The sequence below is a fragment of the Lacerta agilis genome, chromosome 5, assembly GCF_009819535.1.
Source record: "Lacerta agilis isolate rLacAgi1 chromosome 5, rLacAgi1.pri, whole genome shotgun sequence".
In the NCBI taxonomy this organism is placed as follows: domain Eukaryota; kingdom Metazoa; phylum Chordata; class Lepidosauria; order Squamata; family Lacertidae; genus Lacerta; species Lacerta agilis.
In genome coordinates, this window is record NC_046316.1 from 33,647,565 (window position 1) to 33,791,743 (window position 144,179).

Here is a 144,179-nt window from a genome sequence, read left to right on the forward strand (position 1 = left end):
GGCCCTTTTGCTGCTATGGGGGCTACAGCAAATGGCTTTGGAGCCGGAACTGAGGGTCAGGACTCTGAGAGATAAGTTCTTTGATAAGTACACCCATTGCATGAGTGAGTTGCATGAGATGAGCCAGGTCTGATAGGTGTAAGACCTGTGAATTAATTCCAAAGCGCTGCTCTTGTGAAAACTTAGGGCACAAACTCCTCTGAAGCAGGCTGAGGCCTAAAACAGTGATAGGTACCTGAGCAGAACAATTTAAAAGAATTCCCCCCCCCCATTTGTTGCCATCTGCATTCTAGAAACCACCTTTCTGCTATGTGATGCTGGGTTGAAGTAATACGTAATTGCTTTCTGAAGAATACTCTGACATGTCCCTTTTCGGCTAAACCTCCCTTAAATGTTTAGCATGTAATTTTTCAGGATATTGGCACGGAGAGCTGAGCTGCATCAAGCCCACGTACTTGCTTATAGCAGTTTTTGCTAGTCTTAGAAAATGCCAGGCAAGTAATTTGCTATAATTGTTTTAAAGCTTAAAACTGTTGCTATAGAATTTATTCATGACTCTGCATATGATCCATGCGAGCGCCTCACCCTCTGCTATTTTGTACCCCCTTCCTTCTATGGAAAAAGTACACAAGACCTTTGGTTAAATGAAATTTGTGTTTTAAAACCCCATGTGCACATCTTTGGGTTTCTAATGCCACGTGTGAGATGTTGTACCTGGGCCAATCAGGCTATAGCAGGCAGGCTACAGGTCTGGACAAATGTAGGTGAACACTAGATTAGACAGCACTGCTATCTCCTAAAATAAACTTTGCTTTGTTCCTTGATAATGTGCACCTCCACAATCGCTTTCCCCTTCAGATGCACCCACTTTTTTTTGGCTGAAAGTATTGGCGCTAGTCTCATTTATTGACAGGTGGGGAAAGCTTTTTCTGTTTAAGAGGCACAAAAATGAAGCCTGTCACGATTTGAGAATGCTTGATAGTGGACAATCTCTGGTGGGGTAGGAGGCGTTAAGCCTAATCTTTTCCTAACCTTTTTTTGTTTAGGCATCTTAAAGCCTGTCCCCCACAAAAACAAAGCCTTTGGGGGGGGGGGCTGCAGATGCATCTCGATGATGCCGACCTTTCCTCAGTCATGTTGCTGTTTTAAGTGGGGGAACCAGTAATGGGTGTAGCCAGGATTTATATTTGGGGGCGGGGAGGCAAGGCAACCCACCTGTCATCATCCTCAGTCTGGCTCTTGTCTAGCAGATTCAGAATGAAATGTCTTGACAACAGTTGTTCTAAATTTCTTTTGACCCCGAGTGCTCAAGGGGGGGGGGGAACCTGTCCAAATCTTTCTACAATTTCTACTTACTTATTTTTTATTTATTTATTTACTTCCCCCCAGGGAAGCAGCGATGGTCCATGCATGGGAACTGAGCAAAAAAAATATATCAGAAAGCTCCTCCGGGTCTCATTTTATGTCTCTTCTTCCCTCTGCGACTACCGTATATATTATGGGACCGAGCTCCATTTCAGCCTAACCCACCCCTTTGTGCGCCCACCAAAGCGCTCCTGTGGGCTTAGGCAGGCTCATAAAACCCCTGAGAAAGTGAGTGTCGTCGCTGCCCCGGCGCTGGGCTTGCAGCGAGAGATGCCTTTTGCCTTCCTCCTCCTCGCCTACAGAGGTCGCTGTGGGGAAGCCGGAACCGCCTGATCATCTGGTGGCTTTTCCGGCCTCTCTTTGCCCGGAGAGAGCCACTTCCGGCGCGGCGCGTGGCTGAGGCGTGTCGGTTTGCTCCGAGTCCGAGCGTGTTCGCCTTGCTTGCTTTCCGCTGCCATGAAGCCGGTGAGAGAGAGAGAGAGCGAATTGGGGTGGGGGTTGAGATTTGCGGGGCGGGCGGCTGCTTTGGCTGCGGGGGGAGGAAGCCTCGGGATATTCTGACGGGGTTGCCGGTCGGCGCTTGGGCAGCAGTAGGTGGAGCGGAGGGATAAATGGCGAGGCGCCGCGGTAGCGTTTCGTTCAGGTGGGCTTGGCGGAGGGAGTGCGGCCGGGAACAGCCTTGTCGTTAACAGCGACGTTAAACCCCCCCGTCTCCACCTCACGTGTTGTTGGACTACAACTCCCGGCGTCCCTCCCTGCTGGCTAACGCTGGCAGGGAATGATGGGAGTTGTAGTCCAGCACCGTATCCGTGTGCAGAGTGGCTCTTCTGGGGTGCGCGTGTGATTTGGAAACGAGTTTTTCAGCGATAGCTTCTATCCCCCCCCCCCATTTGCAGATCACCTTGCTCGCATAATTTGGGCTTTTTAGTCTAGGGTTCCTTAGCCTTTATTTCTCTTAATCCAAATCAATCGATTGCGTTCTTAAAAGTAGATATTGCGTCTTAATCAAACTCATTCCTAGTAAAAAAATAAAAATTAAAAAAAAAATTCCTTCCAGTAGCACCTTAGAGACCAACTAAGTTTGTTCTTGGTATGAGCTATCGTGTGCATGCACACTTCATTCCTAGTAGCGTGTCTTCCATCTATCCCAGTTCTTTCCCATGTGACGTTAGCTTAATATTTCCATCTCGAGCCTTTCAAAAACCTTCGCCGTCATTTTTGCTGTTGCTGCTGCTTAAATGTTACAAGGCTTAAGTTAAAAAGGTCTTAAGAATATTATGGATAGATGTGTAAGGTCAACTAACTCAGCCTTATCACCTCCAGAGGAAAAACAAAAAACGGGTTCCAAGCTTCCGCAAGCTGTTGAAAACAAGTAAAATAAAACTTGACAACAAGTTAAAAAACAAACAGTTCAAGCAGCAGAGTACTGCCAGAAATACCGAAAAGAACAAAGGAAGCTCAGACAAGCTGTCAAAGATGCTGTATCCAAGAAGCCAATGCCTTTGGAGGATAACAAGAAAAAACATCCAGGTGAGACTGGGGTGTGTGGGGTGTGAACATAATAGTAATAGGCTTCCATGGTACCTGGAGGTTTTCACTATGGTCCCCTTTTAGATTGTGACCTTTCATGTGATGAAGTGCTTTTCATATTGTAAAATGTTATACATATCTCAAATCAGGCAGTTCGCATGTGAGCGATACAGGTTATTGAAATAAACCTAGGTGCAGCCTACAGAAGTTGCAACATCTTTGGGTGTTCCCAACCCACTAGAGCATTTTCTCATAATGTTTTGATTTAATAACTAATTCTAGGTACTGATTATATTTTTGAGCAGTGATTCTCAAAATAAAGCTGCCTTACCATAGAATAAATGTAAGTAACAGGGATTGTGATACAACAGGTCATCCATTGCATCGGGGGGGGGGATGGGCTTGAGTCCACGAAAGCTTGGGCCATAAGAACGCTGGAATTCTATTCTAACTTACATTGGGAGTCAATCCAATGGGACTTAATATTAATACACATGTATAGGATTGTGTTTTAATGTGTAGATCGGGTAGGCAACCTAAGGCCCATGGGCCGGATGCGGCCCAATTGCCTTCTCAATCCGGCCCACAGACAGTCTGGGAATCAACGTGTTTCTACATGAGTAGAATGTGTGCTTTTATTTAAATGCATCTTTGAGTTATTTGTGGGGCATAGGAATTCATTCATTTTTTTCTTCAAAATATAGTCTGGCCCTCCACATGGTCTGAGGGACAGTGGTCCAGCCCACGGCTGAAAAAGGTTGCTGACCCCTGGTGTAGATTTTTATTTAGTGCATAATTCTGTTTCTACCTGGACAGCTGGGTACCTCTGGGTAACCTATAAATAGAGCATGATGGAAACCAGCTCTTCTCTGGTTTGTTGTTGTTTTTGCCTCCAGTATTTGGCATTTCAAGGTATAATATTAATTTGCTCTTATGACTATTAGTTGTGTTTAATTCTACTCAAATTTCTAGCCCATTCAATTCAGAAGGCCTGTGGTAGATAACAACACTTATGAGTAATGTTTTGAATTACTCATTTAAAAGTTGGGGTTATCTCATTAGTAAGTAAAGATAGTCCTCATATAGTTTTTTTTCAAGGTAATCCATTTTTAGTGCAACAATTGAGAGTTGCTCAGTTAATTGTATGAAATCCAGATGTCTTTACTCAAGGAGTGCTTCTGTTTCAGCGACTGTACTTTTCCAGTATTCAAACTGCAAAATAATGTTGCTTTGGGAATGTGGAAATGCTATGTGGAGTAAAGTAGTATTGCAGTGAATAGTGTCCTTGATACAGAATTGAAATGGCAAAGCCCACATAGTCTTCAGATTAAGTGATCACTCAGGAGCTAAGCAATGATGTAATGCCAAATCTCAAAGTAAAGATGTATGCCAAATCAATCTTTGGCATTCTATGAGTGAACATTGAGATTATGCTCCCTCTTGGTCATTCCCTCCCAGGTTCCGGTCCAGGTTTGAGGCAAACCATAGCTTGCAGGTTTGTCTGAACAGCTGAAGTATATTTTACCTGGAAGCCATGATTAGAAACCAACATTTTACCAGGCACACATGAGCTCCACAGAGAGCAATATAGAGGTAGAAAAATACAGTTGGATTCTACATTCAGGATGAGTCCTTTAAAGAGGCCCTGTGGATACAGAGTACAGTACACATGTTTCACAGGGCCTATTTTAAAAGACTCACCCTGTACATACAAGGTAATTGTTTACTCACAAGTGTTCTTTTATAGTCTCCTCCCTCGTTAAACTAATGTGCTGCAGTTGTGCCCCTCATTCAAAAGTAAAAGGTATTTCCATCTGCCTTTGTAGTGTTGTGTATGTCTCTCAGTGCCTCTGAAGTTACTCTGATTTTATTTGCCTTGGCAGAACGGGAAGAAGAGGAGGAGGAAGCTCTTCCTCTTGATATGATGGATGAAGATGATATGAAATTAATGGAGGAACTTGCTCAGAAGGCATCTTTTATAACAAGAGATCTTTCTTCCAAGTAGGTGTTTGCAAAGTAGGGAATAGCGGACGTTGCTGCACTTCTGTTGTCTGTTTGTTCATTGAAGTTTATTCAGCATATGTTGAATCTAGTTTGCCCCTCAGTGTCCAGACTTTAATACAAAAGCCTTAACAGAATAGGCCTTTTTCCTGCATGACTAACTCTTCTCTGCTTGAGTGTTTTTACTATTCCAAGCAATATCCCTTCTCAGTGTATAAGAGTAAGTTGTTTTTTTTTTTTTTAAAAGTCAGAAATATGTGCTCAAGTGTTGCAGAGAATGAGTTCACAGAAGGCAGAAGTTTGATGGTACATTCACTAGAGCATGGGTAGTTTGCAGAAGAAGTCCATTGCTCTTAAAGTTCAGGGGCACCTGGACATTAATAGAATCACAGTTAAGCACCTGCTGTAGTTATAACTTGCTGTGAAAAGAATCTCTGCTTGGCATTAGCTTGGGCTAGCTGTTTGTAGAGAATGTAATGTATGGAGCACTTATAAGGCAGAAGGGTCTGGATAGTGACTACAATCTTTCATTTGTCCCCATTGGTAAGCACAGCATTTGGAAAAGCCTTCCATGTCAGATAGTTTGAGCAATTTATTTATTTATTTATTTATTAGTAAATTAAATCCATACATAGTGTTTAATACATGTACAACTTTGAATATTTACACCATTAGATATTAGTTGTATACTTTTAAATGCACATGCTCTTTTCTTATATTAGTTAAACTAGACAAACATATATTAAAGTAATAAATTCACTAATCTAAATTTCACTAAAGTAAATCATATAGATATAAATGCAGACTTCCTGTCCTTTCCCAAGTACTTTACATTTACAGCGTTGAATGTACTTAGATTTCTTACTTTATTCTTACTATAATTTCTAGTACTTTCTTACAACATTTCGTACCATATATCCTTATATAATAATATATAATTTATACAAGTCATTCAAGTGCTGCCATGGAAATTATATCATTATTATCTTTGACCAGTTTAATCTTTTTAAAAAGTCTAATTAAGTGGAAATTGTAAGTGTGTTTTCAGTGTAACTATACCTTTGTAGTTCTGTTTGTCAAAATAATATTTTTTAATGTAAAAGTTATAAAGTATCCAATGAGAGTCTGACAAGGTCTTTCACTTTATAGTGAACCTGTTCATGCCAAGAACGTAAGAATGAGAGTGTGATTGAGAAATATGAGAAGAAGCCAATGCGCATGCAAGACTGAGCCTGAAAAGAACTTATTCATCTGCTTCCCATCAAAGACAAACGTGGAATTATTCCACAGACCATGGAAAAGCCAGTGAGGCACAATCAGATTGCCAGGCAAGCTGTCAATTTGATTTAAGAACTGGATCATTGCAATGCTGAATTTTTAAAGAGCTTGCTCTTTCTTTTGTAGTTTAAAGAAGAAGAGGAGGAGGAGGAGAGGAGGATGGAATAGAAGAAATGGAAGAGGCACAAGGTATTACGACTTTTTAAAAAAGATTTTGTAACAGATTAAATATTAATGGACATTCAAAGTGGTGTTACTGTTCTTGAAGCTATTAGTGTAAATTAACTTCATTGGTTCAGAGAACATTTTGTGGTTTGTCCTCATTGTTGAGTTACTGGATAGAGCAAGTAAAATAAGTATAATACCGCCAAAGAAATGAATTACTCTTAAAGTGTTTCCAGATGTAGCATTTATGGAGTCAACCTAAATTGAACAGAAACCTGACTAGGTAGCTCACAAGGAGAATGGAAACCCAAACTATTATTTGAAAGTCCTGGCTGAATACAGCTTGAATGCCACCCCCTGAAAACCCAAACAACTCCTAAAAGGTCCGTTTACCTGAATAAAGCTTTGACCAGGGGCTGATGAGGATGCCAACAGAAGTTTCTAGTCTCCATTTCAAATGTCCACCCTTTCCAGCTCTGGTTGTGGAGGCCACACACGTGCACACATACGCTCTAAGCCAGGCTTCCATCAACCTCGGCCCTCCAGATGTTTTTGGGCCTACCACTCCCATGTTCCCTAGGTAGCAGGACCAGTGGTCAGGGATGATGGGAATTGTAGTCTCAAAATCTCTGGGGGGCCAAGGTTGAAGAACCCTGCTCTAAGACATGAACAGCGTTTTTCTTTATCGCCAGCTCTTGAAGAACCCATTACCTGTTCTCACTGCTGAAGAACTGATAGTTCATAGGAAAAAGAATCTACAAGAGAAAAAGATGCACATTGCTGCCTTAGCATCTGCCATCTTGTCTGACCCAGAAAATAATGTAAGTAACATTTCAGTTGAGTTGAAACAGGCCATGCCATAAAAAGTAAGAGAATGAGTTTTACACGGCAAAGATTCAGATGCATCATATTTAGTGAAAAACAAATGTTTGCCTTTAATGGCTTGGCACAGTGAGGTCTCACGGGTTAGTGGCTGTTGTTCATGCTCTCATCTCACAGATTTTGTGTGATTGCCCTTCTGGATTGGAAGGGATAGTTTCCTTTCTTTAGGCTCTTTTTACAGTATTTCTCTTGGATGCTGTTGAAACAGTTTTATACATGGAATTAAATGAATACCATTAACCTTGCTTTAATTTTTTCCTCTCAACGTTTTTGCCATCCTTTGAGAGGTTGTTCCCTAATGCAATGTTCTGTAACTGCTTCACAGGCAGTACTTCAATTAAGAATTTGACTTGTCACAAAAAAACATCTCTGGGGGGAGATTAAACTGCTTTCATACCCTGAAATGAAAAGGTTGGCAGTGTGAAACTGCAAACTGAAAAGGCTTAGAGAGACAGGAAGAGCCCATGGGTTCCAGGTATTTCCATTTGAAATGTAGCCGCTGTGTTTACTGCTTTTGTGATTGCTGATGAAAACAAACTAGTCCTTGCCATTGTGAGACTCTGTCTTTTATTCTTTCCAGGGTACATTGGGAAGTAGCTTCATTTGAAAAATGGGTGATATCACAGAAATTGATGGCATAAAGATAGACTGTTACTAAAATATTTTGCACCCATATGAATATCTAGAATGTGTTGCGATCTTGAATTCTGTGTGTATGTTCACCGAAGATGGCAGTAGTTGTTGCTCCTCACATTACATGACATTGTATGCATAAATTTTGTCTGGTTTACCTGTACTTGGCAGTTATATTTCATGGTTGTATCATCCTTAATTGAGCAGATAAAGAAGCTGAAAGAGTTGCGTGCAATGTTAATGGAACAGGATCCCAATGTGGCCGTGATTGTGCGAAAGCTGGTGATGATTTCTCTGATGGAGCTTTTCAAAGACATTACTCCATCTTACAAAATCAGACCTTTAACCGAGAAAGAGAAAAACACAAAGGTGAGGTTATAGTATGTTTCAGAGTAGCTTAAAGTAAAATTGGGAGGGTAAGACAATTTCTTCCTCCATACATATAACAAGTTAAGAGTTTTTATCTTATGAAATGATTTCTTTCTTAAAATAGCCCACAGTTTTTAAGCTTAGTTGTTGAAATGTTGGCATTTGGGATACCAAAAGGAAGAGTACACTTTTCTCGCAAAACTGTTGGGTAACAAATTTTCCCAAATTCTTCTTGAAAAGACTTCAAAATAGATACTGCAGAGGGTGACATCTTCTGAAACTTAAATGTGTTGCAGTTGTCACACAGTAGATTTATGGCAAGATATTTTACATTGTTTCTTTGTTTATCCACAGGTTAGAAAAGAAACTCAGAAATTAAGAGAATTTGAAGAAGGCATTGTCAGCCAGTACAAGTATTATTTAGAAAATCTGGAGCAATCTGTGAAAGGTACAGCAGGCAGGTGGATGGCTGAGGATGGGGATATGCCTCTTAAATGTTGAGCGCTAAAATTATTTTGTTGTTGAAAATAAGCAGCTATTGGTAGTATCCCTAACACAAAGCATGGAGAAGATCCCCGGTTTAAACCCTAGAATCTCAACTCTTGATCCTGAGTTGCAGGGCTAGGAAAGTATTTTTCCTAGTATTTTTTTTAAAGGATATGGCTTTGTGTGTTTTTTTTTTCATTTTAAGCCTTTGTGTCATTGTGGCAGGAAATATGCAAGTAATATACTCCTCCCCCAACCTGGAAATAATAGTAGTAATTTCAGAAGCTGGGATGGCAAAATACTCATTGCTTTTATGCAATATTTCACTTAGATTGGAAGCAAAGGAAGCTGAAGAAAAGCAATGTGATTTCACTAAAAGCATACAAAGGCCTTGCAGAGATTGCTGTGAAGTGCTTGTGTGAGCTGTTGGTGGCCCTGCCTCACTTCAACTTCCACAATAATATTATTGTACTCATCGTGCCACTCATGAACGATGCTTCAAAACAGGTAGGCATACCCCATAGCCATGATAGCAGCGGTTACTAGTATATTGAAAGATTGTGTGCCATTTCAAAGTATATATGAATCACTTTCTGGAAGGTTAAAAATCTTTGTTCATGGCATTTTACATTTTTTTTTCATCCAGAAAGCAGTGTTGGTTGAATAAACACTGATAATTGAAACTTCCAACTTTCCAGATTTCTGAAATGTGCTGTGGTGCAGTAAAGACCCTCTTCAAGCAGGATAAACTTGGCTATGCCTCACTTGGTGTGGTGAAGGTAATTTCTGGCCTTGGTGAAAGCAGGAATTATGATGTTAGACCTGAGGTAAGTTCCTCCCTCCCTCCCTCCCCAGTGTGGAGCAATAGTTAAAAATGGACTTTAAATATTTACTATCCTTGTTGAAGTAGTATGGCATATTATCGCAAACAAAAACCACAACAATTGTCCCCTGAATGTTACTCTTTCCATTCTTCATGAGTTATTGGCAAGGATGGCATCTGTGCACATTTATATAAAAGAGACAGAAATGGTCTCAGACAGTTTTATGTTTTGCAAGATCTGTGCTTTATGCTTTTGAGAAATAAATGTTACTGGATTATCTTTAGGTGTTAATGACACTACTTCACCTAAGAATTAGGAAGTAGAAGTGAAAAAAGATGCAGAAGACATCACGCCAAAGAAGAGGTTTATGTCTTATCAAGAGAAACGGAAAAATCTGTCAAGGATGCAAAGAAAGGTACTTCTTACCATAGCTGTCAACTTTTCCCTTTTCTTGCGAGGAATCCTATTCGGAATAAGGGAATTTCCCTTAAAACAAGGGAAAAGTTGGCAGCTATGCTTCTTAGTAGTGTACACATATAATTTGAATTTCACTAGAAAATGGAACAGTTTCTGGCTTGGATCCAAATAACTGACCAGTGAGTTCCATTGTCCAAGGACATTTTGAAACAACACTTCCTCATGACTTCCTCCTTTTGAAACTATATTATGATTTGGCGAGGAAGCAACTGCTGTTTGAGAGAAAGCGTAAAACAGTAATTCTCAGCTGTGCTTGCTGAAATTCTTGGGTGCCCCTAAATTAGCTCTTGGGTCATGTCTCAGGACTTTCATTTTGTGGCCGTGTGAACACTGCAAAACACAAATCAGCAGTTGTTTCTTACTGGTTATGTATGGGAAGATTTTTGTTAAAGTGATCCCATCATGCTTTTGCTGAGAGGCTTTTAGTACAGCTGAAAATAGTCCCACCCCTATTTCTCATGTGGCTTTAAACATCATGGTCAGTTCACATATAATCTAAATCATGGTTTAGAGCTCCATGTGCAAACCTCCATGAGATAGAGCAAAGCATTGGGCTTGCGCACACACCTCACATCTTCCCACGTATCTGGGATAATGGTTTCTCTGTTGTGTTTTCCCTCAATCTCTACTTAGCATTGTGTATAAATTGGAGATCATGGTGGTTAGGTGCTAAACAAACCAGCTTCTTTAGCAACTAACAATGGTTTAGAAGTTTTTCGAACATGGCCTGCATTTCCAATCCAAATTTGCAATTCTGGTTTGGAGAGCAAGCATTTGATGAAAAGCCAATTAGGTTGCCTGTACTAGGAAGCAGGGACCCAGGTGGTGCTGTGGGTTAAACCACAGAGCCTAGGGCTTGCTGATCAGAAGGTTGGCGGTTCGAATCCCTGCGATGGGGTGAGCTCCCATTGCTCGGTCCCAGCTCCTGCCCACCTAGCAGTTTGAAAGCACGCCAAAGTGCAAGTAGATAAATAGGTACTGCTCCGGCGGGAAGGTAAACGGCATTTCTGTGCGCTGCTCTGGTTCGCCAGAAGCAGCTTTGTCATGCTGGCCACATGACCCAGAAGCTGTACGCCAGCTCCCTTGGCCAGTAACGTGAGATGAGCGCCGCAACCCCAGAGTTGGACATGACTGGACCTAATGGTCAGGGGTCCCTTTACCTTTTTACCAGGAAGTAACTATCTGACTCATAGTCCATAAGAGGAGGAAGGAGCATGTGGCATGGTCCTGATCAGAGACATTACATCTGAACTGACCCAACGACTGCAAAGTAATTATCTTAATACTGCCAGAATCTTGTGTTTTCTTATAAAAACATTGTACATTTGCAGTGGAAGAAAGCAGAAGAGAAACTAGAAAGAGAACTCTTAGAAGCAGAAGCCTCAGAGAGCACAGAGAAAAAACTGAAACTGGTAAGTTTATTTTCATGAGTGTGGTGTACTGCTAAGTTTTGTATTATGCACAAGTAAAATAAGACCAGATATTGCCAGTTGTAATATTTGTTTCAAATTCTTGCTTTGGTTCTGTGGTTGCTTAGAAATGAGTTTCTAGTCATAAAATGTGGGTGGCCTGTATGCACAGTAAACACAAAGACTGATACTATAAGCACGGATTTATCCCTCATTTTGGTTAATTTTTATTATTAGTGGTTGTTTTTGTTCAGTACAATAGTTGAGGGAGTATAAATAGTGCAATAACAGACTAGTGGTCTGTTTTTTCCTTGCAATTCAATAATTACTGTTTAGGGCATTATGTATCACAATAGTGGTGTCTATCCATAGCTATCCCTGCTATGATTCATAATGATGTAAACCAGTAATTAGGAACTGATCTTGCTAGCAATTAAGTAATCCTAGGAAATTTAAAGTGGTTTTTGATTAATGGCTTTCTAATCCAGGCAAGTGTGAACAGAACTTAAAATACAATGAACTTGGAATGTTCCATATGTGTTCATTTGTGGGTGTGTTTTCTCTACAGCACACAGAAACCTTGAATATTGTATTTTTAACTTACTTCCGAATACTGAAAAAAGCACAGAAGTCTCCCCTTTTGCCTGCTGTGTTGGAAGGCCTTGCAAAGTAAGAATTTCAAAGCAAATTTTGAGTGACCATTCTTTATAAAAGTTCCTAACAAGGCACATTATATCAACATAAAAACTTTCATTGAAAAGTGTGTGAAAATAATGGCTTTTATTTTAGTAGTTTTTACTGGAGTAGGCTCATTGCAATTAATGGAGCTAAATTGATCATGTCCACTAATTTCAGTGGGCCTGGGTAGAACTTTGTTAAATGCAACCCAGTGCTTAAATTTGTTTAAACACTTTGCTTAAAATTACTCAGAAAAATTAAATAAAATCAGGGTAGAAGAAAGTAGGAAGAATAAAAGCAATTGAAACCCAATGCCGTTCTAAAATAACATTGCTAAAAGGTTGGTATGTATTTCATCTGTTTCATGTGTTGCTTGTATAGCATCCTGTTTTGTTTTCAAAATGATACATGGCAGTTGGAAGAATGCTGTTCTTTTTTGTATTACAAGTAGTGTGTGATTAATGATCATACTGCAAAAGAGAAGGCTACTTAAGAATGTTGCTTAAGATAGTTGCACTGTAAAACAAACTATAATTGCAATGGCATGCTTTGTGTTTGACAGATAAATCTTCTGTAAATTTACAAATCTAACTCGTTGATTTTAGGTTCGCCCACCTCATAAATTTGGAATTTTTTGATGACCTTTTGATTGTTCTACATTCTCTTATGGTCTCAGGGGTAAGTTTATCCTTTGTCTGAAGATATATAAGACTTTTGGTCTATATCTTTCTGATGCATTTCCTTTATTTTTAGGTGTTAAGCCACAGAGAAAGTCTGCACTGTATTCTTTCTGCTTTCCACATTTTGTCTGGTCAAGGTACGGTTTAATTTTCATATTGCATTGCTTTTGTGATTAGCGTCAATGAGACCATTGCTAGTTTTGTTTGATGAGCTCAATTGATCAAAGATTTTACAAAAGTTCCATCTAAGGAAATGTGATAGACTTTGAGGAAGGACTAGAGAGACAGCAAGAAGACACTTTGTTTTGAATCTGAACCAGGATCAATGTTGCCTGTTTGTTTTAAGGAATCTGAATTCTTCCAATTGACTCTGCTTGTATATTTGTAACTAAAGCAATATATCGCACAGATTCAATCAGTCTCCAGCATGCACTTAGCTCCAGAGGAAACAAAATCCCAGAGCAGTGTTTTTCAAACTTGAGTCTCCACCTGTTTTTGGACTACAACTCCCATAATCCCTAGCTAACAGGATCAGGGATGATGGGAGTTGTAGTTCAACAGCAGCTGGAGACAAGTTTGAAAAACACTGCTCTGAAGTATTCCCTTTCAATGTCCCGCCATTTGAGGAAATAAGTTGTTTTACAGTTACAGCAACAAACCTACTTAACTGGAATTATTTTGGGTAGGTGATGTCCTTAACATTGACCCTTTGAAGTTCTACACCCACCTTTACAAGATACTACTTAAACTTCATGCAGGTAACTCCTTATTTCAATGTGTTGAATATTGTTGGTATTTTCTTAAGTGAGAATTGAGAATTTCTTACATGGGTTTTGGATATTTGAAGTGGCGCTGCTTGTTTAATACCACAGACTATGGTGGTCTGACAATTAGAATGGTTTCATGATAACAAAGCTCAAGTACTGTCTTCTATATACTTCTATGGTAGATGGAGTGAAATTGTATGTCTTGGTATTTTCTCTACAGAGGTGTTCAGCAGTGTTTCTTTCTTTGCTAAATAGCTGGTGTGATTCTTAACTGGTGAATCTTTCTTGAATAAATTAAAAATAGAATCGGGAAATAGCGAGTGCCTTCAATCTTTCTGGCTTTCTTTTGGATATATGTTCCTGCATTCAAATGGGTTTTGAACTACAAGTGTTCTTTTAAGGTGCTACAAATGAAGATGTTGCAATAGTGCTGCAGTGCCTGGATGCGATGCTCACCAAACGTAGGAAGCAGGTGTCCCAGCAGAGAGCTCTTGCTTTCATAAAGCGCCTCTCCACAGTAGCCCTCCATCTCCTTCCAGACTCCTGCATTGGTATCTTGGCAACCAACAGAACATTAATGCATGTAAGTTCTTAGAAACATAGCTAATGAGACCCTTTAGCTATAGTCCTACTGGGATCTAAAATGGTTGGATGTTTCAGATTCATTCTGTTGAAACTCCTACATCATATTTAAAACATGTCATACCTTCACAAATCTACACACATGTGTGTGCAGACACACACCAGCATAGAGGGTTCCATTTAACTTTGAGCTGTGCCAAACCAAGTTTTCATTCTTGTCAGAAGAGATGGAGTCATTCCAGCATTCTTCTAGGGCTGCCATATGTCTGGATTTCCCCGGACATTACTGGAATTTCAAAGGCGGAATTAATGTCGGGGGGGGGGGGGATTTCTGAAAGGTGGTGTTTTTGATTTTAAAAAAAGCCCAACAACTTTTGGGTTTTAAAAAACAAAACAAAAACCACAACCTCAACAATTTCAGTGGTTTCCTTTAATAAAACCTCAACAATGTTGGGGTCTTCCTGGTTTTTACTTTTGGAAATATGGCAACCCTAATTCTCCAGCTTTCCTGCCTTGTTTCTTCAGTTATTCTTCTATGGGCATCGACATCTTAGCTCTTTCATTGTGTTAGATTTAGTTTTTAGAGGGCCCACACTGTCACTCAGAGAATCAAGGTTACCTTTTCACTGGAGTTGGCCTATAACAGTCTGAGGGGTGTCTGTTATAGATACTTTGTATAAAGGATAGCTCCAGGGGCTGTAAGCTTGATGACTGGCAGTTTCAGTATTCTGATGACAGTAAACACAATTGTATTTCAATTAAACTAACCATTGCTTTAAACCAGGGTCTCTAGCACATATGTAATACTTGTTTGAAACTGATACTCAGTTTGGCAGAAGTCCTGCTTCCAGTTGCATTTGCTTTGACTTGTGGAAGCTTGTCCATTTAATGCTAAAACTGTGGTTTTAGCATTAGGTTAGAATGTGGCAATTGTACTTGACTTTTGTAGGTTTTTCTTCTTCTTGCGGCCTACCCTGAGGTAGGCTACAAGTAAAATGCCCCTTCCAACACAATGAACAAAATGGTCCACATGTGAAATATTCTTAACATGGTTTGAAAATTATTATAGCAGACATGAGTTCTCCAGAGTTGGTTCATTTTGTTTTAAATGAAAGCAGAGACTTTTAACATGATCCATCAGGCCATATACATATTCAGAGATCTTAAGTTTCGTACATCAGTAGTTATCTTTTCGGAGAGATGCAATTTTTTTTCTGAGGCAAACATTGTAACAACTTTGTAATTATTATTCCATTTCATGTGGGACTCTCTTCCTTTTTTCTTTTTCTTTTCTTGGATGGTATTGAAGACTTTCCCAAAGACAGACCTTCTCCTAGACAATGAATCTCAAGGGAGTGGACTTTACCTTCCTGAGCTGGATGAACCAGAGTACTGTAATGCTCAGAACACAGCACTGTGGGAACTGCATACTCTGCGAGTGAGTGTCACGGAAGCTAATGTCTTGTTGCCTTATTCTACACTAGTAACCTAGGAATATCTTTTTTCTGTTCAGAAGACATTTTTTTTTAAAGTCAGAATTTGTAGGAATGAATGTTCTTGAGTACCGGTATTTTAATTCTATTTATAACATTTTTATATTGCGAATATGATTTTGTAACCCCTTTCACTCGTTTAATTAGGCTGTTTAGCTCCATCGTTCTGCTTTGCACTTTTCTTCTTCCTACCTCATCTTATTTACTGAAAAAGTAATGAGCAGTAGTGCATGTAAACCACCCAGCATCTTCCCATCTTCTCCACTTAATTGATCCTCACTGCTAGATGCTTTAACTCTCTTCTTGGAAACGGCTTAAGATTACCCCGTCATAATTGTCTTGCATCTCATGGGATGTTCGAGTTTTTGTTCCTAAAGCAGAGATAATATAATTTTGATGATAACCTTTTGTTCAAATAGCCAAATGAATTACATGAATATAGAAAAATTTCTCATTAATGCTCTCTCCCTAACCCCCAGAGACATTATCACCCAGTCGTTCAGAAATTTGCAGCTCACCTTGTTGCTGGTGCCCCAGCAGAAGGATCAGAATCTCTTGGGCATGAATTTAGTCGGAGGTGAGAGAAATGTGTTTGCTTTGAAAAAAGTGCATAGATTCAAAAGCACAATTTAGGAGCCAGGCTTTCAGTGTGGTGGTACCTCCTCCTTAGAGCTCCCTCCCGTAATGTGTCACACAGGCGCATTGGACATGAAATAAAGGAGCAGATTTTTTAAAAATGTAGCTGTAATATTCAGTGTCAAGCGTTTTATACAATAATCCTAGATTCCAGTATCAGTGATGGGAAAGGAGGGAAATGTCTGCATGCAGAAGAAGACTTCAGTCTTGCTCCATTATTCTGTTCAGTGGTTTTTTGTGTTCATTTCTTCGTTTGCCTCATTTTTTGACATATTTTAAAGGTGCTTAGCAGGGCTGTTCAACTCTCCAGTACAATACTAAAATTTAGGGTCTTTGGTTTTTTTCCAATCTTGCTTTAGAACACAAGTTATTTTTTGCAAATAGTACCGGTATATTAAAATGAAACCTGTATCCTTCATAGGTCGCCTACAGAACTTTTTGAGGCCTACAGTATGAAAGGAATGACTTTTAATCCTCGTGTTGCGTCAGTGGCACCCAGGAAAAAGGTACTGCCTTGCACCATTCTCTTCTTAAATCACACATGATGATTGAAAATGCAACATTTTGATTTTACTTCATAAAGCTGTAACACTTGTTCATTTCAGGGTAAATTTTCACAAGAGGCATCATTTCTGAATGAAGACTTGAATGAATTGTTTAAGGTTTATTTTGGAAGGCCTGTTCCAAAAGGAGCCCTGGATTTCACGAAACACTTAAAGGGATTGCCAGTTTCCGAAGTATAGTACAAACCATTGCAGTCTATTTAAAGGAACTAAACACATGAAAGAAATAGTAACCTGGTCTACAAATAATTTAAATAAAGTGGTTCTTTTTATTATGGATGCTGGATTTCCAGGAATGAAGCAATTAATGAACAACACTGTACTTTGGAATCCTAGGACCACTGATTCCATATTTATTTCTGTAGTTATTATGGTTTGTAAGCTTTGAGTTTATGTATAATATTGTACAATATTTTGATTGGAAATGGATGATTTTTTCTAAAATGACATGAATTTGAATTGATTCTAGAAAATTATTTTAATTGTATCAATATATAAACCTTTTTTAAAAAAAGAAAAAAAGATTTCAGGCCAATTGTTCTGTTCTTATCTCCTACCTATGATATAAACTATAAGCAGGTGTTGAAAAGCAGTGGTGTGTGGATATCCACTCCCATAAAGCACAATCCCACCATTTTATGTTCATTTTTTAATTTAATGTCTCTATTAAATGGGTTATGAGAAAGTGACTGCAATTAACATATAGCACCTCTCCCCCTACATTGAGATGCCCCACACCACAATAGTTTGTACAGTTATAAGGTTACTCTTCCTGTATTGGGCCTAGTATCACAAAAGCAAACAGGGATTCATCATAGCATCTACCAAAAATTTCTGTCTATGGTCTAAGTGCCCAACCAGACATTATAAACAACTGCCCTGATGCTTTTTTTTTTTTAAAGGATATGCAGGCTAAATGTTAAGTCGGGAAGTCGTGGAAGAAGGAAGGCTGCTTATCTCTTTTCTGTCAGCTATTTTACTGCTCTGAATTCCCTCCCTACTCCTGCTGATGGAAAAAACCCAACTTTTTAGCAGGGAAACATTTTCTGTAATATTGCCATTTCTTCCCTTAAATTTGGTGTCCTGAGGCTGCTTCTCACTGAAAAATAAAAATTGCACCCAGCTAGGTGCAATGTGTAGTTTTGCCCTAAATTGTAGACCAAGCTAGTATTTTCCTGCTGCAGTGTGAACACAGTGCATCTATTTCAAGCATCAAAAGGAGTAGTGAGAGATGGATAAGGTACGTTAGCATTTTGTTCTGCACATCCTCTTTCTCTCTTCCTACTAGTGGGTTGGTCTTGCTTTATGAACTGATCTTAATTTTCTTTCTAGCTGTTGGCCTGCATAAGAGCAATGAGCAAGTAAGCATTCTGCCTGCCTTATTTGCTAGTGGTGAAATGTGCAGATAACTGGAAATATTTTGCTATTCAGTACAAGTGTTTTATGGTTGCACTGTATTGTAGCTGAAAGAAATTTGACAACTTTTGGCTCTTCATGTGTTATATTGGTGATCTAGGTCTCAATTTGAGTGTCAGCCTGCAATCCTAGACTACACACTTACCTGAGAGCAAGCTCTGTTGAACTTACTGGGGCTTACATCCAAGTAGACATGGTGCAGTCTTTTGAAGTATAATCTCATCATTTGGGAAATGCAGGTAGGTCACCTGTTTCATCCACACTCCTTTCAGTACAGCAGATCAGGGGTTTAGATTGCTCTGCTTGAATGTAACTATTGAAGTCCATGTTTACTAATTTATTGAGACACCTTGTTTAGATGGCAGTACTCTTGTGATAGTAATTTACTGTTGCTGGAGATAGGAATACTGACAGCAGCTGCTCCGTATTGGTCACACCAAAAAAATTGCCACTGTACCACAGACAAGTGAAAGGTGATGGTGGGGAACAAAAATATGATGTACATACAATTCTGGTTTTCTGGGTTTTTTCCCCTAAACACTTGGGAGCAGATTTTTACATTAGTGGCTGTACTGCTATCCAAGCATTTGTAGATGGGATTTTTGGCTCTAGTTTCCATCATGTTCCTAATAGAAGCACAATGTGTGCAAAAGTAAATAAAAAAAAGTAAAAGCAACACCTTTTGAAATTCTCTAGGTAGCCAAAGACCCTTCTTAGTCATCCATAGGAGTTCTGTGATTAAATTTGATTTATTCCACCACCTCCTCTCTAAAGGACCATACATAACGTGTAGCTTCAAATTTAAATGAATGGGACTTACTGTTAGACACCTCACATTGACTGTTTAGGTCTGTCTGCTGTTTTCAGAGGCATGGTTTTTCTGGCAAGTCGTGGCTTTAGAGCTTGTCTAAATGCTGTGAACTCAAAGTTGGTGTGTAGAAGCCATATGATAGCACTGTGTTCCATTTACTGAGGCTTTTTAAAGTCTTTATTGAAGGATTTTCATAGACAACAAAGGTACATCATACATTTTTGTTCTCAGTTCATAGACCCCTTTCTATAGGTCAGTTACATTCAGTGTAAGACACTATTGTAATACACATTGTGAGGTTGGGGGCGGGGAGAGAATGAATTGGGGAGGGGGGGGAGAGAATGATCTCCCATTCTTTTGCCTAGTGTATTTGTGCCAGCATCACAAGGATAGGTTCTCTGTCTGTCTTGGCAGTGTGAGAGGTTGCAGAGCCCAGAGCATGGCTGGTTGCATTCAGTTGATTGCAGTGAGTTTTGCTTGTGTGTGTGTGAGGTAGTAAGGGGTTGTTGGGTCAAGTTAGCCATATTGATTTGTATGCTATTGGGGGGGTTATGTTGTCTTGCTGGGCTGTATTTGTAATAAAGGGGAGTCATACCAAGGTGAAAGCATCTTTTGTTTGTCCCCGTGCTAGTGTGTTTGTTGGTTAGCTTTTCTAATAGAGCAGTTTCCCAAACAGTTTGGTCCCAGTGGTCCATGTTCACTCCTGACAGATCCCACCAGTGTCTAGTTATGACACTCCTAGCTACTTGAGAGTAAGTGGCTTATGAGTTCTTTGTAATGTGAGTGTGCATTGTTGTCTTGGAAGAAGTTTAATAGGGCCAGTTCTAGAGCTGCTTCTAGTACCCTTTTTGTTATTTTGCAGGTTTCTTGTGGGACTTGATGTCCAAAAGGTTTGGATTTGGGGGCATTCCCATCACATGTGGAGTTATTTGCCTGTACAGTGGTACCTCAGGTTACAGACTCTGCTAACCCAGAAATAGTACCTTGGGTTAAGAACTTAGTTTCAGGATCAGAACAGAAATCATGCAGCAGCAGGAGGTCACATTAGCTAAAGTGGTACCTCAGGTTAAGAACGGACCTCCAGAATGAATTAAATTCTTAACCCGAGGTACCACTGTAGTGATACAATCTCTCCAGCATTTAGTTGAGGTTCCTTGGTGTATCAGCACCAGCTTCCGAGGTGTTAGGTACCATCTATAAAGTGTGGTTGACCATTGGGTAGGGTTCACTAATGTTCCCATTAGTGTGGGATTTTGTCGGGTCTTGGAATAGTATATTGTGGATACCACCACCTTGCTGTATCCCTCTCTTGTCAGCAGAAGTTTTTCAAAGGTGGTCAGAGGCCTAGTGGCTGCTGCTTTGATTACTGGGTTATTTCAGAAGGCGTGTTGTTGGTGATGGGTCAGCCAGGGTATTTGGGTGTCCCCTAGTTTTGTCTTGTATTGGTATTGGTTTGCCAAGTTTCTGTTCTGGAGCTTTGGGCTGCATGGTGGGTCAGGAGAATTAGTGGGGTTGGGGTTGGGACTGTTTACCTGCTTTTTCCTTCCGTGCTTCAAGTGTGGACTGTGAATTTTCTTTAGTTTGTTTTGGAGGAATGGGCACACTGCGGTGGGGGTATTTCTGATAGTGTCTATTGCCATGTGCAGCCATTGTTTGTTTCATCCTCTAGGATGTAAGGGATTATGTGGCGCACTTGGTTGTGGATATAGTAGAGTTCTATGTTAGGAATTCCCCAGCCTCCGGGGGGGGGGGGGTTGTAGGAACTTGGAGCTTACTCCTGGCTTTTTCTGAGAGAAGGTAAAGAGTATTACTGTGGCATTTTTAAAGTGTGGTAATCAAAACATCATCATTTTCTTGGCTAAGAGATGGATGAGAGACAAATGTTACCTGTCCAGGCCTCTTTGCCTGGAGGGAGGATAGAGATGGCTGTGTTAAGAAACTTGCTCACTGTACAAACACAGAAGTCACATTAGTTGTTCTGGCATGTGGGGACTGATCAACACAATTGCAATCTAGAGTCCTGCCTCTGGAGGGCACTATGTACATACAGCTGTGTTGTTGTTTTCCTGTGCCAGTAAAGCATTTACTTTCTGTTTATAACAAATGATTACTCTACCAAGCCCTATGACTAAACATAAACAAACAATAGTCTTTTCTGGATTTTAAGTCCGGACCTTCCTTCCCCCTTAGCAATTTTTTTTTTTTTTTGTAAACTTTTGGAGTTATGTTGGCTGCCTACTGGCTGCTTCTTTGAGGTGAAGGGGCCTTGTGGGGATTAGAGGTGAATGGTTACATTTTGCAAGCCATGAGTATTAAGCTTTGTAGAACATCCAATCTGATTATGACTTTGCATTCCATTCAGGTTCAAATTGTTTTTCAGCATTTTGCTTTGAACTTAACTGAACAGGCTCTTTTCTTGATTTACTCTCACAATATGATCCTGGTGAACAGCAGGTGTGTTGTTGTAGGTCCCACAAAGCCTGTTTTTGAACAGTTTAAAATTTGTACTATCATTATTAAAAGACAGTCAATACCAGTTACTATTTCAGTTCTTGCATGCTTTATATGGGCAGTATTAAATTGCTTTAATTGTATTATTAACAAAAGGAAGGAAAGTTATAACTGGTGCTAACGGCCTTATATAAACAACAAAAGCCCATGATTTTGCAAACATATACAAATCTTTACAAATACTTTTATGTAAACAGAAATTGCAAGGTTTATACTGAAAATGAACACACTAGTATGTTTTAGGTTTAAATTTCTTAAATAAGGTTGCCAGCTATGGTAAGAACGAATATATATTCAATGTTAACAATTTAGATAGAAAAAACTTCAAGCTGTTAATTTCTCTCAAAACATCTTTATAATAGTGAATTGATAGTGAACATACAGATTATGTTTCCTGAATGTACTTATCATTATAATGCTTATCTTCTCTAAACAGAGATACATATAATTTTCTGTAAAGCAAGGCATGATAAATACATTATACAGTGGCACATACCTTAGAATATTAAAATAAATAATCATTTTAAAAAAACAAAAACTAGAATACATTGCATGACGAAATGTTGCTCCTAATCAGTATCGCTATTAAAATAGGTATACTTACAGCTGTACACTGACAAATCATAACTTTTATATTCACCATACTGAAATCTATGAATTACAATGTACATTTATCTGCCTACAACCACCTAAAAGTGTGTTTAGAAGCCGCTTTTAAAAAGTGCATTATTGTTATGTAACACACTACAGAACATCCTCAACTTTCATTTTCCCTTAAGATGCCTAATTAAATTATTTTTTTTCTAAAAAGGCAGATTTCTGCTTGCAATGGACAATATGAGGTGCTTACTTTCCCTCTTGTCCAAAGGTAGTGAATATGAAGACATAAGCAGGAACAGTTTTCAATGCTTCCAGGGTATTCTTCCAAAGCCTCAAAAATATAACTTCCTCCACTGTTCACAGAATTGGCTCTTGCCAGCAGAAGCAGCAACTAGATTGCACCTGCACTGGTAGCAGAGATTCAGCTGGGCCAGCCAGTTCCTTAGCAGTGACTTGCTCCACGGTACGAAGGTTTGTCTCGTATTTAGACACGTTCCAGTTACACCCCCATTTCCCCCCAAAGCAAGACTGCGCAAAGAAGCTGAGGGAGTGAATCCATCATCATTTTCTATCAACTTCACTGCAGCTTTTGTCTCAAGGCCTTTGTCATTTCCTAGAATCAGGAGGAAATGCCGAGAGGTTTAAATTCATTTTAAAACTGTTACTTAAATATATTTTTTAAAAAAGATTGAGCAATTAATCACATAAAATCTAGCAAAAGTTAAGTACTGAGGTTCCATTGCTTAAATTTCTCCCCTTAAAATAAATGGACAGCTCTTATGCTGTTGTCATTAGTTCAGAAAATAGCATTTCCTTGGAATTACTGATTAACAGGAAAGAGAACCTCTCATGGATTTCATATCTGGTTGCCCCATTCTAACGTCACATTAAACGGTAGCTTAACATGATGGTTTAGTGTGCATCTTCCAAACCTAGGCTCATTGTTTCTTCCATGAGCAATAAGGGAAAAGCAAAGCAAGATTAACAATTGTTGCTTGTTTGGAGGAGGCAGCCTGGCTTGCTTTATTCACCAAGCACCAGAAGTGGGGGGAAAGTGCCATGGGAACTTTTAAGCGACCTGCATCAGCAAAGCTTGTTCACAATAAACCATATTTCAGCTCCTGTACAAGATGCTACTGTTACGGGTGTAGGAAACTCGGTGACCTGCACAGTAAAAGTTCCTGTGACAATCACAAGTACACTAGCAGATCTGTCCTTGAACCAGAAGCACTTGCTCAACGGAAAGTATCTTGATCCCATGCAACAAATTAGAAGCAAGCACACGTATACTGCTCTATATTCTGAATGTCTGGAAAAGCTGTTTTGGGGGATTATGCTCAGCTGGGAGCGTGAGAAGTTGCCATCTGGATGCATCCTAAATTTAACTCAATGGCAATAAAAGTCTACCAGTTTTTTCTTTTCTCTTATAGGGTAACTAGCTGGAACAGCAAAAATGAAAGGGAAATCTGTATTATCACTTAATTTGTTAACTAAACCATTCCCCTACTTCATCATTGATTATAAAGGACAAGGCTATTTTAAGGAAGGCTTCTCAGCATTAAAAAGAAAATATTACCAGGAGTTTCTTACTTGGGTAATTGCAAGCTTAGCAATGTTTATGTAGTCTAAATAGGTATATACGTACACTACATTATTTAGATCACTGCCAACATGTCCTACCTGAATACAAATCTCTGGAGGTTATTCCATCGTGTCGCTGTAAGTCAAACTGCATGCAGTCTTGTCATCTTTACTTTGCAGACCCTCTGAAGACGTTTGTAGAGATGTGGTTATAAAGCCCCTGTACTGCTTACTTGATTTAGTTAATTTCTTAAACTCATTAGCAAATGAAATACCTTTTCTTTTATCATCTCGACCTGCCTATGAAAAGAGAAAAAGCCAGGCAACCAAAATGACCAAGTTGCAAAAAAACTATCAGTGTTAGCTTGGCTTGTGAGGTGAACAGTTCTACACAAAAGAACAGTTCCATATTAAACCTCTATTATATAATTTATGGTAGGAAAACATCACCACATACATGGTGACTTTGCCCTCCCTTCCCCCCCCTTCCATAGTGAAACTTTCTCATGGGTAAACTTCCACAGAATGAGATGAATATTCAACCACATCCTGAAGAATGCTTAAAAAAGGAATTGAAAATGCAAACTGAGTTGCCTTCAATTCTAACAAATGTCCTGGTAATCCAGAGCTCTTAAATGCCAATTTAAAGGATTTGTTAGGAATATTCTGCCCATAGAATGAATATAAAACTCCTTTTGCCATTTTTGCTAGAGATGATAGTGTGCTCGTTTTCTAAATCTGCAGAGCTTTATTAAAAAGCAGAGTTTATACAAATTTATTAGAACTATTTACTTACTTGGACTTGTTCTTTAAGCTTAAGGATAAATTTCCCAGCTCCCTTCCACCTGTTTTGAGCCTGAAACACACACTCTTGGTCGGCAAGGATCCTCCGAGACATTTTGGGTGTAGAAGACTTCTTGTTTGCTGCCTCCTTTGTCACTTCCTCCAAGAGAACATAATCACTTGGGTTGGGGTGGTTCAGAATACTGTAGGAATACTTAGCCTTGCATAAAGTCTGTTAAAATGCAAAACCAAATGCTATTTAGCTACCATTCACTTCTAAGGCAGATCTCACCTTGCGCAAACAGAAGGGATAAATCATTCATTTGCTGGATGTACATTTCATCTAACTCATTGGTAGGCAAACTAAGGCCCGGGGGCCGGATCCGTCCCAATCACCTTCTTAATCCGACCCGCAGATGGTCCGGGAATCAGCATGTGTTTTTTTTACATGAGTAGAATGTGTGGTTTTATTTAAAATTCATCTCTGGGTTATTTGTGGGGCATAGGAATTTGTTCAAACCCCCCCCCCCCCGAAAAAAATATAGTCCCCCCCCCACAAGGTCTGAGGGACAATGGACTAGCCCCCTGCTGAAAAAGTTTGCTGACCCCTGGTCTAACCTAAATCATTTCCAGGCCAAAACACATTTAAAACCTAGTCCTGTGGGCAGAAGTTTGTTGGCAATGACAGCCAGTAGGGACAATCTGTCTTTTTGACATGATATTCTGCGGCTCTTTCTACAAGAGACAGGTGTAACTCTCAGCAAGTGAGGGGGAAATGAATTAGGACATCCTACCTGTTGGATGACATCCTGGGCTGTACTGAAGCGAGATGCTTTGATGACTGTACGAGGTTGCTCTGGGGAAACGTCATGAACTTGAACAAAAAAGCTGTCATCCTCGGAGCTAGCAGTTGCATCATCTTTCTCCTCCAGAAAAAGATTTCTGTTGTTTAAGCTCTATAGAAAAACATCAAAAACATAGGTTTCCCTGACTCTGAAAAGGAGACCTGTTGCTTAAGGAAATGTGGAGGTAATTTCTTTGAAAACTAAAATTGTGGTATTCATTCCTTGTTTTCAGACTTAATGTGTTGTGAAAAAGCAAGAAGAATCAAGCTGTGATGGCAAGGGAATGGCAGTTGTGCACCTAGTTGCATGAGTGCTAAAATTACTGGAGGGACTTCTTTCTTTCTTCCCAATTGTGTCAATGAAAAAGCATACTCTTCTTGCCTGTGCTGTCCATGTGAGAACATTCAGAAGGCCTGTTGTTGTTTAAATACACCTGCACAGAGGGAGTGGTTTATGTGGGGTGGGGTGGCCTGATCCTCACTGTAGTCTGCCTATGTTGCAATGGATCTTACTACACAACCAGTATGCCACCAGAAAGCATAATCAGCTGGGAAGTGGCATGTTGTGTTTGGGTTTCGGAATGAAACCATCACAGGAATCCTCCATCAGAAGCCAAAGTGCAGTCCAGGTCAGTTCAACTCCTGTTGTCAACAGGCAAAAAAATTCCTACCATTCAACCACTTTCTATCCATCAGTGTATGAGCAAATCTTTAGTATTGTCTAGGCCAGCAGAATACTCTACATCGTTACTAGTATCTAAATTTAGTAACATACACCTGCAGTAAGCCTAATTTCAGGGATGGAGAGCCTGTGGTTCTCCAGATATTGTCAGAATCCACCTCCCAGCATCACTGGCCATGATGGGTGGGGCTACTGAGAGTTGGAGCCCAACATCATCTGGTGGGGGTCACACAGGTTCCCCTTAGCTGAACTGATACATCTAGGATTCAGTATTGGCGAGTTCAGCAGGTTTGTTAATTCACAATGCTATTTAAATGTGTTTGGACGGCCAAACAGCGTGACTTGTGGCTGATGTTTCACACCCATGCTCTCTACCTACACTCTCCAATTCCTTATCCATCTCCCCTCGTTGTTGTTCAGTCGTGTCCAACTCTTTGTGACCCCATGGACCGGAGCACGCCTATCTTTCACTGCCTCCCGCAGTTTGGCCAAACTCATGCTAGTCGCTTCGAGAACACTGTCCAACCATCTCATCCTCTATCGTCCCCTTCTCCTTGTGCCCTCCATCTTTCCCAACATCAGGGTCTTTTCTAGGGAGTCTTCTCTTCTCATGAGGTGGCCAAAGTACTGGAGCCTCAACTTCAGGATCTGTCCTTCCAGTGAGCACTCAGGGCTGATTTCTTTAAAGATGGATAAGTTTGATCTTCTTACAGTCCATGGGACTCTCAAGAGTCTCCTCCAGCACCATAATTCAAAAGCATCAATTCTTCGGCGATCAGTCTTCTTTATGGTCCATCTCTCACCTCCATACATTACTACTGGGAAAACCATAGCTTTAACTATATGGAACTTTGTCAGCAAGGTGATGTCTCTGCTTTTTAAGATGCTGTCTAGGTTTGTCATTGCTTTCCCCTCATTACAGCACCTTAAAAGGTAATCAATTTCATTATGGCACATGGGCTAGAATGCGCTTCATCATTATTAAAAAGGCACGTAATATTTTCTCAAGCCCTCCACTAAACCAGTGTTTTTCAACCTTTTTTGGGCAAAGGCACACTTGTTTCATGAAAAAAATCACGAGGCACACCACCATTAGAAAATGTTAAAAAAATTAACTCTGTGCCTATATTGACTATGTATAAAGTAATTCTCTTGAATAGGAATCAAATAAACACAATTTTTCCCACGGCACACCAGGCAACATCTCGCGGCACACTAGTGTGCCACGGAACAGTGGTTGAAAAACACTGCACTAAACCAAGGTTAACAAATGTAAAGTCTGTGAGCTGCACTCATTCTTCCAAGTCCACACAGATTGACAACATTGACATTTGAGGATCTCTTCTTTTCATTTTCCTTGTATAATTTGGATAAATCTCAGTTGTTTAATCAAGCTTTGATGGCAATTTGGGCACGATCCAGTCAAAATGCATCATGCCTAAGCACCAATGCTAGCACAAATATGTGCAACTATTCACAGGGCTTTTTTTGTGCTGCTGCTGATCCGTTTCTATACATCGTCTTTCCTAATTAAGCATACATATAGTTTACTGTATAGATCTATCTGTAAATTAAATTTGTAAAATAATTGCCCTTAGGATGAGTTCATGTATTTAAGTGTATCAACAAGCCATCTTTTCAGTGGTGCGTTGTAAAATAATAATAATAATACACCATTAAACACTGCTGGGCTTTTCTGTATTACTTCCTTTTCTAATGCTCGTATGTCAACAAGAATTAAGTTCCAGGAAGCCAAGCAATGAATATGTTCTTTTTGTCACCCTCTTGATACTATCAGCAAGCAATATATGTCAAGGCAAATAGACTCACTTCCTCGCGGGTTTTAAAGATAATTCTTCCGACGTAGCCTTCTTCTGGGAACCAGCTGTTCAAAAGCTGGACAATCTCTTCCTCAGGACTGAGCACTCTTTGGAATGGCGGCTTCCTGTACTCATTTCTTTCTTTAGATATAAAGCATTTCTCCTCCATCAAAAAATAGTCTGTGGGATACTGTCCAATACCTTTTGTAGTCGCCAAAATCTAAAGCAAAAACATGTTAATAATTAGAATGGCAGAAGGTTGCATGTTCAGTAAGCTGATTGTGTTGACAACAAAAAACCCTTTATGATCGATTTATCTTGTGTACAAAATATGCTTTTGCTGTATTGCTAGCCATTCAAAATGTCTTTCCTGGGGCTATGTACTATCTGGGTAGCTGACTATTTCAGCGGAGGCAACTGCTGTTTAATCTTATTTCTGTCCAGCTTGGCTTGCCAGACAGTTTATTCAAATTCCCAAGACAGTAGAGCATTTTCCCACTGCTGGAAAACAGCCTCCGCTGAGATAATCAGCTGGAGGTTTTTCCACTCATGAACTTAGCCCTTTTAACTTTTATTCTGCATTTCAATGATGTTTGAGAAAAAGACATTATGCAGAAAAGCCTGGCCCCTGTGACAAGGGCAACCAGCTTGGCCCATCGTTCAGAAAGCAGCCCCCTTCCTCCTCAATAGACATACTTCTAATACAGAACATGCTGTCCAAGCAAAACTTCATAATAATAACAGCAAAAGCTTTATGACTGTCAGCGCAATTCACTTCCAGCCTGTGCTTGAGGGATCTGGATCATTCTGTACCTGAAATGCTTTAGCTGCACTGTTTCAGCATTACAAATGTTTTTGGCAACAAACAAGCCTCTTTGCCTGCAAAGCTCCAGTAACTAAGGGAGTTAGGATAGGATCTGCGTTTGTCAGTAAGCTTTTGCATCAGTCTCCGTATCAGTAAATTGGGCTTAGTTATTTTGGGGCTTAGGCTGCCCAATTCCAACAGAAATATTAGGGAGCACATGGTTGGTTACTATAGATTTGAGTCCTGAACATCTCAAAAGTGAAGGCTTACTTGATGCAAAAGCTGAGCTGCTGTGGTTCCTTGCCTTATCGTAAAAAGCGTGAAAGGTTCTGGTCCTGGAACTCCATGTATAGTGACTTTGTACACTGCAGCCTCTCTCCTCTCTGCAGTACTGAACCGCTGTTTAAAATAAACACGTATCGTTAACATTTATTTACTATTTCATGATTTAACCAATACAATAAGTAACAAGTTCATCCACCACAAACATGGCCACAGGATATCTGAAACAGTAGGAAGAATAAGGAAGATAGCAAATGGATGCAGAAAACTTTGAACTGAAATAAGTTGTGAAAAATGATCACAGATGGCTATTAACTTCCTTGTGGTCTAATAGCCTGTCTTCAAATAATATCAATTTAAAGACACAGCCAGGAAAAGCTTGAGGGTAAGCCTCTGCGCCAAGCTTCTGAAACAATATGCTGGACACAATGTACTACTGAACGGAGAAAGAGAGTGGGCAAAAGGAAGAACGAGACACACAACAGCTACTTTGATTTTGTCTATATAAATAAAATAAGTAATGACTCAGTAGCAGTAATAAAAATAAATGTGGATGAACAAAGGACAGAACAGCTAAATAAACTTAATTAATTCAAATTAGTAGAGCTGCATAAATTTCTCATATTGGTAACTCATGGAGAACTGGCAAGGTTCCAGGAGACAGGAGATAAACAAATATAATTGTCTGCTTAACAGTAAGGGCTAGAGGAAAACAGACAGACCAGAGTCATTGGAGTTTCAGTTAAGAACTTGTGTCATGATCCAGACAAAGTTATGCTTATCTAAATCCCATTGATTTCACCATTAGAATAAAAGAATATGCTGAACTCTTCAACTGGACTGAACTTACAAGTGCTTTCCTTTGCTAGACTGCATTTCTCACTTCTTTTGCTGAAGAGGAAACTGGGATTAAACAGAACACACCTGCTATAGCTAGATTTCAGCCAGGGGTGTTGCAAAGAACATCCTTTTAAGAAAGCGCAGGATATGTGTGTGAACGAGAGAATATGGTCTTGTAGGCTGGACTAAGCCCCGCCAGTTCAGAGGTACCTTGTAGTGTTCCACAGGTCACAATGTCTGGCCCAGCTCTTTCATGTTTTCATTAACTTATTTGAATTAAAGTGGAGAATAAAGGAATGTTCCAACCTTGCAGATGTGCAAGTAGGGAAAACCAAAAGAGGATTCAATGGCGTAACAGCAACTAGGAGTCAAGTAACTTTGGGGCTGTAGCTCCATAAAGGATAGCAACAGTGGTCCGACTGTAGGGCAGGCACTTACAGACCTGGCAATCTAGGCAACAATTAGTGCAATGCAGTGTGCAGATGATGGGTCAGTTCACAGAGGGAAGAGATGTCCATTGGGTTCATGCCACTGCAAAGCTGCATGTGTGTCTTTGCCCATAACTGAGCCCTTAACTATCAAGCAGACATCATAATGAGTACAGCTGTCCAACCTGACAACAGTGGAATCCACTGTTCTTTAAACATAAGTCTCAAGTTAAGCTTACAAAGGTTTCTTACACTCGACAGAATAAATAAATATGAAGCCTAAAGCTGAATATAAATATACCTGAAAAAGGGGTGGCTGTACAGCTCTGGATCCCCCACCCTTGTTCCAGAACTGATCATTGCATCATAGAATTGTAGAGCTGGAGGGTATTCCCGGGAGGAGGAGTTTCCTCTGTGGCTGACATTGAACCAGGGCTGTGTACAGCCCCTCTCGAAAACAAGGAGGGGCATCCTGACTGACGTAAAGACTGGCCAGTCAGAGCACTGTGAATCCAGCTTCTGCTCCGAGCCAGAATAACAGAAGGGAGTATGGGGGTGAGAAATGCAGCAAGTTCATTTCCATATCTCTTGTGGGTTTTGGACTTGCTTATCTGAATGATATCCTGCATTAAGATCTATTCTTATGCTTATACATGTTGATTTATTCTGACAGCTTTTACTCAATCGGTGCAACATTATTGAGCATTCAAAGACACATGGAAATTCAGCACTGTAGTCTGATTTACATGGATGCTGTCCCTCAGGAGATACTGTCCCCACCCCCCACCAGAGCATTCTCGTTTCTCACAATGCAGTAACCAAAGACATCCTTTGTTTTCCTGGAAGAATCTTATACATTGACCAGGAGAGCATGCTGACAAATCTATTAGAAATAAATTACCAAAGAAGCTGGCACCATGTTTCCAGAAGGATTCTCTTCCATTCTTCGACTGTTAATAAACAAACTCGAGATTTCTAGTGCTTCATTGTGCAGGCTTCGTAGCTGCAGATGCCTGTATCCTTAAACAACATAGTAACACATAATTGGGAGATGGGAGAATAAACCAATAGACTACATATTCATAGGTTACGTACGTTGCAAAGACAAATGTAACAGTAGCCAGTTAACTGTCCCTGAAGTGTAAGGATGCTTGCCATTTCCTCTAAAATATCTATTGGCTACAATCCAGAGAAGCTCTGCGAGTAGACAAGGGTTTGTGAGTGCATACCAGGACATTGCGCTATTTTGTTTTGAAACACAGCTCCCCAAGCCACATTGAGGGCTACTGTAGAAGTTCCTGTGAGAATTATTTTTCAAGTAACCTGCTTGCGGGAATGTACTAACAACCTGCTGTATTAGGTGGGTGAAAAACTGAAATAAATAAACACAGATCTTCTGGTCTATTAAAAGTTTTGAGTGATTTACCTTCATAAGACTAATTTTAAAACATTTGCCCCCTTACATTACAGAAGCACCAAGGTATTTAGACTGGCCATTGCAATCGACGCTGCTTCACATGAATGGCTGCACTGAAAATTGTGAGATGGATACCAGCTTATATACATACTTATTTGGACATGCTAAAACATGCCTAAAGATTGCACAAATATTGTAGACACCTGCTTGTGCTGTAGAGGGTCCACTTGCACAAAGGTCTGGTGAAAGACGACATAGGGCAGCTGTTAGGATATTTTGGAACTAATTGCCTGTTAGCTAAGATTTCAACATGCACTTACTGAGGTTCAGCATGTTCTGTCTATACACATACACCAACAGGTGTAATACCAGAAAAGTCTGGAGTCTGAGAAGTCCATTCACAAACAGACACCGTGCACCTCCTAAAACACTAGTGCTTGAAATACTGAAGATCTCTCTTTTTTAACTATACACTTCTGCTGAAGCGGGGTGGGGGTTCATTTTCTTAACCAGCTGTTGCATCTGTTAGAATCTCAGGGCAGCATACACAAATATAGTTAAAACAGTACATTTAATAAAAGTAATTTACAACAACAATCATCTTAAAGCAGTAAAACACAGCACTAGTGTATCTGAACTAGAAACAATTAGGCCAGGCTTCCTCAACCTCGACCCTCCAGATGTTTTTGGCCTACAACTCCCATGATCCCTAGCTAGCAGGACCAGTGGTCAGGGATGATGGGAACTGTAGTCTCAAAACATCTGGAGGACCGAGGTTGAGGAAGCCTGAATTAGGCTCTCCTAAAGGTCTGAATTAAGATATGTGTCTTGAGACTTACAGAAACACTGGAGAACCATAATAGATCTGGCACCTCTTTCTGAGATGTAGGCAATTGTTAACAAAACAAAACCAACCATAAATCTTTAAACATCATACATTAAGATGCTTAGAAAGCTGAGTTAATTTTTAATCTGTTTTAGTATTTTAACTTTTGTATGTTTTAAAGTACTGGTTATGACCCCCCCCCCCCCATTTTCTTGTTTTATCCTTTTTTAAAATGCTTTGAAGGGCTTTTCTTTTTTTTGCAATCAACCTGTATATAAATTTGATGAAAAAAATATATATTTAAATAAGAGTCAGTTTTAGCAAGCTGCCTATGCATGCAGCCCCTGCTTCACCCCTCCCTCCCTAGAGCAAGGAAATAAAACACAAGAGCAGCTGGTTAAGCATTATGTATGATCCAGCACTTGTTGGGTTGCTTCTATCAAACAAACAGTGAACTATGAGAAGGACACCAAGAACCTGGGCTTCTGACTGTGGTTTGCACATAAGCAAGTCATTCAGTGGTTTGTTTCCCCACTGTAGGAAGGGAGGAGCAAAGCAGAGAGTGCTGCGGTTAACAGTACTCAGATGGTACACACACTTAATTTTCCTAACCACAATGTATGGTCAGTCCTACATGCAAAAATGTTTGTTGCACAACACAGCCCTAAGTACTCAGCAACAGTGTCTGGGCCCTGCATACAAACTTCAATTTACCTCTTTTTAAAGCCTTCAGCGGAATGATTCTTTGAGCCATCACAGCTGAAGAATTATTTTCAACAACAGCAAAACGAAGGAAGACTAGATCTTCAAAGTGAATCCGGAAAAGGAACTGCTCATTCCACATGGGGTTGAGAGTATTGCGATGAATGGGCTTAGTGCGGAAATGGCAGCTATCCAGCGGAATCCCAAGCACATCAACTTCAATGCAAGGGCTTCCTGTGCTGTTGCTAGGACAAACATTCTGTCCAGACACAATCTGAAAAACAAAGGCACAGAATGAAAACAGTGTTGTTCTTTTAATAAACTCTCTTAGACTGAAGAGTGCTTATGCTTTAAAGAACAAATTAATTAAAACTGGTTTCAGAAGTAACAATAAGTAGTAATATACATAACTAAAACTGAAATGGCAGTCTTGTAATTGCTACTTGCTTATTCTTATGCAGAACAGCAGCTGCTTCTGGGCAAGGACCCAAGTGGAAAACTGCCACACTCTTTGAGGCCAGATGTCCCCCACCCAGCATCAAATCAAAAAATGTGCGTCTGAAAACTGACATGCACTTTCTGTGCTGCATCAAGTTGAAAGTTTTGTAACAACTGATGATTGTCTCCTTCCCTCTCCTTGGTACCACATTTAACTGTAGCAATCTTACTAGCAATACCAGTAATAAGGAGGAGGAGGAGGAGGAGGAGAAGAAGAAGATAGTTTGGATTTGATATCCTGCTTTATCACTACCCGAAGGAGTCTCAAAGCGGCAAACATTCTCCTTTCCCTTCCTCCCGCACAACAAACACTGTGAGGTGAGTGGGGCTGAGAGACTTCAAAGAAGTGTGACTAGCCCAAGGTCACCCAGCAGCCGCATGTGGAGGAGCGGAGACACGAACCCGGTTCCCCAGATTACGAGTCTACCGCTCTTAACCACTACACCACACTGGCCACATATTAAACAAAATTATGTCATGTATAGAGTTAACTGGTTGTGTTAGGCTTATTGAAAGATTAATATGAGTTTTCACTTACTGTCAATGAGTAAATAGCTGGCTCCATATTGTCCAAATCTCGCTCTAAAGGACAAAAGTGTTGATACATTGGACAGTTCTTATCCCACAAAACAGGTGGTTTCATAACATACCCACAGCCACCATTTGCTTCAAACATTGCTGCATTTAAGTGAAGAGGGAGATCTATAGGTAAAGCATTCAAAGTGTTAACATTGCTAAGACTTGATTGTAAGATAATGCATTATTAAAAGAACATGGTGATTTTAAAGTGTGCCGTTTCATTCTGGGCATGTACAGTTGGCTTCAGAAAAACAGATTACTATGCAGTTAAGTTCACAAAAACAGATTACTATGCAGTTAGGGGCTCTTTCACACAATTGCATAGAATAGAATAGAATAGAATAGAATAGAATAGAATAGAATAGAATAGAATAATAATTATAAATAATAATAACATCAAGCTAAACCATGGCTTAGTGAAAGCATGCAAGCATTCCCAAAAAGGAGATGGCTGCTGCTGCATTCCTCCACCAATCCTTCTGCTGCTGTGAGCTAAGCAGAAGTTTGGCTTAACACATCATCTGAATTCGGGCTCCTGGTTTGTGTCCTTCAGGCAAACCACAAGCTGCAAACCCACTGGTAGCAGCACATGGTTTGTCCAAAGCAAGTCAAAATACAAGTCCAGTTTTGGATAACACATGAAGCCAAACCATGGCTTAGCTCACAGCAGCAAGAGGACTGAGGAAGGAATGCAGTAGCCACAATCTGTTCTCTGGGTACTCGCAAACAAACGTGTTTGCACTAAGCCACATTTGGCCTGGTGTTATGGGTGAACCAGCTTATCACTCACATGGCTAAGAAGCTGTAGTGATACACAATATAGAAATGACAGTATCTAAAACCAGCAATGGCCACTCCTAAATCTAAAAACATTTGTTTGGGGTTACAGAATGACGCATGCATTTGTGTGGATGCATGTGGTATTGTTTGAAGCCACCATTATTTGAGTACCTCCAACGTATATTCATTTTACATCTACAATGACGCCAAGCAAGGAAATGCAAGATATAACCAAAAAGGGAATGGTTTTCTTGTAATGTTTCAAGCGCACATATATTTTTAAGGAATGCGTGTGCCCCTACCATCCGTTTGGTAGTTGAGTGCCACCAGCTGTACCCCATGTAACCAGAACAGAAGGGGATGAGGATTGGATGAGTCAATGCGGGTAGCAGCCGGGTATGTCCTCAGCAGCTGGCAGGTGGTATGTTGTATCAGCTTCTGAGAATATCGCCTGCACAAGCGTTTGGCAGCATTTTCATTCAAAGAGGAGATATGGTAACACCTAGGTGTCCTTATTATAGAACTGAGAGAAGTTGTTGGGCTAAGAGCAGGTGAAAAGGGCTCTTCCCAGATCTGCCGTGCACTGTCAAAGCCACCTAAAAAAACACACACACAAGTTAACAGATGCACAATCTGGTAACACCACCTTGTCTTCCCCTCATCCCCAAGAAGAATGTACTAATAGGAAACTAATGCATGAATCTCAAGGAACCATGGCCACAATAGTAAGGAAATCTTACACATCACCAGAACTCTAAAGACTTCTCTGCAGGGAATTCTGTTCCTCAGAGGAAAACCCAGTTTAAAAACAAGAGCTATGGCTTCATAATTTGGAAATACTGCAGATGAGTCTTCAAATAAACGACAACAGGATGTCTAGTTTTCTTCTCTGTGACTTTACTTTGAAAAAAAGAGATATCCCCCCCCCCCCATTCCTATATATTGGTAACAGTAATGAGGTAAGCGTTAGTAGAAGATAACTACCATGCTCCTAACAACATGATTTGAAGGAATAGTGTAGCAGCCTTGTGGAAGCTAAGCAGTTCTGGAGGCAAGATTTTCTGAAAACCCCATATAAGCTGCCCTGAGTTCAATGATGGAAGGAAGGTGTAATATAAGCCTAATAATTTAAAATAAATAATCCTGCACATGCATACTCAAAAATTTAAAGCAGTGCAATAATGAACGAATCTCAGTGCAGACACAGAATTCAGACAGATGTGAAGTTGCAAATTTCTTAACCATGATTTTGATGTTTTGATATACCTTTCAATAAATATTATTTTATTTTTTTGGGGGGCGGGGAATAGAAATTTGGAGCGGGCTGCAGGATTGCATACTTCCTATTCCACTCTTACCTCCTACCTAGAGCAAATATACCACTGTTTGCCTTAAACACAGTTCAGTGTAACATGGACTATGCTGAAATGGCCAAACTCACAGAAAAGCTCAGAGACAATGATAATGAGAAATTTAAAAAAGAATGGGAAACATTTATTGCATGTGTACAAAAATACACAAAAATACTGTAAACAAGTAGAAACATTGGCAGGCTTTGATTAAACATTTGCAAGCAGTTAAAAATGAGATAAAGTTAAAGAAAGGAAATTTGAATTGAGATATTAAGGTTTGGTGGTAATCAGTTAAATGTTGATAAAATAATGAGAATAAGAATAAGAGGTTTAATTATAATTATGCAGAAAATGTATACATTCAATGAACCAGAAAAGGAAATGGAGGGAAGTCAGGAGGTTAAAGAGAACCTCCAAAAAGAAAGAGATGATGTTTATATATTGAAAAAAAGTGTGAATGTCTTATGTTTATGTTTATATTTTGTGTTTGTGTTTGTTTCTGTTTTCTTTTTTCAAGAAGAATAATTGTTGAAGTTAAAACTGTAAAATCAATAAAAATTTATTTACAAAGAAGAAGAAAAATGGTTTGCCAATTAGTAAAATTTAAATTACAATGATTACATTTATATTTTTCTTGCAATTAAACACTGTCCCAACAGTTTGTTAATTTACAGTAGGTCTTTTATTTACAATGAAGTCATTGTAATTGTTGCACTGCTAATGGAAAATTATTTCAAACCCTGAGTGCTGCATGTGCAGAGCAATACGTTTGATCTTTAACTAGTAGGTCTGCTATATGTGTTGGATTACACAGTCAGTCCCTGTGATTGGTAAAGGAAGATGCTGACTTTACCTTTTCCAGATGCTTTGGCAAGCATTGCTGGCTCCCCTGGGCTCAGCCTTCCAGGATTGTTGCCAAAAATGGACTTCCTGCTCTTTCTTTCCTTTCCTCTGCTAGAGCCAGATGGATTTAGAGTTGACAGACCTAATTCCATACAAAATAAAATAAATGGACTGAAAAATACAAGCGAGTGGGCATGATTCCCCCCCCCTTTTCAAATTTTCAGTTTATTCTGAAGGCTTTGTAATCTAATGCTAATGTCTTATGCAGGAAAATGCTAGTTTGTACTGCATACGTAGACATGACGACGTATAAAATCGTACACCAATGTTCCAGTATGGATGTCTCTCAAAGGCATGTGAACTTCAACGCACACGCTAAGCTCCCTCGCTTTCAAGAGCTTTCTCATTCCCTTCTGTTTGACAGCTGAAAAACTGTGTTTGTGTATGAACTGCCTTGCTTGTGTCTTGGAGCAACACAGGAATCTGAATTAGGGCAAGAGAACACCGGGGCTTGCATCCTAACTTCCAAGAGTTTGACTTGTGGAAATGGACTTTCTCATTCTCCTCCTCCCTTGCGGACCTTCTACAATAGAACTGCATACAGCAAGGGGAGGCAGCAGTATGAAGGGTGAATTGCTGGAAACTTTGCATGATGGGGAAAGCCTTCCCACTCACTGGGGTATCTTTGGACCCAAGCGTATATGAACAGCAATTGTGTCGGATTTATTTCGGAAACAAGACGACAGGTTACCTTGTGCTTTCATCCCCACTGCACCATATGCAAGTAACCCTGCCCATGTAACTGCAACTGCATGAGGACATGCATGTGTGAAACAGGCTGTATACAAATACAGTCAGCAGCAATACCCATTTATCAATATACTTATGTTGGGATCAACTTATCCAATTAAAAGAAAATGGACAAAAATGTATTACAGTAGGGAAAAAATTGCGGCTTGTAAGCCTCATGCAGCATTTCACTATAACACAGCAGCTAAATAATGTAGTATTTCATTCCTCCACAGTGGCGAAGCTGCATGCTTCGGCACCGGGGGAAGAGCAGGTGGGGGCATGGCACGTCACCTGTGGGGGTGTGGTGTGCGCCCCGGGGGCATGGCATGCTGCCCACGGGGGCATGGCATTCGTCCTGAAGGCGTGGCACGCCCTCTTGGCGTGGCACCCGGCACAGTGGGGGGGGTGCGCGGCACGTGTCTGGGGGGGCCCCGCTGTGATGCTACCCCCTCCCCGATGGTGCCGGGGGCAGTGCGCTCCCCCTGCCCCCCGTTTCTCCGCCAATGTTCCTCCATACAACAAAATCAAGACATGCCTGTTCTACCCATTTCTCTGCTGCATGTGGCAAATCAGTCCTTCCTTCTTGCCATGGGTTTTTTCTATAACCAATCCACTGTAGTATGGTTGGTTCTCTACACATTGTCTATTCTTGCTCCATTCCAATTTACTGTTTGTGCTCCTATTCCAATGTAACCCATTCTTTCGGTTCTCTAGTTGGACTCTAGCCCAACCTGCACAGAAATGATTAGGGGTGTGTGTAAGAGATAAATGGAGACCCAAGTTTGATTTCCCACAGGCCATTCCTTATTCCAGTGTTTTTCAACCTTTTTTGGGCAAAGGCACACTTGTTTCATGAAAAAAATCATGAGGCACACCACCATTAGAAAATGTTAAAAAAATTAACTCTGTGCCTATATTGACTATATATAAAGTAATTCTCTTGAATTTTTCAATTTTTCCCACGGCACACCAGGCAACATCTCGCGGCACACTAGTGTGCCGCGGAACAGTGGTTGAAAAACACTGCCTTATTCCTATTCAAGACATCCCTCTTGGGAGAAAACACTCAGAATCAAAGCTAGTTCTCAGCTGCCATAAAATGGGAAGCTAGAACCCAGGGTTTTTTCTTCTTCTTCTTTATCATAGCTTGTTTCGAAACAGGTAATAATTAAGGTCAATGTAACTTACCAGGAAATTTCACAGCTTGGCAGTAGATGACAAGATCTGACAATTCTGGTGCTATTTGTCTGCTTTCTTTTTTATTTTGAGAAAGATAAAATTCTTCCCCTAATTCCATGTCATAAACCTATACATCAAGTCAAGTGAAAAAGGATTTCATCATATTTAATATATGTGCACAATGCAGTTTAATTATAAGCAACATCACTTATATGGTAGAACACTGTTAATTTGCATTTATAGATGTCCCCAGACTTTTAACATTTCTTCTTCCCCGCATTCAGCCACCACCCCTTCCTCTAGAGTCTGAATCTACTTTCCACCAGCCAGCAGGGAGAGATTAGGAACACTACTGCCTCTAACCTCTTAGCAGCCGGAGACAGGATGAAAATACCTTAGTGGAACAGGGACAATCTGCCTGATCCTACAGTTCCCTTCTCACATGCTATACCTCCCTTTCCAATGGCCTGGTGAATTACACGTACTTTCCCCATTGCAGCAACTAAATATTACTACACAAACATATGCCCGAGATCTAAAAACAAAACAGAAAAGGATAGGATCACTTTATTAAAATAAATTCAAAAATATTTAACAGCAGTATTCCCATCTTGCCTAAATATATATATTCCCCTATACGCATATGACCCCCTATTTAAAACAACAGGGCAGTGTTGTGCAGTGCAGCACACTCACAGAAAACAAGACATCTCAGCATGAAGTCAAACCATCTGGCTTAAATGGTGAGTTTATTCTGGCAGACAAACCACAGTACTATTATAATTCTCCCCTGGAAAAAGGTTCTGTCCAACATTCTCTGCACTTGTGTATATGTGTGTGTGTGTATATGTGTGTGTGTGTGTGTGTGTGTGTGTGTGTGTATGGGTCTCTGTGGTGGAATTCATAGACAACATCCACTAAACTGTATTCCAAATACTATTGCACAGGAAAGTGCAGCTAATTTTGTGGGTTTTATGAAAGACATACATGCAGTGGATAAGCCTTGCAACCTGAAAATGCACAGTATTTAAAAAAATACATGGCATTAGAAATAGCCTTGCAATCACCCACATTACTTTTTAAAAATTAAACAAAGGTCCAAAGTGAAGACACAGAGGAAGGCAAGGTAGCTTTAGCCCATTTATCAGCACACCTCTTTCCAGGAGGCAAACTCTATTTGTTCCCCCTCTTCTTAGTGCATTCTGTAGCTGTTCTTTGCAGGAGATCTGATTTGCAGCTGCACCATCCATCTAAAGCACATGACTTCCCCCAAAGAATCCTGGGAACTGTAGTCTTCTCCTTACAGAGCTACAATTCCTAGCACACTTAACAAACTATGCTTCCCAGGATTTGGGTGGCGGGGGGAACCATGTGCTTTAAATTCAGCTCAGCCTAGTGTTCTATACACATTAGTGTATGTTCAAAATATCACATGTTATCATGCCAATGGAAAGCAGCTGACTTGTAAGGAGAGGTGTTTCACTGGCTGAGGTCATAGAAATGTTGTAAAACACAGTAACAGTGCCTCAGTGGATACACTAAACAGACTGGGGGAAACAACAGCTTGCGATGCAAGAAAAGCCAGTCTCACTATGAGCTTTCCTAGGCAAAAATCTACTTCGTCATACATATGAAGTAAATTGGGAAGGTAATAGGTATGTATATATACGCTGACCAAAGTGAAGGCAAAATGGTATTTGACAAACAGACTGAAAAACTTTTGTTAGGAAGGCAAAGAAACTCTCTTGACAACCAGGGAAAGTGTCCAATACTCAACCTAAAGAAAATCTACATCTGTTGAGCCATCAAAACACTTCTAAAAGAACAGCTGGACATCAAATGAGGTACAATTTATTTCTGAGGTGAGAGAACCACCCTTAAACTATGAAGTATCTTTTATGAAACAAAAGAGAGGAAAAACTTCGGAGGTGCACAAGAAACAATAAAGTTTATTGTGGAACAAAGTACTAAAAAACACTCAATGGTGCAAACTTAACACATGTCTACTCAGAAGTATGTTCCACGGGGCTTAGTAGGTACAGCTTTGCAGCCTAAAACATTATTTTTTCCTTGGGGGCAACAGAATGGCACACTAGACATGAAGGAAGTAGATCAGGGCATTTACAAGTGGATCTGAGATGCTGCAAGAGGCCGGTGTGTTTTTAAATTTCTTTGTAAGTTTCAGTTCTAGACTACAAGCCACTCCCCATATGGAAGCTTGAGGAAACAGATATGAACAAGTACTACCTTTCCTTTGTTGTTGTATATAGCGCTTTCTGCTTTCTTTATTCTCTTTGCAGTTTCTTCGCTATATTCAAATTGAAGCTTATCTATGGTTAACTTATTCTCAGGTCGGTCTTCCAAAATGTTATCTGGAAAGTAAGCATTATCTGACTGAAGAATTGAAAAGGCAAATTTTATTTCAACTTAATGCTTTGAGTAAAAGCAGCCAACATTATTCTGAATAATCAAAATATTAAACAGGCAAATAATTTCTCCCTCAATGCAATGCTCTTCTAAGTGCGAGTCAGTTTTTATCCTACCTTTTTGAGCTCAGCCAGTATTCTCTCAAGATGCAAAGCAGAAGCTGGTTTTCCACTTTAAACCATTTGTGGAATGATATAATAAATTAAGCTGCATCATCATTATTATTATTTAATTGCAAATGTTTTAAAAGTTTTCTGCCTCAAATTTTGTACTCAGCCCTGTGCATGAGACATCACTTTGCAGAGTGGGGTGTGACAGAGGATTGAAGTGCTTACTAAAAAGGTATTCTCATTGTTCTACCCAAAATTATAAATAAATAGAAAACGATATTTGTGTATTTTAAGTCAAGGTACACAAACGTGATTCACCAATCTATATAGCTATAACCAAAGTGTATAAATAAGAAACTAGTGTGGAACATGCAAACATTGCGATCCTCAAAAGTAAGTAATGGAAAATTATAGAAATGCAAAATTGTGTTTTTACTAAAATGTGAAATTCAAAGAATGCATCTAAGTTGGAAAATGCAGTGCTGAAATTCATGCAGTTATTATGCTTGACCAAGTGGCCTTTTACCTTCCTGGCTGTTAGGAGCAGGAGAAGCATTAAGGACATCAGCTACAGGAAAACAGAGTCAGAAAGGGAATAAGAGTAAAGGAATTAAGAAATAAAGCCAGAGAAATGAAAATTACATTCAAACTGTGTAGAGCTATCGTCTTCGACACAAAAACTTGAAGAATTGCTGCAGGGATATAAAACTGAAAATGCTAACTATTAGAACACAGAGTGTAAAGATGAGGTCAGACTTTATATAAACACATCTGAATCTAGGTTAACCCAGAATGGAGGTGATTTCATAGCGTGAGAATTGAGAAAACTCATGGAAACAGGCAAGATACTAAGTATGCTCGAGATCTGGCAGAGAATTTCATAATATTATAGATATATACTCAATGTACGTATCATGAAACTAGCTGAAAAAGGCCCCAACTTGGATGAGCCAATGGACACATACTATGATTCAAGGCGGCAGGAATCCAATAATACAACAAAATGTGCCTTCTGTTACTCTGTTCTGCGCTGTGTGTCTACCTATTCAGATAGATTATCAAGTATAAGATGGGCACTATTTTCCTGGACAGTATAAAACATGCTTCCTTGCCACGGTGTTTTCATTTATGGTACTGAGTAGACTTTCTGAAAAGCTAAGTCCTTAGAACTAAAGCTGCTTTGTGTTGCTGGAATACAGTTCAGAGCAGACATAGTACATATAGAAACCCAACTTCAAAATATCCTTATTTCAGTACACATATCAAAACAACCACCTTATGCAATAACAGAAATGATTGCTATGTTTCCTAATAACATTCTCACAGCTACGTCACTATGATGATAAAACATAATTCCTTTCCCATCGCTCATTAAAAAGGAGCTGTGTGGTGACAAATGCTTAAAAGTTGTAACTGAATAGGTTTTTTGGGGGGGAGTGTGTGGCAACTTTAAGTGTGGTTTTGGTTGAAACTGTGCCCATGCCATAAATACATAAAAATGCAACCCTATAATAAGTATGTTTGTTTACCATCAGACAGAGACTCATAGTCATAGTCATATTCATCTTCTTCGTCTTCTTCTTCTTCGTTAGCAGTGGAGGGGTTCCCCACATTACCACCGTTGTTCGCCTGAGCTTGCATGTATGCCAACTGATGAGCCTATTATATTAAAATAACATTGGAAAAATACAATGGGAAATTCATTTAGAAAATACAGTGAGACTATATGTTTCAGACATATATCTAATTTTATGTGCAGGGTCCTTGTCTTACTCCACCACTGAATATGATCCTTCCCAAGAAGTAACAGGGGTTCTCTCCCCCCCCCCCCCCCGTAGAAGTTACACGTCCATCTTCCTGGACCTGACAAAACACGACCTCTTATTTTCCAACGCATTGCTCTTTCCCACTGAGCTACCAGCTACCTCACAATATGGATCCAGAGTTCTCCCCACAGAATGACTTCCCTATTTGTTTCTCATTGTGCGAGCTGAGATGCTTCCCGCCCCACCTGGCTGTCTCTAAAAAAATTAATGGGACTAATTAATATAAGGCCAAATGGGACAGTGCATCTGGCTATCAACCAGAAGGTTGGTGGTTTGAACCCACCCCAGGACGGTTGTGGGCATGATTCCTGCATTGCAAGGGGTTGGAGTAGATGACACTCAGGGTCTCTTCCAACACTACAATTCTATGGTTCCTGTGGCCCCTTTCACCACAAATGTAACATGACACAGTACTTCTCTATGCAGAGGCCCAATATGTATAGTTCTCACACACAAAGCAAAATAAAGATAGAAAAAGGTTGCACAAATTGGGCCTCCCTACATACATCCACATGTGGTGGGGAGGACAAGGAGATTATCAGGCCAGGTAAGTAGTGTGCCAGTCCCAAACTCTGGATTAGGGTTAAAATATATTGTTAAAATAGATAATAATAATAATGAACTTCTCCTTAATATATGTCACCTCCTCCTGATATATAACTAATCCCCACACACTATATATAACATTCAGGAAGTCTTGGGTAGCCAAGGGTGCAACTGACAATCCAAAAAACAACTGAGTGTGGCAATATTTTTTCAAAGGAAATTCACACCTTCTGTTTTAATATATCCACTGGAGTCTGATGAGCTTTGAGCTTTTTGTTTTTAAGCAGAATCTTTCTTCGCAGTTGGTGGGGAGAAGGTAACATTGGGTCGTCGGAAAAATCGCTTTCAAACAAGAATTTAGTCACCAGCTTTTCTTCAAACGTATTCTGAAACATCAGTTAAGATATAAAGTGAAGATATAAAATCATATAAACATTAGTTAACTTATAAATTGGATCAAAATTCCCGTGCCACGCTGAATGGCATTGTTCTCTCTCTTAACCTACCTTGAAAATGTCGGCCATCTTTCGCTGCTGTGGCAAGGAACAGTGGTTCTCAATCGATATGACGACGGGCATGTCTGAGGTGATGAAAGCATTGCGATCGATAGCTTCGACAACTTCCTGTAAGAATGAAAACCAAAACAGGATTACCTAATTATTCTATGGCATTCAGGGCACATGCCATTCTGCCCCACAAATTATTGAAGGAAATCTAGCATAAAACATGCTGTCCCCAGACAGAAGGAGGAAAAGTCATGTGCAAGTGGGTGACAATGCCCACTTGTCAAACTTGGCCTGTGGAAGGTGGGGGGGGGGAGGAAACCTGTTCTCCACCCCTGTTCCAGACAGAGATAGCCTGACCATGTCTAAGCACATATTGGCAGCCTCTGATTTAGGCCACTTTAGTGCACTGTATATGTTGGAACAAAATAATAATAATAAAATCCTTCCAGTAGCACCTTAGAGACCAACGAAGTTTGTTCTTGGTATGAGCTTTCGTGTGCATGCACACTTCTTCAGATACACTGAAACAGAAGTCACCAGACCCTTAAATATAGTGAGGGAGTGAAGAGGGGTATTACTCAGAAGGGTGGTGGGAATGGGTGATTGGCTGATGGGTGTGGAAAACCTGTTGACGACTGTTAACGACTGCAATTAGTCTTAAAGGAAAAAGCAAGGGGTGAGATGGCTAAAGATAGCTTTGTCATGTATAATGAGATAAAAATCCAATGTCTTTGTTCAGACCAGGTCTCTCCATGGTTGTAAGTTTGGTAATGAGTTGCAATTCAGGAACTTCTCTTTCCAGTCTATTTCTGAAATTCCTTTGTATTAAGACAGCTATGTATATGTTGGGTCATCTCTGAAGTCTATTCAGAAACTTCAATAGGCACAAAATATCGTTGCTAGATTGAGAGTAGGCTATACACCTCACCCGTCTTGAAACAACTGCACTGGCTCTGGGTCCATTTCCAACCTTAATTCAGAATGCTTATTCTAACCATAAAACCAAAAACAGCTGGATATTTAAGGGACCATGTATTCTTGGATGAACTTGTCCCCAGTATGAACACTCTCCTTGGAGGAAATTCTGTCCCCACTACAGCAGAAGTGAGGGGAGAAGGGACTGAGGACTGGGCCTCTTCAGCTCTGGCATTCCGATTGTGGAATGCTTTCCCAATGGTGACTCTTCCTGACATCATGTCATACATTTTTGGTGGTGCCAAATGGAGAGAGGGGAGAGAGAGGGTGGACAAATCTCACATTAGAAATATTTCCATAGGAAATAATGGAAATTGTGTACTTGTTATGTGAACGCTTGCCTAAGGAACATTTTCCAGGGAACGCACAGTAAGCAGGACCTGAGTGTCTTTTTTCCACAAGAATAATTTCTACTACAATAGACATTAGTAAGAATATACATCTACCTTAAAAGGAATCTTCGTAGTTAGTGTGTGGCCATGATAAATTACAGGCATTCCATCATCACCATCCCAGCAGTCTAATTCCACACTCCGACAGCCTTGCAACAGAACCTGAAACAAAACAACAACATGGTGTTGCATTGCTTCTACAGAACCCTACATTACTTTAAAGGGCTGAAGTTTCAAACTTTTCAGTGAGCATACTATAAATGACATACAAAGGATAGGGAAACGGAATACAGTGAAGTGCTGTAAAAACACTTGATCAAATTCCTGCACCACTGACAAGTGTTGTTTGAACAGTCTTCTCACAAAAAAGGCTTCCAGTAAAACTACTGTATACATAATTCAACCTTCCTACATGTTTAACTGTTGAGCCCTATATTGATCCCTCTGCACCTGTGTTTAGTTAAGAAAGACCAACGTTACATAAACACACACACACTTGGTTGTGCATCTGCAGCATCTTTCCAAGGCAGCCGTTCTGTGCAGGCTACCAGCAAAGTTTTCTTGTCCTCCAAAATATGCACATCTATTTGCACATAAAAGAAAAAGGCTAATCTGGCACATAGGATGCTTTTAGAGGACTGGACCACAGCAGTTCCATTTCGCACACTACAGTCACCAACACCTCTGACTCTTACCTGAATGGGGTGGCAGTGAGGTTGGGGCTGCTGAAGCCCCAGACTGGCTTTGCCAGAATGGCCCCAACCTTACTGCTGGCTCTGCCTTTCACCCTCACTGCCCTGATAAGCTGCAGAGATGCTATTTATAAAAAAAAAAAATATTTTTAATGCTGCTAGATCATAAAACATATATCCAAGTGGTCTACAACATTAAAAATATTTTTTAAAAACCATACAACTAAAGTGCAAAAAGTTTAAAAATAAAATAAAATGTTGGGCTCTGGAGGGTGGCCCTGTGGCCCCATGCTAAATGCTCCTGTCTGTTGATGAGAGGTGGAAATGTGATGCTTCTGTAAACTCTTTTAAACATGAAGCAACTCCATCATACACAAGATGTAACTCAACCTATGGAAAGGAACACTTATTTTCATGTGGGTTACTGCCCAGAAACGATGTCTAAAATATTATGTAATATTCCTAGAAGCAACAAACACTCCTCTTAGTAATGGTGCCGCTACAAAGTAATACATTCAGCAGAACTTGCATTATTCTGAATGGTGCTTTGACATTTAAATGAACCAACGTATTAGCTCAAGTCTTTCCTGTGGGAAAGTCTAATTTTAGCAGGTTAGATCAGACTGGCTAGTGTCTAAATGATGTGACTCTCAAACCAACCCACCCTTTTTTGTGCCTTAAGAACAAAGCTTAAATATATTATTTTAAAAAGCATCTGAGCACAACTGTGCACACAAGCAGTTTTTCCCACAGATCTTGTTTTTCCTATGCTTTACAAGAAAGTATTCAGGACATTTAGGTTTAGAAAGCAGGGGAAAGATCATGCTTTTTTGACATTATAAACAAACAAACAAATTCTTGCAAAAAAAGGAAAAAGGCACCTGGCTGTAAAGTTCTACTGAGGATTCTCCTTTAAGCTGGTGTCCTGTGAGATACGTATTGTGTGAAGACTCAATGTAGTAATATGACAGAGGGAACAGCAAATCTTCAACATTCTCTTGAGACTCGTTGTTCATGGATGCAAAATTATCTTTGTCCATCAAAAACCTAGAGATACAAAAGGCTAAAGTTCATAAAAAGAAATGCAAGGCAGGTTAAGAAAATGCCAAGGCGATCTTACAGGTGATTACCGTGCAAATCCTTCAAAAGACATCAGTCCCTGCTGGCACATGTTGATGCTGGGTTCAAACTTCTGTAAGAGGCAAAACAGAAATGTCAATAAATGGACTAAAATAAATTGGCATACAAAAAATGAAATGCGTTTAGATGTTATACACAGTTTTGGCAACGTAATTTATTCGTATCCAGCTCATGCATTACTGAGAGCAGAATTGGGCATTATGGTGTCTAATTCAGGTCTTCAAATGCGGGTCATGCCCAACACCTGTAAAGCAAGGCATGGACCAGGGGGAAATGACAAACGGTAGATAGGACAGAATGCTGAAACTTTCTTCCATTTGCCAGCCCCCAGACAAAAGTGACTGTCAGAGAGGCAACCAGCACACAACACTGTCACTAATTATTTGTGCCACATGCCCCTTACCTGGCCTGCCCCACTTCTCACACCATAACTCCCAGAACTATGGCAATGCTTCCGCCCTGCTCTCTCCTGGCTGCTAATTTATAACTAGGCAAAGACCACTCTCACATGAGAAAGGAAGATACAGCAAGTACAGCTAATATTGGTGGGGGAGACACTACCCAGATTGGCCCAGGAATAATAATAACAACAACAACAACAACAACAACAACAACAACAACAACAACAACAACAATAATTTATTATTTGTACCCCGCCCAGAGTGGCTGGGTCTCCCCAGCCACTCTGGGCGGCTTCCATCAAACATTAAAATACATTTAAAATATCACAGTTTAAAAACTTCCCCAAACAGGGCTGCCTTTAGGTATTTTCTGAATGTCAGGTAGTTGTTTATCTCCTTGACCTGTGATGGGAGGGCGTTCCACAGGGCGGGCGCCACTACCGAGAAGGCCCTCTGCCTGGTTCCCTGTAGTTTTGCTTCTTGCAGTGAGGGAACCGACAGAAGGCCCTCGGCACTGGATCTCAGTGTCCGGGCAGAATGATGGGGGTGGAGACGCTCCTTCAGGTATACAGGACCGAGGCCGTTTAGGGCTTTAAAGGTCAGCACCAACACTTTGAATTGTGCTCGGAAACGTACTGGGAACAAATACATAGCCCCAACAGCCCCAGAAGTCAAGCCCAGGAGGTTTCTCGGCCAATCAGCCAGCTTCTCTCTGCTAGCCGGTGGTGGGGAAAGGCCAACTTCTTAAGGAAGCCTGCATACATCGACTTGGGCAGAAACACGCCACAAATTTATCGCAGGTCTCCCATTAATGCTTCTGGTGATCCCTTAGTAAAAACTCCAGATTCAGCGTAGATGTCTTTAAGACCAACATCTGTGTGGTGTCTGCATCCTCCTGGAGCTTTCAGGGAGTGAGCTGACTGAAAAGGTTATGTTAAATTGGCACACAGGTGAGATGTCACCAGTTCTTCCCTTCCTAACAGGCTTGCTTGCAGCTGTTTATTTCTGTGCCCAGCATGAGTTTTGGCCATGATTCAGCTACGTGCCCAACTTTTTACTGCTGAAAACAATGGGATTTAAAAACACTGAACTTTGAATTGGACTGGGGAAGGGCCACAGTTCACTCTCCAGTATCTCGGGGTACAGCTGGGAACATCCCATTCTGAAACCCTGGAAAGTCACTGTCAGCCAGAGTCAACAATACTGATGGGCCAATAAATCTTCCTCAGTACAAGGCAGCTGCATGTGTTCCACGTTCCCTATGTTACTGATGCTGCCACACCAATTTAAATATGGTGGTTGCTCCTGGTTCTAAGAGAGAAATTAAGAAGCCCTGTGATTAGCATTCCAGTAGCTTAGCATTACACACCTGAATAATACTGAGGATTTCATCATATGTGTAGTGTTCTCCTTGGCAATTTACTAAGAAGTCATTGAGTTGCTGGATGCCCACTCCAAATATCCCCAGAGATGTGCTCTCTACTCCAGTGCCATTAGTAACAATGCTTGCGGCAGCAATAGCGTCAGAAATTTGTCTCTGGTTGTCCGATAGCTGCTGTCTGCTCTTAATGAACAAGCCCAAATCAGATATGTTCCTAGTCAGTAAATCTGAAAGATAAAAATATGAACATAAATGCTTTATATGATGGTCAAACTGCTAGTTTTAACTTTTAAGTCCTAAATGTTCGTGGATCTTTGAAGGAACACGATTGCGGATTTATTCTCTTTTTTTATTTTGGAGACTCGTGTGGCACTGTGGTCCAAACCACTGAGCCTCTTGGGCTTGCCAATCGTAAGGTTGGCAGGTAATCTGTGCAATGGGGAGAGCTCCCATTGCTCTGTCCCAGCTCCTGCCAACCCAGCAGTTTGATAAATAGGTACCGCTGCGGTGGAAAGATTAAACGGTGTTTCTGTGCGCTCTGGCACTTGTCACGGTGTTCCGTTGCACCAGAAGCAGTTTAGTCATGCTGGCCACATGACCCAGAAAGCTGTCTGTGGTGAAACCCACGCTCTCTCAGCCTGAAAGTGAGATGAGGCCTGCACCCCATAGTCAAATTTGACTGGACTTAACCATCCAGGGGGTCCTTTACCTTTTTATTTATTCATTATTTGTAGATTTTTTTAAAAATCTGTGAAGCGCTTTATAAAACTTAAAAACTATTTTTCTTTCAACAACTGTTCAGTGAGGCATGCCACTGTTCATATCTTGCAGAAATGGAATTGAGAGAGAAAGTGACGTGACCAGCACCAAACGCTTAGCTCCCAGGTTCAACTCAAACTCACGACCAAGTCAAATTAATTTATCTTACCTAAATCTGGCTGAAGTCCATTTGTGTTCTCATCAATCTTCAGAGAGGTATACAGTGGAACGGAATCAGAACCCAGTCGATTGCAGGGCACAGCGTATATGTCGAAAAGATCCTTCAGATCCTTGCGGCTTCGAACGCTGTTCATATATGATGCATTTTATTATCAATTATTGTTAAAACATTGGGTTGTTGTTATTGTTGTGTTTTTTTTTAAAAAAAAAAACCTCTCGGGTAAGAATCAATAAAGGAGATCTTACCTGAAAGACTTGAAGAGCTCTACAAACTCAACAAAACTCATGTTGCTATCGGAAACCATGCAGGTTTGGAAGCCCTTCAGTCCCCCTTTTCCTCTTCCATGCCAGCTGCTGCTGCTCCACGTGCTAAAGAAATAAAGGGACGTAATGGAAACTAACACTGTGTCTGCACATACACACACACACACACACACATAACTAAAAAAGCAGTCCATGGGTTGGCCAGCTAAAAGTAAGTCACTTATCGACTGCTAATGGGAAAAAACTATAAAGGGATTCCAGATGCATCTGTGGATTTCAGACACCTCGATCTCAACTTCGCAGCCAACACTCAACACAGACTAAGTAGTGGTCTCAGTATAAGTTTTAGAATTTCAGCACAAAAAACCCTACATGTTCCGTGATGCTTTATCTTACCTGGATTGACCTTTTATTGATGATGACATCACAGGAGAAGACGCCGGCCTGACAGGTGACGAGACCCCAGGTGTTACATTAGGTGGTACTGAGGTAACCAGGGATTGTGTTCTTCTGGAAGGCAGAGTGTTGGTAGCAGGAAAAGTAACCAGGAGAGTTGGTTCTAAGAAGGAAAGAAAATTCGTATCACAGCATTTACATGTCAATAATACCCCCTTGCAAAAATAATAATAAAAAAATAAGAGCCCTATTAGAGCAGCGAAAATGAAACTCACAAGAAATATAATATAGCTAAATGAATATATTTTACTACAGTTATCACCAGTTTATGAAAATGTGGCCAAGTTTTCATCTTGCACAAAGCCATTCGTCAGATAGGAAACACTGAAGGAGAAGGCAACTGATTTTTTAATTTATTTTCTTTGCAACTCCTATGCTTTCACCCAGGACTGGGTACAGTGATGTTGCTGGCCAGCAGCCAGCAGGACTCCAGTCTGAGCTTTGTTTTCTTTTTTAAAAAAAGCAAAATTATAGTCTTCCTAGAAAGAAAGCTATACACACACATCAATGCTTCGAAACGCCCCCCCCCAATACTGTAGTCTCCTACATTGCCCCCAAAGCTGCTCCTAAACATTGGAAGCAGTTTGAGGAGCCACAATCAAACAACAAATAAGTGATAACTCACTGCTTGCAGATCCCCAAAGGAATATTTGAGGTCCTTTGCAAAAGAAACACAAACAAAGGAAAGCATGTACCTGCTTCCTCCTGCTCATCAATATCCTGAGGGTCTGAACCACTTCTACTCCGATTTTCCTTAAAAGGTCTTGCTTTTCGGGTTGCCATTTCATCATCAGTGCCATCTCCACTTTCACCCTTAAAACAGTGACCTTCATAATGAACATCTTTAGAAACACTGCATATTTAAAACCAACATCCATTTTGTAAGTTACAAAGCTGTATGAGGAACATTTATTCAAGAAAGCTATCAGTTTGCTGAGACAAAAGGGATACAGGTAGCACATCAAAGGAAATTATCATTAGGAATTCATTTGAGGTCCAAACAAGGTTTCCCCTCCCTGAAAAAATGCCACAGTTCTGATCCAAAATGAAGGGCTCCATGTTCGCTACTGACAGTTTTAAAACACAAACCAACCAACCCACAGGCAATGCCCCTGAATGGATACAGAAACAGACCATTTTATGAAGCCCTTCAGCTGGCTGGCTTGCCCCATCCCATTGTCAAGGGTACATTTGACTAAATCTTACTCTTTGCCCACAGGTTCAAGCCTTGATTAAGAGTCTTGCAAAAACTTAAGAAACTGAATTTTCTACATATTAGCCATGTTCAGATATACAGCGGTACCTCGGGTTACAGAGGCTTCAGGTTACAGACTCTGCTAACCCAGAAATAGTACCTCGGGTTAAGAACTTTGCTTCAGGATGAGAACAGAAATTGTGCTCTGGCGGCGCAGCAGCAGCGGGAGGCCCCATTAGCTAAAGTGGTACCTCAGGTTAAGAACAGTTTCAGGTTAAGAACGGACCTCCAGAACGAATTAAGTTCTTAACCAGAGGTACCATTGTAATGCTAAATAAACCATGGCTTAGTTCTATATGAATGAACCAAGCCTTCTTCTGGGCTTGTACATTCCTCTGTCCTCCACAGGAGGCATTCAAGGGTGGTGTACCTCTGCCCAATGGGCCATTTGGGACAAGCCACACTCACCTGCCCTACACGTGACATCATACAGGTGAGGATGGAGTTTTACCCTATGGTTAACCAGCTGGTTGCTGGGAGTCTTGGAAGCCCCGTGCAAAGCAGGAACCCAGCACTAAGCATGATCGCTCTCTCTTCACCAACAGCCAATGTAAAGGGAGAACAATCCTACTTAGTGCCGAGTTCTGGTGCACAAGAGCACTCCAGCCCAGAGTCCAACACTAAGTAGGACCCAGCTGCCCATTGGCTGATGGAAAGGGAGAGCAATCCTGCTTGGTGTGCCAAAAAGCTCCTTGCTGTGGGGCTGATCCTGCTTAGCACAGAGTTTGGGTGCACCAGAGCTCCCTGAAGGAACTTCCTGTATTTGTCCTCAAGTACAATCTATTAAGAAGACACTTGTGGACTTAAGATTCTTCCACCACCTCCTATTTCAACCTTCTTTTTTGCAACTCCAGTACAGAATATTCATTGGCAGGTCCAGAAGATTAGCTTGACTTGATTTTGCCTTTCCTACAAGTGCTTTTCTCATTGAGTTATATTTTCTCATATAGGCAAAAATACTACGTATGCTTCAGATGTATGTTATTTCCCTTCTCTTTGCTTTCCATAATAAAAAGTCTCTACTCAGAAGTAAAAAGAATACCACCCATAATATTCTATTTCAGTTTAAACATAGGCAAACCTCTATATTATTATGCAACAAAAAAACCCCACTGTTTTGAAGTAAATGATATGAAAATAAGTTGAAATAGAGGGACGGCCCCCCCACCCCACTTTCTGTTCTGGAGGTTCTCCTGACTCCCCCCCCCCGCAAGCCAATTGGGGGGGCATGTGGGGGGAAGGAAGGGAGAAAGCCCTGTGCAATAAAGCTTCCATCATGCCTCCAACAACATTAAATAACAAGCGTCCTACCCTCATGAGTACTTTCTTCTTTTTCTTAGCTGTGCTGATTCCTAGTGTGTTGTTTCTCTGCACGCTTGGCTTCTCTACGGTTTTTGTCAGGCTTCCTGGGCTTGTATTTCTTGTACTCCAGCGCCTCCCTCCAAACAATTCAACGGCTTGAGCCAACGTTGGGCCTTCATATCGACCGTCCTCCTAATAAAAGTCCTCAGCTTTATTAAAATGCACGTGATACGGAATTTAAAAAGAAATATAATGGTGTGGGTTTTTTTTTTAACTGCACAAGAGCAGAACAACATTGAGTAGGCTGGATTAGGGCCCCGAGGGACTAACATGAGCAGCTAATAGAATTATGGAGTGAGTAGTGATGAGAATGGAAAAGAGATTGCTAGGGGTTCGGTGGGCGAATTATGGCATGTGTTCTGCCTGCCAGGGAACAAGGAAAATCAACAGTTTACCTGGTAGAGGCTGACATATTGTTTCCGCAGCCACTGCAATCTCTGATCAGGAAATCTCTTCATCTTTCTGATAGCATTCATTAATTCCAGCAATCCATCAAAGAGCATTTTAGCAGTATATTTTGGAGCAACGAAGTGCAACAACTTATTTTCAGTAGTTTGAAGACCGTATAATAGTGTCACACCATTTTCTTTAAGGGACATGTTGCAAAGTTTGTTCTGAACACACACAGCATGCATATCAATGCCAGAATGCCCCATGTACACAGCCTTGGTGGAGAACAAGTCTAGGCAACCCTCCACAAGTCCATTTAATCCAGTATTGCCAAGAAACTGAAACTTCCCAAGGTCAGCTGTGCTACCCAGCATGCTCAGTTTCACTTTAGAATTTGCAGTGCAAGCAGTGGTGGGTTTCACCCACGTCAACGTACTACTGTCAGGCTGAAGCTGAAGGAAGCACCGTGCTGAAATGTGTGTCTCTTGGTCATAATGTATGACTGTTGCACCTTGCAGCATGAACTGGTGGATGTCAGCTCTGATTGACAGCACATACCAGGGAATAAGTTCTATCCCATGACTAAAAGCTTGCTGCTGCTCTTCAGCTGCCTGGGTAGTCCATTCTTTGAACTGCTCAAATATGTCACTTTCAGAATCTGACAGATCTCCTGTTAGAAACCTGCATAGAAGCAAAGATACAACAAGTCTTTCTTTAGCATACGTGATCACAAAACAAGCTATTTCATCATGGAATTTCTGTGAGCGCACAAATGCATTCCTTCACATGTGTGAATGAAGGCAAACCATTCCTAACCAGAATCTCAACAATGACTTTGTTATGTCAGAAGGAGGAAGGACTGGAGCAAACATGCCACAGAGGTGGACAGTATTGTTCAGCTAAATGGCATAAGTTACCCTTATTCCAGGCAAATGAATATTAAATGCATGGAGGCAAAGCAGCTCCAATAACACATTCATGCCCACGACTATGAATGTCTTCTTTCCTGTTGCCTGCTTATGCCCTATTAGTCTCCCTCTAAGTTTCCAAAATAGGGCTGGCAAACTCCACAGCAGGGGTGTGCCTGAGGCTATTTCTGTCCAACTACACCCTATTTCCCCACACCTGATGTCCTAGGTTATTGTTCCTTACATTGTTCCTTTGCAAGTAGGTCTATCAGTATTTCCTCAAACTGCGATCTCCAACTGTTGTTGGACTACAACTCCCATCATCCCTAGCCAGCAGGACCACTGGTCAGGGATGATGGGAATGGCAGTCCAACAGCAGCTGGAGACCCAAGTTTGAGAAACGGTGCCTAAGCGTTAATGGGGAGCTCCACTGGGATCAGCTGCATTAGGGAGTTCCTGGTGGGACTGTTTGTAAATGGTCACTGGTAAGCAGACTTTAAACGGCCAGCTCTCTGCACCCATCAACTGATCAGCACGGAAAGCCGGCTCTTTGAACTCTGCTGGCATTTACAAACATGCTCCAGAGAGGATGGCTCTTCCTGCTGATTAATGTAGGAAACCAGCCCTGTGATCTGAGTTTTCAAGTGGTTTGGACAAAAGGATTTCAGAGGGGATGGCTTTCCCTGCCTATCAGCTGATGGGTACAGAGAGCCAGCCCTGTGAATTCTTTTTTTGTGTGTGTGGGTGGTTTGTATTCAAATTGCTTGCAAAGGGATCTCAGAGGAGAGGGCTCTCTACACCAATCAGCTGACTGGTGCAGAAAGCAATCCCCTCGAAAGTGAGCTCTCGAGCCAGAATCTTTGAAGTTATCACCTGATGCCATGATGGTGGTCTTCCCCTCCCGTCAAAGTTGGCCCATGAAGGGTGGGGGAAAGGATCAAAAATGAAAGCACAAAAGGTGGGTATGCAAAAGCAAGAGGAGAGGGGTAGCCCTTGCAACAGCTTCCAGAATGGGCAGACTGAAAAGGTTTGACAACTATCTGTTTCCAACTCCTAAACTAGACAACAACCACATGCACATTACAAATTGTTCAGTACATTCCTAAAGCAAAATTACAGTGTAGCAATATGCCAATCTGTAATACGGTTTTTCACCAATCAAATAAGAACAAAGAATGTAGTCCTGTTCTTCTGCTGATATCACTCATTGTGTACATCCACACATGCAATAATTATACGTCTATATACGTCTGGATGCAAGTCTGTCAAGGAAAAAGAGTGGCTTCACAGAGGTCTAGTCCCTTATCAACTGCAAGTACAAAATAAATACTGCAAGCTTCTTTGGAATGAAACAGCATAAATTCTTCCAAGTGTTAAAGCTACCCCCCCCCCCCAAAATGCTATCGTATAAATCAAGTTGCTTGATGAAAAGCTCTGATCAAAAGTGAAAGAATGTGAAATTTAGCTTGAGAAAAAAACATGACATGGAAAACATTGTGTCACTGAAACTCCCCACTGTTATATTAGAGAAGTTTCATTTACCATAAAAGGGTATTACTATCACTAAAGAATGAACTATAAGCATTTTACAGATAATAGTTCCTTGGCACAATCAATTGTCAGTATATTCTTCAGGAACTTATTACAAAGGCCAAGATATATGAGTGGTGTCTCTCCCCACCCCACCCCCCTGCCGCCCACTGCTCACAATGCAGAAGGCAGCTGTCACTGAATGCTCCTTACAGATCAGTTCTCACAAACCCATAGCTAAGCAAACTCTTAAGTTACTTCTGTTAACTACCAAATTTACATGAATCTAATGCTCATCTTTTTTGGCCAAATTACGTTGTGAAAATTAAGGTGCACATTAGATTCGATGGCACATTTACATTCGCCAGCAAATAATTCTTTTGGTTTCAAGGTTCTGAAAATTGAGGCGCGCATTAGGTTCAATGGTGCATTAGACTCCAGTAAATACGTGTGAGATTATCCATAAAAAACTACCCCTGTGTTTCATTTGGGCCCTCACAGGTATAGTATAATCCTTAAATATTAATCACATTACTTGAGATAAATAAAAGCTTAAGTTTACTTTAAAACAGCAATATTTACATAACAGCAAGATATACTACAGGCAACGACTGATTTAGGCACATCTAAATGACGTGCGATTGCACACACACACACACACACACACACACACACACACACATATGACGCTGAACCTCAAAGTAGCCCCAAAACGTCATAACGACGTCACAAAAAGAGTTGCAACGGAGCAGAATGGGCCGGGTAGAACAGGAGCATGGGTGGAGCACAGTGGAATGGGGCAGAGCGGACTTAAACATGCTCCACCGACACGGGAGACTGGAACATAACCTCTGCGCAAAACAAGGATTACCTGTATGGGAGCACAGAACATAACCAAACCCACAATAGTGGCAATTGTAATAAGAAAAAAAGGAAAGGAAAAAGGAAAAAAAGGGGGGACTTTCAAAAACTTCTAAGGATTCTTTAGGACTAGCCTTCCTTTACCCAAGTGACCTCCTAAAGGAGGAGGCAAGAAGCCTCCTCTTATTTCTAATCTTTACTTGTCAAATAATCGAGCAAACCAGCACTCTCATTTTTTATTATTTTTTTAAAAGGTGGCTATTTGAGATAGCAAACTAAAAACTAAAAACTCTGCTTCAGCAGTCTGCTTCGGTCAGTCAGATACCTTTGGAAAGGTCACAAGCAAGTCACAAAGGTAACAATCTTCCTTTGGTATTCAGTTGCATATTAGCCCTGCTTTTCTGTTCTACTAACAAATGGAAGATTTATACTCATTCAGTTATTATATTATAGAGGATTTTTTTTAAAAAAATAAATAAATGTAAAGAAGTTAAACAGTGAAGAAATGAAAAGATATGAACTATTAAAATAATGGTATAATGAGGCTTTCTAAATACTTTTCAGATGTCAAAAGGTGAATTGAAAGGCTCGCTCAGCGTCAGATGTTGCTCAACCACCCAGAAAGAAATAATTCCAGATGATAATAACGCTATTAGAAACTATTTTGTCAGGAAGCAAAGATGACTTCATGCACATATTAATGAAATAAGGACATTTAGAACATGATGCTGGTGCTACGTGCGGAAAAAGGCATTTACTGAACGTGTGGTCTTCATGGTTCAGTAAGACTGTTAAGAAAAGTCACGATACATCATTGAACAACTGTGATTCTTTCCCCTCCCACCAGCATTGTGAAGTCTAAGGGCCAAAGTACTCATTACATTGCAGCTCCTACCTCCTTGGGATGGTGGTGTTTTGCAATGATTTAGGAGCAAGTTCATGAGCATACGTAATCCTTCTCCTGTCAGCTGCTTCTGTCCCTAACAATTTTTATTCTCTCCGGTGTCGCAGAACCAAGTTTACCCTGAGAACATGGGTCCATATGCCAGGAAGAGATGAATTATCTGGGGGAAAGTATCTGGCATGGAAAGCACTCTCTACCCTTTCAACTTTCTGCTCCAAGTGGGTTTTACAACAGAGAAGGAGCTATGCTACATATAGCTGCAGTATAATGTATAATTTGGACCCAATAGATCTCTATTATGATAATTAATTGCTGTGTTCCATGTAACCAGAACAGAATTACTCCTTGAATTTAATGTATACTGGGCAAGAAAGCAAAATTAATTTAATATTTATTTCCTTCTTAGGGAGGATGGCAATATATCCAAACCAAATTATAACACCTTCTCAAAAAGTCTAGACTAAGAAACAATGACCTTCCCCAGGACCACCCACTGAACTTTATAGATGAGCAAGATTTTGGACCTGGGACTTCTTGTGTGGCCAACTTCAAAATACTATTCATTATACATCACAGCTGCCGACCTTTAAGAAGTATCCTTCATGAAGAGCCACAAACAGATATTATAATTCTTCTTGCGAGTACAGATCTAATAAAATCTTTCAAGCATTGTCCAATAAAGTCTCCACTGAACTTATATAATTTGCATTTAAGTGCACCGTGTTCTGGACTTTTAAGTGGTTTTCTCACAACACAGAGAGAAAATGGGGATCTGAGGTCAGAGAACATGAGCTTTCATAATTAAAACAACACCTGTGCTGAGTGGCTGCACTCTATTGTGAATATTCAAAGAGTTTGTTAGTCTGATAAGCTTTCCCCAAGATAATTTATGAGCCTCAGATAACTTGCCCTTAAAAGTAGTGGGATTACGAACAATAATAAATAACCTTTATTTTGACTGGGTCAGAATGCTGTTCCAACAGGATATAATGTTCTGAGCTAAGATCAACAGAGATGCCATAGTGCTATTCCTGGCATCACTGAACAAGCCCTAGTTGCATCTGTAGCTTTCTAAAAGCTTCATGCACAAGATGAAACAGCTTTGCCTGGAAGTAATTACATCATGAGGGAACATAAAATTTAATGAGAAGGATTCTAAACGTCTGAGTGACATGATTCCATGCATAACTCTGAGAAATATCTGTAACTGGAAGCAGTCCAATACAGCAGATATGTGCTTTAAAACAGCCTTCCCCAACCTGGTGCCCTTCAGATGGTTTGGACCTCAGCTTCCATGACTGCCAGTGAGCGTGTTCAGTGATCAGGAATGATGGGAGTTAAGAGTCCGAAACATCTAGGGGACAGTAGGTTGGGGAAGGCTGCATTAAAATGACTCATTTCCAAAATTAATTACTTTTATAGAGCAAGCACATTAAAATAGGAAAACACATATAAAACTGAAACGTTGGGGTGGTTTACACATAGTCTTGGGAATACACGCTACACTTGTCGTCCTCTGGCCTGGTTGTGAGGAGGAGTTCAGAAGCTTCTGCTTTCATTTAAGATCAACCACAGTTTACAATGGCATCCCACCTCCAACAAACTGCAGTCACTTTTTTAAACTATGAGATTAGTGGGGGGAAAGTCAACTTCAGATCATAGTTTATGAAGCAATTTTGCAAACACAGTAACATTTCAGAAGTACAGAAAATGCATGGTTAGCTGCAAAAAGCCTTTTAATTTATTGTGATAGGCAATTTGATTAGACCGTTCCCTTCTAAATATTGTTATTTGAATTTTTAGTGAATGTGTTATACACAGAATATTGTAAATTGTTTTTTTGTTTTGTTTAGCAATTTGAAATGTGTTTTTTTTAAATAATAATATTAATAAAAACAACCCCAAACCATAAAGCCTTACTGATAGCGGTTTCTGTCCTTCAAAGAATTTTTTCTGGAATTTCCATTTTCATAGTCGATGAAATTATCTTCTCCATCTTCAGATTCCAAGCTACGATTACAACTCCGAATGGTTTGAAAGATGTAGTTAGCTGTTGATTCTTTTTCTGTATTGTGTAAGCCGTCTGGACCTATCCGTTGTAAATAGTTGTCTTGCCCATTGTATTCTGCAACAAACTAAAAGAAAATCCATGCAAATCAACAATGTTTAGGTAAGCATAATTACCGGTACTTCAGATGGGCATTTCAATCCAAAAGATAACAGCAATAGCATCTTGTATGTGGGAGGTGATTCAGGTCATGCTGTAGTGCCCTGCCAGCTGGAATCCTATTAGATCTACTTACATACAATAGAAGTCTACACATGCCTGCTCACCAGCAAGTCTCATTGAGTTGCATAGCGTTTGCTCTCAGGAAAACGGATATAGGATTGCAACCTTAATTACTACCATGTTTTAAGACACATGCTGGCTCTATGTGACCAAAGCGCTGTTTGCATGGCACACATAGTAGGAACTTTGAATTCCTCTCTCTCTCTCTCTCTCTCTCTCTCTCTCTCTCTCTCTCTCAACAATTTTGCCCCGGAATCACTGAATTTATTGCCTCCAATTCTATGCACATATATGCTGGCACAATAAGCAACAGATTGTTTTACAAGACAGTGAGGATTTATATTTGCATTGAATATCTCATACCATAAAGGTAAAGGGACCCCTGACCGTTAGGTCCAGTCACAGATGACTCTGGGGTTGCGGCGCTGATCTCGCTTTATTGGCCGAGGGAGCTGGCGTACAACTTCCGGGTCATGTGGCCAGCATGACTAAGCCATTTCTGGGGAACCATCCATATATATATATATATATACACACACACACGCACACACACACATATATATGACATTAATTATGAACACACATATTTGGACACAAGTTAAATTAACCAAAACAAGGGCCTGTTCCAATTACATGCCCAAGGCCCACATCATTTCCAAATTAACGTTACGATAATAAGTGTCTACCTTTCTATTTAAGATAAAAGCTGAGGTCTTTAGAGTATTTCATTTAAGCCACAAGCTGTGCATTATTTCATAGGTACATATTGCATACCAGTTATGACCGAAATCAGCCTGCATGTTTGCGGTGTCAAACATTAATTTTGCTTTAACCGCTTCACTACATCTACCTCACTGCAGAGTAGCTGTCTATACTTGATAATAGTGATAGTAAAAATGTTAACAATTAAATCACTGTAATTTGTGAATTTGAAGGCGTAAAACCTGAATATTTAACAGAGGCAATATTGGAAATTAATTTACGGCATTCTTGATTCAAAACCCACAGACAAGATCCAAGGCATGGTAGACTCAGTTCCATGAGCCTCAGGGAGCTTTGTCCTTTGTCTCTCCCCACCCCCATCCCAACTGGGTGCCAGCTTTTCAAAGAATAAGAGTAAAAACAACAACAACAACAACAACAACAACAACCGGTCACAAGCCTCTTGAAGACCTTTTGGATCTTAGTCTAGATTTCCAACACTGAACACATAAACACTGTTAAATAACAAGATTATGATTAATAGTAGCAATCTTATTAATTAATTGCAATTTGGCATCGGGAATTTACAGACTTTGTGGAGGAAAAAGGCAGCAAACAGCACTATAAAGTGGGATCTGTAATTCTCTAATCACCTAATCCAGAATACTCCAATTGCACTTTCCGCTAATATATAAATATAATATATAAATTTCTCCATACTTCCTTTGGTTGGAGAACTGCATTGCAAAATTAAGAGGAATGTGAATTTTGAAAAATAGCTGTTTCCACCCAAGTCTGCATATAGTTTCAGGAAGTGCAAATTAGACAAGGAACTAAAATAAAAACCAATCCAAAATCCACCCCCATCATTCCTGTAGGATTGCATGTATGCATGTGCATTTTCATATTTTGACAATTATTAATAAAAGCAGGAATTATTGCTGGTCTTTTAGAGATCAATGCTCACTCTCATTAGTTTACCTCCAGTGTTTCATCCTGAGAGTTATACTGAGGACAAAGTCTGATTAGGCTTGCAGTCCCATCCAAAACTTCACAGAGTTCTTTTAAAAATACACCACAGAAAGGAACAACTTTACAGCCTGGGATATTCAGAGCTCTGTTGACAACTTTTCTATATTCAGATGATGATTCGTGTTGCGCCATTGCATCTTTCAAACTTCTCATTGTTTCAATATCAGACTGGTCCATGAATTGCCACATTTTTAAAACTTTTCTTGACCTATTTGAGAAAAAGCAAGCAAATCATATGCTGAAGTTTATTAATTCAAATCAGACTGCTGCATGCTAAAAAGCTTTCCTTCACAGTTCATTTACACTGTTGCTGTTTTTTGAAAAATGAAACTCACATCTACTTATGCATGCAAAAATGGATAAAAAAGTAGGGTTCCTTTAAAATTCCTGTCTGGAACAACTTGTATAAAAAAGCTAGACACCTCTTGTTAGCCCAAGATTTGAGATTGTCAAATGCTATGCAATGTAGTTAATAATAAGAAGTATCGCTGATTTTGTGTGATGGGTCTTTTAAATTGTCAGTGAGACAAGCTGATTTGAAAGCAGAGCAGTCGCTTGCCCGGTTGGCTGCAAGAATTGTGGCTGTACTGAAAAATCCAAATAAAGCCTTGGTTACATGCACAATTTCTTTACACACACACACACACACACACACACACACACACACACACACACACACAGAGGGGTGGGGTGGGGATGCCTTTTTTGCTATAGCTTAATAATTTATTTATAAGAACATAAGAAGAGCTTGTTTGATCAGGCCAAAGGCTAATCCATGGGTAGGCAAACTAAGGCCCAGGGGCCGGATCCGGCCCAATTGCCTTCTAAATCCGGCCCACGGACGGTCCAGGAATCAGCATGTTTTTACATGAGTAGAATGTGTCCTTTTATTTAAAATGCATCTCTGGGCTATTTGTGGGGCATAGGAATTCGTTCATTTCCCCTCCCAAAATATAGTCTGGCCCCCCAAAAGGTCTGAGGGACAGTGGACTGGCCCCCTGCTGAAAAAGTTTGCTGGCCCCTGAGTGGCCACTGTGCAATAAGACCTGCACCAGCAGTTGGCATTTCCAGGATGCTAGGGAAGAGACTTGTCATTACCTTTAATTTTTGCTTTGTATTTATGTACTTCTGATTTTCAGTAACATCAATAAAATGTTAATGAACAATGGAGTAAGAAGGTTTTTTTAACATTTTGAGTTGGGTAAGGAACAATTTCTATCAAATGTTTTGTGGTCTTCCTTTCAATCTCTAGAATGGCTTTTTCTGTTATCTATGCTCTTAGAAAGCTGGTAGTGTGTTTTGTTTTGTTTTAAAGTTTCCATGTTTATTGTTTAGAAAGATAAATGATGTGGTCTCTGGAGAATTGTGAGAAAAGACCTGTCTTTCACCAATTTTAACCTCCGTCATCCATCTTAGTGAATTTTCCCAAAACAGCCTGTCATAAACTCCCTGGACAAGATAAACGAAGCAACTTAGCAACAGAACACTATTTAGCACAGTGACTGATGGAGTGTAGTCCACTGTTTATTTTTTTAAAAGGACAGCTGCAAGTAACAGAAGCTGTGGCTTAATCTATGATGAGTATCCATCATTTGAAGAATGAGCTGCAAGTACCTTAGGCCTGCCAAGAACTCCATGACAGCGTTGTAGTTGCCCATGTTCCAGCAGCATTTTGCCACATGTACCACATAGGAGAAGACTTCTCGCTTTTCCTCCATAGACCCAGCAGTCAGAATCAGCCATGTCACCCAAGAGCTCACCTTAAAAAAAACAAATCACTCATATTTGTATCATTCTTTATACTCACATAACTTATTGAATTGGGAGGGAATTAAATAGGTTATCTCAGTTTTCAAGCAACTGACCTGAAAGGGTTGCATGACTAAGCAAACTTACTTGGAAGTACCTCTCAAATCAATAGGACTTTCTTTAGAGTAAACATGGGCAAGATGAAACTGAACTCCTGCAGAAGTAAATCACTTTACGTCAACATCAAGGGATAGCCAACATGGTATCCTCCAGATACTGCTCATGATTTGGTGCTTCTAAATAGTGAAGAGAAGGGCAGATCTTCCCTGAGGTCTTGCAGGGCCTTAATCTCACATGGTCCTGTGGCATCTTTGGGAAGGGAGTGTGGCATCAGATGCCTTAAAATGCCAGGTCACCTGCCATTACAGCCTCCCCCTCCTATGGCCAGATTTCCCACTTCTCCCTCAGAGGTTGAATGGAATCTGTTCCGGAAGTCCATTCAACTTCCGAAACATTCGGAAACCAAGGCACAGCTTCTGATTGGCTGCAGGAAGCTCCTGCAGCCAATCGGAATCCAAGAAAGCCACGTCGGACGTTCAGGTTCCAAAGAACATTTGCAAACCGGAACACTTACTTCTGGGTTTGCGGTGTTCAGGAGCCAAAATGTTTGAGTCGCAAGGCATTCAGGGTCAAAGGTATGACTGTAGAGTCAGGAAGAAATTTTAATTTCCATCACAGTTGGCCCTTGGGTTAAGAGGTTTTTGCCTTTTTCTCAGTCAATAGCATTTATTTAACCTACCTGTCACAAATTAGGCAGTCATGGCACTGGGGTTTTGAGAGGATGCACCAGCTCCTGGCCTGAGCTCAGGTGGCCAGGCATGGTGCCACTCACCTCTGGTTGACAGTGGGGTTCCACTTGCATTGACCTCTGCTGCGCTGGGTCCATTATGCTCACTAACTCCCACAGAATTCCCCAGTGGGTGTGCTAGGATGGTGTATTGAACTTCATATCAGAAGTCCTATTGGGCAAACAGATCCTGGCTCCAATGCCATCCCAACCTCACTTACTGCGCTACAGTCAATAAATCTGTGGTCTGTTCCAACCCACACTCATGTCCAATCCATTGTGCACCCTCATTTTGGCCCGGGCAAGGAGTGTGTAATATACCTACAAACTCTAGCTCCCATTAATCTTGATGACTGGCCATAGTGGTTGGGGCTGATGAGAAGTGGAAGCCAACAGCATCTAGAACAGCCTTTCTCAACCTTGGGTCCCCAGATGTTTTAGGCCTACAACTCCCATCATACCTGACCTCTGGTTCTGCTAGCTAGGGATGATGGGAATTATAGGCCAAAAACATCTGGGGACCCAAGGTTGAGAAAGGCTGATCTAGAAGGCACATTGACCAACCCTGGTCTACATGGTTTTGGGGTTGAGAAACCCCAGTAGCACAGCTCAGCAATCATCAAAAAATATTTTATAATGGGATCTTCTCCATAACACTGTCCTGAGGATGCAATAACTGTAAAGAAAAATTAACAGACCCTCTTGTTTTTGAGGAACAAAGAGCAACATTCTTTCCAAAAGGAAATTTAAAATCATGTCACTTGTAAAAATGTACAGTATAATGATGCCCCTCCATCTACTGTATAGCTTTTTGATATGCATAGTACTTCACTAAAAAAAAATATTTTTCAATATAAATAGATTTTGACTACAGGGTGAGTTGTCAGAGCTATACTAATATTAACATGCAAAAAAACCCAGCTTCAGTTTGATCTAAAATTCCATTTTCCCACTGTGACTGTACTTGCAATTCTCATATTTCATTAGGCTCAGTGAGAACAATCATCTTCATATGTAGATTTTTGTGTGTTCAAACCTTGATCACATATAGATGGCTACTATTTATCACTCAGAAAATGTTCCATTTACTTTCCCACAACTTTTATTAAAGAAAAAAAAAACAAGTAAGTAAAAGCTATATTTCACATGGAAATCTAATTCAAACCAACTGGACTATTTTACAACGAAATTCCCTAGGGTTTGTTTTCCCCCCATTGTGTAAACACTTATCAACATGAGATAAAAATGTGATTCCCCCCCCCCTACATTTAGTTCCCTTCTTGAGTCATGAAGGATTTGTAATTTATGTCTGCGGACATATCTTCAGTGATGAGAGCTTCACGTAAGAGATAAAAACGCATTTCCCTTCAAAGACGGAAAACTATTTCATCTTCTACTGACAGCTAAATTTAAAGACACAAACCAACCTTGTAATTCAACCACAGGAATGTGTTGAACTAATTTAAGATTATCTACAAAAAACAGATGGATTATACAGTATATTATTTTACTGTAATTTAGATAACATCTCCTGAATATCAGATTGTTGACTGATGGAACAGCAAATCAAATACTGTACAGCAAAGTCCAAGAGAGAGGCAATTTTATCTGTTTTTCCTCAGTTTCAATTTAATCCAGCATAGGCAACCCTGCAACTTTAATTATTTCTTTAAAATTATATAAAAAATTGGGGGGGGGGGACAATAAAATCAATCCACAATTCAATCAAACCATAATTCAAAACACCATCATAAAAATCAACAGCACAGTGACAATTACAAAGCAGCTATCAGAATTTTTAAAAGGGTTCAAATTTTCCAGTAGCAATGAATTACAAGGATAACTGCATAAAAATGGCAGTACAATGGCAATGGAACTCATTGAATAATAAAATGATTAATAATAATAATAATAATAATAATAATAATAATAATAATAATAATTTATACCATAAGAGGGGATGCAATAAATGTTGGATATGCCATGATAATTCTTTTTCCACATGTGGTGGAGGTGCAGGAAGTCTAAAGCCCCCCAGATCGCTCAAGGGGCCCTATTCCCCGAGTCCCTGAGTTGTGCCAGTTTTTGCATCAAAAAATAAACTTCCTCACTCACTTCCTATCCTGGCTGATGCAAGCCAGCTAGGGTTTGGATGCAGTGACTGTCCTACTGCTCTACCTTTCTGCTCCCAGGGTAAAGATTGCTCTGCCCAGCACTATGGGGAGTGCAGCCTGCCATCTTATCAATGCCAATGCTGAACTATATATTAAGCACTGAAAAAATACTATTGCACCATTAGATTTTATAATATATTTATGTAAATGAGCCAGCACTTCCTTGGTTTTTAAACCTGTGGGAGTCGAGAGAACAAAACGAGCGCAACATATAACACAGCAGAGCCTTGAGTAGAGCTTAATGGGACAGTTCACATGCAGCACAAAGTCAAGCAGTGGGTGAGCAAGGAGGACAAAATGTGCAAGTTTCCAGAACAAAGATCCTGTTGCAGTGTCCCTCCTCTGCTCCTGGTGCTGTCATGCTAGCCAGGGGTAAGCCAAGGTTAGGCTTAGTATTATGTATGCACTCAAACTTGTGGTTGTGTCCTTCAGGCAAATGGTTTGGAGGTGAAGGTTAGGCAATAATATTTGAGTATTAGGGGCGTTGCTAGCATGCCCTTATTTTTATTTTTGAGGATATGTACCTGGCCCTTAATTTTAACATACAAAGGAAAATGCTAATGGCTAATAAATAATTTCCCTTATGCTAATCCATTAAATCCTTTGGGGAAATCCAAAAACATGTGTATCTTATTCACAGTTTCATCTGTGCACAACACTGCTGAGGATGTAAGCTGCAAAGTTCTCTTTGTCTCAGACAGAACAAAAAAGGGACATTTGCAAGGCTAGCGAATCACCCAATTAACTACTATGCTTTCAGAATCTCCAATTACAACTCAAGTCAGTAAATCACACTTAGGCTGCTATCCTATGCTCATTTGCAAAGGAGCCAGCTTCAATGGACACAATAAGATTTACTTCTGAGCAGATTGGCTTAGGACTGTGTTGTTATGCATATGCCCTATGAATAACCCGTAAAGGAAAAACAAGACAAGCAAACTGGTTGATAAGTGAATCAGGAAATTAATAGACCTTTCAGACTGTTTACTTATTATATTACACTTGTTGTAAGTGAACAAAGTAAGATGGATAATTGCATAACCTAGAACTAGATCACATTTACCCATAGCAGAAAGAATACATAGCTCCAGTTGGAATTATTCATAGAGCCTCCTTTAAACCCTACACTAAACACAGCAAAGCTTTGCCCAGTTGTCCTGGTAATGTAAACAGAAGCTTGGAAAGCCTCAAGCACAAAAGAGAATATGGAACTATAAAAAGGGTTTCAGATTTCTTTAGGAGTGCTACTGCTTAGCTATTTAACCTGTAAACAGCTTGGCAACACAAATGTTTCATACTTTCACATCTAAAGCGGTAGGCAATATTCAGAGGTGCATTTTGAGAAGCATCTTCATAAGACAAAAATAAAATAAAAAGAATAAATTGTAAGACTACAGAATATCCCCCTCAAAACATTTTAAATACTTGTGATTATTATAAAGAGCTTGGGTTGTAGCCAACAGTGTCCCTCAGGTGACAGAAAGACTTATTTCAGTGGAACAAGGAGAAAAAACCATTTCAGCTCCACCCCCCCCTCTAATCCAGAACTAACATACTCATGAGAGAAGCACTGGTAGTCTTTTGTCACATTTTTCCTCATATGAGGAAAAAATGCACAACCCTAACTGGAACTACAGTGGACCTTCAAGTTACGTACTGCTCTGGATACGTAACTCTTGGGTTGCAATCACGGCAAACCCAGAAGTGTATACTTCATGCACAAAAGCACTCTATCGTACCCCGCGCGTGTGCAGAAGCGGCGCCGCCAGTTACGGATTTTGCAGGTTAAGTACGGACCACCAGAACAAATTTAATTTGTATCCGGAGGGTCCACTGTATTCACAGAGCCCCCTTTAAACCTTTCACTAAGCACAACACAGCTTTCACCGATGGTTCTAGGTTATTCTGTCTTTCCACTAAATGTGCTCTACAAGGTGGGGGGGGGGGCACCAGAGCCATTGCCATGCCTGCCTGCCAGCCACTGTGGCTGCCTCAATGCCTGTCTGTGCAGCAGAGCTGGGGCAGGCAGCATTCTCTGTTTTGCTTGAAGCTGCAAAATGTCCTGGGCTGGCCCTGATGGGCACGTTAGATTTTGTCACCCTATAAAGGCACTGTGAGGCAAGTAAGGCCAAGACAGAGTTATCTGCCCTTGACCACTTTGCTCTGGAGAAGCTTCACCATTGCTCTGCATATCACCTTGTTCAAATACAGTGGTACCTCAGGTTAAGTACTTAATTCGTTCCGGAGGTCCATTCTTAACCTGAAGCGTACTTAACCTGAAGCACCACTTTAGCTAATGGGACCTCCTGCTGCTGCTGCGCCGCCAGGGCACGATTTCTGTTCTTAAGCGTAGTTCTTAACCTGAAGCGTACTTAACCCAAGGTACCACTGTACACTTAAGAATTTACAAAGAAACAACAAAGGAATATAGTTGTAACCAGTGCTGAGGACACCAAGTGGCAAGCCAACAACAACAAGCCATACAATGTTTGTAGAACAGCTGCTGGGACCAATTCCCTCCTTACTTCTTTGGTCAATAACATGCTACAATAGGGCGTGTTGAATTTTTCATCTTTAAAAATCCTGATTTGAGGGGTGTTAAAAAGTTGTGGTATGATTAGGTAATTTGAAATATATTTTGCTTACTTGTAAATATTTAGGTCTTGCTTGGTAAATATCTATGTGAAAAGTTCCTACTTTTTAATTTTTTTAAATTTTTCTGTCATTTAAACGTATATGTTATTCCCAAATTTTCATGAAAACAGATGTTGATAAGTGCCTAAAATTGATTACAAGATATTGTAGTTCTGTTATATATGTATTGTAGTTATCTGTATTATTAATATTAATATTATTAATTATTAATATGTAGTTATCTGTATTATTAATACTGGGCATGTTTAGCCTGGAGAAGAGAAGGTTAAGGAGTGATATGACAGCCATGTTCAAATATATCAAAGGATGTCATCTAGAGTAGGGAGAAAGGTTGTTTTCTGCTGCTCCAGAGAAGCGGACACGGGGCAATGGATTCAAACTACAAGAAAGAAGATTCCACCTAAATATTAGGAAGAACTTCCAGACAGTAAGAGCTGTTCGACAGTGCAATTTGCTGCCAAGGAGTGTGGTGGAGTCTCCTTCTTTGGAGGTCTTTAAGCGGAGGCTTGACAGCCACCTGTCAGGAATGCTTTGATGGTGTTTCCTGCTTGGCAGAGGGTTGGACTGGATGGCCCTTGTGGTCTCTTCCAACTCTAGGATTCTATGATTCTAATATTATACAATGGTATGCGATTTCTTTTTTGCTTTGTACAACCAGTGATAACTGCTTCACTATGACTACAAAGAAGAGAACAAGGCAGGGAACATTCACACATATGAGCAACCTTATTGGAAGTGGAAGAGACATGTTGCCTTCTGAATTACCAACTTTGCGAGACATGTTAAGATATGGACTGTTGCTGAGAGAACAAAGTAAGTGAGGATATGAGAAACTATCCAGCTGCCAGTGTTGCAAAAGACTTATAGCCTAAAGTACTTGAAAAATGGGAACGAGCAAACTGTTCTTTTGTTTTCCCTGTTGTGAATTCAAGAAAGTTGAGAGCAAGCAGAAAACATATCTCTTGGAAGGGGCAAGTTAGATATTAAAGAAGCCTTTGCTTCAAAACTTGACAAGCTCTTTGACATTCTCAATTGCAAATGTGAAATCATTATGTGCTCTGAATTTGGCTGCGCTACAGATTGCACAAAAGAAGCTCACATTAATTGCACATGCTCTAAAGACAAGAAGATCCCAGTGAAAGAACTTGCTTTCATTAAAGGCCAGAGAAACAATATTGGTTCTATTGGACCACACCAAATTGGTTTGCCAGATTTTCCAGAACATAACAGACTGATAAAGAAGCAAAAGCGAGGAGAAGTTGAGAGAACAAGACTTGCTGATGCTGAATAGAAAAAGGAATGTTTGCAGACTTCTTCACTTCCATCACATGAAGAAAGTTCCTCCAGGGTTGGAAATGAAAAAGAATCTGATACAGAAGATGGAAGTGAATCAAATTATGATTTAGCAGCTCCTTCAACTTCTAATGGAGAGAAACAGTACAATACATTAGATATTCCTAATGTTGCTATGCAGTGCATCAGATACGGTGTTGGTCTTCGTGCCACAGCTGCAATTACCACCGCTGCATTAACTGATATTGGCTTGATCACTGAAGAGAATACGAAACTTGTTGTTGACCACAATAAAGTAAAGAGAGCACAGGAGAAATTGATGTCATCATTAGACAATGAATTTGAAGAAATTCAAATTCATTGTCTAATGAATTTGAAATTCAAATTCATTGTAAGGTGGCTTACAACAGCAAACAGACTTTGTCCCTTGTGAGTTTCCAAACATGGCCTAAAAGGCAAAAACCTCAATAATTTAAGGCTGATTGTAGAATACATTGTTGGTGTGTACTATCCGTGTTGGTTCAATATAAAAGTAAAACATTTGTGGATAGAAGGCCCATGTCAGTTGTTGTTTCAATTGCAACAGCTTAAACTGCAAAACAAGGCTGCTGTTTTGCCGACTGTTAAGTGTTCAGCGTGGTATGCATTTAGTGAAATGTTAATTCAGACACTGCTGTGCTCAAATAATAAGGAAGAAAGGAGAGCTGGAATTCAAAAGATCATCGATTTGAGAGGTGGCAATGATGATATATTTGGAGACCTTTCAGTACGTCCAAGGAAGACACCTTCTATAAACACCTCTGCTTCAAACTTATTGGAGTTGATAGACTGGTTTGATGGAGTTTATGAACCTCCATTAACATGCAAAATGACCTTGACAGAAATAAAGGAATTTATTGACAAGCCTATGCAAGTTCCTCAGTGGCCTTGTCATGGTCAAGGGATTGAAAGATGTGTGAAACAAGTCATGGAGGCTGCAGAGAGGCCAAGAAGCAGGTCGTCTGCTTTTGTCAAGAAATGAATCAATACAGGACTTGATGAAACTTGTTATTAATTCCAATTAATGTTATTCTTTTTTTTTAACTATAATAGGACGTTATAAGATAAAGTGATGATATGTTGTTACAGCTGGAAATAAAATTTATTTATATTTTGCTTGTATAAAATGATTAAAAACTTTAACTTTGCTTCAAAATGCGAGTTTTTGGCTTTTTTTTAGTGTATTTCAAACAAATCTCAATTTACCAAGCTAAACATCAACCAATCATAAAAATAATTGCAGATTTGGATTCCTCATGTGCAATTACATATTTTTAGACCCCCTCATTGAGCAAATTCACAAAATAAAATTTTCCGTCCTTAAATGACACGCCCTAATGCTACAACAGTTTGGGGGGTGAAAATAATAAGCCGGACAGACTTGAACAAGCGTAGCAACAACTGCATGCACATTAGTAAAGCCAAGCTTTTACAAAGCAATAGCAAACGTGCAGTCAAAACCCAAGCTGAAGCTGTAACAGCTTTTATAAAGTCACATTTAGCCCAATGATGTTATCTAGTGGATCAAAGTGTTACACCTTTTAATTTATATCTTAGGCAGGAAACTTGCTTTGAAGGATTACAGTTAAATAACTTGAGTGCTCTAAAATTATGCATTTGTTTTTAATTAATTATGAATATGTTTATGAGCATATTGGAACAAGTAATTGTTTTTTCAATTACTAGACAGAATTTTAAAGCTGCTGTTTGTGAACTGAGTAGACACATCAGTAAAAGAAAACTTATTTTATCTGAGAAAAGATCTGGCACAAGGAGGAGGAAAAATTCTTTACAGAGCCATGAAGACAGAGAAATATAGCTGTAAGCTGTGGATGAGATTAGGGACCCGCAGAGACTAGTACAGCAAAAAGTACATATATTTCTAAACCTTACAGTGAAAACAAATAAATATAAACCTGGACTGGAATGCAAACAAAGCCTTTGAAAAGTGAAGCAACATGTCCTAGACAAAAAACCAAAAAAAAAAACCCTATTACAAGTAGAAAAAAAATGTGGTTCAAGAGATAAAACCTGAGAATCCCGACTTATGGGGCAGTATTCAGCTAATATTTTGGGTTAGTGCAATAATTACAGTGGTACCTCAGGTTAAGAACTTAATTCGTTCTGGAGGTCCGTTCTTAACCTGAAACTGTTCTTAACCTGAAGCACCACTTTAGCTAATGGGGCCTCCCACTGCCACTGCACCGCCAGAGCACGATTTCTGTTCATATCCTGAAGCAAAGTTCTTAACCTGAAGCGTTATTTCTGGGTTAGCGGAGTCTGTAACCTGAAGCGTCTGTAAACTGAGGTACCACTGTATTGGTAGTGCAAGGGGATTTCTCCCTCTGCATTGTCTCCAAATCTGCTCTGGAGGACTGGGGGAAACTGTAGACCAGATCTAGGAGACACACAGGAGAAATCTTTGCACCGATGGAACTTTTACTTCAGTGTTACAATGAACACAAACCATGGTATTTTGTCAACTGATTCACTTACTTACATACACCTTTTCTACCTATAATACAAAAGTAAATTTCAAAAGTGAAGATGCTGTAATGAACCACATCCTAGGGGAGTGGCGAGGCAGGGCGATGAGAGACTTTCACCTATTCCAAACCCCATTCAGCTCAGTCATGGGACCTAGGTCTTCATCTTCAAAACTCAGGCCCAAACATAAATATTTTATAAACAATATATAAATAAATTCATTGCATTTCTGGTTCAGATATATTATTCTATATCAGCTGGGTAGGGAATAATATGCTCTGACCTACAGTGGTACCTCGCTAGACGAATGCCTTGCTAGACGAAAGGCATTCGCTAGCGAAAGGCTGTCTCGCAAGACGAATTTTCCTATGGGCTTGCCTTGCAAGACGAAAAATTTCTGTGATTTCCCCCCTGTCAAACCGCTATTCCCCCGTTGGTGCTTCGCAAGACGAAAAATTCGCTATACGACAGCACTTTCAGAATGAATTAATTTCGTCTTGCGAGGCACCACTGTATTTGAATGTGAACAAGACGTCAATAGGGCACAGCCTGTTCCCTTTCTGAGATAATCACATTAAAATATCTCCACTTAAGCAAAATTAGCACATAAGGTACGTAGCTTAGCTAAAGGCTGCTATATGAACTGTACCTTGGGTTCCTAGTGAACATTTTCACCAGCTATTTCTTTAACATTCCTGGATAAGATCATATCACATATTCATGCTTTTACTGTCACTCAGTATACAGAGATGAACAGTGGATATGATTCTGTAAGTAAAACACATCTGGTTGAATGCAGTGGAGCAAGGAAAGAAAAATCATTTCAAAGAAAGAACTAAAAACACTAGAAGTACGGTTTGATACTCAAAACAAAGAACAAAAAAACCTAGATCTGCTCTTGTAATCCAAAAGGTTAAGTCCCAGTTGTATACACTAGGGGTAGACAATATGATGCCCTACAGGTGTTCCTGGACTACAACTCCCATGCTAGCTGGAGATCTGATGAGAGTTGGAGTCCAACAGCATCTATTTCAATCATTTACACCGGGGGTAGTTAGTCTGTTGCTGAAGACATTGTCCCCTTCTAAAGCCTAAGTATGTCAGTTCCCAGGTACACCTGTGTATTTGGAAAGTTGGTCCCCTGCTCTCTGCATTATTTTGGCCATAGGTCAGAGATGGGACCTCAAGCCTAGGGCCCAAGCACACCTTGCCAGCCTTCCCCATCTAGCCTTCTGAAGTCTCCCCAGGCCACCCTCCTCACTAGCCCTGCTTTGCTCCCCCATTCCCCCCCCCCAAGCTGGAACATGTCCTTGAAAGGGGTTAGTACAGCCAGAATCTAGCCTAAGGCAAAATGTCCAGTAGATGCCCTGCCCCTTTTGCTTCTGGCCCTACCCACCACTGGCAAATGGCCCTCAAAATGGTTGTCCAGAACACAATGCGGCTTTCGGGACAAAAAAGGTTACCCAATCCTGCCCTAATGACACATCTCATGCTCAAACAGAGGTAATGCTTCTACATATAAAATTATACAGGACATTCCTGGGTATATGAACACTTCAAAAGCTATGAGCAGGAAAAAAATAGTGAAAGGCAATGCAGCATTTGGGTTGAAAAAGATTCTCCACTCCTGTCATTGGTGAACCATGAACACAGCCATCTATTGCTTGGGAATATCCTGCACCATTGATTTTAGTCCTAGCCTGAATATTCCTTAATGGACTTGACTATTCCTTATTACGGCTCTCCAGCAGTTTCCTCATACAACCCTAGGTAATGCTTTCATGCTGTTGTTGCATATTATGAGTTTGATACAATGCTGTAGTGAATGAAGATTATTTTGCCAAGATCTAGGACACGTATCCAGTACAAACACTAACTAGGAATATTACAACATCTTGATACATGGATTTTTGTAAGAGCTGTAATTGTCCCTGTACTAAAATAACATCGACTGGCTAATTTGCTCGGAAGGAAAGGAATATCCTAACAAAGAACCTTCGCCGTTTTAATATGATTATGCACCACTTTAAATGTACTGTTCCAAAGAAGGACTGGAAACAGTTTGATACTTGTACAAACATAATCTTTTCAAAAGGTTTCTGCAAAGCCAGCTAGGCATTCTAAAAATCCTGAACTAGCAGAGAGAAATATTTATTTACATTCCACTGCTGAAGCACAATGATAGTTTTAAGACATCTCTATTTTCTGTTAAAAGACTAAAGTGGCAATTCTATACCAGTCTACTCAGAAGTAAGTCCCATTGAGCTGACTGGGACTAATTCCCAGTTAAGGGGGTGCAGAACTGCAACCTATGGAACATACTCAGATGGAAAGCAACGAAGATTGGGGGTGGAGGCCAAGCACCATGAGAAAATGGTTGAAGGAGTTGTGTGTGCTTAGCCTGGAGAAGAGATGATTAATATGTGATATGATGTTGTTGTTCGGTCGTTCAGTCGTGTCCGACACTTCGTGACCCCATGGACCAGAGCCACCTTCAAAGATTTGAAAAAGAATTACATAGGTGATGGTCCAAATTTGTTTTCTACTGTTTCAGAGAATAGGACCCAACCCAACATGTTCAAATTACAAGAAAAGGGAAGGTTTTTCTTTAATTCTTAGCACCTTTTATGCATGTTTTTCTCCGATTTCTCAGTCATTCAAATAAGGATAGAATTGAACTTAGAATCTGCTAGGAGAAAAAGCACCAATTTTTCACTAAATTAATGTGGGGAGAGCTAAAACATTATAAACCAATTCTCAACTGAGGACTACCGGTACATGGAATAATGGAAGGCCGACACAAAAGTTTATTTTTTTACAGTGCTGCTGGACAGCATTGAACCTTATCTGTCAGCTGACAGCTAAAATGTATTTTAACTAGTCTAAAATTGGTGACATGTACTGTCTGAATGGTTAGCCTTCAAGTTTCTAGTAGATACTATATGTAGCTATCAGTAAAAACTGGAAAAAAATGTATGCCATTTGCTCCTGGATAACATAACCAGTTATCATTTTTTTTCTGTACAAAAGCATACAATGTGTAAGACAGCTGCACAGGATATAAAAAAAATGTCATGCAATATTTTCCTTCTGAATTTCTTGGTCAGCCATAATTGATGTTTAGAGCATTATACTGACTAATTTGGTTAAAAATTCTACCCCAAGGGACAGCCCTCTGAAATGAATGGGTAACTACATTAAACATGAAGTGCCTTTGTCAGGAAGCAAAAACTATTAAGTAATATCAGTTAGCACTAGCATTTATCAAAAATTTACGAAAAAGCAGTGTTACATGATATGCCATTTGCATGCAATAATTGCGCAGTGGAAAAAAAAGGACAATGGTATGAAATAGTTGTCTCCCATTAAGTATCAAGAGTCTGTCATCTAAAAATTCATTCTGGCTCCCACAATATAAATATAGTGAATTATTTTTGCAGGCAACGCCAGAAGTCAGCAAGCAGTTACTGGTTTTTGCCAACCAAAGCATGACTCTTTCTGTAGGAATTTTCTTTCAAATAGATAAACAGCGATGGACAGAAAATCCCTGTTGCTAATGGAGTGTGTTTGACAAACATATTGAACATGCAGCTAATATTGTAAATAATGTAAAGAATTGATATATCGAATTTCCCCAAAATTGTAAATTGCATTTAGCAAAAACACATTTCACTATCTAGTACATAAACAGAAATAAAAAGTTTCCAATTTCTACTGCATTAACTGAAGTCTCAATGTAATAAGCTTAGAATCTCAGCTAAAGCATCCATGACAGACGGCCAGCTAACCACTGCTTAAAAACCTCGAAGGAAGGAGAGCACACAAATTCCTGAGGGAGACCATTCCACTGTCAAGCAGCTCTTAATGTCAGAGTTTTTTCCCCATATGTTTAGTCGCAATGTCCTTTCTTGTAACTTGAAGCCATTGGTTCGAATCCTACCCTTACCTTAGGTAAGTATTGTGTGAAGCAACAAATGAGTAGCACCTCCGGGGTTCTTAGGGTTGAATCCAACTAAGTCATTGCATGAGCAGAATAACTTCTGTCTGAGCAACAGAACTTTGCCTCCTCTCCCCCTCAACATGTCTCTCACAACACCCCCAAATCTTATCCAGAGGCTCCAGATGCATGAGGGGAGGAGACAGAGGAGAAGTTTCACTATATGAATGGGCAACCCTTAGATATTGCAAACCATATAGGGGAGGTCCATACCTCAGGAAGAAAGGACCATGGCTCAGTGACAGAGCACCTGCTTTTCTTGCAGAAGGTCGCTGGTTCAATCACTGGCCTCTCCAAGTAGGACCAACAATTACCCCAGTCTGAAACGCTTCAAGAGCAGCTGCTATTCAGTACACAGTCTAAATAATACTGAGATAAATGGTCTGACTTTGTATAAGGCACCTTCCTTTTTTCCTATGAAAATTACCTTATCTTAAATATGTGAAAACAAAGGCCTTAATATAGCAGAACCTTTAAAATCAAATTTCTATGCCCCTATGAACTGTTAAAAGCAGTGGAGTTTTCAAGTCAACATTTGCCAATATTCAGCATTGGTGCTACTACTACTACTACTACTACTATTTAATATATTTATATCCCGCCTTTCTCCCAAGTTGGCAAGTGTCCCATATTTTAAAAGAATCAGAGGTTGTTAAGAAGAAAAGGAATGCCTTATTTCAGAATAGTACCCGAAGCTCTACTGAACTCTGAACACATCAGCACGTATCTTTCACTTCAGAGTACAAGGCTACCAAAGCAGAAAAGCAAAATAAAAAAACCCAAAATAAAAACAAAGACTTCAAAGAAAAGATCTATAGTGTTTCTGGTTTTATGGTTTTAACATGTTCCCATCGTATAATTGACCGACTGGCTTTTGTGATGAATGGATCATCTCCAAACTGATATTTAGAGCAACGGGAATGTTGTTCTCCTTTGAACAAACCGGAGACAGTGGTATGAGATTGCCTTTGATTGTGGAAACAACTCAAGAGAAAAATGGGGGAGATCACAAAACAGAAGAAACAAGCAGATGGGGGGAGGGGGGAGGAAGAAAAAGAGGCAAAGCCTCAAAAATATACAGGGGGAAAATATGAAATTTAATCAAATGGTAAAATGCCAAATGCATTTCAATAAAGACTATCTTCAGGATTTCCCAGTAAAGCAACGTCTCTCCCACATGTTGCCTTATAAGGGAAAATGTTCCCTTGCTAGGAAAGGTGTATTTTTGTTCCCTCAAAAGTCTTTAAAGAACTACTTTGGGCATTTTACTACAGTGTTGCTATTGCTATAGTATTAAATTTCATTTCCCTCCCAATGTCATTTTGATGCTTTGCCCCTTCTTATTTTGCTTTGCTTAATCTTCTCATGGAAAGTTACAGTAGCTACTGTGGCTGATGAGAGGTAACAAATGTCTCAGCAAAAAAAGGTCATGCGTACAAAGTACACTGAACATGTCTCCCATGCAAGTATCCCTTTAGACACTATTCAAAAGAATATTGCCAGCTGGAAATGCAGGTGACTCACGCATATGTCTCTGCAGGTGAGTGTCTGCAGGTGAGTTATCATCCTTCAAGAGCTTTGTGTTCCACCCTCATCTCTTACTCTCCTTCTCTCTCACTCTAAGCTTTTCTCATTAAAACTGGGGAAAGTGGCTACAAAATAACAAATCCATGATTAAAATATCTGTTATTCACAAAACTTTAGTACAGCGGCTCTTGCTAGTGTTGACCAAGCAAAGCAAAGATTCTCTGTTGCAACACAATGCCATCCTGAGTCAGTTCAGGACACCTGCTCAACACAATTAAGTTATACCACTGCAATGGTACGGGAGGCCCTCTGTCACACTCAAAGCAATTAATCATCTCCTTGAAAAACAATTGAGAAAAAGAAACTGGGCTAAGGTTTGCTGCACCAGAAAACTACTTAGAAAAACAGTGCAGCTTCTTGAAGAACAATCACAGCATATGAAAGTGCTTAATTAGTTTTCTCCGGATTATGGATAAATACATGTGAGCTGTTAATGTAATCTAGATACCCCCGTTTCATAATACTGGATGCAGACCACTAAGAAGATCATGTTTAGCCTGCAACAAAACAGTTCAGAGAATTAAGCAATATGGCTGCTTTCCGCAAGAGCATGAGTTTACAAGAAAGCAAATAAACTAATTTATTAAAACCACCAGGCCCTGATGGCAGCACCCAACATGCTCAGGCAGATGACAGGTCCCTAGTTCTAGATCAGCACTCAGCACGGTGCTGGCAGCTGGATCTAGCCAACATTTAAATTTCTCATAACGCCCATCACATAGTGCCACAATACATTAGGAGCATTGTAGGAAATTGAAATCGCTGCTAAACCCAGCCACTGCTGCCATCTGCTACCACCAGCTAGCAAACCTGCCAGGTTAAGGGCCCCATCAGTAGGCCCTATGCCCAGGTTCCTCTCAAATACTGAAAAAAATGCACCCTTTACCCACTTCACAAACAAAAGATAAAAGAAAACCAACCATGTAGGTATGTAATCAAAATCCTCACCCTACCTCGTTGAATCTTGTGACCAAATCTTCAACAGCATTGTGTTCCTCATTTGGGGCAGAAAGAAGAGTTGCAGAAATAGAAGCCTTAAGAGTTGATAGTTTGCTCTGGCATTCAGCATTCCCCAAATCTCTTGTTAAGAAGCAGAGGTAGTCGATTGGCAGTACTTTTCTGTAGAGATCCTGCTCCTGCTCGGTCAGAATACTAGCAACCTCCTCTGGAAACTGAATGAGATGTTGAAGTTCTACAAGCTCTTTACTGACACCAGCTACAGTGGAAGCAAGGACATTTGATCCAGCCATAGATGAGCTCAACTGTCGTTCTAAAAACAAACAAAACACAAAATTTTAAAAGAGGTAGATTTCCTCCTTCCATGTATTAACCAGAATTTCACAATAAATGGATGACATGTTATGGGGGGGGGTTTTAAACCCACACTCAAATATTCTAATATTACGAGTGGATAGCACCTGAAGTTCTGTTTTCAATATCTATGCATCATTGTCCTCCAACACAGCTGCATACAATTTCCTGTAACACAGGCAAATTACACTTTCAAGCAGACAGCATCCGTCTATGGATGATGAACCACTTTATCACCTGCTAATGTGGCAATCATGGCAGCTCACCAGTGGATGACTGTTGCCAGCTATTTCATATATCAGGCATAGGCAAACTCCGGCCCTCCAGCTGTTTTGGGACTACAACTCCCATCATCCCTAGCTAACAGGACAGTGGTCAGGGGTGATGGGAATTGTAGTCCCAAAACATCTGGAGGGCCAGAGTTTGCCTATGCCTGTCATATATGAAGGCTGTCAAACAGTAAGTTCAACTATAATATCTACAACAGCAATATGAACTTACTTTCAGATGGGCAGTAAAATAATTGTATCTGCTTCAGAAATGGACGGTTTTTTGTTTTTGTTTTGCTCTAGGGTAACTCCCAAGTGGGATAAATAATTGATATTTACTCAGTCACTCTGCAGCATCAAGTGAAGATTCCCCCACTTCCGTGTCAAGGAAGCTCACAAACACACCACAATATGACATCATCCCAATAATAGGGGCATGTGAGTAAAGTTATTCCAAAGTGAACAGGAAACTACAGTGGAGAACACACAGTAAATAGCTGGGGTTCTGTGTGCCCAACCCAAATATAGGCTTGGTGAACTGAGCTGGCTGAATTTTTCCTTAGTAAATCTGCATAGTGGAACTAACATAATTTTTGTACCACAGTGTATGAGACTGTGGTTCTGAGAAGCCAAGTCAATCATTCTTCCTTTTACAATTTGTTTGCTTGTGTACTTATAGAGTTGCTACCTTGAAACATACTACCATAAGACATAACCCCCACTCCCAGATGCACAGAATCATACAATGGAAAGCAACATAGGTAGGGAGACAGGATAGGGAACATAACAATGAATTTTAATGGCTACCATCATCATCTCAATAAGACAGAGTTCAATGGAATAAACAACTCAGCACACCTGATCTACATAGCTGCCAACCTTCCCTTTTTTGCAATTGGAAACAGCGCTGGAATAAGGGAATTTCCCGCAAAAAAAGAAGGGAAAGTTGACAGCTATGCTGATCTAATGGGAACTCCAAATCAATGACAACAGGGTAACATTAGGATAGGAAATCACTGTCAAATAAGTATTGTGTTCAAAAAGAGTACTACTGTTTATGTTGTCAGTACTTTAAAAAAAATCAGTGTTGATCAAGGTCACTAGCACAGGTATGCTAATTGGCTTGCCTGGTAAACAAGCAAGCAAGCTGCAGCAGAGCTCACTCACATTCATGTTTGATTACTGCAAAATTCTCCACCTTCCCAATCCAAAGGAAGGCCTCTGAAAACGATCTCTTGCAGGCTGGTGTGGATTTAACACTCCTAACTTTCCCTTTCTGCTTGCTTACAACTAATTCCATTCGATTCAAGTGGAGCCTATTCCTTTGGCACAGGTTTAGCTTGTTCCAAAGTCTTCCTCAGTAACAAACCTATTGAAATCCTTCCTCCTGAGCAAACCTCTCTCTCTCTCTCTCCCCCAGCCCCTCTTACCTCACACGTTGTGAGGACAAAATCAAAACTCTACAGTTTGAGAACAAACAGGCCAAAGAATTCTGAAGATCTTTGAAAACAAAGTTTTTATCTCGGTCTCCAAATGGTACTCTTTGTCCTCACATGACTGCACCTTCAATTCATTCCTGTGATGAAAATCATAACATTGGAAGTGGTTATATGCCTGTCTTGTTGCAAGTTTAGACAAGAGCTTGCACAGCAGCTCACAGAAGCAAGCTAAATGGCTCTACAGTATGGGTGCCAGGCCACATCTGAACTTGACTAGAATCCTCTGCCCTCATCTAGACCACTAGACAGACCTAGAACACTAGTTTGTTCCCCCTAGGTTTTTATTTTATAACAGGCCTTTTAATGTGTATTATGGCAGCTTCCATTTAAAGGATTAGTGTTTGCCTTCACAATAGGAACATTTCTGGTTGAAAAACTAAATTGGACGCAACTGATGTCCTTCACCAAAGTGGTACCCATACAACTAACCACGGGCTCAAGGTAAATGCTCACAGTCACTTTGAAACCATTATCATGCTTAAATGACCCCCCTCCAAAAAAACCTCGTATTTAGGATATCTAATCTAATCTAATGAAATCTAATGAAATCTTCATAACTAATTAATTCTGCACTCCATTTTGGCAACCACATCATCCATAGCTTTTTCTACATTGTTGCTCAACATCTTGCTCCTAACTTTGTGAAATCTTGGTTGGTCTTGAATCTCTTGATAAAGGCTAGCTACAATTTCTGTGCTCTTTAGCTACTTTGACTTCTTTCTGCCTCTCTTATTTATCACATCTCACTTGCCTCTTGACACTGCTCATAATTTTTGCATTACATACTGTACTTTTATATCTGCATGTCAAGCTGCAAAGCCCTTCGTTTTTCTTTTAAGCTATTTTTTATAAATAAGCATTCAACTTAAACAAACTGTGTGACTTTTGTTAATTCTCCAAACCTAGCACACTCATATTGACCTTTCTGGGTCATTGCTGAATTCCGCAACACCAATAAGGTAATTTGGTTCACTGCAATATAGTCTGTCTTACAAAACTATCCAGCAAAGATCCTAATACTAGTGATATACCTGTAAGATATGGGTTCATGGCCTTGTAACACTATTCTTCCCTGAAATGTTCCATGCTACAACTGATTTGTCTGCCTAAATCTTCCAGTAAGATCTTCCTTTATACTTCTCACAATCTGCAATGTTTATCATTAACAAGGCACTGTATTAATCTGTTGAATATATGAGAATATCAAGCTTTGTTGCTGGAACCCAGTGCTACAGCTCTGCTGGTACAATGGACTTCTGTGCATGCTATAGACTCTCATCTCCTCCAACCCACAACATGCCCTCCAAATCAGTTCCACAGTTGCCAGAGGAGAGGACATGGAAGTCCTGGCGTGCCAGCAGAACTGAGGGTACACCACCTTTTGTTTTCATACTTTTAAAGTTATGTTTCTTCAAAAAAATAAAATATATATACTTATACTTGCAGGTTGTGCAAAGATTTAAAAAGACTAATTCTGAATGAAATGCATAAGAAATTAATCTCTCCAAGAACAGCCTACTGTTTCGTATTAAGAAAGCCAGGATTTTGCTTGTTTTTTAATGTTAGTCAAGTCTGCATGGACATACTGGGGATAAACATGTTGTTCCAGTCTGATACACTATAAAATAACTTCTCTCAAGTGAGGACTGTAGGAGGGAGGGAGGGAGGGATATTTGCTCTCATAACTAACTCTTAGGTCTAATCATGCCATCTAAAAACAAAGAAAATTTACCTCAGATAAGTTGTCGTTGGACTGTTCTGAATCAGTCGGCCAGCAAGTTGCAATTAGTCCATGCTTGCCTAACCCTCAGTCAGAAAGCAATAGTTTAATGTCCCTGCCTTTTTAAAATATCCACATAACTTACACATTATCATGTTATCTGAGAAATCCCATAGGATGAATGTGTCTCAGGCTTATAATTGCTAGTTACACCCCCCCCCCAAAAGGCACAATGAAGGATTTTAAAAAACCCTTTTTTTTGGCTGGCCTCATTCTCTAGTTCAGCTCTCTTGTCATTTTTGTGGCTGGAGAATTTGTATGTAATTTATTTAAGTTTCCCTCTGTATGAAAGCCTGGGAATTTTTTAAAAACACACAAGAGAGTATGAGCCAAGATTTTTTTTTTTCATTTTTCTTGTCTTTTTATTGTAAACTAGGTTCTCAATACTGCATCTCTGTTCTGTCATTTCCCCTCCTACTTCACGTCTGTGTTCGCTAATAATGACTGCATATCAGGGTTTTATTTATTCCGATACATTAGCCTTCATAAACTTGGCTGGTGGCCTCCAGCTGCTGGCTGGCACTGATGGAGATTTGTATTCCAAAACATCTGGTGAACACCAGCCAGACTGGCAAAGGCTGCTCTATACATCAACAGAGGAATTTGCTATTTCTTACAATCTTTACATTAAAAAATCTAGTTCATCAATGGTTGTTTTTTCTTTCTTTTTACCCTGCACACATCACCATGTGTTACCATTGTATTTAGTGAAGTACATTGGTCACATGTTTTAGATCATGAGAGTTGGACATTTCAAGAAACTGTAATAGCATTTTCAGAAAGCTAGTATATTTAACCGGAACTTGGGTTTCAGCATTGTTGCCTGCTATAATAACTCTAACCTAGATGTTCTCAGCATAATTGCTTCTAATATTAACCCAAAGCAGTGCAGATGAAGCTTGTAGAATCGTGACCCAGATTTAACATTTTTCAATTATTTAAAAATTGCTCAATACAACAGTCAGATTAATGAGGCACAGCAGTGTGGTAATAGCAATCGCATGCTAAAAAAATAAATAAGTCAAGCTCTTCCTGCAGAGTTGAAAATTGCTTTGCCAAATTGTTTTGTGACCCCATTTTACAAATGATGTGATATAGTGCCTATTATATGAACAAAACATCTTGGGAAAACTGAGCAATATAATACAAAGCTGGAAAGGCAATCCTGCACTTTCTTTGAAGGTCACTTGGCATTGGCTTACGGTTATGGCCCCTAAACTGGAGATTAGTCAACTCTGATCTATAGGGTGTTTCTGAAAGGTGCTGCAACAACTTACCTCACCAAAAATTAATGTTAATAATAATCAAGACTGTACCTGTTTCAACAGTGTCTCTGTTTCTATGGGGCTCTAGGATGCAGAAAGCTGAACACCCCACCCTCCAGCAACTTCATCCTTCTATCTTAATTTTTTGTTCATTTCCTAACAGGATGCAGAGAGTACATCAGTCCAGGGGCTCACCAGGGCTAGAATTCAAGATCTGGTCCCACAGCCAGTCAATATACGTCACTCAAAAAGAACTAACTAGACAAAGGTGTGTTCTACCTGCTTCAAGTCTTTGAACATACTCACAAAACAAATTTAGGAATTGAAGACTCCCTTCCGAAACAACTATTTCCGCTAGCTTCTTCTACTGACCTCTGCTGTCTCTTCTCCACCACCTGTTTCCTTTGTCATGGCACCAATTTGGAACAACCACAAACGTATGCCTACTCTGCATGTGCATGGTGTATTCTAAGAGGCTGTTGTACAGAAACCAAACTGTGCAGCTTCCTTTTGTTAATTTTACTGACTTCATCAGTGCCAAAACAAAGGTAATTTTCAATAGTTGGTGATTTTCTTTGATCTTCTGTCTTTTGCAAGGTGTTCCACAAAATAGAATGGGTGGGAAGGGAGAGTTACAACTTCCTTATTAATTCAGCAGCGCTTCTGTTCACAGAGCCTCTCCTCTTCCCAGAGAGGAGGGGTTGTGAGCGGGAATCGCTTCCCGCACTTGCAGGGGGGCATGGCTGGGCCCCTGTGTCACTGGAATCCTGGGCCTGTGTCATGCCCCCCAGCCAGCCAATCCGGCTGGGTGAGGGGCATGGTTTAGCCACATTTAAGCGGCCGCGGGCCCACGAGCTCTTCCTTGTTTTGTTCCTGCTTCCTCGGATCTGTTCTCAGCTGATTTAGGTCTATTCCTTGAATGGAATCAAAACTTTTATACTGAAGAAGTTTGACTACTACTCATTCTGAATCCTGCAAGGGTAAACAAATGCTTGTTGCATGTGGCACTTGAAGAAGAGAAACAGTGGGTTTGGACGGACTCCTCTACCACATTTCTCCTGTAAATCCTCTTCTCATAATGTTATTTTACTTTAAGAAAAATGTTGGAGCACCATTGCAAGCAACGTAATGCGCAATGTGACCTTGCCCCCACTGAGTAAAGTGGAATATTATAATGGCATTTCAACTGATGTGGGGACTATTTTACTGGAAAACAAAATGCTTTCGTTTTCTTTTATTTATCAGATTTTTATACTGCCTTCCAATATAAAATTATCAGGGCAATTCACAAAGTTTAAATAGAGTAAACATACAATAACATGTTTTCAAATGTTTCTAATGCAAGTAGGTTACTACTAAGGTTATTATTGCACTCGTGAAAAGAAAATAATAAACAGCATTTAGCTTTCCCATTTAAGATAACGTTTCCTGTGCACACAAATGTGAAAAACTATCACAAACCATAGGGCAATTAAAATTAGCCTAACTTTTATGATCTCCTATCACAATGACATCTGTTTGTGATATTATATAAGTATTATATCATGCCATTCAAGTATTAAAACCGGACAGCTATTATTAGCCATCTATCTGGAATCCCAAAGACAGTGCCAGTAATTCTGTAATACAACAGCTATGTAATTGAGCTTAGTGACTCAATACAGTCATCTTGATCCTGATCCTCCAGGGCATGGTTTGAATGTTCAAGAACATGCTGTAGGATCATATATTCCCCCATTCACTCCTGCTTCCCTTCCCTTCCCCCTTCCACAGCTTACATAACCAATGATGTCCAAATGGAGCAAATTATGGTTAGAGCCAAACAGAAATTATCTGGCATGTGGGAGAATTCGTGGCTCCATGAGACTACCTTGAAACAGGACTTGAAGGACTGGAAACATCTGAACTGGGCAGTGATTGTAACAGAAGGAATGCTTCAAGTGATATCTAAACCCATTATTCTTAAGCCTTGCATTACCCACAAATGTTAACATTTGTGCCCACACCGCAACAAACAAGATATTAAGGGAGTGAAAATGTGTCACTAAGAATTGTAGCAATGTGAAATAGAGAGAAATTTGATTCAGTTCATACTTAAGGCAAATATATCCAATTCTCACTTCCTGAAACAATATGTGGACTGAAACTGAAGCTTTCAAATTTGCAGTTCTCTGAATTTTGCAGTGTTGTTCTCCAAACAAGTAATATGTACCAAAATGCATATACAAAGTAAATTGTGTATAAAATGCATTATATTAAGAGAAAATTGCTTGCAAATGTATATGCTGGGCAAAACTGCATAGGAAAAAAATGTGCATATTAGGAGAAATTCATGCTAAAATGGTGAAGGATTTATATGAGAACTTTTTAGAAAAACAATTTGCAAATTGATATGGAAACATGGAGAACTGAACTTAAGATCAGAAAAATGAGAAACTGAAATTGACAGAATCACCCATCCCTAGTTTTGAAGTCATCTGCAACTGTACAAATCAGCCCTTGTGATTAAATACTTGCAAATTATTCCAAATAACATTTGTTTGTTAGCAGAGCGAACATGTTTTATCAGTTAACTTGATTTTCTGAACGAAACATCCAATGAGAGTTAGCAACACCCGTAGAAAATGGCTAAACAACATTACACTTACAGTAGAGGAATGTTTAGGCTCATGCATTTCAATGTTTACCTATATTAGGTGCAAGTGTCACAGGTTTGCTTGTTGTTTAAGCATAAAGGCTGTGATCAGAAAACCATGAATTCACTAATAGACGACTAAGAAAACGGTATCTGAAGAAGTGTGCATGCACACGAAAGCTCATACCAAGAACAAACTCAGTTGGTCTCTAAGGTGCTACTGGAAAGAATTTTCTATTTTGTTAAGAAAAAGGAAATACTGTATCTGTCAGGTGTTCCTTTCCATGGTTAGTAATGGAAACTTGTACCCAGGTCACAGTACATGACAGTAAAAACAACCTCTTCTTATCTCCATCTCAGATACATTATTTTATTTTTTTCATTTTAAATTTAAAAGTCAGCGGCATATAGGCCATAGGAACATTAAGCTTACCAGTAAACAGAGTTGCTTTTTTGATTTCCTTCTAAAATTCCAGAAGGGCTGATACTTTCAAAAGCAGAATAATATCACACACTCCACTTGTTTGTCCTAGCTGTCAGGAACAGCTGCTCAGTCTGAAACTACGAACTGTCAAAATGCACAACTAGCATGCTTTGTTTAAGCCACAAAGACGACATGCGGAAAGGTCAGGTTACCCACTTCCCAGATAAAAACTGAAACGCTAAGAATCCAACGGGAGGTATTTTACATTTAAGGACAGGTAGACGTCCCTACCAAGAGTAGCAATCCAATCTAGAAAAAATCCAAGTCAAAGTATTTGTAAACGTGTTTGACAGTGCAATTGTATAAACATGCCCAATCAGAAACATGCCCCAGTGACTACAATGAGACTACTCCCAAGTTAAGAGTCTTAGTCACACACACAAAAATAAGAACACTGACATCTCATGGAAATCAATGGGACTTAGGCTGCAATCTTATACAGTATCCACTTACCTGGGAGTAAGTCACTGAATTGAATGGGACATACTTCTGAGTAAACATGTATAGGATTGTGCTCCAGAGCATGTCTTGGAACTGCACACCTTGTAATCAATAATACTAAATTGATCTTAACATACAGGTAATATAATCTTTTAAAGCAGGGGGTGTCCTAACCTGCAGACTTCAATATGTTGTTTAATTATAGCTTCCACCGTCTCTGGCTGTTCACCACTGGACACAGCTTATCCAACCCTCAGTAAAAATGCATTACAATTATTTCATATCTAATACATAAATTGGTTTAAATCAGCATTCATAATGTTATTTCTGTGTTTGAAAAAAAGGCAACTAGTTGCCATGAGTACAGAGTTTTTTTATCAAGTATTCCGAAAATGTTTTTTGAACTCATTATTGGTTTATGAAAAAAAAGCTTTAAAAACGTATGAAGATGAAAATGTAGCCTCATAAAGGAGAGTTGCAGAGGTTCGCACATAATACATCGTTAATTTTAGGGCTTGTCCACAGAGGATATTATTTAACTTTTAATGCATTCCCACCCCCCTTTAGAATTAGACCAGAGGAGTGCACATCTGCACATATTTGAATTTGTATATAACAATCAACTCCAGTCTTTTCCATTCATGTAGGTATTCCCTTTCTAATTTGTTGATTCTATTACACCAATTAAGTACTGGCAGAGCATTCATGAAAATAGCTGTGTGCATATATCCGTTCCTCCATTCAGGAGCACACCAGAAATAGTTATGAGCCTGGCTGGAAAACAAATGAGAACACTGAGGAATTAGTAGCCATTAAAATGGAAGCAACAGAAAGTGACGATTGAAGCCAGCCACCCCCCCCAAAAAAATACTGAAATAAATGATATGCAGCCCTGAGTGCAGCAGTTTGGAGCATGATTTCCCACCTTATCAGATTATCCCCATATCTAGAAAGAGGTAATCACCTCCTTTGATCAAAGGGCTAGGAAACAGCAAACAAGCATATCACTACATAAGAAATATTTATTAAGTTACATCTTCCATTTTTAATATGCCTAACAAGTGCATAATAGATGTTTGAGGTGGTAGAATCATAGATTTGTAGAGCCAATATTAAGAATGGAGATTTGAGTATGGAAATTGAAACGGAAGGGCAGAGAGAAGCTCAGAAACAGATGACAGTCATGTTGCCAGAGCCCAGATCCTGCTTATCTGCCGCAAAAATGCTGTCAGGAGGGGGAAATTTGTGTGCAATAAACAGCAGGAAAGGATTGCTTAACAATTCCCCTGCCTCTCTTGCACCTCCAGGGTTCTAGACCTGTGTTTCTATTGCAGAATCATGGCGGGGTGGGGGTGGGGGAGAGAAGGTGCAGGAGGAGAGGATGGAGAAGCTGTAGCAAATTGGTGAATAATGTAAGAAGCATTATTCACCCACTAGTTTCCCCCACAGATTGCCTCCTTACAACCTCCTTTGCAGTGCAAAAGCTGCAGTCAAGATATGGAAACATAGCTTAGCCATGCAATATGTAGTTCAAGCCTTGGTAATCTACATATTGCTTCCACAAAACAAAGAGTAAAGAGCAAAGTATATCTAGGTAATTTTGTACATCAATGCATTCAGCCATCTACAACAGAGGTACTAAAATATAACAATATTTATCCATCACAGCTTCCTGTTAACAACCTATGTACTAAAAATGGAAAATGTATTTATTTGATCCCTGTTTTTATAAATCTTTTGACAAAAGACCCGTTAACATTCAGGAACATAAACAATCTTGGCTATTTGATACAGAGACAGAAATATATTTTGAGTGTATCCAAAACAGTTATGACCTGCTTTGTTCTTTAACTCCAAACTCATTAAGGCCTGCTCTAACCCCTCCACTTCACCTAATGTAAGCATATTTGAAACACAGTATCTTTATATAGTGGTGTGTTGACATTATAATCTAAAGTGCTTTACAATCCTTAAAAGCAAGAAATTCTAGATGTACACCTACACACTTCTAGCCTACTCAACAATGCAATGGCATGACTTGCCCTATATAGAAACCAGGATAGTTCACCCATGGACTTTTAGCTTTAATGCATGTGCAATACGTTTGGAGTCATGAAGGAACCGACTGCAGAGCAAAAAACAAAAAAAACAAAATCAAGCTGCCTGCTGAACGGTAATCAATGGACATTATCTGATTATGTCAACTCAGCCTTTGCATGTGATGCTTATGCTAGTGTTCTAAGCATTTCTTGTCCCCCCACAAAAAAAAACCCACTTCAAGTGTCCAATTAAAATAAAATAAAACTACAAAAACAGTAGAATCTCCTTTGTAAGCAGAGAATTATACAATCTTAATTCTGGAATGTGAAAGCCTTTGGCTCCCATGTAAGCGAAATAAAAACTTTGGGTCTACTGCTGAAGAGTAGACTCATTGAAATCAATGGGATTACTCTAAGCATGACCAAGTCTGGATCTGACCCACTGATTTAACACACATGGAATTATTTAAATGTATACAATGTTATTTTGAATTCTTAGAACTTGGGGATAGCATACAATCAATCCAATAAGTTTATCATCTCCAGAGAAAAACTTCAGGTCGTAGGAGCCCCCCCATTGCCACACTGTCAAAGATGATTAAACTTCCCTTAATTACCTTTGAGCATGGTCTTTCCAGTTGATCCTCCTAAAACATTTAGAGTACCACTTCTAGCTCCCAGTGACGTGGTTGCTTCTAGTAGAGCACCAGTGATAAAATTGGAAAGGGAAGTCCTGCGTAAAGTTGCACGGTATTCAGGAGCTCTTTGAAAACATGGTGTTATGCAAGGGCCGTTGCCTCTGCACCACCAATCTGCATGGTGTTGAGGTGTTAGTGGTTCCCTCACAGGGTTGCAAAAATATTCCGAAGAATCTTCTGTTCCTTTTACTGACCTGAAGATCTGTGAAACGCAAAGAGAGAGAGAGAAAATTAATTTAACACTTAGTAGAAGAACCAATAATCTATTAAAATGCTGGCCTTACGTATTGCACTAAAGTGTTATTTTAATCAAAGGTTATTTGATCACAGCTGTAAATGAAATTAAATGAAAATAATTGTTGCAAGAACAATAGACTGAGGTGGTCTCTCTGTAGCAAAAGGGGGGGTTTAAAGGAGGATTTGAAGAAAGGGAGAGGTGGCCGAAGGGGAAAAAAAACCCAGCATAAACAAACATCAGGAGAGAACAGATAAGAGTTGTTTGAGGAAGTAGTCGCTCTGAAGGTACCTGTGAGATGCTGAGAGGAGTAGAGTAGGAGGAGTGGAGGTTACAGGAGGTAAGAACAGAAAAACAGGATGTGACAAACCTGTGGAGACTTCTGAAAGAAGTGACAAGGAGTTTGGAAGAGTGCAGGAGGGAACAGGAAACCTTTGCAGGGATCTGAGGAAGGGCTTCACATTGACTTAGTAACAAGCCAGGCAAATGATTTCAGTGACAGGATTCTGGGGACTTGAATTAATGACCACTTGTTTTGTGCTTTTTAACACAGCTAGCTGTCATGGGACTTAATGGCACTAGGCATTTTTATGGGCGTAGTCTCTAAAATGACACATCATACTCTTGTTGAACATAGAGGCCTGAACTCCTCCTAGTGTCTCAAAAACCCTAGGCTTAAAAAACAAAACCTAAAATCCTAAATTGCTTCCGATGGAAGGGTTTTCACAACAGAGTTGTGCTGCTCCTTCAACTTGTGCATTTCGACATACTAGTTTATATAAAATATCACATATGGTATATTTCAAGAACTGATAATTAGTGCATTTGTTAATGTATCAATTCAACAATTGCTGTAAGTCCTGCTTCCTTCCATTGATGGACAGAATTGATCTGCCAACTGAGGATAGCATTTTGTGTATTTTGTTGAAATGGGCTGTGGCCCACTAAAACCCACAGTATATATATATTTAGTGTTCCAGGAGCCACAAGACCCTTCATTCTTTATAAAATAAATAATTCAGAATGTATTTGCAAAGTCACCCCTAGATACTGTTATTTAGTAAGCCGGAAGACAGCATTTGTGACACATAAGGTTGAGACAACCTGACCTTTAAATATTATCTTTTTTTCTGTAGAGCAGAAAGTAAGGTCTCTGGTCAACCAGCAGCATTAATCATATTCTTAATTATTGCAAGATAATATATAGGGGTGGACTAGCCACATGGAGTTGGAAACCTTTGAATAACAGAATGCTGAAAAGCCACATCAGAACTCATCTGCTTTCTGAAATTTACACTACTGTAGTTTCATAATATTTAATTTTGTTCTGTAAGTCAATTGCAGAGCAACAATATTTTCCCATGGTGGCCTCCAACATTTTAAATAATTTAGAACTATATACAAAGTAATCACAATAATAAAAAAGTAGTTCAAAACACTTCTATTTCACTTACTTCTTTTCAATATAGCACAGCCATACTGGTATAAGAAAAAGACAAGATGCGGAGCACAAGTCTCCTACTGGATCTTTCCCATTAGGAAGGATCAGAGCCAACAATGACTTGCACCCTCCAGGCTCAATACAATACAGAAGGCAACTGTGGTCAATGGTACTGAAACCTGCCAAGAGGTGCAAGGGCATCTATAGGATGGGACTCTCCCCCCACCCCCACAATTCTGCAGCCTATTATCTGCCCAGAGCACCCATGATTGGCCCCATACAACAACCAGACCAGAAACCAGATTGAAACAGAACTAAATAATTAAGATTTCTCCAATACTGTCTGGAGTTGGGTTGCCACCCTCACTCTATCACCTTGCTCAAGAATGGTCCATCATCATCATCAACAACAACAACAACAATGGAAATAGGATCAAAGTTCAATTTCTTCAGTAATGACCTGGCAACCACTCTTTTCAAGACAACAGGGAGCATACCCTTCCTGAAGGAAATATTTACTATTTCTGTGGTCCATACAGCAGGCCCAGTTCTGGCATATTTCACAAGCCAAGATGGGGAAGGATAAGAATTAAGAGAACAAGCTGAAGGCTCCAAGCAGCTTGTCTACTTCGTAAGGCTGCACAAACTACATCCATGTCCTGGCTACATCCATCTCTGACTCTGCCAAAACTGTGGCATCCAAGTTGGAGCCAATATGAGTGATTTATCTGCAAAATGCAATGAAAACTGGCCGCAGTGATCCTCCGAGGACTCTTAACACTTGGTTATCTCTAGAGCTTTATACAAAAAGTTCTTCATTGCTCAAAAGTGTTCTGATGGCAGTGAAGTAAGTTTCTTTTTCATTGCCACGATCACCACGGAATCCCTATTAACTGTTTTTTATTTGTCTCTGATAGCACTCATTACAAGTTTTCCCTATTCCTTTTCCACTCCCTGCACTGTAGCCCAGTTGTTGTCAGCTTTCCAGAATATCAGGCAGCTGACTTTACAATTGGGCCGAAGATGTTTCAGAAGGATTGTGCCAACAGACTAAGCTTATTGCTGACTGTGACTAGAGCTTCCACAAAATGGCCAGCTAAACCTGTAGGAAAAGCCCCCAGAAACCTCAGGGAACCTTCTGGATTCATCAGCCTTTAAGGGCAGACCATAGCAATTGGTCCTCCACCCCTGCAAGCATTGTGACATCAGGTGTGACGCAGCTCCTACAGTGTTTGCAGGGCCTGCCAATCAGCTGATAGGTGGCTCCTGCAAAGCTCTGTGACTTGCAACAAGGCCCAAAGTGCTGTGACTCTTGGTGCTTCCAAACCCATGCCTTTGCAAGCACCGATGACCACAGCAGCACTTGGGTCTTGGCTTTGCAAGTATGACAACCGGCTCATTCTTGTTGGTGGTGCCTGAAAAATGCTGAGTCTTTCCCACTATAGTTTGAAACCATGTGGGCAAAAGAAAATAGGGTCACATGACAACATAGTGACCCCACAATGACCTGTGGAGAGAGGTAAAGATCCAGCACACAGACTGTATTCAATTCCCCACGCCCTTGCTCTTGTTCCAGCCCCATTCAAATGAGGAGGAATGACTTCTGCGAGGACCACAGAAAGAAGAAACGCCATGGTGTATCTGCAACAGCATAACTGGATCCCTTCATCTGCCCCAGCTGCAACAAAAAATCTCTCTCCCTTATCGGTCTCTACAGCCACAGCTGGCGCTGCAAGCTTCCAACAGTTTGACTCCACCCCCAAAGGTGCACTCCATTGTCTCCCAAGACAGACAGATGCCAACCAATCTGAATGCTGAAAGCGGCAAATGGTTTTAAAAGAAAACAGAACAAATCATAAAATCATCATTTTAAAATATAAAACCATAGAAATAAAATAAGAATAGAATCAAATCAATAAAACAAAAGACCCAGAGAAATAAAAGTATGTAGTTCAGCTGGGGTTGGAAAGACAACAGATTCAGGACCAGGAAAGCCATCCTGGGAAGGGCATTCCAAAGCTGGTGTGCCACTACATATATAAAAAAGGTACTAAATGCAGTCACATTCCACCTCACTTTCAGGGGTACAGAAGGCAGAGGAAGATCTTACTACGTGTCAGGAAAAGGAACCAAGGTTCCTAAGAGTAAAAACAACAACCAAAAACACCAGCACTCCAGATTATGCTCAGAAAGAAGCAGCAGCACAACTGTTTTAAAATTGACAAGTATGATTTTAAAAATCTGAAATGCATGGGGGGATGGTATCTTGTCCATTATTAGTAACTAAGCTGCACATTGGCAAACAGTGGTGAAAGTATGCAAAATGCCCCAGCATTTAACTATGCAGCAGTCTTCATCTCATCATCCTTTTTGCTGTATTTATATTCAATCAATGATCCCTAGTATACCTCTGTTACTTGCATAAGCAGTCTTACTTTCTCTGAAAGTATTTGGCTAGCAAAAATAATTTTTAACGGTGGTAGTTGCTTTCCAAAACATTTTAATGAAGTTGATATCTGTTGCTTATGCTGCATTAAAGTTTTTCTTAACTGCTAAAACAAAGAAACCTTTTGTTTGTAGAGAGAGGCGACAGTGGCCTGCTGCAAAGATGATATAAAGAATAATAATGTTAATCTCTAGTGCACGAAAGGAGACATCGGGGCACTTAACTGTCTCCAAAAAATGTGCATTTCACCAACTGTTTTAAAAATAGTGTCTGGTTTTCTGCAGTGTACAAGAACTCCACTCAATTATATGCAGAGATGTAGGTTAGAGACAGGTAAATGAAGCACATGCCGTTCTGGAACCTGATGTCCAAAGAAAATGGCAAGTGTAAGTAAAGAAAGAAAAGTATATTTTACTTGACAGAGTGTTTAACCATATAGCCCTGTGAATTTCAGAGGAGAGAATATATATATATATAAATTGTTGCCTGGCATGTTTCCAGTCCAACTTCAGCACACATGCAGTCATCACTCTCCGTTACTGTAAGAAAAACTATAAGGAACTGGGACAGAATAGTGGCCGACAGTGTCAACTATGAGCCAATAATCTAAAGTCCTACATAAATGCCAAGAATGAAGATAAGAGTCACTTGATGAGAGTCGATGCTAGAATTCTAAGTGTTAGAATTCAATTAAGGTTTGGAGTATTAAGCAGGGTGCCAGACACTGAACCCATGGATTCAGCAAGTGTTAGAATATAAGGCAGGCTGGCTCCAGTAAGTGTTGGAAGTGTAAAGAAAAAGAAGGCACGTTTTTTTCATAAGTGGTGGAATTGTAAAATAATTGAAAATTATTGGGAAATGATTTATAATGAAATGAAATGAATGTTTAAGATGACCTTTGCAGTGACGATGGACAAGCCATTCCTGGCTCTGTAAACTATCTCAGTTGTAAAAGGTAAACAATCATAAATAACTTGTGGAAGAACAAGACTGGAGATATAGCTGGCCTGTAACTCTATATAAACAGGCCATAACTCAGGAAGGTGTTGCAAATCACACACGCATATACATACAACTCAGAACAAAACCCTTTATGTAACAATTATACAATGGAGGTTTCAGTGTTCTGACTGAACTATGGTGGTTGGAAACAGAATGGTCCTGAAAATTTAATTACTGAAACCCTTTTTCAGGAGTAAAGATTAAAACTCTTCCTGAGTTGTCAAAAGTAACTTGGCATTATAATACCTTAAAAACTAACAGCATAAACACTGCAATGGAAAGCAGATATTTTTTTCTCATACTGTGCCAATACACAGATAGGAACCATAATATTAATATAATATAATATAATATAATATAATATAATATAATATAATATAATATGAAACCTGCCTGGTTTCTTTTTATTCCTGTTTTCCTACTATGAAGGAACCTGTGTGTTTCACCTGAAGACAGAGACAGACTGAATAACAGCTGGTTTTTATGTTCTCAGAGAATCATGTCATGTTCCTTCTTCCCGGCAGCCATTTGATGGAACCCAAAACCTACATAGCACTTAACACAGCCTATTTAAATGCCTGCTACATCTCACTTTACCTCTTGAGACTGTGTGTGATCAGATGGAGACTCCATGGCTTCACTCACAGCCAATTTTCCCCTCCCCAACCTTCGTTTACCATCTAGCCTGACAAAGAGTTCTGCAGAACTCAAAAGCATGCACACTATTTTGTGATATTTTAGTCAGGCTTTTGGATTTTCGAATAGTATTTATGGAGCAGAAGTTGAGTTTCTACATGTGTAATAAGCAAAAACGCTAGATAATAAAATCCATTGTCCTGGATTTTGAAAACACTTGAAAACAGCAAGTCTTGTTTCTGAATGACACATAGGTATGTTCTGAAAACTCTCATCTCACACAAACAAGAATATTCTCTCCCTTTGAAGTGTGTCAGAACTTCAAGACATACTTTTTGTCCAATGAGCAATAAATCCAAGCAAAGCTGTTCTTTCTCCTCAAAGCGTTCTATGGCTCACATGCAGACTTTGAAAGCCTACAAATATGACTGGTAAAATGAATCTAGACTCAGGTAGGTGGCCGTGTTGGTCTGACGCAGTCAAAATAACTAAAAAAATTAATTTATTCAGAAATTGTCCGGTAGCACCTTAGAGACCACCTAAGTTTGTTCCGGGTATAAGCTTTCGTGTCCATGCACACTTCGTTTATAATGCATTTCGTGTGCATGCATTACTTCATGGAAAAATGAAGTAATTGTCTTACCCCGAAAGCTGTGAAAAGAATTCTAGCACAAATATATATTGCAGTATGTTTTCCTTATATGCCAGATAGTTTCCATAATCTTTTAGTTTTACAGCACTTGGAGGTGGTAAAAAGGATTTGTGAAACCGTTGCATGTACCTTTAAAGTACTAGATAGGAAAGCTACATATGGGCACAATCCTATATACGTCTACTCAGAATGAAATTCCATTGAGCTCAATGGTACTTACTCCCAGGTAAGTAGATCTAAGATTACAGCCTTAAAATGTGAAGTTTAATAAGCCCTGACTGAATTTATTTAGCATGGGGGAGGGGAAGAATGGGAAGAAGAAGCCAACTAATCTTGGCCATCTAGTGGATAAATCCACTAACTCAAACCAGGTGATGTAAGAGTTAGTAAAGGAAGATCATTTTCACAAGTAACACTAAACTATAGTTCATTATTACAAGGACACGTCTGGATTAGCCCGAGCAAAGTATTGGGTTCATGCCGGGGTTCGGTGCTGGAGCTCCCCGTGCGTGAGTGTAAACAACCCACGCACGAGGTACCAGTTGCCGGGGAAAAGCGGCCAGCGTTCCGCGTGTGTATGGGCACGGGCGCCGGCCAAGTCTCACTATCTGAAGGTTGCTGAGTAAGACGGAAAATGACTCCGAAGGTGCGTGAGTAAGTGGATGCCTCAAAACTAAATAGATGCCTCGAAAACGAATGGATGCCTCGAATCTGAACTGGAACCAGTTGTAACCTCCTGCGCTATCTTTTAGTAATAAAGGAAACCAAACCAAGGATATTGCCTAAGCATGAGATAATTTTTTTTTACCCTTTTCCCCAGACACCGAATCTTTCTTTTGTGGCTTTGGCTAAACCCGCATAGGCTCGTTCTCTAGCCCTAAGCTAAGTTTCCCTAAGCTCTCAGTCCCTGCGCGCCAATTCTTCCGCGATACTAAACTAAATAAAACTACACCGAAATATCTTCTGCAAAACTAGCCCTAAGCTAAACCTAAAAGCCTAACTAAAATCTCACCGAAATATCTTCCGCAAACTAAACCTAACTAAAAGAAACCCATCCAGCCCATCTAGCCCGCTCCCAAAACCCTTAAACTAAACTTGACTGAACTAAGCTTCAACTGAACAAACGTAAAAGAACGTGCCCAAGCGGGGAGCCTCAGCCTTTTATTTGGGAACAGGTATGACATCACGATCAATATTTTAACCAATAAAACCACTGTTGCTGCCCTCCAAAAAGGCGGGAAGCAGGATAAACGTCCATTGATAACTTTGAATAACCACTGGAACTACAAATTAAAGGCGGAGTAATCCTAATGGCAAAATGCCTCTTCATTCTTACTTCCACTTTCACTTTTAAGTGGAGGGATACGAAAAGTAGTTCTTAATAACCATTTAAATAAACAAATAACCGTGGATCTTTAACGGATCCACGAAGTGTATTCCGACAGTTTCACACATTCCCCACTCCTCTTCCAGTGCAACTGGGAGATTTTAGTTTCACTTTTTAAAGAGTCCTGCTGCCTTAGCATTATGTTTGAACCAGGGATATTGGTTTAAGAAGCCAGGTGCATAACCCATCATTTTAAATTGGCTTGTTATGAAATTTACTAATGCAAAACAAGATTTCTTTAAAAGCGAAACAAAACTCAGTCAAAGTCCTGCTCCTGGCTTCTTCAGCTCATCCATGTAGCACTAAACCATGGTTTAGGATGACGTGAAAACATGGTCACTGTGTAAAAGTCTACTTAAGCCAGTAATATATTAAAGGTCTAGGATAAAGCTTTTCTGTCTTTTCCTGCTGTAGTTCAATGTCATATGAGACATCTGAATCTAAAACATTTGGCTTAGGACCAAAAAACCAAAAATACTTTATACCGTATTAACTTCTCTTATCCTCTGGAGACTAACGCAGAGCCAGGAACTGCAGTTCAGGCATCCATTAGATTTATTTTGTTATATATGCGTTAGTTTCAACTGAAATTCTTTGTATATTACAACTTGCTTGCAAAAATTCATGGGCAGTTGTGCTCCTTTAATTTGTAATGTTATGGTCAGTGGTATATGCCACTACTATGATAACTCCTCAAAAATATGAAGTGATTGAGTTGAACTGCCATGAGATACAAGAGAAGGGTTTAAGCCTTCTTTAGAATTAATTACGTGATAAAAACTGGTTGACTGCCTTATATTATACATCTGAATGAGCAAACAAATTCTGGTGGCCTGCACAGACCCACAACTATAGTTCACTACAATCTACCACTACACCCACATAAATTGTTCCTAAAACATTTGCAGGACTATAAAGCCAACATACATAGTAGGGAAAAGGATGGCCACTGAATGCCTTAGCACCAGCTTCTTCTATTTAAATTAGCAGGATGGGAAATGCCAGTTGCTTTATTGCCGTGTTAGCTAAGATGGTATCTTCTGCATGTAGTGGACTACAAGACCCATCCATCCTGATCACAGGCCATACTGGCTGGGGCTGATGAGAGCTGTAGTTGATAACCATGTTTAGTGACCTCTGCTTTAACACATGAGTAGATTTTTAAGGGCAAGGCAAATAATGTCTACGGCAGTCTCAGATGGCAGGCAGAAGGAGGGAGCAGGAAAGTGGGATAGTGTTGCTGCTAAAAGAGTGACAGGGATCCAGTAGCACTCCATACATTGTTGAATTTACTTCTGGCCCCAGCCAGCATGGCCAACAGTCAAGGATGGTGGGAATCGTAGTCCAGCAGCCTCTGGAGGGGACCACCGGCTCCCCCCACCCGTGTGCTAAAAGAATGTTGGCAAGCAAGATGCAGATGGGCTGCATACTGAATTTGAATGATGTAGGGAATCAAAACTGGTGATTCAATTAGAAGTTCTGGGTGTTGCCCCTTGTGCCTCCACTGGGCACACAATCCAGTCCTCCAACACATTTGAGTTTGGCACCCTGCTTTATATATTACTGCCAAATATTTATATAGTGCTGCCAAATATTATCTACGCAACCCAAGTAGACAAGGCAAATTGTTTTTCTCAGTGCTGGAGCCCGAGGAGCACACTGAACCACAAAATGAACCCCAAATTGCTGTTGAGTGCTTTAACTGTTCCCCTAATGTTGGCACTTCTTACTATTTCTCAGTTGTAGAATTTCAGATTGGGAGCTCACATGACTGGATCTTTTACAAAGAGACAATTGCATACAGAAAACGAGCATGTCAGAAAGAAGCTTTTCTCCTGACATACTAGTTCTCCATGTGCAGATGTGTTTACATGGAAGAGTATTTAATCAGTCAGTCAATCAATCAATCACTTGAACCTGCAGTCTGAAGCAGTACATATTAATCATCTCAACAATATCTCAGATTTGATAGTTGAGAGGAATGTTAGGGTTGAGTGTATGAAATCAACATTCACAGAGGAGGAGGAGGAGGAGGAGGAGGAGAAATTCAGTATTAGTGCTGGGTGCTGACATTAATCGTCTGTCTCTGCCTTTCCTTCTCTTGCTACAGCAACAGCTTATGCCCGATACTAAAACAGTACATCTCTGATCCTCCTTCTTAACATATAAAGATTCATACAGTCCCAAGTAATGGGGAGTGAGGAAAACTGGCAGAATCCCACAAGTGAGGGACCCTCAAGCCTCTGTGAGAAGAATGGGTCTCATTCAGTCTAGTGCTGTAACAGCCAGTTTACAGAACACAAAAAACACACAATAAAGGCAGATGTTTAGAAACTCCCATACTATATATTAGCTCTTTATCACCATCTCTAAGATTCCCCCCTCCTCCTTTCTAGGTAATGTAAAATAGTCACCGATGAAAAAGTATAGAAATATTATATTACTACCAGTATATTTACTACCAGTTTAGGATGATATTTTTCAATAAGTTTACCTGTTCTTAATTCATATCATAAATATCAGTCTGTGAAACCAGACTCTTCCACGTATATCTTCAACAATACAAGTTAAGTTACAGATTCTGGCAATCCTTTGCAATGTAATAGTAAAAAAATAAGTTTTTTTTAATTGTATAAAGTGATAAAAATAAACATAGAAATATAGCAAAATGCTCCTTTAGGGATACACATACCTTCATGCTTGTATGATAGAGAACAGGGAGAGAGAGAGAGAGTATACTATCAAACCTTCCAATTAAGTCATTAATGCATTGAGGCTTATTTTTCTAACAACTCTGAAGTGAGCAGATTCAGTAAAGCTGTCATTCAAGTTTGAGTCACAGTGTAAGAACTTTGCTTTCGCTACCTAGAACAGGACAACTTGTCACAGTTACTGTAATTTTTCAGAACAGCCATAACGTTTAAGATAGTGAACAGTTCAATTTATCAGAATGGGTAAATTACCATGTTAGTCATGTAGTCTTGATTGCTTAAATTCCTAAAATACAGTACATATTGTAAGTTCCAGTAAAGTACACTGACATAACCATTAAAAAAAATCAAACTGAGCTATTTTAACTACAACAGTATGCAACATAAAGTAAGCAAATAACTTTATTAGGATTTCTATCATATATATAACAGAAAGTACCTAGACATTTTATATGGAATAGACAAACGTTTGATGAGGGAAACATGAACAAAATCTTTCAAAAGTAATCTAAATCTGATTCTGTAAAAATGTTTCAATACAACTGCAGTATGAAACCTCAAAATCATACACAGATTTTCAGCTATCATGTTAGACTCACAGCAGAAATCCATTTCATCCTCCAAGTAAACACAAGTCTATTATTACATGCAGCTTACTTAATATTAAATTTTAATGAACAGATTGGTTGTTCGAATTGCTAGCATTTTAAAACCATGCCTCATTAAAAAGGTATCTACTGCAAGAAGTTTAATTCTGCAATTGTATGTACTATGATTATACAGCCAGAATGGGAACCAGTAACCAGATACTTGCAGCAAATATATTTAAAATTGGCAACAAACGACATAAGGATAATATAAACTCAAACACAAACTGGGTTTAAGGCCAGCAATGAACTAGGAAACATAAAAGCATTTCTGTGTACACAGTTTAGCAATTAGTTAGAAAGGAAGAACCTTATTTAAGAAAGACCCGTTTATCACTTTTGCACACATTAATGAATCTTGATATAAACACAAAGCATGTTTCAATGAAAACAAGCATCCTGCTTATTACTGCAAAAGGTCTTTGAAAAACATACTCTTCTGCTGTTTAAAGGCAGTTCTGTAATTCGTACTATAAAACAAAACCTTCAGTTACAATGAATGAACCATACCTTCTGCAGTTTAAGTATCCACAGCCTGCTTAACCAAATCACATCCACTTGAAGCAAAAGCTACATTGGATATGGAATGCAAGAGCAAACACACACACACACACACACACACAAGCAGCCAAAACAAGCCAACTGTATTCAGCTATACAGGATGACAGTCTGCTCTCGTCTCAAGAGGCTATGTCTAAGAGCCTGTACAGAAACTAATGTGCAGTGCCAAATCTAATCCTTTTGCTGAATTTCACATGCTGCTGCTTCACCTCTTCAGTTCCTAGTTTCTCAACAGTCCCATTTTAAAAAAACAACAACCCACAAACAAACCTGTAAAAGCCACACAGAGAAAGAAAATCTGGATCATATCACTTGCCGAGACGTTTCTGGACCTTGCATATCTGGTGCTATTTTAATTTTTGCAAATTGAATAATTTTTAAAAATACAACTGAAAATGCCAATTCAGATATAATTATAGTACAGTATAGCATGAATTCCTGCCAAGCACAATCTTCTCAAGAGACTTAATACTTGATCTCATTGGGTTATTTAAATTAGTAATTGTTTACAAGACCTATACCTGATATGTTTTTAGGTGTCCTCAAGGGAAATAATGGTTTAAAATAAAACAGCGGAGGCTATCCCCATCACCCAAGTTCCCCAAATCCTAAAAATATAGTGACACTTCTGCCTACTTCTGAGGACAAACTTCCTCAGCACAAGCAATGCGAAGAATAGTGGCAATTGGCAGTGACCCTCCAAGACCCATGACAGGATAGAATCATAGAATTGTAAGAAGGAAGGGACCCAGGGGGGTCATCTAGTCCAACCCCCTGCAATGCAGGAATCCTGCCCACAGCCATCCCTGGGTGGTCTTCAACCACCAATCTTCTGGTTTAACAGCCAGACGGACATGAATTTGGGCAGGTCAGAAAGGGAAGTGGGTCTCTGCTTAACACACAACACTGCAAGTTCAGGGTTTCTGTTTAGGCAGAGAGATATGAACAACCTCACTCATTAGCCCATAATTCAGAGGACACAAGAATTGCACAAGTTCACCTTTATGATGTTATCTTCCTTTGCTTCTTTCAACCAATGCCGCTTTTTACCCCATGAGAGAAATCTAGACTGCAGGCAGCCCTGTTCCAAAATATTTAGCAATATGAAGCTAGTTCATTAAAACTGACCTTGCAGTCAGCGACTTTGGCTAGTTACAGTGGAATGACTAAGAGAGAGACTGATGTGCATGAGTAATAACTGCTGCTTATATCAAAAGAAACTATGTAGAGTTACAGAGAAAAGCAGCACAGATAAGCCTTTTGAGTGGTATCCAATAAATGTCAGGCATTGTTTGGGGGTGAGGGTGGGGGTAGACCAGGGGGGACTAAGCTCTGGCTCTTTTTGGTGGGTCTTGGGCCTCCTGCCCCCTTCTCCCCTTTTAAAACTTAAATAAATCTTTGTTTATTCGGTGGCAGCTGGGAGCACTGCAAAGCACCATGCTACTGAGATCCCACCTAGCCTCCACCTTAATTTGCCAGAAGCATTTATACATATACATTAGTAGAGGCAAATCTTATATAAATTTGTGTCATGGTACTATGTTCCAAGTCTTTTAATTACTTAGCAATGACCCTATTCGTCATATGCAAGTTTAGAGTTACCATAATACTGCAATCCTAGACATGATTACTCAGAAGTAAGTCCATTGAGCACAATGGGTCTAAAACTCAGGGAAATGTGCAAAGGACTGCAGCCAAAGTGTAAGAAAAAAAGGTGGTCTGCAATGCTCTATTAGCTGCAATAAATAAAGGATGAAAAATTTGGGAACATGCAATCAAACACTTCTTAAATGGCTAGTCTGTAAAGATAGAGGATATCTTTTGTAAACCACTTAGAGGCTTTCCTACAATCAAACATCGTATAAATTTTGCTACATAAATAAATAAATCTGCACTTGAAGGGATACAGTGTCAGGAGCCACAACATACAAAGGCATATTGGATTACAAACCTTCTAATCGAGACAAGTTTTATTTAAAAAAAAAAACTTTGAGGAATTATATTGAAGCATTGTTGAAGCTAAGTGAGTGTGGATCTGAGTACCTAGACTGGTAGCCCCAAGATTTTACAAATACGTTATTTCATTTTTTTAAATAATGTGGGATATAATAAACACTTTAAAACCTATTAAAAGGTAAAGGACTCCTGACAGTTAAGTCCAGTCGCGAACAACTCTAGGGTTGCGGCACTCATCTCGCTTTACTGGCCAGAGGAGCCGACGTTTGTCCACAGACAGTTTTTCCAGGTCATGTGGCAAGCATGACTAAGCCGCTTCTGGCAAAACCAGAGCAGCGCACGGAAATGCCGTTTACCTTCCCGCTGGAGTGGTACCTATTTATCTACTTCCACTTGATGTGCTTTTGAACTGCTAGGTTGGGTAGGAGCTGAGCAACGGAAGCTCACCCTGTCGCGGGGATCCGAACCGCCAACCTTCCAATTGGCAAGCCCTAGGCTTAGTGGTTTAGACCACAGCGCCACCCTTTAAAACCTATTATGTTAGTAAAATTAGAACTGAGATCTATAAGAACAATCCATTATCATAGAATTGTAGAGTTGGAAGGGATTCCAAGAGTCATCTAGTCCAACCCCCTGCAATGCAAGAATCTCAACTAGATCATACATGGGAAAAGGCCATCCAACCTCTGCTTTAAAACCTCCAAGGAAGGAGAGTCCACCACCTCTTGTGAGAGTCTGTTTCACTCTGAAACAGCTCTCACTGTCAGAAAATTCTTCTTGATGTTTTGTTGGAATCTCCTTTTCTTGTAACTTGAAGCCATTGGTTCCAGTCCTAGCCTCTAGAGCAGGAGAAAACAAGCTTGCCCCAACCTCCATGTGACAGACTTAAGGATATTTAGAAATGGCTATCATACCTCTTCTCACTCACCTCTTTACCAAGCTAAGCATGCTCAGTTCTCTCAACCGTTCCTCATAAGGCTTGGCTTCAAGACCCTTTTATCATCTTGGTTGCCCTCTTCTACACATATTCCAGCTTGTTAATATCTTTATTAAATAGTGGTGCCCAGAACTGGACACGGTACTCCAGGTTTTAAGGCTGTATACAAACTAAGAAACTGAAAAGAGACTTTCATGGTATTGGTCACCTTGTTTGACCATTAGTATCTCCCAGAGTGCTTGTATGCAGCCATGTGCCTGATGGGAAGATGGGAATGACATCCAGGCAACTATGCAGTGGTAGTGTATCCAAACCTCTTTTTTTGGTGACAAGGGGCAGAATAATCTATGGCTGTGTACACATTTCCATTTATTCTGGCTCCAATGCACTCCCCAACCCTGGTGTTTGAAGCACATGACATTAACCACTATCAGAAATACTGCCAATAGATGCATTTCCCCTCAAAACAACTTCCACCTGGTTTGAAAAACAAGCCACACTCATTTTGCAGTTAAGCTGAGGTGTGCACACTTGAGGCAGCTGCGGCACATGCGCAAATAACAGCTTCATTAATACGAGTTGGAGAGGCTATGGGCACAGGGAAACTACACAGGTGAAGACATCCTGTTCCCTTCTCTGGTGTGTACAGAAGCATGCAAATACAAGAAATGCAGCACTGTGTTTTAAGCCACTAATGCTGATAGCCTATGTTAGCGGGGAAATGTGCTAGCGATTTCTAATGACTTATGTATACTGTCTATAGCAGCCTCCCTGTGCTGCAAGCTGAACAAGGTTAGGTGTGAAGTTTTCCAGGGGCAAGCAAATATGTTTTTAGACAGCTAACATGCATACTAAGCTGTTTTCCCTATGCCCCAAATATACAGTGATACCTTGGCTCTCAAACGCAATCCGTTCCGGAAGCCTGTTCCAAAACCAAAGCATTCCAAAACCAAGGCGAGCTTTCCCATAAAAAGTGATGCAAAATGGATCAATCCGTTCCAGACTTTTAAAAACAACCCCTAAAACAGCAATTTAACATGAATTTTACTATCTAGCGAGACCATTGATCCATAAAATGAAACCAATAAACAATGTACTGCAGCCACACAATCAATCAATCAATCAGTAGGTGAACTGGGTTCCACACAGTCTCTCTCTCTCTCTCTCTCTCTCTCTCTCTCTCTCTCTCTCTCTCTCTCTCACACACACACACACAAAAAGCCACAAAAACAAAACCACAAAATAAATAGCAAAAACAGACAGACCTCAGCATAACACTCAAAACAGAAGTGTGGCACTCAAATCAGAAGCATAACACTCAAAACGGAGCATGTTCGGCTTCCAAAAAAAGTTTGCAGACCAGAACACTTACCTCCAGGTTTGCAGTGTTTGGGTTCCAAGCTGTTTGAGAACCAAGGTACCACTGTATGAGGGAGGAATTATTCATCATGCAACTGGCACAGCAACAACAACCTACCCTTTGGGCTCTCTTCTTTCAGCAACAATATGAGGCAGAGGAGACATGATCTGCAACTCACCAGCCCCAGAGCAAGAAAATTACTGCAACTGTGGGAGAGCCAATCAGGGGTGCAGGTGGCTTAGCAGCAGTGCCCAGATGGCCCCATTAAGTCTGATAGCTTTCACATGGAGGGGAAGGGTAGCAAGGAAAGTACGGTATCTCTCAGGATTCTTGCCCTATTCCTGTAGTCCTGAAAAGCCTTCAGCTTGTTACATTAATACTTTAAAAGGCAACTGGGCAGAGTTGTTTGCTTGTGTTGGGTGAGTGGGGGGTTAAGGCAAATACCATTGACAGGGAGTTACATTAAGAAAATGAAGTGGGGAACTCTGAACCATAATTCCAGCAACTAAGAGTTTTTACTCCATTCCCATCTCCAGCTCCAAAGACACTAATTATAAGAAAGGATGGAAGCAATATTTTTGTTATTGTAACTCCCTGCCACTTTCCAAAAACCATTTTAAGCCTAAAAGATTCAAGGAATTCATGAATACATAGTAATCCGAGATAAGGACATGGTAAAAAAAATATTGAAGTAAGGGTATGAAGATTCTTGCTGGCATTCCTAACTTAAAAGTTTTACTACACCACTTATATTTTCCATCTAACCAGCTGGACACTTCCTTCTGGATGTAGGTTTTTTCGGCCTTGGCAGATGAATAAAAAGACTTCATTTTATGAGCAGTCAGAAGAATGATTCAGGCTGAAAAATGACGGTCTTGAAAAGGCTCTTTTTTGCCTCAGTTTTGTAAGCAGCTCATATATTCTTGCTATTTTGATTAAGCATTGTATAAATCTTGCTAAATAAACAAACAAACATCCTGGAGAGGTAAGGCACAAGAGGTCTCATATACTCAAGGAACCTTTATTTCTGTGTCATGAATCAGTGTTGATGTTGGCACAATGCAACAGCAATGGCAGGAGTGCTGGATTGGCTCTGCCAGTGCATTTGTACTATGCTGAGCTTGCTACCACCTTTCCCCTCTGCTCCCCAGTAAGCAGCAGTGACGTGCCTGACTGGAGGACCGTCAACTGAGAGGTGGTGACGTGCCATACTATTTGCTACTGCTGGTAGCTTACCAGCATGAGTGTAGTCAGGAGGGGGGGGGGAGAGAAGCTTTCCCCCCCTCAATCAAGTAAATAAATAAAAATACTTAACTGACCAACTGCATCACAAATAACTCGGTTCTGCCCCTCTAATACAATGCCTGCCCCCCCTTAAAGTAAATCCTGGCTACGCCCATGCTTACCAGAGAGTGGAACTGCTAGCTTGCTTCATTCTGTGCAACAGTTTGTAGATTTGAGGCAATCAGGTGACACAAGGATTCTGCCTAGTCCAATAAAGGCTTCTTGTCAGTCTGGCACAGACTAAATTCTCACCCCACCTATCTGATTTCAGGTTCACTTGCATACTGCCACATCTAAAAGTAAAGGAACTGGAAGTTTAAGAAGTTTAATTTGCTTTGTTTTGCCAGATTTTCAGTTCCTATCCATAAGCCTTCAGCTCACATAAGCACTAGAGCAAGCCTGGGGAATGTCAGGCCTCCAGGCCTTTCTATCTGACTCTAAGGCCTCTCGCAAGCCACACACAAACCTCATCCACAACCTTAATCAGACTAGCATACACACTATTCTTGACTGTTTTTATCAGGCTAGCTGAAGGATAAAGACGGGTGTGTGAGTGCATGCTGAAAGCAGCCTACTTGCACAAAGGTAAAATTTGTATTTGCCACTTCGGTTACTTTTGCCTCTGGCTTGTGAGCTCTGGAATGTTGCCCAGAAAGGGGGGGGGGTCCCCATCTCTGCATTAAAGGCAGAAAGAGACCTAGCTGTCAGTGACAATGGCCATGATTTAATGCTGGTGCACAAACAAGTTTAACAAGGCGAACACAAACAATAGTTTCTGGTTCTGATGTAACAACAAACTATGGTTTGCCAAAAAAAAAAACCTAGGAAGTAACTAAATACTTTGAGCACACAGGAAGGACAGTGTGCAAGCCCAAGGCTGTTTCCAAGGTCATTTCTGTCATGTGAACTGAGCTGGTGCATTAAGGTTTAAAATGTTTACCTTCAAAATCTAACATGATATGGTTGAAATGCTTCACATGTGGGCCAACTACCATAACTGCAGCCTTTAAAGACTGGTAATAAGGAAACTGGCCTACGATTACCACAGTTTTGCCCTGGTGGAAGGAACCCTGATACCATCTAGCACAAGGACTGCTTTAGTCTCTTAAGCTCCTTTAATATGCTATGATCCACCTTACAATACAGCCAATCTGTTCTTGGCAGCCCTAGTGAAACCAAAAGTATATCAGGTTTGTTCAAACACAGTTTAAGTGCTTTCCTGGCATATAAACAATGAGATTCCCTTTCTTCTTTGTGAACTTGCAGCTTGGGCAGGAGGATAGTAACAGGCTATTTAGACATTATGAAATTTGATGTTTGCTGTGGGAGTCACCTCGTGACTTGTACTCAAGATCATCTAGTCCCTAAAGACACGGTTCTGAACACGCTATTCTTTCAATGAACCTGCCTATCATCCTAATTAAATACAGGAGCCAGAATCCAAAGAGCTGTGCACCTATTTCTGTGTGTCTAAGGGGGATCCAGGGCTGTGTTTCTCCCAAGGGGGTATTCATACACAGTTTGTGATATGGTGTTGGTTGTGGTGAGATCTTTAACACCATGTCCTCCTTGAGGATGTCTGCCCTGCTGTATATGCCACTGTGCTGTAATAATGCCCCATTTGGGGGATTTAGGATAGAGAGATATGGGTGGGTATAGCAACCTTTGACTTACCGGTAATTGGAATATAGCCTACAGAGCCATATCTATATTGCCACCCACTTGCTCCTCTAGCCCAGTCCATGCAACCCCCCTGAAGAATGCCCACCAGAGAATGTGGCCCTTATCCCCAGTGCTTTAGGTTCCTACCTTCTCCCCCTCCCACACACATGCACTCCAGTTCCTTCCTTTATTTAATGTAGTAACTGGAGAAGATCAGTCTACATCCCAACCCCAAAGAAGGGCAGTGCCAAAGAATGCTCGAACTACCGCACAATTGCGCTCATTTCACACGCTAGCAAGGTTATGCTTAAAATTCTACAAGGCAGGCTTAAGCAGTATGTGGACCGAGAACTCCCAGAAGTGCAAGCTGGATTTCGAAGGGGCAGAGGAACCAGAGACCAAATTGCGAACATGCGCTGGATTACGGAGAAAGCTAGAGAGTTCCAGAAAAACATCTACTTCTGCTTCATTGACTATGCAAAAGCATTTGACTGTGTCGACCACAGCCAACTTTTTAATGCTTGCTGAAAACTTTTCCACCCGGCCTATGCAAACAAGTAACCAATAAACAATGGTTAATCAGTGTGTAGTTTTAATTTTTTTAATGGTTTTATTGCTGTAATCCACTTTGATTCTAACTGGTGTATCCTTCAAGGGTTTTGCTATTTCAACTGCAAAGCAAAGGTCATGAACCCTCTCTCATGGGAAAATACTGGCTTTGATCAGGCAGTCCTCCAAACCATGATTTGGAGCCCTCTGCGTCTCTTGGTTTCTACTCTCCTAATTGATTATTTTATCTCCTGAAGCCACTGTAGCCAATTACTCTGCGTCTTTCCTATCAACACTGGAAAGAAATGAAATCTTGCCACCAGAGTGAAAGAAACATATGGATGGAATATTAAAAATTATTTTCTGCAAAATGTAACACATTTGGCAAACAAACAAACAAACAAACACTTTATAAAGTCTGATGCCCAATCACTATCTGGGAAATATAAAATGTTTATAAAATTAAAATCCCCATTCAACAAGATGCAGGTAAAACAAACGTGAAAGGTTTTCATTCAAAAGACGAACATTTACCCAAATAATTCTCATTATGGGATTGACTGATGAAAGTTAGAGCAACTAAGAGCATAAGCAACAGAGACAGCAAGACTGCTGTTGTTTCATCTGCTGTTGTGTTTTACAGTGCTGTTTTAGTATCGCTGCTACTATTGTTGAGATTTTTAAAATTGTGTTTTCGCTGTACTGTGCCATTCTATCATTTATTATTCAGACTGCCTTTGAGCAGGCTTTGGCATTAAAAAAATATGAGACTAATATTGCAGCAAATAAATAAAATATTGACGGTTTAGAAACATTTGTAAAACTACACTGTGTGTTTTCCCTCTCTCCAGCCTCAGAAAGATTTGAAGTGTTTTAAAGAAACTTGCAGATGCATAGAAAGCTGGAACCATAACTTAGGGTTGCTATACAGTGGAACCTGGGTTCTCAAACAGCTTCATTGACAAACAAATTGGCTCCCGAACGTCAAAAACCCAGAAGTAAGTGTTCCAGTTTGCAAACGTTTTTTGGAAGCTGAACATCCAACGTAGCTTTCACTTGAGTGCGGGAAGCTCCTGCAGCCAATTGGAAGCCGTGCCTTGGTTTTCGACTATTTTGGGAGTAGAATGGACTTCTGCAACAGATTAAGGTCGAGAACCAAGATACCACTGTATTTCAAAAAGTAAAATCTAGGTGGTTTTGTTTTTTTTTTAAACAAAAACTCCCGCAGTTTTTCGATTTTAAGATCCAGGACAAAGTGCCACATTTCGGAAATCCCCCCCCCCCCCGGCCGGATGTCAATTCTGCCTTTGAAATCCCTGTAATGTCTGGAAAATGGCAGGCCTACCATGCTTTGAATACAGAATGTTCTCCACTTTAAAAGGATCTAAGCCAAGGCCTATGAAAGACCTCGGGCTGAAATCATTAATTAACTGCTGCCAATGAGGCTAGACTGGGAAGCTGGATGAGTGAGTAAAGGAGTGCTGCCATTGCCAGAAACCTGGGCAAAAGTGCATTTCTGGTGGTGGGATTAAACAATACTATTTTATTTTCATTTTCATATCTTTGAAAACGCTCAGGTTGTTTGGGGTTTGCTTCCCTTGCTCAGAATAAATCCAGCTACAAAATAAATGCTGAAAGTTTTATTCAGTCTCCACCTGCTGGCCAGAAATTCAAATTTCAACAACCCAAGATTGAGAACAAAAATCATAAAAAGCGTACAGTATATGGCTAAAGGAAAGCAAAATAATAATAATAATTATTATTATAATTGAGGATTCCAGTACTGCAGCCACAACTGCAGCCAGCTATTTTCAAAGTACTAATAAAAAACCCCTAAGCTGAAGAGGTATTTGAATATTGGTTCATAACCTTTAGTGAGAATATTTAGGCATCCATGCAGAGAGAAGGAAATACATGCGTAACATACATATAGTATATATGGCGTTCATTGTTAAGTATTTTTATATTATCTCAAACTTAGTTTTATAATTTAAGCCATTTTTTGTTAAATCTGGACAAGTGTCTGTGTCACGATGGGATCCTAAGAAAACATCACTATTCTCTTTTGGCTAGCTAGTTCCATTCTAGTAGAAGTTGTTTCCTCAAATAACCAGGCAAAGAGCACAGAAATTAAAAGGCAATTCAGTGTAGAGAACTGGAGGATTAGGCAACAGCCTAACTCTAGCATCTTTTCAGAAGCTACAAGTAATAATAGTAATAATAATAATAATAATAATAATAATGAAAAAGTAAGCTCTTATTATGCCCAGTGAGCTTTTTTTGGTTACAGTACTCACCAGCAAAGAGTATTGTCACTTATCTATCTATCTATCGCTCCCTGTGACAACCAGTTTGTGCTGATATGGCACCCGTATCACTTTTATCAATATACGAGTACTAGCACCTCGGTTTTTTAGCCAAAAAGATTACTGATTATATCTTTAATAACAGAATGTTGTGGGTCACAACTGTTCAGCCATTAAGATAAAAGACATTTAGTAGTATGCTTATTTACTACAACTTTTGAGTTTTACAGTTTCCACTTCTTCAAAAAATATGAAACATTTCATGTGGTTATTATTATAATTTTTAGTTTTTAGAAGCAGGTATCAAAGGCAAGATTTTGCTTCATACATTTGTATCCTTTTATTAACCTTTGTCTTGTGATTAGCTGGTGCTGCATTTGTTTTGAGAATAGGACAAAGTTCAGAAGTAGTCCATATCATATTTATTTGACCAAAATTCAGAAAATAGTTATTGTGCAAGGTCTATATGTGTGAATTTTTGTTGTTGTTCAATTCAAGTGTGCTTGTTTCACATATTTTGTGCTGTTTTAAGTCACTTGCAGCAAACAACAACACAGCTATCTCTCAGGAATATTTTTAATAGAACTCACCATTTTTAATATGCAAAAGATTAGGAAAATCTTAGGATAAATGAGGCTGCAATCTGAAGTCCTCAGTTATCAAATACCAAATTAAACAAAAGTCTAATACCTGGTGTTTGTAAAAAACAGAACATTAAACGTTATGCAGAACAATTAGTCACATGCTGCACTTACAAACACAATGACTTTGTTTTACAATCTCTTTTCACAATCCACAAACTTCTGAAAATAAAATACCTCTCTAAATCTACCAAGACCACAGCATATCAGAAAATGTCAATGCTATGAAAACAAGCTGTTTATTATCCCAGTATAGCAAGGGATCTGTATTAATAATTTTCTCCACCAGAGGGTATATCCATCTCACTTTCAAATGAAAAGATTTAATAGGTGTCATACAACATACTATACACCTTTTATGTTTTACCCATTAGACAATTTTACCTCATTGGCTAGAAAGTAGGGCTGGGCTATCACCAGTTAAACGTCATGGTATTTTGATATATCACAATATCTGAAATAAGGCTGGAGCTATGTAGAGGTGAACATGCTAAGGTCCTGGCAACTGCTACTACTTATGGGTCAATCTCTAAAGCTGATAAATTTTTACTTACCTTTAACATATTGTTACAACTGTTATGTTATAGCACTACTGTACCAATAATAGCACATTTTCTCTAAAATTAAATCCACATAAGTAATTAGTAGCATAGATATCAAAAGTTCCCTAAAAATAGAAATATATTAGGTATTCCCCCCCCCCACCTAAAAAATTCAATATATTCTGCTCTGATGGGGTGTAGTGTTTGCTGGGGAAGTGATAGCAGTTACCCGTCATGGAAAGCAAGGCAAATCAGGACCCTGGGCAGCTCCTAGACAACCCTCCTTAAATGGTCCATAGCAGATTTGGTAGTCACCATGCTCCTGCATGGCTGTGGGACAGGAGAAGCTATAGGGAAGTCACCCTCAGAGTCGGAGGATGATGGGAGAGCCTTACCTACAGACAGACTGGAGGGATGTGTGTCAAGGGCTCCCCTTCCCCTACGTGTAAAGGTAAAGGTAAAGGTATCCCAGACAACTAGGTCCAGTCGCGGACAACTCTGGGGTTGTGGCGCTCATCTTGCTCTATAGGCCGAGGGAGCCGGAGTTTGTCTGCAGACAGCTTCTGGGTCATGTGGCCGGCATGACTAAGCCGCTTGTGGCGAACCAGAGCAGCGCACGGAAACACCGTTTACCTTCCCGCCGGAGCAGTACCTATTTATCTACTTGCACTGGCGTGTTTTCGAACTGCTAGGTTGGCAGGAGCTGGCACCAAGCAATGGGAGCTCACCCCGTTGCGGGAATTCGAACCGCCGACCTTCTGATCGGCAAGCCCTAGGCTCTGTGGTTTAGACCACAGTGCCACCCACGTGTCACGTGTGGTGACTTACAAATCATATGAATCAGAGTCCTTGGGACAACAACTGAGCAGATGCTCTGCCAAGCTGCACTGGTTGTAACAGGCCTTTGAGATGATGGCGGTCTCTGCTAGCTGATGCTGTTTGACACTTTCTGGGCCTGCAAATAACCTGTAAAAAGCACTTATTTAGGCCCCAGTAAGGTTGCTGGGATAGCCAGCTCACTCATCCTGAACAGGATCCATCTTCACCCCCTGAAACTGTTGTGATCCACAGAGATGCCCACAACTAATGAGGAGTGATGGTCCAAGCAAGGGAAAATCAATTCCTGATTCCAAAAACAAATGCACCTTGAAGGTAGTCCAAGGTGTGGGTTCAGGACCACCAATATTGCTCCTGGAGCTGAAGCCTCATGTAGTCTCAGCAGGATCCTAGAGCAAGCGGGTGAATTTTATAGTTAGGTGCTTACCAGAATCAGCACCCTCTGAGGCTGTCTCCTAGCTAGTTAAAGGCTTGGTGCCTGCCACTGTAGCAGTTGGCTCCTTCAGGGTAATGTAGTTTCCACCTCTGAAGTCTCTGGATTCGCCCAAGGAGTCTGTGGACCAGCCCCAGTTGGGTGGCAGACGTGTCTCTCCTCAGGGCTCAGGAGAGGCTCTGGTGTTCCCTGACCCACATGGGATGGACCAGGATTTGGATCCAGCTCTGAGCCCACCCAACCCCCTATCCTGATTCTGATTATCATCCAAATCAACAAAGGGGAAGAAACCATGAAGCTACAGTGAAGTGGATAGAGGTAATGAAGTAATCAACACCTATTGGTGAGAAAACGGAATGCATTTGAAGACATTTTGGGTGGGAAGAAAGGAACTTTGAAGGTCTTTGAAGGAATATATATGGGGAAATAGTTAAAAATACTATAGGGCTTAATGAAGGGAGGGGTTCATTTGTGGATTGAATGGAATAAAATAATAATAATAATAATAATAATAATAATAATAATAATAATAATAATAATAATAATTTATACCCTGCCCATCTGGTATAAATATACTTATATACTTTGTGGCAGTTGTAGGAAAGGTATTAAATTTCCCACTTCAGCCACGCCCACTTTCCCAACTTGGCCACACCCACTTTATCACATGGCCCTTGGAGAGTTGAAGCAAGGCGGCAGCACTCAGCTCAAAAATGATTAGCCACTCCTGCTGAAGGAAGCTCTATTTTCCACTGAGTGTACACACAGCTAACTGAAATACTATGAGAACGATGAATTAGCTGGTTAAACTTAAGAGATAGCCATGCTACAACCCTGTTCTATGTTTTAGTTTATTACAGACCAATTGTATCACTCTGCAATAGCAGAGCATGACCCGCTTAGAGGTTTTGTTACAATCAAGTGGCATATAAATTTGGTTTAAAAAAATAAAATATAAATGCTACAGGCATCGCTGAGCAACAAGCTGAAAAAGAAACCAAACTGTGAAGGCCTTGAAAGTTTGGTCACTGTTTAAGGCATTTGGATGATTCCCACATCTGCAACTCCCTTTGCAACCTGTGACTGGAATAAATTGTTTCTAACCCCTGTGTTTTGTTCCATTCTTTTCTCTTTTAAATAACAGAAATGAAAAGGAAGGTTTCTGTTTAAAGGAGACTGCCCTTTTTTATCAGGTGTTTCAATTGCTACCTTGTTTTATTTATTTACTTTATTTATAACTTGCTCATTTAATAGTTTTTGAAAGGTGTTGGCAAAATCAATTCCATGCTGCTGAATTAAACTGCTGGGGTTTGGACATTGATTAGGGTGTTCCACCCACCCATCCACCCTCCCACCACACTTCCCTGCCTTGGATTCACTGAGTCACAATCATGTGGAATTTTCTTTAAATCTCTGCTAAGTCTGGCACTCTTCTACACTGCTTTTGGCATCTTGATGCTGCTTAGAACAAGTCAGATGAGTATGGCCTTTAACTCCTAATATGGATGTTAAACACATTATGGTGGAGCTGCAGAGCAACAAAATCTCAAACATCAAAAAGCACTTTATTGGATTTGTTAGTTTTAAAAGAGATTTTATATTATAGATAGACAGACAGACAGACAGACAGACAGTAAGTCAGTCAGAGACTGACAGACAAGATAGATGGGGCACATGATATATTAATGCTAGCATACGGATATTTTATATATCCATGGGAATCATTTGACTACATATTATGACAATTAAGATTATATCCATATAGCACTTGGTATATCAGTGCATGTAGTCATACCCAGTGCTTTTTAGGGGATACTCAATGGTATGCAGTACCAGCACCTCTTTTTGTTGTTGATAAAGAGTGTGGCACTTACTGTAACAACTACACGGTGAGTACTGACATCTATTTTTCTAGGGGGAAAAGCACTGGTCATACCACATACAAGAAGGTGGAAAAGGGGAGGGGATGGAAAGGTCAACTTTTAATATTGCCCTTAAAAATGAGGGGGGTTGGGGGGTATTATTGGGTTGTTGTTATTTTGATTATGTATTTTGTGGCTTTATATTTTTTATTTTATTCTGTGAACCGCCTTGAGACCTCTGGGTACAGGGCAGTATATAAATTCAATAAATAATTATAATTATAATTTTAACTCTTTTAAACCAGGAGCCATGGTTGGTTAAGCTTTTTTCTCACTAACCACAAGCTATAGCTGAGTAGTGTACAGTATTGTGCAAATCAACTCAGCATCATGATATGGGAAGTTCTTAAATAGTTACCATACCATAAATGATTATCTATTTCTGCCAAAGAAACATACCTCAGAGGGAGATGAGGACAGAAGTGTGCACAGTGCTGGTGTCAGGGGTCAATGCTTGAAGGAAAGGTGTTTTGAGTGAAAACGAGGTGAAAGCACAACTACAAGCCAAGCCAGTTTTTAAAATATACCACGTACACAACCTGAAATACTAAGCAAGTGAGCTTGTAAGACAGGCTAAGTAAGAAGAGTAGAAAAAGACTGTTTGAGAGTTGATTAGTCAAGCAGGCAGTCTGTGGTCTTTCTTCACACCAAGGTAATAGCTTGAATATTTTCATCTTTTAACCTTTGGATTAACTCTCCCAGAAGCTTTATTCTTTTTCTGTCTTCCAATGATAATAACCTACCTTTCTAGAATTAATTCAAATGCAAGCAGTCGTAATGAGAAAAAGCATAAACCACAGCTAAAATTAACCAAACAGAAATAGCATCATAAAAACCATATGCAGTGGCAGAATATCAGGCTAGCCTTTTGACTGCCATCATCTCAATATAGGAAAAACCATGTGTACACAAATAGGGCAGCTGTCATGTGTGTTAAATAATATTTGCATTTGTGGCAAAATAAGCTTGCTCTGCATAAAAGTAATCTATCTGAATCTGGTCACAAACATGGTTTATAACAAGATTTGAAAATGAAGTATTTTCCTATAATGAGAACGTGCCAGAAGCAGAATTAACATACAGATAAATGTATTTTCACAGAATCACACAACTGGAAGAGCTAATGCCCATAAAATCTCCCATTTGTCTCAAGGCAAGTTCTCACCAAATCAGTCCCTCACATATTAATGCACATAAAGTAAGACAATAATAATTTAGTCTTGTTCTCAGTCTCAAGAAGACAGAAGAACCAAATAAGAGCATAGGAAGGGCCTGGATGAATCTGACCAAAGTCTTATTTAGTCCAGCATTCTGTTCTCACAGCCTGGTTCACACATAATTCTAAACAATGGTTTATTAAGCTATGGTTTATTAAACCATGGCTTAGCATTGTATGTAAATGCTGCCTGCAGCTTAACTATGGCATGTTTACTGCCAACAAACCATAATGTGAAGTTGTGGTTCGTTGCTGGAGAATAGTAGAGATAGTTAATAACCAACAAAATGCACCACACACTTAAGCGCCTGCAGAGCAGCCAACTCTAGGCTGTTTTGATAGCAATATATACTTTACACACACACACACACACAAAGAAAAGCTCTTGCCATATTTATTTAAAGGAACTGATAGAGATGGATTGTAATTTCTTGTTTTAATTTAGAGGCAAGATAGGTAATTAAACATAATGCAATTTTTCAGTCTTGAATTTCTCAAGCACAGGTGTGACAGGCATTTGGTGGGGGTGGATGCTGCAAAGCTGCCCTCCTAACACCTGTCACGAGGAGGATGCTTGGATAGTGGTGGGGAAGGGAAGGACTGCATGGGTACCCTGGCAGGAGTGCCACATTGTTTCCACTGGTGCACCCCTGAAACTCCAATCTCGCCATAACCCTGACCCACTCCTGGCACTGTCCAGGTACATAGAAGCCACAGCAGGATCATGAAGATGGCTCCACAGAAGCACTCAACCAGCTGCTCTCGCTCAAGCACTAAGTTTAGAAAGGCATCTGAAAGTTATAAAAAGACACTTACCCCATGCCATATGGACTGCAGAAGGCAAGAACTTAATGCTTGGCTCACTGAAATCTGAAAGTCAATTAATTCTTCTGATATAATCCTAGAGTGCCTTAATTCATCGTGGGTTCTCTTCCGGTCAAGACAACTCCAAGCGACAGCTCCTATGTGCCCCGATGGTAAAGTTTTAACAATAGCTCTTGTTCCAGTATAGACCGATTTCTTAACCTCCTTATCATTTTTGCAAAATCTTCTGACTAATAAAGTGGAGCGCTCTTTCTTAGTACGAGAAAAATCTTCATCCATTTCTTCTCCGTGGCCTTCGTTGCAGTTTTGATAATGGCTCAAACTGGGCTTTGAAGCCAGTTTTCCAGTAATATTACCACTAGAAGAATTGTGACCTGAGCATGCCATGTTGAGTTTTGGGGTTGTTCTTTCCAAATACAAATAGTTATCCACTGTAGTGCCATAGGAATCACACAACTGTTGTCCAGTTTTATTCCCACAGGTAGCTGGTAGTTCCATTGTTTTACAAGTGCAAGCTGAAGAATTATTGGTGCAATCATTATAAGTCTGTACTGGCTGTAAGCATTCATTCCAAATGAAGCTGTTGTGCAAGGTACACAAACTTTTTGAGATGTTCTTTCTCTCTTTAACATAATTGAAATCAGCACTCTCAGTTGCATTTTTATTTTTATTTACAGAGGACTGGCTTCTTAGTGGCTTCAACTCAACTTGAGATCCATCCATTTGTAACTGAATTTCAGCATACACAGTTCTTTCCAGTGAAGAAGGAATTCCAGTTTCTAAACATTTGTCTTTATTTGCAAAGGAGTCACGTGCTTTATATAAGTGGTTATGTATAGTGTTGTTTTTGTAGCTTTTCTGTATGATGTCATAATTTATGTTAAGAAACTCCACAGAAGCAGGGATACATATGCCTCTCTCCCAGGGTTTTCTGCTATCAGTCATTTCTTTCTCATGTGGTAAATAAAAACACCGAACAGCTTTTCTTCACGTTTTTGTAAGAGAGAGTTGCGTGCATCAAATTTCTTTGTACTTTCATAACTGGCATCTAGGGCACTTTATCTTTATCGCCACTTCCTTTCTGGTGGACTGAAAGCTCTGCCAAAGACCAAATGCAGACACTGCTGTCTCTCTTCAGAGAGCATCTTGAAACACAGGCTTCAGATACTACCCTGCTTTCCCTCAAATACCATTAATTACATCATAGCATTGAAAGAAAAGCAAAACACTGCTATATCTTCACAGCAGACTTACAGCATACAACACAGCTGTATTATTAATGGCCTTCAGAATGCTGTTTATGGAGGATTGCCACATAATGCTTCAGTATTTGTTTGTAATAGCACAGTTTTCTTCTCTCACAGGCAAACACTTCCATCATAGGATATACCTATACCCCGCCTTGTTCCTTGCTAAATGTCTTGGAAGAGTAAGTTGGGGAGATGTAATTATTCCTTAGGCCACGGAACTTCCAGTTAATCAGAAGCCTGCAAAACAAAAAACAAAACCATATTTAATACACAATGCCAGGTGTAACCTGCATATCCATAACGAAAGAGCATGGAGTGTATTAACAGATGCTTAATGGAACTGCAGAGCATCCTTAAGAACACATTCAATAGTGCTTTTGTTTGTAGCTGAAGTTTCCCCTCCAAGCTCCCTTTGAGAGATTCAGAATATGTGGGATGAACAGACATGCAACCTACCACCCCAACCTTACCTCTTCAGACAGAATATGATCTGGCTCCATCTCATCCAATTATTTGTAGATAAATCTGCAGTCCCACAAGGTAGCCAAGACCTTCTACTTTCCACCAACCATATCTCCCTCCCCTCAAAGGCTTCCATTTTAGGAAACCCTTCTCTACAATATATTCCCGAGACAACTGCAAAGGAAACAAAATGGGAATTAAACAGCATTATCCAAAACTCTTGTCAGCAGATGGGACATTTGGATTAAAAAGCAACATCTTTCACCATCTAAACCAGAAGTGGTTAGCCTACGTACCTTCAAGTGTTGTTCATATCAGGTCCAGAGAGCCTGGCCAACACTTAGGCATGGTGGGAGTTGCAGTCCAGCAACATCCTCCTCAATGACTCTCTACTCCACAGAAAAGCGACGGGGGCAGACCCAGAATCCCTGCTGCCCCTTCAAAAGTGGCTGAACTTGGGTTGAACAGGTGAGATTATCCCCTCCTCCAACTCAAGTTTCCACCATTCAGGGTTCTGCTCTGTTTCATTTTGCATCAAAGCCTGCCAATCCAAGCCCAATCCCAATCCTGACAGCACTGCAGGACTCATGGCAGATTAAACATTTTCATTACTTCTATCAAACAATTCACAGAAGCCTAATACTACAAAATAAGGTGAGGGTCCTTTAGCCAGCCAGCCAGCTACTCCAAGGCCTCCAGACACATTTATTGTAGCTGCCCTAGGAAGAGAATGCTTCGGCCAGCACTGCCCTCTCATGGAGCTATCAAAGATCCTTTTCTTACTTGCTGTCTGCTTGGATTTAACTCAAACCAGACACTGCCCACTTCTCAGCTGCCTCAAGCTCTCATAGTTGGACAGAGGTTGTTATTTTAGGGGATAGTATGCAAAACAGAGAGCAAACACTACCAGGTCTGGACAGAAGACTGGATCAAATTGATCACTTTACTTGCCTAAAGATCAATATAAAACCAGGGTGGGGCATGAATGTTTGCTTTGTAAACAACAACCATAGAAGCTAAATCTAGTTTTGTCAACAGACTAGAACAGTTTGTGTCAGATTGTAATGAGAAACAAGAGGAAAACCAGATGCTCTCTGACTCTATTACTTTGTTTATTGACGGTAATCAAGCCAGCTTTCTATGTGCAAAGCAACAATGATATTCTACCAAATTAATGCATTGGTTTCATTCCCCCCCCCCCCCCGGATCATGGTACTCACTAGAGAGGTGAAACCATGAACCAAGCCAAATCGAAATAAGTATTAAATTGAACAGAGGTAGAGGTTAGTGGAGTCTGGTCTCTCTGTATGCATTTGGTACACATACAGATCTCTACCAACATAAATGGAATGTTTTGCTACACATATATCATAGCCTGCGTTAATTAATCTCACATAAATACCATACTCTGGCTCTGCAGTCCTAATCACTAACACGTTAGAATCCTGATTTCATATTAGAATCCTAATTTTCTTTTTTAAAAGCATTATTAACATTTTAAACTACTTATATTATAACTCTCATAAGCACAAAAAGGAGGTTTACACTAGTGGAACTTGGAGCTACATAACAACCCTTTTGATATAGGCATGGACATGCATTAGTTTACAAGTACCTCTGTCTATCTCTTTCACATGGATATCAACATCTATTTTAGTGCAGTACCTGCTACCAACATTCCCAAGGACTCAGTCCAGTCCACTGCACTAGCCACATGCAGATTATCACTACAGGGTATGTATAACAAAGCTCTCTTTCTTCCCCTTCAATGTGGACACTAAGCCACTGTGAGGTATCAGGCACCTCTGCTCAAGCAACAAATGCAAAGCTTGGAGACTTGCCACCACACCTAAACGTCAGGTGCACTGAATGTGTGCGCACAAAGGATGTAAGGGAGAACTGGCTCTGTTATGCCTTATGCTCCACATGCAAGTACTGCACCCACCATGGCCTGAATCAAGCCCCGTGATTTCACAATGAAAGATTCTGAAGATATAATCTGGATTTGTTTGAAAGCACAATGTCCAGTTAGTACACGGGAAATGAATATGAAGCAATGTGCAGGCAAAGGTTACTTTCATTAATACCACCCCCAATCCAGTAAATAACAAAAAGGCTAATTTTGATACATCAGAGAAACGTTACATGTTCCATGTATCAGCAAAGCAAAATAAGACTGAGAGGAAACAGATTCAGCACGGGTAAATCACATTAGATCAGAGGTCAAACAGCAGAAACAATATAAAAATGATACATCATGGCAAATTGTCAGCATTCATGGTCACAAAATGTTACTCTTTACAATGAAAATTATATTCGTTGAAGCATTGTTGTTGAATTTTAAATAACATACAGCAATAAGGTGAATTTAAAATATCTATAGAGTAATATTCAATGTGGCATTTCTAAAATAGAATTGGATTAAAGGTGCAAATAAATCAACATAAGCTGAAACAAGCAAGGTGCTTTTGGGGTGGCATGTGCTGCAAGTGCTGTTTGAAAGAAGGGGAAAACAGGAAACTCCTTGGAGTAAGATTACACCAATGCTGGGGTGTAGCAGCTGTGAATATGATGACACTTTTCTCAGGATGGGGGAAGTGGGGACAGCTACAGCTTGGAAAGCTTGCTGCCCAATTTACCGTACTTTTAAATGAGCTCTCCATGCATCAATGTGTGAAACCACCAGGTCACATAACCTGAACAGCATGTTTATTGAAATTGGGAAGGACTAGACTACGGTTGCCAACACAATCAACACAAACACTCCATCAATGATGGAGTGGTGGTGAGTTGCTTACTTAGAGGTTTAGATTTCAAGCTTGGATTGTGAGTCCCATTTACCTCATTGGAGTTTACTTACATACATAGAATTGCCCTGTAAGAGACTGAACTAACACGCTGGCCTTAGGCAAGCCATTCTCTGTCAACCCGAAAAAGAAAACAACTTCCCTTCCATTGCCCAGTAATGGCATTAAGAACTGCAAATGAAACCTATGCAGTTTTCCCATGGCTGAATGCTTATTGGTTTGTGGCTTTTACACTGGTGGCATCAGTACTGTGGAACTCTCTCCCAGCTGAAATAAGAGGGGCCCCATCTATACTGGCATTCTGCTGGCCCTTGAACACATACCTGTTTAGACAAGCATTCACCTGATCTCCTGACCTGAACTTTGTGTCTTATTATACCTAAGCACTACATTCTAGGTTTCTTTGCTTAAGGATGTTAATATCCTCAACATTTTCCATAGATTTCAGAGTGTAGATAATATAATAGAGAGCAACTGCAGGGAAAATCTGACCCCCAAAATAGAACTGGAGCTGGAGGGTGGGGGGCTATCAGCTGGCTCATGTTAAGGAATGAAAGACTATAAAGTCCAGAGACTAGCATCTTGGTAAAGAGAATCTAAGTATTAAATGTCAGGGGTCTATTGATAGAGTTGAAGAATTATTTGCATGGCTGCATATTGAACAGTGAAGCACTCGGACTTAAGCAGGGCACTGATTAAGTACCCAAACTCACTGGGTTAAGGCCAGATGATGTTAGTTTAACTTATATCCATTAGAAATCAATGGGAGTTAATGTCGACTAACTTTAGTCAGGATCCAACCCATAAAGTGTAAAGAATCTGAATAATGATTTGAATTGTGCTGTCCTTGCTAATGCAAAAACATCACTTTGGCTTTTCCACAGCTTGGTCATAATAATGAATGCTTATTAATGAGCAGTTCAGGCAGCAGATCACCCCCACCACCTTTTAAAATAGTCAGCTTGCAGTCACCTGCAGAACAGGAGAAAGCTGTGAAACTGGCTTCCCCAGTTTCTTGGGCTGAAGGGTCATGAAATCTCCAATGGAGGTAATTCAAAGTCCACCTTTGTGTCTAGCCTGCAAAAACCTCTTATTGTTTGGGGTCTGGTGTTGCTGTCTATCTATTATAGTCTACTTGTTCTTGTTTCCATATCCCAGCAGTACCTGGTCTATTGAAGGTAAAATAGAAATAATATTTCAATAATGATTCAAGTCTCTGCTACTCTGTTACAAATTAAATTGACCGCATTGTAGAGCGCTGAAGTGCTCAAGCAAGTAGGGAGTATTATCCCCACCAGAAAAAAGCAAATGGATATCCAGTTACCAACAAAGAGATCTTCTAATTTTTTTGTTCTCTTTTTTCATATTCCCACAAAGAGTCTATCCACATGCAGAGCTCATCCTACTGCATATTCAAAACTGATTAAATATCTGTTACGGAATATTTATTCAACAGCATTCTTCTTCATTTATAAAGTAAGTAAAGTTGAATTTCTGAGTCACACACATAAAAGACAACTTCATTTCTTTTAATATGGTCAAAATTGCTATTTTTTCATGTATTTTAGTATTAATGGGAACCCTATTTAGAATGCCACAAATAATATTTGGTCAGCAAGCAAGAACTGTGCTTGCTTTAGCTTTGCCAATTACATCAGTCTCTGGGAAGAAGCCCACCTCAATAACTGACTCGTTCAGAGTGTGAAATCATTTGAGAGCTCTGTTACGTTAATGCAGGAAAACAGTCAAAACAGATTTTTTTAAAAATCATTCTTACTGCCTGATATTTTCTGGTTACTCATCAATATGGGTAATTAGACAGTTTTCCTTATTTTTTAAAGAAAATGTCCTTGTTTTCAAGCATATTATTTTATACTTGTCCCTAAATATCAGCTTAATAACAGAGTTTAAAAGTTAGTAACCTACATTTTAATCCAATACAATGAATTCAGAGGAATAATTTGTAACTCCCAGTTCAAAAGTAAAACATACCTAGTCGATGAAACAAAAACAGCTGAAAGTCTGTAAATTTTGATTAAAAACCCCTGATTTGCAATGGGGATTGAATAATTTCGATTGCAACTGTAGGAACAAGATATGAATAAATGATACATGTTATTTAGTTTCTTCACTGACATTTCATAGTGGCTCATGTTTGTTTTAATACTGTGTTACTATGTCAGGAGTTCTGAGGACAGTGCATGAAAATGTCACCAATTTTTCTTCACCCAAGATTCTACCTAAGAAGATTCTGTCCTCGGAATTCCGTTTTTCCGAATTCTCATAGGAATTCTGCTTCACAACCACTTGACTACCTGGTAGGCTGAGTACCTTGAGGGGAGAAAATCAGCCAGTAAACAACTAACCATTCAGCGGTTCCTAGACTGCGGCTAGCAAGACAAAGAATCCCACAGTCTGGTGACATTTTTGGACTATGCCCCATCTACATGATTACAAAACACCATGTTTAGAACAGTTTTGTAACTGTACTTTTCACAAAGAAAAGACCACTCACTGTGAGCTGCGCTCTGGACATTTTGGATTTTTCCAGCCTTCAAGTTGCCATAGAACTCTTGTTTTTGTTCTAAACAGACTAACACAGCTATCCCCTCCCAGATTTTCCAGAATGCATACTAGAAGGGACTGGGGAAATTAATCCAAGGGCAAAGAATGCTAGAAAGAGCTGAGGGTTTCTGAAGTGCAGAAGGAAGGTGTCTCTATGCAACTGGGGATGGGAATTGCTTTCTCTCTATTAATCTTGTAGGACAGGGACAGGGGGGGTTAATTATACAAGCCGGACGCAAAGGAGGTGTCAGTGCTACAGTGAAAACATTTATTCAGGAGGGGAAACATGTCACAGCTTTCTAATTAGGACTGTAACTTGGCACTGATGTTAATCACTATATAGATCAGTAGACATCACTACAGATTTTTTAGAATAATTCTCACAGCAAAATTCAGTCGGCCTCTCAAGTGGCAGTCAAACAGAGTCTTCATCGCAATAGGTCAGTTCCAGTGTCTACTTTATCTGAGAAACAATTGTATCACAATTCCTTGCAAGTAAAGAAATACTACTGTGCTTCTGTGAACTTTTGAAATGGCAGTCTCGTTAATATATTGATTAGCTGCTGAGAGAGGGCAATAAAGTGACCAGCTGGACAAATCAATAACAAAATTAGCTAATATTGTAAAAATAATATTGGCTGAGAGGCAATGACATAAAAGTTGAAAGTTGGCTTAAAGAAAGGATGAAGAAGAAAGTGGAAACAGTTTTTATTATTTAAGAAATAGCAAGGTCTCAACCATACCCAAAATTAATTAATATACAATATGGGCAGAGTCCTATTTTTAACTAGTTGAGAAGTATAGCAACAGAGATAAATGGTAGCACAAAGAATTTCTAAAACAATGAATTTAGTTACAGGAGGGCTGGTGTGTTTTGCATACTGTGGTACCTAGGGTTACAAACTTAACTCGTCCCGGAAGTCCGTTCGTAACCTGAAACCGTTCTTAACCTGGGGTGCGCTTTCACTAATGGGGCCTCCCGCTGCCACCGCGTGATTTCCGTTCTCATCCTGGGGCAAAGTTTTCAACCCAAGGTACTACTTCCGGGTTAGCAGAGTTTGTAACCCAAAGCGTTTGTAACCTGAGGTACCACTGTATTTATTAGCATCAGCCTGGGTCTATAGTTCCCAAGATTGGGTGGAAATTAGAAGGCAGGGGGGAGGGAAGACTTACCCTTCCCACTAATTCTTCTCTACAATAGATGTATCACGTTAATTTCCCCTTCAGGCAAATCTCAAGACTGACTGGGGGAAAATGGGGTGGGGAAGTGTTGCAAAGGAGAATCAGCTGGCAGGGAAGATTTAAAATGCCCTTTCCCATGTGCTATTTGTCTTCTGTGAATGCCCCTTGCATTACAAGGCAAACATGGGTCTCTGTGTGCCACATTCCACAGGTATTATTATTCCAAACATTTGCATAAACCTGTCTTCAGCAAATATATAATCTCTGTAGTATCAACTGAGCAGGGTTTACAGCATAGAAGTAATGTTATACTCCACTCGAAGTAGTTGTTAAACAAACTTAGATGGGGTGCAAATAGGACTAGCAATGCAATCCTCTAGATGTCTACTTTAAAGTAAGTACCACTGAGTTCAAAAGTACTTACTTCTTGCTAGGTGTTTATAATATTGCAGCCTAACTGACTCAATTTCATTTTAGATAAAATAAAAGCCGTACTTTATATCAATGAAATGTAAATGAAGCACCATGTAAAAAAACGAGTCCATACTATGCGTATCTACATTTCAGTCCTTATCTCATGCACGTTAGATGTTTTTGTTATAAGATATATATGCAAACCTAAATTTGACAAAGCTATATATTTGCAGCCTAGTATGTCAGTTGTTATGTTATCTGTCTCTTCTAAATATTTACGTTAACATTATTTCCACTTTTCTTTCAGATAAAAACTTTTTACAGAAAAATGCATCAATACAGAAACAATTACTATTTTGTGAATGAAAGTTTCCCCTGACCTACTGAATTTCAAGTCCAAGTCCATGTATTTTATGTGACTTTATGAAATGTCAGCATTCCACAAGGATGACAACCCACTTGCCAAGAGAAGAACAATAAGTGATTGCTCAAATTTCCTTGACTGATCTCCTACAGCTACTAGGAAATCATCTAGGTGGAAGTATACATGGGAAACATGAGGACTAGTAATAAAACAACCACTACCAAGATAAGGACATACAAAGTCTATAAAAAGCATTCATTATATGAATTTACAGTGTACTTTCAAAGGACTTTGGCTTTCCAGACAAGAGAACAGATTTTACTCTACTGAAAGTGCATTTCTACATCTACTGTCAAGGCTACACTCTCACGCCATAAAGGCTCAGTTTTACTCTTTCTTCATTTAACTACTACAATGAAAACATTAGAGTAATCAGGGGAAGGGACATAGCTCATTTTGCAGACTGAGTGGCTGGCATCCCCAAATATAACTTCTCATCAGGAGATGAGGGGTAGGGAACCTGTGGCTCTTGAGCTGTTGTTTGACAACACCAGCTGATGAGTGGCGATTAAATCCTGGTACCCAAACTGTGGAATCCTGTTCCCAGTTCTCCAAGAATTCTCCAGGATTATAGACAGAGGCTCTGACTGCAAGTTCCTTAGTAACCTTGTTTTTCCTCAGACTTTGGCAAATTCATTTAAAGTTGCTAAGTGTTCCCTTACCACCTCTTTTCCTATCTTGGGCTGTAGCTCTCTCTCTACATCATTTATTCTATTATCACCAGTTGAGCAGTTTTCCTTTTGAGTGAAGACAGAAGCAAAATAGGCATTGAGCTGTTCCTCCTTCTCCCTATATGTCACCCTATATGTCACCAAATACCATTACTCTGCTCTGTCTTCTGCACACAGAGGTCTGGCTACTTTCTTGTTCTTCCTCTTGCTTCAAACATAGTAAAACAACAACAACACCCATTTTATTATTTCTAACCTCTCTTGCAAGCCTGACCTTGTTCTGAGCTTTAGCCCACCTGACCACCTCTGCAAATATTGGGTGGTTGTTTATATTCCTCATTCATTATTTGCCCCCTTTTCATTTTTTGTATCTGCCCCTTTTAAATCTCAGCTCAAGGCACAAAAATTTCTTCAAGATGCCTTCCACTTTTCTTTCTTATTGGAATTGTTTGCAAATTTCAATTGTGCCTTCTCACCTTTAAGAAACTTCCATCTATCGTGGACTCCCTTTTCTGAGTATTTCTGACCCAGAAGTTCCTTAAGCTTTTTGAAAACAGCTTTTTTTGAAGTCCAGAGTATGCATCCGACTCATACAATCAGCTTTTTTACATTCAGCCTTTTGTTCTACCAAACAAGATTCTCTGCACCGTAAAATGATATCCAAGCAGAAAATTACTTAAATGTCGTCTGTTAATGCCCTGTCCTGGTACGAAGGGGAAGTTAGCCAACTAAGCCACGGAAGTGCTGTTCTGTAGCAGAACTCTGAAGATTACTATACATAATTCACTTCAACAGCATTTTGGCTGTTCACAGTAGCCCAGATGGAGACAAACATTGTGGGAGGAAACATCACACATCAGAGCACTGCTCCTGTCTGAAACAAATAGCAAAGTCCTCCAGCATTAAGCAAGGTCACAGGCAACTGGAGAATCATCTGTTAAAACACGATGCTATTATTAGATGCAAGTTATGCAGCAGTTGTGCACAGGAGTAGAATTAAAACATTCTTCCAAGATAAATGCTTGAAATACTATTCAAATATACACCTCTATGTCACCACAGGATCAATTCATGTTTTACTATCAAAATAAATAAATGGACTTGGTCCATTAACAACATAATGATTGGCAATGATTTGGATACTAAGAAAAGTCAGCATTGCGGAGGGGAGGGGAGGGGAGGGGGAGAGGAGGACTTCCTTCTGCAAACCCCCTTAAGTTAATTTATCTTGGAATCCAAGTCGTTATATATGAACTACTTCAGTTCTGTGGAAGTCAGTTAGATGCATAATCCAATGCACATGAGTTACACCTGTGAATATATGATCTCCCCAGCGCAGGCACTGCAACGTGGACCTGCTTAGCTCCAGTGGCGAGAGCTGGGCTGGCACGGTGGGCTTCAGTCACCCTCTGCGCTCCACCCCTGCCCATACACAGGTGCCCGCCTGGCGATGGCAAACAACACTACGACGCTGCTTCCCTGCATCAGGGTAAAAGGTACTAGCCCACCTCTTTGTCATGAAAGCTTCCAATTGCATTGGGGGGGGTGTGTGTTTACAAAGAAAAAAGAGAGACTTGTTCGAAATGTAACCTGCAGCCTAAAGTGGTACAGTACACTCCAGTGCAACGCATTGTACTTATTTTTAATGGAAATGAAGTAAAAAATTAAGTAAGAAATTATGCTCAGAAAAGATGGTTAACACAGGCAGGGGCGGAGGAAGGGGGTGCGGTGGGTGCGGGCCACCCCGGGTGTCACCACTGAGAGGGGTGACAAAATATTGGGCGGCACTCACTGCGGGGCCTGCAGTGCGCCCGAGCCACACATCTCTCCTGGGTGGCTCCACACTGCCCAAATGGTCCGCTGCCTCCCCACCCAGCTGTAGGGCAGCTGAGTGGGAGGAGGCAGGCAGACTCCAGAGGCCCTGCAGAGCACCTTGCCCCTATGGCGGCTTGCTCCTCCCTCGCCCTGCTTCTATGGGCGGCTCTCCCCACCCCTATGGGTGCGCCGCCCCAGGCGCCCGAGCAGCTTCCTCCACCACTGAACGCAGTCTATGTTGAGCAGAAGCAGTATTGTGAATTCCCAACCTAGGAAATATTTGCACAAGCTTTTTGCAGCAAACACCACATGACACCAACTCCTGTGCTTATATACCGAGTACTCAGTCAGTCACACCCTTAACATACACAAGTACAAGTACAAAACAGAACTAAACTTGAACTGAAAGTAGAATTTCTCTTTGCAATGATTAAAAGTGTTCTAGGCCCAACACCTTTAATAGAGCAATGTGAAAACCATTGAAACCATTGCAGATTTCTTTAAAATGTGAAAAACATACCTATTACTGCCTATTTTGTGCCTAGAAAAACTTTCAGTCTTCATGGGCTAACTGTTTATTTAAAACATTAGGCTTCATACTCATAGAATCCTAGAGTTGGAAGAGACCACAAGGGCCATCCAGTCCAACCCCCTGCCAGCAGGAAACACCATCAAAGCATTCCTGACAGATGGCTGTCAAGCCTCTGCTTAAAGACCTCAAAAGAAGGAGACTCAACCACACTCCTTGGTAGCAAATTCCACTGTTCATTAGTGAAACAAAGGGCACAATCCATATAAAGTTATGAAAGGGATTTAAATAAGCTCACATTTCTCTGAATTGCAGCCAAATATAGATAGTAAACAATCATAGTACTGTAGAGTTGGAAGGGACCATGAGGGTCATCCAGTCCAACCGCCAGGAATGCATAAATCTTTTGCCGAATGTGGGGTTCGTATTTATGATGGACCATCACCTGGGGGGATTATGTTAGCTTTTGAGGCGAATGTCCAGTAGAACAGGAATGCTAAAGATGAGTATATGGGGTTTTTGTTGTTGTTTTAATAGCATATCTTTACTGAATGTGTGAAGTACCAATTCCTCCTTATGTATAGTAATGTGGAAAGGCAGTATACAAACTGAAAGTGAAATGAAATGAAATTACCGGTATGTTCAACCAGAATCTTGTCTGGTTAAATTAAATAGCAGTTTTTCTGAAGCATTATTACATAGCAGTTTACCAACAAGGAAAGGCAGGGGGGGAGGGAATCTGTCCAGAAAACGACAGGACAAAGTGATGGTGAAACAGCACCAGTCCCATAAAATACCCCCTTATGTTGTGGTAGCCACAAGTTTGAGAAAATACCCGAACTACAGCCACTATTTTTCCATACTTTAGAATTTTTTTAAAAAGCAGATTAGCTACATTTTTAATACACTCCAACTACCCTTTCAGACTTAGTGTGTAGTTTTCCACCCTTGCAACATATGGGTGAAGTGAGGTTACTAATCTACTTTAATTACTGTGAACGTGGAACAGATTTACCATCACAAAATTCATGGGTATATGACCTTGTGTTGGGGTTCAACAACCTCCTATGATGAAGAGCAATGGCACCGGGACTCTCCAGCAGATCTCCAAAACTCCTAATGGCCTCAGTGAGCCATCAAAACTGATTATCCCTTTCCCAGTACCAAAGGCCCCCACACCAGGTACCTAGGTTCCAAGCCAATTCTCATACACTCTCCTATCTTCCCCACCCCCAGGGCCATAAAAGCAGAGGTGATGGCAAGTCAGGCAGGAACTTCAGAGATATGGTACCAGCGTGAGGCTACTCACAAGGAGCACATAGAAACCCCTGATCAGATCAGGGCCTGACTGAGAGCCAGGAAACATGGAGTCTTCAGCTCCTATGGCCCTTACAGTCTGTGCTGCTTCATTGCTGGAGCAAAAGTTGCATGATTCCCCCTCCCACATAAATTCCAGCTCCAATGTGAAAATCGACACTTTGTTTGTAATGTCAATTGACTTTTACCTTGTTTATTTTGTTTTTGTTCTTATGTTTCTTGTCTTTTGTTCTTGTGTTTATCTTGTGTTTTTATGCTGTAAACCACCCTGAGATCTACAAATGATGGGTGGAATACAAATAAATACTACTAATTTTTTTTAAAAAACCAATTAACTACCATCATACCATCTTCTCTTCAAGGCATTTAAGGTGGCATGTTCAAAATCATTGTATTGTGGGCTGATGATAGATTTATGAGATAGACTAAAATGAAATATAGTCTCAATGCCTATACTGTGAGGAGAGAAGAAGGGTTGCGGGAATGTAGATGGTTGTGTGTTTCATTTTTAGCTTTGAGTGAATAGGTGCAAGTATTGTAAAACTGAAAACTGTATTGGGTATCTTGGCAAAAAGGTTGTACTGTATATAAAGCCTGATGATGATGATGATGATGCATTTCACATCGAAGTGGAGATCTGAACCCAAGGTATCTCCAGTCCAAATCCAATAGAGAGAAGTTCCTTCCTTTTCCTGAAAAAGTCTAAAGGAAATACTTTTTGAAACTTTTGACCCATTCTTTGTGATCAGGAGGACAAAAAAAGCATCATGCTCCCACACAGAAACGAAGAAAAGGCTTAGTCAGGCCACAAATTTAGAGGCGGTGTGAGGAAGAGATGGCCGCCAACCCCGCAACAACTAGCTCTCAAAAAAGCTAGGCCTGGGAACTTTGTAGAGCTGAAGGTGGTTTTCAGCATGGGAAGAAAAGTAACATTTTTAAGGAAACCAGAAGCAAGCAACAACGTAGTTTATAACCAGTTTAAAACTACTTCGTGTGTGTGTGCACGTGCATGCACATATGTGGTGACAAATTCAAGTGTGGGTCTTAGCTTCGCAACAAAAAACAAGCAACCATTGATTATTGGGAACCTTAAAGACTGGAAGCAAAGGTCACAACAAAGCTGTTAGTGCTCCAAATCCTATTCTAAAGTGAAGGCCATTCAGGGTCACAATGGGTTTTACTTTTCTTTTTCTCACGTGTATGTGGGTGCAGAATATGACATTTTGACACAACTGCTTGCTAGCTGAGGCCCTAGGGCATTTAGTTGTGCTTGCTTCTAAGTAAACACAGGATCATAGAATCATAAGAGTTGGAAGGGACCCTGAAGACCATCTAGTCCAACCGCCTGCAATGCAGGAATCTCAACTAGATCATATATCACAAACAGCCACCCAACCTCTGCTTAGATTAAACCTTCAACCTTGATGTTATCAGCACCATGCTGAGTCTAACCAAGTGAGCTATCCAGACTGAAAGTGTAAAGAGTCACCAAGCATGCTAAGTTGTATACCTGGGGGGTGAGGGTGGCCATTTTGTGTGCACTTTTTGCCTTGTTAGTACCAAAATGATCTCAAACACCACACCAGTTTGGGTAACTTAGACATAAGTCTGGAGGGAAATCTGGAGTGTATTCACATCAGTGTATTCAAATAGATTTATGCAAGAGATGCTCCTTCAGGAATCCCAGGCCATCTAGGACCTCAAAGCAACATTTCCACTTAACAAGTCCCATGAGCAGAGCACTAATATATTTACATACCCAATATAGAATTGGTGTTTCTAGGGCAGATGTTCTGATTTCTAGGACGTGTGGAACCAATACACTTTTCATTACAGAAGCTAAACATTAATTGTTAACTCCAGTAAGGGCATTGCTGCACAAAAGGTGTCACAAGCTTGTATTGGTTGCACACTAAAGATACCCCCTTGCACCCTCAGAAGGGAGATGTATCAGCATGCGCCCCCCACACACATTTTACTGCAATAGCCACATTAGAAATTACTACATTTTACGAGGCCCAAGTACTCAAAGCATCCGGAGTGAAGGCAACGTGAGGAGGAGGAAGGGCAAAAAATCCCACACACCTTTATACCGCAGTACAAGGATGGAAATATTCTCCTATGTTTGATGTCACAATAATGGTGGCATGTCACCACACACATTTACACAATACACTCCATAGTCTCCAGTGGTCCTACCTTCATACCATTTTGCCTTTTCTCCCATCACTCAGCTCCCAGCTCTTGTCTAAATTCAGGACCTTACACAGATAACTAGAGACATTTTGCACCCCTTCTGGGCCTGCACTCCCAACGAGGGCCAATTTCGCCAACCCCCTAGATATGCACTGGCTGGCAGGGCTATCCAATCCGATCATGAACCATCACCTTTCATGAGCACTGAACACCTACAGGTGAAACTTGAAAAATTAGAATATCGTGGAAAAGTCCATTTATGTAAGCAATTGTTTTCATTAGCTACTGGAGTTTAATATATGAGATAGACTCATGACATGCAAAGCAAGATATGTCAAGCCTTTATTTGTTATAATTGTGATGATTATGGCATACAGCTGATGAAAACCCCAAAGTTGAAATTGTTAATTTGGGGTTCTCATCAGCTGTACGCCATAATCATCACAATTATATCAAATAAAGGCTTGACATATCTCACTTTGCATGTCATGAGTCTATCTCATATATTAGTTTCACCTTTTAAGTTGAATTACTGAAATAAATGAACCTTTCCACGATATTCTAATTTTTCAAGTTTCGCCTGTACGCAAGACTATCAAAGTACAGCCCAGACATTTGCTTTTTAATAATTACAAAGTGTTTCAGTATTGGAGTTCTAACAGTGGGAAAGATCAGTAGAGTTTTCAAATAATTTTCAAGACTCACACTTTCCATTTTCAAGGCTGAAACAATATGCAGCTAAAATGACTTAATACCATGACCTCACTCGGAACTATCCAATTTTAAAAATAAATAAATTTATTTCTTCTGTTTAAAATCTTCTTTTTTTGAACATCCAGCCACAGGAAAAGTTCTGTGCAATTCAAAACAGAAATCAATACTCCATTGTGAACGTTGGGTTTAATGACTGAGCTTGTTAATTTTGTTACGGCGGACCACAGGAGTTTGGACTCACTGGTTATACTGAAAATTAGCGGAAAATACGTGAGCAAGATAGGAAGACCTAAGCATCTCTCATAGCCAACGACATCACTCACATTTTTAAAAAACTGCACATCCTACCCTAGTACCCACCCCAACAGTATCAACTAATGTTGAAGGAGAGTATCACATCTTCCAATGAGCAAAATATTGCCCATTGGAACGTCCCTGAAGGACAACTTTGAGGGAAGAGTTACAGGTACATAGCCCTGTTGGTCTGCCATAGTCGAAACAAAATTAAAAAAAAAATCCTTCCAGTAGCACCTTAGAAACCAACTAAGTTTGTTATTGGTATGCGCTTTTGTGTGCATGGTATCTGAAGAAGTGTGAATGCACACGAAAGCTCATACCAATAACAAACTTAGTTGGTCTCTAAGTTGCTACTGGAAGGAATTTTTTTTATTTTGTTTTGAAGGAAGAGATGAGGGCTGTATGCAACATGTGGGATTCACAAATGTATTGTGCAAGAAATTGATGCCAAACGTCTTCATCCTTTCGTCCTCCATTCATCATTTCCCCCTCTTTTCCTACACAGTCACTCAGCGCAAGAAGAGGTGGGTGTAATTTTAGAAGAAGAAGAAGAAGAAGAAAGCAGCGATGCCAAAGGAAATCTTCAAAGGGAAAGATTAGCATCCTTACCCTGAGACAGCCGGTCCTCCCCCCTCTCCCCATTTTTGCAGGCGACGATTCCACATCTATTGAAAGGTGACAAAACCTTTCAAACAGACAAACAGCTGCCCTTAAAGCGACCCTGCAGGCCAAGGGATGGAAAGGAGTCGGCTTCCTTCCTCTTGTTCCCGACTTTGGTTACTGAATAATCGGGGTGCGGGGAGCCCTTTCTAAAGGGAGTTCATTCATTCATTCATTTTTTCCTCCCACCTCCGCCTTACTAGCAGGGGACCGCCTGGGAGCGAGCCCCTTTCATTGTAAGAGCAAGTGCCCTCCCACGGGACGGCAGGGATTTCCCTTCTCCGCCCAACCGCACACCTGCCAGGTGGTGGTGGAGATTAGTATCTGCCACGGCAAGCAGAGTCAGGCCAGGCAGCTAAGCACTTGCGCAAAGCTTTCCTTTTTTGGGAACTTATACACGTGCGCACGCACATACACGTGTACTCCCCTCGTTTGACTGCAGAGACAGAAGCTCCGCCGCTGCATCTGTTGCCGTTTCTTCCGACCTATCAGCCTCCAGCAGCCAGTCTGCACTGTGCAGACTTGTCTCGTATTTCCCTAGGTCCATCTAGGTCTATTACAATGTGCCCCTCTAAGTATCTTAGAAACTTAGAAACTAAGTATCTTAGAAACTCCAGTAGCACCTTAGAAACCAACTAAGTTTGTTATTGGTATGCGCTTTTGTGTGCATGGTATCTGAAGAAGTGTGCATGCACACGAAAGCTCATACCAGGAACAAACTCAGTTGGTCTCTAAGGTGCTACTAGAAAGAATTTTCGATTTTGTTTTGCCCCTCTAAGGTTTCAGTTCCGGGAGGCAACTCCCCCCCTCCCTTCGGCTCGAAAAGAGCGGCAGGGATACCTTTGGAGAAGGGCTCACAGCTCAGCACCTCGATGCACTCATCGGATTTTGCCCGGGATCTTGCAAATTGGGTATCGTGTGTGCGTTTGCGCGCGCGCTAGGAATCCCGAGTTCTTTAATGCCCTGGATCTGTAATAAGCAGAGTAGGCGACATAACTCACAAAAGATCTGGTGTCTTTTGTGTGTTAAATCAATCCAATAATCAACACTTGCTGAACAGGGGAGGAGCAGATTTTTTTTTTGTTTTGGAGCGGGGCGCTAAAAACTAAGCAGAAAAGAAACAGCTGATTCCCCTCCAAGTTTCCAAGTCATCCTCTTACCTTCGAGGCGAGGGAGGCTTGCCTTTCGCAGTTCCGATCCGCCGTTCTCAGTGAACGGCGAGGAGATCCCCACATCTTTTCAGGCAAGGACCTGGTCCCGAGCAATCGCGTCCACCTTTCATCTCCACCCTCCCACCCCCCAACCCACCTCGTCCCCCGATTGTGTATGCGGACTCAGGAGAGGAGGAGGAGGAGATCGGCTGATCTGGCGCTTCTGGACGAGGAGTTGGCTGCCTTGCTCTCTCGTGTGTGTGTCGAGTGAGTCCCCGCTGCTGCCTCACTGCATTGGAATGTCTGAGCTGACTGGGCTTCCAAGGGCTCAATGAGCGAGCCGAGCTGCCGCGCTCAGACCTTGTGGAGCTCTTAATTCACTTCCAAGCCCTGCCAACAGTTTTACACAAGGTGCCTTTTTTACACCCTGCTTTCTCTGTCCAGTGAAAAAATGCAGGCTATCGCAGTGGAAACAATGGCTCGATTCAGGACTTTGTTCAGAAGTGGAGCGCACAGCCTCGGCACTGTCCCCTGCTGCCAGCTATTATCTATGGGAAGAAAGGCAGTAAACTAAAAGGGCTTTTTGGGGAGGGGGCAGTGTGTGTGTTTGCGGGGGGGGGGAGAGAGATTGTGAAGTTTCCATCTGTTTTTTGGAAAACTACCATTTGACTGGACTGGACATCTTTGCATGCAAAAAGATCACACACACACCCCAAGCCAAACAGGGAAATTTTTTGGAACATTAATTGCTCAAGTTGAGAAGCAAAACTTGGCCGAAGGCAGCGGACCATTTTATTCTGGACTTTTATATACAAAGAGCATGGCAATTTTCATAATTATGGTATGTGGAGACCATATCCCAGAACTGGGTTGTAAAACTTGCAGTTAATTTACTACATTCTCTTCCAGTATCATCATCACTTAAGAAAAAAAGGGGGGGGGTGTCCTGAATTTTTACAATTCACTGCTGTGCATCAGCCATATAGCAAAACATATTCTGAATACACTAGGAATGGTTACTTTATTCAGAAACCATATTGCATCTCTCCACACTGCAGTTTGAGCAAAACTATTTTCTGTCTTATGAAGCAATTTAGTTTGAGATGGGTTGGGAATAGTTTTTAAATGTTGTACAGATGGGATACAAATCAGAGGTTAGTAGCATTTTATTAGTGCTGTGGCAATATCATTTACAAGCTAATATAATATTGAAGTGGAGGAAAATAAAGGGCAGTGCCCAGCTTTTAACAGTTAAAGCACTTTTAAAGTTGTATTGGCTTTAACAGGATAAATTTAAGCACATGCTTAACTCCAACTGAAACCAAAGGAAATGATAATTTCCATATGGACTACTGACTAGCAGGGGACTTAAGTGTGTCCAGACCATCGCAAAGAGCTGCTCATACGTAATACCAGAAGAGCATTACTATGCTCCTTTCTTGATATTTTTATATTTATTAAAATCAACACTGCTGTTGATTTGTTGTTTTGCATGTTTCCAAGTGCTACTGTGCCCAGCAGGGCTTACTCCCAGTTGTGCAAAGGATTGCAGCCTTAATTTCTTAATTTATGCTTTGATTGCTCCATGCTTCTGACTTAGGAAATTTCCACGTGCCACAGTTTTATTTCCTACTTTCCATGACCATACAATGCTCAGTTGGGCAGCTGTCAGCTAGCATACTTAAGGCAGCACACTTGGTGTCTCCTATCAAGCACTTTGGCAGCATCCGTTCTGGATCCTTGACTCCCAAGCAACCTGTGACTTACCTTATTCAGATATGAGAGCTTGATTTGTGTATGTGTTAGGCGGGTCCAGATATCAGTGGCCAATGCAATTCTCTTCATAATGGTACATCAATAAGCAGCTGTGTCGCTAGATAAACCTTTAACACAAGTTCATCCTGAAAGTAAACATAATGACAACAAGATCCAGTTTCATGCTTCAATTTAAAAAAAAAAATGAAGCAACTATATCCACATGCTCTTGAGGCGTTATTTTCAGAATGGCAAACCCTGGTTCAAGTTCCGTCTAGCAAAAGTTTGATCAATACTCGGAGAGTCCAAACAGACACCATACTTCTGTAGCAACTGCAGATGTGTTCCTTGCTCCAGGCACAAATGCCCCTTTTGTCCTATAGATGAGCTGGCCCTACTCCAACTTCCACTGTCAATTTTAAAAGCAGACCTGTGGAGCTTGCAATTTTTCTAGCAGATTGAAATCCTATAAAGGCATTTTATGTCCATTTTCTCTGGGACTATTTCAAATAAGCTGAGCTAGTTCAGATAGTGTGCCTATATGAATAAGCCCATTTGTATAATTCCATTAGTCCATTTACTAATCTTGTTAGGCAGTATTCGTATGTTATTTTTAGGTCCCTTTTTTCATGACGGACATTTCTAAAGAGCACTTATTGATCAACATGCTGCTCCAAAGTTGTAAGTCCTCATTGTCCATATTATTTATCAGATTGCTGTTCAGCTTACCACTTGAGACTTGCTACACAGAAATCTAGCACAGGGGTCAGCAACCTTTTTCAGACAAGGGCCGGTCCACCATCCCTCAGACCATGTGGTGGGCCAGACTATATATATATTTTTTTTGGGGGGGGGGGGGAAATGAACGAATTCCTATGCCCCACAAATAACCCAGAGATGCATTTTAAATAAAAGGACACATTCTACTCATGTAAAAACGCGCTGATTCCTGGACCATCTGCGGGCCAGACTGAGAAGGTGATTGGGCTACATCCAGCCTCCGGGCCTTAGGTTGCCTACCCCTGATAGCACAAGGCTCCCTTCAACTATATTATCACCATCTGTCAAACACAGCAGGATCTCTGCCAGCTGGTGTGAGGCAGGCCAGCTGATTCTATGCATCTTTACAATGAAGTCACCACCAAGTAAAGGTGCTAAAGGGCTGATTTGGTCTTTGAAGCTGATCACCTGACATGTAGTCCCAAATCCTTACTTTATATCGACATTATGATTACATGCATGGTAAGTTGTGTGTGTGTGTGTGTGTGTGTGTGTGTGTGTGTGTGTGTGTGTTTAATGTTAAAAAGACACTGCCAATGCAATGTGGAGGTGAGGCCAATATGAATGAATGTCTTGTATACAAAGCAATTCCTTTGTTTGGCTAGGGACAGAGCGGGAGGCAGGAATACACAGTAATACAGAAAGGTGGAATTACTGTCCTGTTCCCAACTTCCAAGTTGCAACTTGCAGGCAAGGAGCTGAAACCTTAAGGCCAAGTGAGGAACTATGTCAGGAAGATGTTGTACCAGCACTGTGTAACTAGAGACTGTTGGATCTTTGAGGGCCTGGAACTGCTCAGGGCCAGGATCCAGGACGTGTGTGGGAATTGCTGCCTCTCACTCCTGAGTAGACTACATAGTTGAGAGACCAGATAGATGAATTTCAGCGGAGGCCCTTTTGGAGATCTTCATGGGAGATGAGCTTCAGCCTGGGTCCTTCAGAGCCACTGCGCCTGGAATCCTGATGGAGGGGGGTGTTCCAGAGCTGAAGTGGGGGTCCTGATAAGGGGAAGTGGAGTCCCTGCCATTGGAGCTCCATCATGTAGGGTATCATCTGTGGATGCAGCCTCTGGCTGTTGCTCAAAAGGTAAAGAGTATCCTGGGTCCTTTGTGCTAGGGGACACTGTACCATCTCTTAAGAGGAGGCTCTGCTAAATGTTCTGCCAACCTCAGACATATGGTTGGAAGAGACATGGAAGAGGGCATCATCCCCCGTTGTGGAGTCCAAGCTGACTGAGGAATTTCTTGCACTAGGAGATTAGATTAGTCCCTTGGCTCATGACCTTTAAGTAGGAGACCAAATACCTTTCCAAGCACTTTCATTCCAGCAGACTTATGGTTTGGCTCCTGAACCCTGCTGCTGTATATTAAGCTGCTGATTGCCTGCTGCAAAATTTGCTATACTGTACCTCTCCTCGTGTGCCTGCTTTTCAATTGTTGACAACCAACTTGGATGCCTCCTTCTATGAAATGCAGAATAAAAATACTGAAATGGATAAATCAAGCAAGCATATACCGGTAAGTCTAACCGCAGAACACTATGAACCAACACCCAGGGAAGGTAAAGTGCATACATTTTGGGGCGGGGCGGGGGGTGTCCTTCCAAAATACATTTGGAGGTGTGCAGTGATATTTAAATTGGGAACAGAATAACTTGTGAAAAGTGATATTATGCAATAACTGGGTCATTCCCAAATGAAAATAAAAACACTTTGAAATGCTCCTGCACCAGTGAGGCACCAACTGCAATACAGTAGAAAACACAGAATTCAAACCATTGGTCCAACTCTGAGGTCTGGAAAGTTTGTGTAAAACTGCAAAACAGTTTCTCTAGAACCTATTAAACTGCTCGCTCACACAAGAGTATTTGTGGAAGTGTTAAAAAAAACACTGTTGTTTTGAGGTATGAATGTAAATGAACAGGTTTTTGGAGTTCCCACTCCCATTACACAATTTAGAACTGAAAAAAAACCACAAGGCAACTTTAGCTAAGTCGTCTGATGGATGAACAAGAACTTAATGCTGTACTTTTCTAATTAAAACTGCTGAACTGATGTGGTTTTCCAAGATTTATTATAATTGAAGGGGTTATTACGACTTAGTAATAATAAAAATCCAGGCAGACTTTATTAAGGAAGCATAAAAATTGCTGGTGCCATATTCCAGATAAAACTGAAAGAGCTGTAGCTTGCTCTCATTAATACAAGCTAAACCCTCTGCAGGGTTAACTAGATGCTTTGCACAAAAGTGTTGGAATGAAAAAGAGCAGATGTGGGAATATGGATTTTGAGCAGAGGTGCAGCGTGGATTAAGGTGGGGTGGGGAAACCAACTAGTAGAGAACATCCTCAGATTCTCACCAGCTCTTTACTCCTGGTCCACAACATGGCCAAATCCTTGAAGCTTTACGCTTGCAAAGTTTTAGAGGGCAACATCTACCTGGCATGATTGTCAGAGCAATCCTATCACCCAAATTACTCAGAACATGGGGTGAGAGAGATGCAACCTCTGCATTTGTGCAATGGCCAACATATCCTATACACGATCAGTTGGAAATCACAATCAAAGATCAACAATCAGGGGCTATACCAGCAAAGGCACCCACCAAGTCTTGCCCCCACACAGAGGGAGCCAGTGAACTCGCAATGATGGGAATATCCCTGCAGAAGGTCACCTCCTTGCATTCACAATGCACACAATGACGCCATAGCATCTCCCACTCTTGTGGTGCAGATGGCAATGAGTCCATTGACCCCATTGCTGCAAGTCCTTTGCAGGCAGAGGTTCAAATCTCCTAATGCCGTAAATAGGTCACATGCATTATTTTTTAACACAACATTCAGGGAGGAGAGTTCACATGACGGCACTCAGTTTCACTCAAATAAAACTGGGAACTGTCGTTTACCCTTCATAGAGCTACAGTCCCCTGTACCCTGAACAAACGACAGCTCCTGGGATTTTGGGGTGAAAGCTATCGGCTTTAAACGTATGATCTTCCTCGGCCCCCTGCCCCCAATTGTCTTGAAGGGGATCACCCTTCAAAAGGAAGCCTCGTTTCAAAACTCTGCACCGACCCAATAAATCCCCATGTTATTCCTATTCACACATTTGTTGTTTAATTTGACTCGTAATCTAGACATAGGGATGGGAAACTACTGTTTGTCTACCTATACAAAGACTTTTTGTTCAGCCTAATGCTCTTCCCTCTGGAATAGAAGTTTTCCAGTTTTCTCTGCCAACTCCAAATGCTTTCCTTACCTTGTTGAACAGGCCAAGG

At 40.3% G+C, this 144,179-nt stretch overlaps 2 protein-coding genes across 3 annotated transcripts; one reads left to right on the forward strand and one right to left on the reverse strand.

The window, feature by feature from the left end:
* Nucleotides 1-1,806: 1,806 nt before the first annotated feature.
* Nucleotides 1,807-17,277, forward strand: NOC3L (NOC3 like DNA replication regulator). The gene is given in 24 exon segments (XM_033149250.1): nt 1,807-1,830; nt 2,689-2,794; nt 2,797-2,895; nt 4,779-4,896; nt 6,046-6,062; nt 6,065-6,231; nt 6,330-6,363; nt 7,003-7,160; nt 8,062-8,223; nt 8,578-8,671; nt 9,041-9,216; nt 9,408-9,536; nt 9,818-9,845; nt 9,848-9,948; nt 11,342-11,422; nt 11,988-12,088; nt 12,703-12,775; nt 12,851-12,914; nt 13,464-13,535; nt 13,946-14,127; nt 15,436-15,564; nt 16,099-16,196; nt 16,677-16,761; nt 16,861-17,277. Coding segments are annotated over 24 exon segments (2,421 nt in total). The 5' UTR covers nt 1,807-1,821; the 3' UTR covers nt 16,999-17,277.
* Nucleotides 17,278-21,720: 4,443 nt separating this feature from the next.
* On the reverse strand, nt 21,721-121,402 carry PLCE1 (phospholipase C epsilon 1). Of its 2 annotated transcripts, XM_033149252.1 has the most exons (33): nt 119,907-121,402; nt 91,647-91,929; nt 80,260-80,576; nt 64,093-64,238; nt 62,428-62,686; nt 60,375-60,589; nt 54,257-54,932; nt 53,811-53,993; nt 51,940-52,057; nt 51,185-51,347; nt 50,771-50,893; nt 50,514-50,650; nt 49,574-49,812; nt 47,794-47,855; nt 47,545-47,710; nt 46,026-46,133; nt 44,605-44,721; nt 44,326-44,484; nt 43,256-43,385; nt 42,253-42,294; nt 41,437-41,561; nt 39,199-39,316; nt 37,229-37,360; nt 35,326-35,619; nt 34,203-34,366; nt 33,179-33,440; nt 31,123-31,241; nt 28,942-29,070; nt 27,877-28,086; nt 25,315-25,476; nt 24,534-24,752; nt 23,837-24,037; nt 21,721-22,769 (listed from the first exon to the last, which is right to left on the reverse strand). In XM_033149252.1, exons 1-32 carry the CDS (start codon nt 120,858-120,860, stop codon nt 23,858-23,860), a joined length of 6,711 nt encoding a protein of 2,236 aa, XP_033005143.1. In that variant the 5' UTR covers nt 120,861-121,402; the 3' UTR covers nt 21,721-22,769; nt 23,837-23,857. The 2 variants fall into 2 exon arrangements, with proteins under 2 accessions (XP_033005143.1, XP_033005144.1); XM_033149253.1 differs by lacking the exon at nt 42,253-42,294.
* Between the last annotated feature and the right edge of the window lie 22,777 nt (nt 121,403-144,179).

Coding starts and splice junctions, on each gene's coding strand:
- PLCE1 (XM_033149252.1), bottom strand. CDS start 120,860: ATGACTGATAGCAGAAAACCCTGGGAGAGAGGCATATGTATCCCTGCT. Junction 62,687..64,092: donor GAGTTCTTGGCAGGCCTAAG/GTACTTGCAGCT, acceptor TTTCTCAAATAG/GTCAAGAAAAGTTTTAAAAA. Junction 39,317..41,436: donor TATACAACAACAAAGGAAAG/GTAGTACTTGTT, acceptor CTTGATGTATAG/GTTTATGACATGGAATTAGG.